The sequence below is a fragment of the Drosophila rhopaloa genome, unplaced genomic scaffold, assembly GCF_018152115.1.
Source record: "Drosophila rhopaloa isolate 14029-0021.01 unplaced genomic scaffold, ASM1815211v1 contig_155, whole genome shotgun sequence".
Classification (NCBI taxonomy): domain Eukaryota; kingdom Metazoa; phylum Arthropoda; class Insecta; order Diptera; family Drosophilidae; genus Drosophila; species Drosophila rhopaloa.
In genome coordinates, this window is record NW_025335034.1 from 6,652,890 (window position 1) to 6,789,949 (window position 137,060).

Genomic DNA, 137,060 nt, shown 5'->3' on the forward strand with positions numbered 1-137,060 from the left:
TTCTTTTTTTTTCGCTGAGTAATATTACTTGATTGTCTCGAACGCTAGATGGTGCTAAATTTGTTCAAAGCTTAATTAATAGTTGTACTTGTCTAATAAAATATTTATCTAATATAATATTTAACTTTTATTTGATGAAAAAGAATGAACAGATTTTTTTACTTGTACTTTTTCTTCATTCTTCTTTTTTTTCGGTGAGTGATATTATTTTTGGTCGTCTCGAACGCTAAGGTGATGCTAAATTTGTTCAAAACTTAATCTCTGATATAAAGGTAGGCTAAACATTTTGACATTGTTGTGGCAGTGTAACATGACTCTACACTAATTGCTCTACATTAATAATCGGGCCGGCCAACAGCTTGCCAAGTCAGGAGATAATTCGTCAGCGTCAAAGCATCAACGGCCATTATCCGACCGAATGTCAAGAGCGGCTTAAAGGCGGTACAAGTAGAGAGGAGGAGTGATGTCACCAGAACAGTGTCCTTTTAACGCTTTATAAACCACCGAGCTAGTGGTTCACATATACAGCTGTAATCAGGTACTTATTCACGACACTAAAACACAAAACAGTGTAGAAGAAAGCGTTCCCGTCACTATAAAACACAATCGAACTTCCATTGCTGTACTTTTCCTAACTCAAAGTCTCTATAATCTAAACTAGTTTAATTGGGAATATAATATTGTTATATCCCATTTTATAACTTTAAGTATAAATTCATTAATCATACTTCTTTGGAAGGCAGATGCTAGCTTAGGTTTTGGTAATGGTATTTTATGAAAGGGGTTATTTATAATTAAATAAAAAGTTTGTTTATTACCTGTAAACGTTTGTTTACATGTCACAGAAAGCTTTCATTAAATAAATTTAATATAGATATAATAGATAGATATAACAAGACAGGAAAGCTATCTTAGGGCGGAGCCGAAGTTGAGATACCCTTGCAGAATACTCTGTAAATTATATTCTCCAAAATTATTTATATGATGCATTCTTAATGATCATACAAAATCCCAACTTCCTAACTTTAAAAACACCAAAGTTATGTCATTTCCAATAGTTCAGTAATATGGCAGCTGTAGGATATAGTCGGCCGATCCCGGCCAACTTATATACCGCGTGCATAGGAAAGACGGGTGTGTGCAAAGTTTCAATTCGATATCTTTAAAATTGAGAGACGGACAGACGGACATGCTTATATCAACTCAGGACGCGATCCTGATCAAGAATATATATACTTTATAGGGTCGGAGATGTCTCCTTCACTGCGTTGCACACTTTTGACCAAAATTATAATACCCTCTGCAAGGGTATAAAAAGTGTTATTTTTTCGAAATTATATTACATTTTCGATAAAAAAGTCTCAAATATATGTATTCTAATTAATATTGCATATGTTATGCTGAATAACAATAATAGCTGCATTTTTTACATATATGGCTTCTGTATTTTCCTTAGTTTTCAAAAACGGTAATGGTAAGCGAATAGTTTTAATTTTTTCTGAAATGGCGCCGTCTTTGAGTGTAAAAGATAAAATAGATTTTGCTTTGTATGCTAGTGTTCTTTAACGTCCAATTTATGCGTGCGTCTCATAAGGTTTTTAACAAATTTTCTTAAACCATAGCATCTATATTAAAAAATCAATCTCTTGAGTGAAATTTAATGTTGTAAGCTAGTATTAGCGCACTGCTACTCAATTGGCAACATTGGGTCTTCAGTGTTGCTTAAGGATAATAATTTGATATACACATTTTAGGGAGAAATATTGCTGTTGTTATTGTTGATTAAGCTTAAGTCAAAACTTGGTCAGCTAGGTCTTGAGGGTGGTGTATTAAAATTTGCCAAGATCAGGAAAGATTTTCCCAATTAATTAAAAAACCATCCCCAAGCACTGACAAGGGTTAAGATTTTTAGACAAGTTTTCTGCACATAAAACATCATTTCAGAATTATCATTTTGGTCGCTAAATATTGTAGCTATTTTTTTTATTTTACACGATTTTTGAAAAAATTCTTTAATAGGCACCCATTAGCTAAAGCATCTGTCATTCTCTTAAACATTTATGTGACCTTGAAACATCCACAAGAATCGGTAACCGATACTTGGCTGCCATCAATAATTTTCCCTAATGGGGGAAATGCCTATCAATGGGGCTCTGGCCGGGATAAGCCTTTATGTGGATATACGAGTGTGTGTGCAGATGTAGATGGGTCAAAATCGAGGATGGGAAAAACAATAAACGTTAAAGGCAACAAAGCCTGGGAGCCGCCGGCCGATACTGCGGCCACATTTCGGGTTTATTATAAAAGTTTATGTCGTATTTTGTGGTCGTCGCTGTTGTGGCAAATGGCACTGGATTATTATTGCATATGTTATGATAAGCTTTGGCACCTCGTACCGAGTACCTACAGCCATCAACAACACCCAGAGAAATGCGAGCTGTGGCTGATAACATAATAACAGGCCCATAAAAACGGTTTGCTTGCTTCTGGCAGGCAACGTCCTCATTTATTTTCTGCGTTTTTTGCCAGGGTGAGAGGTCATTCAGTGCCCACCAACTCCATCAATCCCCAATAAAACTCAAGCTCCATCGTTCCCCAATGAAATTCAATTATTGATATTCATACCCATGCAAAGGGGACAAAAGTTTGCTGCGCAGTGATGATCAGCTTTACGAGATTTCCTAATGAATCGCGAATGATTCTGCATAAAAAACGGACTATAATTAAAAGCCCTTATGTAATAAGGTAACTTTTTTTAAAACTATTCGAATTGAAAAATATTGGTATGCGATTTCTTGGTTATTGAAAAAGATATTCTTTGTGTTCCCCAATAATTATTATTATGTGTGCTTCCTTAATTTACAGAACAGGGAGCATTATGTAACAAATAGTTTTGCAGCTCTTCATTACTCAATTACGTCCACTTAGCACTCGAGTCCACTTGTAAAAGCACATCAAGTGCCCTAGGCATAAGTCTAATCATGGGGCACACACCTGAACTTTGACCGCCCTTATTACATCTTTGCCTTTTACAACGAATGCCGCAAAAATGGAAGCCTTACCGAAAAGGGAAGTCGTCAGACAGTGAGACTGCCAGTCTGCCAGTTGAGCCGTTCCCCCAACCGGATGTAGATGTATGCTCATCCATCAGTGAGATGGATGGATCCGGATCCGGTACTGCTACCTGGCGAAATATGTGCACAATCAATTTGCGCTCAAGTTGAGCGCCTCTTTGGCGCCCCGAAAAGTAGGCTACGCAAATAGAGCCTTGCCAATCATAACCACGTTAGCAAAGTGTAGCTAGGCGGCTTGGCTAATTGGCGTTCATTCATGGGCCTCTGTCTCGACAGCGATTTAGTTCCATCCTGTGCCCCTCCGCAGGACTCGCGTCTGCGCAGAGTCTCTCCGCGAGAGAGAGGCAGAGAGAGCGAGCGAGAGAGTTCCCTTTGCAGCACAGCGGAGTTGAGCGCCCATCTGTAAACAAAACAGTTTCAGTCGCTATCTCGCAGTGCCAGGATACGGTGGTTCGACGGCAGAACAGGGCAAATCGGTCGCGCACCTCCCGAAAACGTAAATAATTGCCGACGGCAATGGTGTCGGCACAGCTCCATTGCATTTCTGTGTGCGAGTGTGAGTGTTATTGTGGCAATCGCGTGACTTTTCGCCATCGCCAACTGCCTACATAATACATCCATCCGGGGATCAAAGGAGCAGCAGCAACAATTTGCTTTGCCACTCTATCAACTCAGGTACTGCATGGCCCACATGTATAATGTATATGTGTATTGTCTATGTGTATAGGGATAAGTGTGTATGTGGTGGGGGAGGGGGAGTTGTGGCAGAAATGTCTTGGTATGATATGAGCCAGCCATTTGGACCACTATGTGCGAGTCCAATTTAAATAAGCCAGCGAACATGCAAGGACGCCAGAGCCAGGCCAATCGATAAATTCAAAGGAAACGAAGTGGTATCCTCTTACGTCCAACAACCCCAGGTCTGCTTAAGAATGTTACGACCGCAGCAGGTATTTCGGGGCCAGCAAAGCCGGGCTAAGCAAATTGTGTATGGTGTGTGTGTGTACTTCTATTATTTTTGCTGCCCCAATGAGCAAACGGACGAAAAGAAACAGACAAATGATGTCAACGAACCCTATTTCACTTTGGTCGCATTGAATTTAGTTGTCAACTTGATTCCCGAACTGCTTTGGGGTGGCCTCTTCCCCGGCAGTTACACGCCACTTCACCAATGACTTATCTATGCTAATGCCACACCATCTCACATTTTGATTCGGATTATGGAAAGCAGCTGGGCATATTGAGACATTACAAGAGTTCGCCAACAAGCTCTGGATACACATAAATTAAGCGAGCCCAGCGCCAACTCATCTGTACCGCCGTAAACATGAATCGCGGCTCCATCGAGTCGCTTCAAATTATAGATTTTCCTTCTGCGCCAAAGAATAATATGATGTCATTTGTCCTTTTCCAAGTTGATTGGGGGGGAACCGAGACTTTACACAGCCAGACTGGCAATTAATTCAATTTAAAAGCAAATCCGATTGTGTTTTTATTCGATGTCAGCAATGCATGAGCAATTTCAAAACAAACAACTTCCCAACCAACTTTATGCCTGACCAACTTATGAATCAAATCGTTGGGCAAAAGAAGTATTCATTAAGCGATGTCTCGCAAAAATCTTTTTGTCAGTGTAAGAAGCTTGTATATTTGTAAAGGAAGCTTCTTTTCGGTTTGGTCCTTATAATATTTCGCCAAACACAACAAGTTTCTTGAACTTTACCATACACGTTATAGGGATTGGTTCGCTAACATAAGATTACAGTATTGTCGAGATTAGTGTGTTGTTAACTTATTCCTCATTTTACAACTATTAAAACGAGTCCTTAAAGACCGATAACCGTGAGATAAATACTATAATAGGCAGGCATTACACTTTTTTCTGTAGTAATTTTGGGATTGAGTTTTATAAACTATTAAGTTTTATCCAAATAATAAGAAAAATTTAAGTGAATAGATTCAAACGTCGGTATTTTTATGTATGCCAAGTTAAAAACAAATGATGGCCCATAAAATTCTTAACACATAAAAAGAAACACATCAAAACGCCACCGCACTTATAACCTTAATAATATTTACTGTTTGAACTCTGAAACCGTAAACAGAAAATGCTATAAAACTCGGACGTTTACGAGGCACAGGATCATTATAAGGCTTAGCGGTTGTTTCGCCTCTTCACCTTCCGTTGTCAATCCGCGAAGATAAAGATTAGTGTCCTGTAAAGTGCGCACATTAATGGTCGGGACCCCAAATGAATTACCATTATGGTTAAATAATGTCAAAAACAAAAGAGTCGCAAAAAAAATGCAAAACTCGCCTAAAAAAAGAAAGAGGAGTTGCTCATAGTAGTAGCATGGTAAAATGTTTCTGACAATCAGCTTTGAACTACGAAGTGGTTTATCATGCATTTTGATCATTGATAGTGATGGGTCTACTGACGGTTATGGTGACGATAAGTTTGAAGGCATTTTTGCAAAAATCGGAAAAGAAATTGTCAACGACTCTCGAATAACAATTTTAAAAACTTGATCGAAGATCCTTCTATATGATATGCGAACCAACAATAATTACACAATAATAACTAAAATCTTTGTGTGAACACAAACAAGCAGTTGGAGTATGTGTCGTTCAAACGTATCAACAATTTTCTTCTAAAAAAAAATACTTTTTCAATAGCGGGGACAAATATAACGGTTCATAATCTTAAAGTAATGAACCGCTTATTTATGTAATAGGTATGATAAAATTAAGACCTATGACTAGTTTAAGAATTCAAATATTTATAAACTCTAAAATTAATTAACTCTACAGTTTAAAAGATGTAATTGGTTGGTTAAATTTACCGAAAAGTGACTGTAATTAACAGTACATTTTTATACCCTTGCAGAGGGTATTATAATTTTGGTCAAAAGTGTGCAACGCAGTGAAGGAGACGTCTCCGACCCTATAAAGTATATATATTCTTGATCAGGATCACCTCCTGAGTTGATATAGCCATGTCCGTCTGTCCGTCTGTCCGTCTGTCCGTCTGTCCGTCTGTCTGTCCGTCTGTCCGTCTGTCCGTCTGTCTGTTTCTACGCAAACTAGTCTCTCAGTTTTAAAGCTATCGAATTGAAACTTTGCACACACCCTTCTTTCCTTTGCACGCAGTATATAAGTCGGAACGGCCGGGATCGGCCGACTATATCCTATAGCTGCCATATAACTGATTGATCGGAAATGCCATAACTTTCGTGTTTGTAAAGTTAGGAAGTTGAGATTTTCTATGGGTTTTATATTTGGCCAATCAATCCGACCTACCAAATTTCATAAGGATCGGCCGACTATATCCTATAGCTGCCATATAACTGATTGATCGGAAATGCCATAACTTTCGTGTTTGTAAAGTTAGGAAGTTGGGATTTTCTATGGGTTTTATATTTGGCCAATCAATCCGGCCTACCAAATTTCATAAGGATCGGCCGACTATATCCTATAGCTGCCATATAACTGATTGATCGGAAATGCCATAACTTTCGTGTTTGTAAAGTTAGGAAGTTGGGATTTTTTATGAGTATTAAGAATGCATTATATGAATAATTTTGGAGAATATAATTTACAGAGTATTCTGCAAGGGTATATCAACTTCGGCTCCGCCCGAAGTTAGCTTTCCTTTCTTGTTATGTTTTATATTACGTAATGACAGTAAATTCAAAAACTACTCAAAAGGAAAAAAATTGTTTAAAAACCAATAATTTACCAATGATTACAATTAGCAAATATTCGAAACACAAAAACTCTGAAACTACTGCTATTACAGTAAAATTAGAACTGTTTATTAATGTAATCGCCTCGTTCATTCCAAGAAGGGTGAAATTGTTTTTTAGCTAATGGGATGGCGCTCTAGAACATGGGAATTACTGGTTTCAATCAATAAAAATTGTTTTGTGTGAAAAAGTGGTACATTAGAATTAATTGGTTCCTGGAAGCATACGTTATAGATTTAAAGCATTTACACAAGCTAAGCCCAAGGCAAAATCATATTAATCTTGTAAAAGTTTAAATGAAAGGTTTGCATGAGCTTTTAAAATGCACTGTCACTTTTTTGTTTAGAAAAATAAGGTCGACCATCGAATTTAAGAAGGGAAAGCTGAATGGTATCCCTGTGTTCGCCATCAATCAGTGCGTCCTTTAGTCCAAAAAATACATCATTCATGATGAGTCCAAATGGGTAAAAGGCAAAACTCCACCTTTCCTGTAACAACAATGAAATCAGTGGATGGGCGTGGCAGCTTAATTTGTATGCTATATTTGTCGAAAAAATATAACTTTTGCTACTCAGCTGAAATTATATTCAAATACCTATTCCATTATTGAATTTTTATACAAGAGACTTTAAGTAATGTAAAATAAATGTGTACTTTTACAAATAAAGTATGCTCTAAGCAATAAAATTATGTACCACCTAGCTATGACATTGTATGTCTAATGAAAGATGGTATTAAAGGGGTGAGTATGGTTAATTCGGCCAAAAAAGCCCTATTTTCATGAATTTTGTCACACGATACGGTTAATGTCAGATTAATCAAAGTACACCATTTAAGCTATGTTTTTACAAATTTTCATCGAAAAAAAAAAAAAAATGAACCGTTCGCAGCCAAGCTCCGTAGGCGGTGAACAGCATAACACGTTACTGGTTCATCAGAAAAAATAAGAAAACATTTATTTTATTAGTTAAGATGTTTCTAAAGGTAACTACGTTGAGTTCAGGATCGTGTTCACCGACTTTGAAATGGCAATTTTTCAGGAGAGCGTTTTAAAGTTTTTAGACACCCAAAAATCGAATAAAAAACGAACTAACTCACCTACGTGCAACTACCTATAACTTCGGATGTTTTACCCGGATCATTCTAAAACTTTAACGCAATATTCTTCAAATGTTGTGCATTCAAAAATAAAAAATTGTCAAAAAAAAATGTAAATACCATACCCCCCTTATCACAACATAATTATTTCAATGCATGAATAAGATTACCGACAAAAATATAACATAAACTCACCATTGTCAACTCAAGTGCTAGCTAAATCAATCAAAACGCAACTATTCTCCTGCTGGAGAAACATTTCTATTATTGGCAATGTGACTCGTAGCTTCAATTCCGCTATCCAAGAGCTTTGGTAAATTTATTAAATTAATATTTTTTCAACAAATGACTTAAAGAGCTCAATCTGTTAAAAATAAAACGCGAATCTATTGATATTTTAAAGATCTTAAACAATATTTTAAGTTCAGTTTTTAAAATAGGTTTCCAAAAACAATAGTATTATTTTAATCTATTTATATTTATATCTTGTAGTTGCTAGGATCGATGGGGTCAAAGCATGATAAAGTTTTAAGTAATACAACACATTGCATGACCATATCCTGTCGCTCTTATGTAATACATATGTGTGTAAAAGCTAAACATAAGACTCATCATAATCTTTTTATACATGCTATACTCATAAAACAAAAAAATATTTTAAATGAATAATAATTTCGGAGACAATAGACTTAAGGGGGTCTTCTAGTCTAGAAATTTAAGAAAATCGAAAATTTTTTTTCATAATTCGATAGTTTTTATATTCACAAATATCTCCCTAAAAGGATTTTTCAAAACTCAAATTATTTTCAAAGTTAAAGCCGTTTTAGTGACGTGGCAACTAGACCGGTTGAGCGAACAATTGAACTTTAAACGCGTTTTTCTCGAAACTACTTTTTTTGATGCGGTCGCCACTATATCTCAAGTTCTAATCAGTCGATTTACCTGAAATTTGGCATGAATATTCTTTAAATATATCTCTATCGCCAAAACCAACAAAAAATAAAAATTTTAAATTTATATTATTTTTAAAAATTTGACAAAATGCAAAAATTATTGAAAAAATCGACTTTTTTCTTTAAGTTGCCGCCATTTCATGAAAAAAAAAATTATTTTTTTTGGTGCTTCATGCCATAGCGACATTCGTACTCATTAAGAATCTATCATTGTTTTATTTTTGAGACAACGACAAGCATAGAAATCATGGCATCCCCCTCTTCTTCAAGATGGAATAACTTAATGAAAACTAATTTTATTTTTTAAATTTATTATATGTACTCCTTTAAGTTTAATAAACAAATGATAAAAAAACGGATAAAAAAATATCTATTGCTTTTTTTTATTAATTGTTAAAAAAGGTCGAAATTCGAGCCTCTAGACTAGAAGACCCACTTAATTACATTATTCCATAAAGTAGTGATAGTGCATTTGACACATTTCCGGACACTAAACTTTTGTACAGAAGATCGGTCTTACATTGAGAAATCAACTTCGGATCCACGATTTTTCTGTGTATGATTCTACATAAGTATTTAAGTTCTATATTTTGCAGTTTTTAATCGGTGTACAAATTCTCAGACATTTCCCCAAAAACAAAACATAACGAAAGCACCGCAAAACAAAGTTCATTTCTCCACAGACCGATCCCAGTGGTCCAGTAGTCGGGCAGCGCTGTCAACGTTGCCCAGGGAGATCAGAAGGGCGCGAATGTTGCGATTCCGGTTCTGGTAACCCATCTGGACCAGCTGCTCCAACTGGACCTTGTAGCACCAATCCCAGCGACCTTCTTCGCGGCGAGGAGAGTCAGCTCGCTTGATCTGTGGTGCAGAAGTGGTCGGCCGCTTTTGGGACTTTTCCTGGCTGCCATCGAGGCCACTGTCACTGTCACTGCTACTGCCACTGCCACTTTGGTTCACGGGGATCCGTCCAGCGAAGATGCCCATTCCCCTTAGCTCGCCAGGCGTGCGGGGGGTGCGGGGGAGCGTCGCCAGGGGTTTGGGAGTGGATCCTTGTTTTCGCGACCTCGCTGGGGGTTCGAGCCCCCTTTGGCGCCCTGCGATGCCTGCTGAAAAGACATGGCCACGTTGTCCTCGTAGGCCTGGAGCATGAAATAGTTTAGGCGGCCCAGCATCCTGTACCCTCCGGGAACGAACTCCAAGCGCGATATGTAGAGGTCGCGGCGGCGTCCCAACTCCTTCTTGGCCGGACTGAAGGCCATCGAGAGCATCTCGCGCAGGTTCTGGTCGCTGTTCAGATAGTGGCGCATCGTCGCGTTCTCCTCGATCAGGCTCCGGATCCGCGGATCAGCCTGCAGCAGGTTCCGCAGCACACCGGGCTCATTGAGCCCGAAGTAGGCCATGTTGGCCGAATACAACGACCTCATAAGGCCCTCGCGCACCGCCGGAGTCTTTGTGATATTGATGGTGACCGGGCTCGACGTCGGAGATGTACGGTCGGGCACTTCCGCTCGGCAAACCACGTGAACCGTGACCCCGGAGACGATGCCCTTGCTGTCGATGGTGCCGACGTCACGCAACACCTGGCCGGCAAAGACCAGGACGATGCGGGCTATAGCCTGCTCGAAGCGCACGGCCACCAGGGCACGCAGGTTCCGGATCAGTTCCTTTTGGCGCAGCGACACGGTGGCCTCGCGACCGCAACCCTTTGCGCGGATAACTATGGACCCTTCGCAGTTCATGCCTTAGCTTTGTGCAGTCTATAAAAAGACCAGATCCGGGTGTATTTTCTATAATATGGAGCGAAAAGTTATAAAATAAAAGTGATCGATGAGAGCTATGTATGTATATGTCGTTAGTCCGCCCGAATCCCAAACGCTCCGGGTGACATTCAGTAGAGCACCTAGATTCGGCAGAAAGTGATCTGTATTGGTGAAATGGTATTGGTGAAGGGTATTGGTGAAAGGGTATTGGGGAAAGAGTATTGGTGAAGTGGGTCGATGTCCAATGAACGTCGAGATCACGGGTGCTATAATAAATGCCCCTTAAAGGCAGTATGTAAGAATGTAAAAAAAAAACATTTGTAATCATTTTTTTGAAATATATTATTTAATTTTTTGCCCCAAAAAAACACTTTGAAAATAAAAACAAAAGACAAATATTATTTTGTAATAAAAATTGCAATGAAATGAGAAATATTTTAAAACTCAGATTTAGACCATTTTTAAGATTTTAAAAAAAGGAACTTCTAAACACAAAGAGGTGCTAAAGGCGTAGTCCTGTTACTTAAACCCTAACTCTAGTTACCCTTTTGCCTACTTTTCTCTCATCTAGTCAATTACCTGCACCTCGCCGTGTGAAAACGAGCAAACATCAAAAGCGCCCAAGGCCTTCAAAGTCAAAATCAAATTTTGTTCCATTTGGACACCAGGGAGAGTAAGGAGGCTGGATCCGCAAAACGACTCAAGTTCAACCCATTTATGTAGCACCATGGGCGCCAACAGTTCGAGCAGATCCGACGCAAGTCTGCTCGGCGATGACGACGGTAAGAAAATAGTTGGCGTACATTGCGTTGATTGTGCCAATATGTGCTCAAAAAGGTGGGAACGCAATCAATAGACAATTTTAAGCAATATTTGATTTTATTATTTTGAGGCCCGCTGTGCATTAAGGAGTTACGTTTGTGTCAGATACTGACAGCAAGGACTATTTTAATTTGGTTTATATTATTTCAAACTACATGTTCTGCAAAAACGAATTAGAATATTGTAGAAACACGTTTGCTTAGTACAAACAATTGTATTTAAGCTATAGAAAGTGTCAGCTTGAATGAAAAAATGGGTTTCAAGAAAATCGTCAGGCTAATTAACACCTGAGGGCCCATTGATCTAAATAGTTTTAAAAAAACATTGAATTAAATTTTTGTTTTTCCAAGTTGGATGTAATTTTATAAAAACAATTTTGTTGGAAAGGATACAATTATTTTTATCTTGGTTAGCGGAAAACAAGAAGGCAGTTTTTACATTTAACGAACGTGTCACATACAAAATGAAATAAAATAGGACTTTAAACATGGGCCGTCTAATAAAATTTGAATTGCTTCCCAATGCTGTCATTACTAAGTCATAAAACTTATCTAAGAAAATTAAGTTTTAAACTTATGATAACAAATAAATTTTAACAACATTTTTAATTATATTTAAGAAGCATGTTACAAAATTTCACCGGTTTACAAGTGTTTATTGCGAATTTTATTTTATTTTGAAAATGTAGAAAGTCAACACGATTTTCTATCTATTTAAAATTTATTTTACACTTATTTTAAAATATTTTCCTTTTAAATATGGTCTCAAATCGTTTTCGCCAGTAAGTATCACATAGAACGATCGAAAAACAACGCAGTAGTCGTGCCCTGGGCGGTTCTCCTGTACAATTTTCATAGCACACACACCCGAGGCAAACCGACGGCAATGGATTTCGGGTTGATGGACGACCTGTGCCTGTGGCGAATATTGGAATTTCTAGAGCTGCCCGACCAGATTTCCATGCTGCAGAGCTACGGACGCTGCCGCCCCCTCCTGGGTGGCATATGGCGCCATCGGCTTAGCAAGATTTCGCTGAACCTGCTTGAGGTGCCTCTGCACCGGGACGACTTCGAATTCCTGTTGGCGAGCACCTTCCAGCGGCTGCACGAGCTGAGGATCAGCTACCTGGGCCGGGATCATTTTGAGGCGCTGGTCGGGCACAGGTTTCCCAATCTGCGGCTGCTGCAAGTGGACGTTCTGCCACCGTTCTTCCTGTGCCCCCGCCAGAGACTTCAGTTGAGGCAAATTCTACCAAAGTCCTCTTACCAAGACGGAGTACCCGAAATGGGCTACATGCTGCACTGCCAGAGTCTTGACGCCTAGTGGCCAGTTATCGGGTGTGTGGGCAACGGAATCAAAATAAAATATTTAAATGTTTATAATCTGGGGCTGAAACGTCAATTTCCATTGCCACTTACATATATCTTCTACTCCCTTTACAGTCAATTTTGATCACTTCCAAATACTTCGCGCGATAGGCAAGGGCAGTTTCGGAAAGGTAGGAGCAGCCTTCAGATATTCCTAAGAAAACCCTCGACCTCACAGGATGCTTTTTGCAGGTTTGCATCGTACAAAAGCGGGATAGCGGGATCCTGTACGCCATGAAATATGTGAGTCGCTCGGCCTGCGAACTGCGAGGAGCACTGGGCGGTGTCATCAAGGAGGTGGAACTGCTATCCTCGCTGGAGCATCCGTTTCTAGTCAATTTATGGTTTTCGTTCCAGGGTAAGTGTCCGCCAACACACTTCACCTACATATGTAAGCCATCGAATATGGGTATTTCCGTAGTACGAAAAGCAGTAATGCCGAAGCAATCTGAGTTTTTTATGCCGTAATTATCAATTAGAATCTTTCGAGCCTTCTTAGGTTACTATCCTTTGCAGAAGAATATTATAATACAGTTCCCTCGACTTATCAGATAGGTTGTTCGTTCGAGTTATCGTTAGATAGCTTATAGTTTTTCTACTAAGACTAAATAACTGATTCAATTGCGTAAATTAAAAAGTATTAAACAACAATTTATGGCAATATTATATTCATATGCAAATGTAGCTTTAGCGACTTTTGGTGAAAATACCCATATGCACAAATACATAAATACCTGTATAAGCATATCAAAATATTGTTGGCTGTGCTACCTTTACCAGCTTAGCGGCTCCTGTAGCTTTTCCATCGCTCGTTCTCTCTCTTGATTTTCCTATCGTCTGAAGCTGTTGCTGATTGCCAATCAAAATGCAAATTAACTCAGAGCTTTTCTTTTGAAGCTTTGCCCACATAGCACTCATATACCTCTGTTTCTCCTGCCTTGCACAGATGAGGAGGACTTATTCATGGTCTGCGACCTGTTGACTGGCGGCGACTTAAGATATCATTTACAGAACAGGGTAAGTTCGCCCATGACAACTCCCTGCACCTACCCGTCTTTCCTTCATTTCCGTACTCCCCATTCCCTCCAGGTGGAATTTTCCGAGCAGAGTGTGGCCTTATTAGTGTGCGAGCTTGGCAGTGCATTGGAGTACCTGCAAACGCACCGAGTGGTCCACAGGGACATCAAGCCCGACAATATTCTATTGGACGACGCAGGTAAGTTTTCAGAGAGTGCATCTTGTAAGTGCGTAGAAGAAAGTATAAAATCCAAGAGGTATCCAATTTAGAAATGAGCACTATCGCGCTACCCGTAACAAAAAGATGAAAGAGTTTGCGGAATGAGACCTCTTTTCAAGTCGCACAGTTATAAAAAGTTATATACCGATCGAAAATAAAATATCAAAATTGGAGCTCCAGTGGGGCGGAATAAACATTTTAAAATCATGTTTTGTAACAAAAAACGATTTTTTTTAAGCAATTACTTTTTTAAATATATATTTTTTTGCCATGCTTAAAGGCGAAAACATAAAGAATTTTCAACTTTTGAACTTTCGTCTCAAATTTGGATATCATATTAGAGTTATGCTGTTATCAAAAAGGCTATTAATTAGCTTATTTCTTTGTTTCTTATTTCTTATATGCTTAGAACATATTGATAAAAATGTAGCTGATATAGTCGACACATTTATTTAAGTTAAATAGTATAAATAAAATTAAAGTAAAACAAGAAAGGAAAGCTAACTTCGGGCGGAGCCGAAGTTGATATACCCTTGCAGAATACTCTGTAAATTATATTCTCCAAAATTATTCATATAATGCATTCTTAATACTCATAAAAAATCCCAACTTCCTAACTTTACAAACACGAAAGTTATGGCATTTCCGATCAATCAGTTATATGGCAGCTATAGGATATAGTCGGCCGATCCTTATGAAATTTGGTAGGTCGGATTGATTGGCCAAATATAAAACCCATAGAAAATCCCAACTTCCTAACTTTACAAACACGAAAGTTATGGCATTTCCGATCAATCAGTTATATGGCAGCTATAGGATATAGTCGGCCGATCCTTATGAAATTTGGTAGGTCGGATTGATTGGCCAAATATAAAACCCATAGAAAATCTCAACTTCCTAACTTCACAAACACGAAAGTTATGGCATTTCCGATCAATCAGTTATATGGCAGCTATAGGATATAGTCGGCCGATCCCGGCCGTTCCGACTTATATACTGCGTGCAAAGGAAAGAAGGGTGTGTGCAAAGTTTCAATTCGATAGCTTTAAAACTGAGAGACTAGTTTGCGTAGAAACAGACAGACGGACAGACAGACGGACAGACGGACATGGCTATATCAACTCAGGAGGTGATCCTGATCAAGAATATATATACTTTATAGGGTCGGAGACGTCTCCTTCACTGCGTTGCACACTTTTGACCAAAATTATAATACCCTCTGCAAGGGTATAACAAGAGAGAACGCTATAGTCGGGTGCCCCGACTATCAGATACCCGTTACTCAGGTAAAGGGAGTGCGAGGGAGATGGAGATAGAAACTTTGATCACGCATAACTTTTTAACGAATGGTCCGATTTGAAAAATTTCTTCTACATTTCGATAGGTATTGATAAGCACAATAAAACTGCATTTTTACTTTTCCGAAATATTTAAATTTTTTAAATCGTATATAAGCGATTGTGGGTTAAAGGGGGCGTGGCACCTTTTTGAAACAAACTTGCGCTGCGTAGGAACTCCTAGAATCTGCATGCAAAATGCCAATCTTCTGGCTTTTATAGTTTCCGAGATCTCAGCGTTCATACGGACGGACAGACGGACAGACGGACAGACGGACAGACAGACGGACAGACGGACATGGCTATATCGACTCGGCTAGTGACCCTGATCAAGAATATATATACTTTATAGGGTCGGAAACGCTTCCTTCTAGCTGTTACATACCTTTGCACGAATACAATATACCCTTTTACTCTACGAGTAACGGGTATAAAAACACATCATATAAAACGAGGACGGAAGCTAACTTCGGCAAGCCGAAGTTTTAATACCCTTGCAGACTTTGACGAAATTGCTAAAAGTGAAAAAGTAGCGAAAGGAATAAGGTATACATAAGTAAACTAGATTTGCATCGTTTCAAGTCAATTGCTTTTATACTGCAAAAATGTCATATACAAAAGGGATACTTTCGCAGCCTTTAACAATTTTTCCTATCTCCTTTAAGATATAGACTTCCGAGCGGCAAGCGCTTTTACCCTAATCAAGATATGCGTAAATAAATAAGAATTGGAAAATTTTATGTTAGTAGCTTACACACTGCGCGAAATATTCTGATAATCATCAAATTTGGACCGATTTCACCCTATTGTTCCTATGGGAGCTATAGGATATAGACGTCCGATCGGCACGCGCTTTCACCTTGATCAATGTATGCATAAAAAAATAGGATTTGGAAAGATTCATGTCAATAGCTTGTATACTGCGTGAAATATCCTAAAAATCATTAAATTTTAACCGATTTTACCCTTTTGTTCCTATGGGAGCTATAGGATATAGACGTCCGATCGTCACGCGCTTTTACTCTGATCAAGGTACGCATAAAAAAATAAGATTTGGAAAGATTTATGTCAATAGCTTTTACACTGCGCGAAATATCTTCCATTCTTGCAAGTTATATCCGATTGTTCCTATGGGAGCTATAGGATATAGACATCCGATCGGGGCGGTTTTCAAACTTGATCTGCGTACACTTGTTTTAGGACGACTTTGAAAGTTTCAGATCGCTAGCTTTTAAACTGAGCTCGCAAACGGTATTGAAACAGACGGACAGACGGACAGACGGACGGACGGACGGACGGACAGACGGACAGACGGACATGGCTATATCGACTCCCCTATTGATCCTGATCAAGAATATATATACTTTATAGGGTCGGAAACGTCTCCTTCACTGCGTTACAAACTTCTGACCAAAATTATAATACCCTCTGCAAGGGTATAAAAATTTCGCTTGATAGGGTAAGAAAGTCGAAATTTCTGATGTCAAAACTTGTGACGAAGAATTTCTGTAGTCGTCTCTACTGATAAAATAAATTGTATAATGGGGTACTGCGAAAGAAACTAACTTTAATGATTAAATATTGAACAACAGAGAGCTGAATGAAACATTTTTAGAAAATTTTTGTTGAAGATTCTATCGTCAAGACTTTCTCACCTTTTCAAGAGATGCTTACACCCTTGCAGATGACATTATAATTTCAATCAAAAGTTTGCAACGTATTAAAAGAGACATTTCCGACCATATGAAGTTCTAGATCAGCATCCGTTTCTACGCAACTAGACCATCAGTTTTAAAGCTATCTGCTTGAAACAATCGGAAAAAAATTAAAAAAAACGAGGACGGAAGTTTTAATACAGACTTTGCAAAATTGCTAAAATTGAAAAAGTTGCGAAAAGAATAGGGTATACATAAATAAATTAGATTTTCATAGTTTCATGTCAATAGAAAACAAAAAAGGAAAACTAACTTCGGGCGGAGCCGAAGTTGAAATACCCTTGCAGAATATTCTGTAAATTATATTCTCCAAAATTATTCATACACTCATTAAAATCCCAACTTCCTAACTTTAAAAACACGAAAGTTATGACATTTCCAATCGTTCAGTTATATGACAACTATAGAATATAGACGGCCGATCCTTATGAAATTTGGTATATCGGATTGATTGGCCAAAAATAAAACCCATAGAAAATCCCAACTTCCTAACTTAACAAACACCAAAGTTAGTGCATTTCCGATCAATCAGTTATATGGCGGCTATAGGATATAGTCGGCCGATCCTTATGAAATTTGGAAGGTCAGATTAATTGGCCAAATATAAAACCCATAGAAAAATTCCGACTTCCTAACTTTACAAACACCAAAGTTATGGCATTTCCGCTCAATCAGTTGTATGGCAGCTATAAGATATATTCGGCCGATCCCTTGCAGAGGGTATTATAATTTTGGTCAAAAGTGTGCAACGCAGTGAAGGAGACATTTCCGAACATATAAAGTATATATATTCTTGATCAGGATCGCGTCCTGAGTTGATATAAGCATGTCCGTCTGTCCGTCCGTCCGTCTGTCTGTTTCTACGCGAACTAGTCTCTCAGTTTAAAGATATCGGCCGGGATCGGCCGACTATATCCTATAGCTGCCATATAACTGATTGATCGGAAATGACATAACTTTTGTGAATGTAAAGTTAGGATTCATAAGGATAACTGAACGATTGAAAATGCCATAACTTTGGTGTTTTTAAAGTTAGGAAGCTGAATTTTTTATGAGTATTAAGAATGAATAATTTTTAAGAATTCTACAGAATATTTTGCAAGGGTATATCAACCTCGGCTCCGCCCGAAGTTAGCTTTCCTTTCTTGTTAATTTTTTTTTTCTTCTTTGGAATTTGGTAATATTTAAATATTATGGAATTACGGTTTTAATTAAATTAAAATCGAACCACAATATCATATAGCTGTCATAGAAAAGATGGCAAAATGCAGCGCAAAATCGACATAGCTTCATTAATTTTTGTAATAAAGGTACGGAAAAAAAGGTAATAGTTTTGTAATAACTGCCAGGGTTACTATTATTTTTTTCGACTTTGTAATTAAAAGTGGGCGACTTTAAATATAAAAAAAGAGCACGGAAATCAACATCAAACATTTTTTTTATTTAAAAAACATATTCAAATTTTATAAATCGAACGACTATATCAAACATCTGTTAAAGAAAATTCGAAAAATTAAATGAAAAGTGATAAATTTATTTTTAAAGCTTACCTTTAGGCATACTTCGATTTATGGGACAACTCACTTTTTTATAGCTGGAAGGGTATACTAACTCCCTCGTGCGGAAAATAACTTGTTGTGTAATAAATTATATACCTTTTAGTAATATAGGATTAAAAATAAACTATAAGATTTGTTTCGGGTGAGTTTAAAAGGGATCGCAAACCAAAAATTGTTTCATGCTTACAAATCGAAAGCACAAAATAAAAATAGACGATCTGCTAAAAAATAGTACCTCTTTCAGGACATGCTCACTTGACTGATTTTAATATTGCAACAAGGTTGCAAAAGGATGCTTTGGCCTGCAGCATGTCAGGGACGAAGCCATATATGGCTCCGGAGGTATTTCTGTGTGCCCTGGACGAAGTAGGTAAGAGGGTAACGAGTCTAGCTGGCAGAAATAAAATTAGTGGTTCTGTCCCAATTGGCTGCATCCTTATTGCATCAATTTCATTTCAGCCGGCTATAGCTATCCGGTGGACTGGTGGTCGCTTGGCGTTGTGGCCTATGAGATGCGGGGAAACATTCGACCCTTTGTGGTGCACTCGAACACACCCCTGGCCGAGATCAAGAATGTACTGAACACCCCCGTGCACTATCCCCGCTACTGGAGCAGCAACTTTGTCGATCTGCTGCAGAAGGTGGGTTGGATCCGTCATCCTTTGGCGGACTGTGAACTAAGAAATAGATCTGTAATCTTGCAGTTACTCTCCACGTACCCTGGTGCCAGGATCAGCACAAAGCAGGAGCTGCATCAGACTCCATTGCTGCGCAACATCGACTTCCAAAAAGTGCTCGAGAAGCAGATAAAGCCCATCTACAAGCCTCCTGAGGACCACCTCAACTGTGATCCCTGCCTGGAGCTGGAGGAAATGATTGTGGAAACACGGCCCCTTCATAAAAAAAAGAAGCGACTGGCCAAGCAGCGGTCCGCGCAGCGCGACAGCGATCCCGAGACCGCGCTGGTCAAAGAATTCATCGTTTACAACCGCTACAAGGAGCTGAAGCGGAAGGCCATGGAGCAGAAGGAGAACGACTGGCAGCGCGAACTGGAACTGGCCATGGCCAACTCCATTGTAAATAGCCTGGCGCCCATCCAGGAGAAGCCCGCCGCTTCCATTGTGCACGCCGCTGACTGCGCGACCGCATCATCCGCAGTCGCCCAATCAAAGAGTGAGAGCATTGAATTCATAGATCGTACTCCTTCACCACAGTTCAAGGACAAGGGAACGAACCCTATTCAAAAATAATGCCCAGTCATGTTTCCGAAACCAGAGACACCTTCGCAATGCAACAGGTTTCAGATGCACAAAATTCCAGGCCCACTTGCCCAACGATGACTTGACTACCATCCAACCACAGAGAACCAAAACCTATTTTTCGAACTCCGCTGAATTTCACATTTTGTATAAGTATATAAACAAAATATAATATTTTGTCTTTTAGAGTATTTCAGTCGAGTAAATAAGTTTAAGCTCCTTTGTACATATTGCAAGATGTTTCTCCAAAAATAAAATAAACGGATAAATTGCAAAATTGTATTTTTTCGATTTTTTTTAAATTTTTATTTCAAGTTATATTTCATTCATGTTTCACATTTTTTTTGTAATGCCTTTTCTTTGTATAAAAAAAGAGTAATTATGTTCTGCATTGTATAATTGTTTTTTGTTTTCACGCACGTGTTGATCTTCTGTTAAAATATATATAATTAAAGGTATTGGTGTTGCGTTGAAAGTAGGGAAACACTAACCAAATTACAATTATCTTCATTACATTATTTAGCGAAAATGCAACATGTTAATAGTTTGTTAATTCATTTTATCGCACTCACATTTTTTCGCATTTATTTGGGCTTTTCAATTATTATTACATTTTTGAATATTATTTTAACTTCGCCCGCAACTGCTAACCCTATTAGCAGCTCAACTGCTTAAAAGAGATGTAGCAACTGATCTAAGTGCTGGGGTGTGAAATCGAGTTGAGAAATATTTAGAAGTGTCCCTAACTCAAATCTGTAATAAGTCGCAAAAAGTTAGTAAAGAATTGTTTGGAAGAAACTTTGTTCCACTCTGCATTTGTGGAACGAGTATTTCTGCAATCGTTTCAATTAAGTTGAAAACCATCTAATGATCAACGAGTTTTCGTATTGTTTTTCTTAGGCAAAAACAAATGCAATTGTTTTGAAAAAGCGTCAATGGTTTGTGTTCTCGTTAGAAAAAGTTGCGTTTGCTCTTCTTGTTTGTTAGAATAATGAAGGAGAAGAAGAAACTACAAGCTGCAAAACATGATCTTCAGTGTATGCATGTGTAACTGTCTATGTATTTCGTGAGTGTGTAGTTGAGTGTAATTTGTGTTTGTGTCCGGAGTTCGCTTCTATTCATGTTTTGTTTGATATTTTTCGATTTTTTCTAAACAAAATGTTACTTTTTTTCGTTGAACTCCAAACGTTGCGCTGCCGGCGGAAGTCCGCCGCGACCGTTCAGTGGCTGCGCCAAGCGCGAAGTCATACTATACTGTGGTGGTGTCGACGGACTCGATGCGTGCACCCACGTCGCCGCCATCCACAGTCGCGGTCTCTGCTCCATTTTGCGCACCGCCGGCAGCATTTCCGTCCTCGCCTGCACTGGCGTTGGCACCAGTGGAGCTGGCACTCTTCTTGACGGCAAACTTGATCAGCTCGACGTTGACGTTTATAGTCTTGGTCTGGACAGGCGCCGCAGACTCAGCTGGCTCAATTTTCACGGCGGCATCGCCCTCAGCGGCTGCTGGGGCAGCTGAGGCATTCTCGCCACCAGCTGTGATGGTAAGCGAGAGATCATTGAGGGACTTCAAAACCTTGTCCACGTCATCCTGGGTGCTGGGTGCGCCGTTTCGGTTTCCGAAGTGCAGGTAACACTTTCCAAAATGACCTAACCAAAATGACTAGTAAGCTGAATACTATTAAACCAAGTTTAAGTCACATACCCTTCCAAGTAATCGAAACCGGATTGCATTCACGTTTGCGCAGCTCAGTTTTCAAGTCCTTGACACGAATGTCACGCGTCAAATTGGTCAATTTAATGCAGAAATCACGAGGACCGCGATTCTTGTTCTTCTTGGGACGACGCTCACCAGTGCCAGCCTCTTCGAACTTACGATCCTCACTTTTAGCACCTCCCTCTACTCCAGACTGATCACCTTCAGACTGCAAAGAACATTATATTAAGAACAGCTTCCGCTCGGGCTTGGGTCACAAACCTTGGTTGTGCGTCTGCGGCGATTGACGAAACGACCTTTGCGGCGCGGTGTGCGTTTTTGCGTAGTCTCCTGCATAATAGGGATTGAAAATTTCTCAAAAGTGCCCGGTTTGAGCGAATTTTACTCACGCCCTGCTGTTCGTTGTCAGTCTGAGAGGTGGTGCGTCCTGGGTTTCCTCGTTGGAAGCGACGACGCACGGGCCCACGGCGGCGTCTGTTATTTTGATGCTGCTCCACGTCGGTATCCTCCTCCTTCAGGGATAACGATTTTCCCGCCTTCTCCTCCCGCTCCTTAAGCTGCTGCAGCACAGGCAATATCTTCAGGCGACGCTCGGACAGAATCTCCCAGAAAACGCCATTGGGGCGGGGCAAGCGCTTTGCCACGCGGATCACTTCTGTTGGTGTCACAATGATGTCCACTGGCGTGTCATACTTCTGAAACAGATTCAGAGGCAGCGAGTCCACTACCTGCACGTCGTGCACGATCGTGACAATAACTGTTTGCGGTGTGATAGCTCCCAGTTCAATGAGGAGGCCGATGTCCAGATCGGCAAACCCATTTCCGCGTCCAATGCGATAGCCATCGCGTGACACTACAACGGAACCAATCACCACAATGTCAAGCTTCAGACCGCTGTCTAGTCCGATTTCCGTGCGGAACTTCTGAATGTCCTGGACGCGCAGTGCCTCCTTCTTCTGCTCCTCGGTGGCATCGGCTGGCACATCTACCTTGAGGCACAGCGCTGAAGAGTCCCGGGTGCTGGGCAAGTAAACAGACTTGTCGGCCAGCAACGCCTGTTCCTTGAATTCGTGCAAGGCGCGATCGATGTTTACCTTAATGTGCTCTGCAAGACAAAGAGAACGATAAATGGTGGACAAAAACACGACTGTGCAAGTCCCTTACGTGCTTTCTTGAACTCCTCCTCGTTGATTAGCAATGCAGCAGCCTTATCGGCATCCACGAACGCAGGAATCCGGTTGAATATGTTGTTGAATCCAACGCCAACCTTGCCCTCCTGAATTTTTTTCCAGGTTTGCACGCGCAACGAGCGCTTTGTGGGCTCAATGGGCTGAGCTGCAAGGAAAATGTTCAATAATATTGTAACTAGATATCTAATTTTTGGGAGCTTGCTCGTGCATACAACTCAAACTATTCTAATTCAAATATCTCAAATTAATAAATCTCTCCCAACTGAGTCTTTACAAATTCGGTTGGAATTCTTTCAGGTGGGGTTTCTCAGAGTAGAGTGAAAATTTGTTGGGTTGTTAAACTTACATCGCCTTTGGAAACTTGTATTTAAATTAACTTTATCTTACCCTTTTTAATCTTAAGAATGATGTAACTATTTTGTTCAAAACCATTTAATACTAAGTAGAAAAGTGGTTGAATCTCAAAACGAGAACATTTCTCGAAATTGAAAACCAAAAGTTAAGTGAAATTGGTTTAATGAACAGTACGCTGTAACTTTTTTGGTTCGACTTTTTGGAAGTTTGACTGTACATGTACATTTGTTCTTGAGGAGTGTGAATTGAATGTGCTGAATGGCACAAACTCAGCATTAGCTCTTATCGTCTGTAACGAACGCGTGTTATCACGCCAGTTTTGTGCTGGACTAAAGGTGATACCACGGCTGATAAACCGGTTTTTACGCCCAGCAATCAGATGTGAAATGAGCCAAAGCAAACACCAACAAACACCGGCCCCTGTCATCAATAACAAAAATCTGCATAGGAAACAGTAGTCAGAGTTGCCACCTGTGCGAATTCTGGAACACACCTAACTTTGCTTGTAAAAAAAGTAAAATTGTAATATACAACGTACGGCAGGTGTAAATTTGAAAGCTCCACTTGCGTTAGCGGGTACAAGAAAGAAAAGAACTCGCATTGAAGATTCCAAATATCGATATTGACGCATGACCAATAAGTTGGCAACGCTCCGGCACGCATACACATGTACGCACAAACATTTCTGAGCGATGAGCGCATCAAAACGCGAATTTCTCAATTAATATGTATGCATGTGAGCAGCGCCGTGTGCTTGTGTGCAATTGTGGAAAATGGGCGGTCGAGGAGAGGCGTGCAAGAAGAAATGAAATAGCATTTGCTCGAGCACAGAATCACTCGAAATCGGCCAAGAGCAGCCGAAAATGATTCATATCGTACTATTTGCGGGCGCAATGGTAATTGTAAGAAGAATGCGCGCAAAGATGACGTAATTAATGTCAACAACACAACCATGGATCGCCGACCGACAAGAAAAAGCGGGCATGTAGACATGTGTGCACATATACACACTGGTTCCTATTCCCATTTTGCAATGCCTTTGTGGCTTTTCAGTTTCGGCGTTTTGACAACTCTTATTTACAGCTAGAGTCCACTAGAAATAAATATGGCGGAATTTTGACATCTTTCTGCCTTCGCACTTCGTAAAATGGCCGTATGCAATGGGGAAAGCGAGGAACCAGCTGTGTTGTGCCCTTGATCCCTTTTTTAAAATATGAACAGCACAAATGCACAAAATACAAAGGCTGGCGAAACGCGGCGCAAAATATTTATGATAACATTCTCACACTCACGCAAGGTATATGCAATTTTTTTTTTCGTTCTATTCATTCTCACCCGATGGAGCGGTGCGAGACGGGACGGGGGACTTACTTGTCGACGATACCTCCTGCGCGGTGTTTGCACCATTCTCCGCGGCGGCAGCGAGAGCTGCGTTGCTTTGATCTTCCATCGTATCGCGTTTATAAGTTGTGTATCAAACCGTTGCTGGTTTTCCTTCGCTCAACAATTTTTTCTTCGCTGAATTTACACAAGTTACAGAGCAACGTCTACCTTCTCCGGCTGCTTCCAACAAACCACGTTTCTCACACGAAGAAATCTAGCGATGAGCGCTCGCGGCGTCGAATTCGGGATATCGATGTTTTGTTCCTCTCTTTGAAACGAGGCTTGCGGGCTGCGATTGCCGAACGGAACCAACAAAACGAAAATACAATTTGCAAGTAATGAACAACCAGTCTCAATGAGAAAACGAACGAAAATGAAATGTTTCTGGACTTTGACGTTGACAGATAACAAGTGGGGCCTTTAAGTGTGTGCAGAAAATACCAAAAACATCGTTTCATTTACAATCGGTGAGTATATCGTTATCGTTGCATCCTTATTTTCATTTTGAATTATGCGGCAATGTGGTGTTCAATTTTTCTGAAACACCACATAATTTTAAATTATTATAAGAATGCGTAATATACATTATTTTTCATTTTTAAAATTGTATAAGCAAACAATTATGTTGGCAAGCCGCTGGTAATAATAATAACTATTAGTGACCGACCCCTAGTTCTCCAAATATATGAGGATTTTGTAAGATAGGTTTTATTTGGGGTTTTAATTTGAACTCGAATTGAATTTAATTAAATTTTATCGCATACATTTATCCGATAAACTGGTATACCATAAACAGGATTATTCTCCTACGACCAACGCGCAAATACAAATACTCCTAGAGGGCCTCCGTGGATTTGGAAGCATATGTATCATCCTATAAAAAAATGTTAGATTTGCTCCGCATCAGGCTGTTTAGTGGGACCTTTCTAGAGGTGGGTATGGAGCGGTGTTTATGTCATGGATCACTGTAACTATGGTCGACTTCCTAAAAAAAGACCCAAGTCCTAGGGTCTAATAGGTGTAAAGTGCTCTTCATCATAAGTTTCAGATCCGCTTGTCATATAACTTCAAAAATATTTTCAATTTAGAAATACAACCCTAATACTGTTTATTTTAAGGACTATGGTTAAAACCAAAAGTATTTACATTCATTATTCTAAAATTAATTGGTAATAATCGTTTGGAGCTGATGTGATATGTAAATTGCACAAGATAAGGTCCACATCATAAAAACGACGCAATTATCGTATGGCCTGCGACATGTGCAAGGCATTTATAATGAGGGTTAACTCTGCGTCCTTTAAATTTGCTCCACGTAAATTCGCCTCCTGCAAATCGCTTCCTGAAAGATTACACTTTTCCAGATCTGCTCCAGCTAATACTGTAAATATGTATTTTAAAATCTGTTAGATTAAATAAAATTTCAAGAATTCGTTTTTGCTACCTGCAGCCCGCAAATTGCAGTTTTTCATATTTGCGTTCTTCAAATTTGCCACACGCAAGTTAACGCCAGCCATGTTGCTGCTTTCCAAACAGGCTCCCTTGAGATTTACGCCTTCTAGGTTGGTTCGGACACCTATTTTTAACAGAATATTATTTAACATTCTTTTACATTAAAGTCTACATTATACATTTTCAACTTCAGTACTACATGACAGAAATCTGTTATGTTTACTAGTTTACAGCCGTAAGGGTCAATTTTTTTTTCATTTTCTAAAATTTTAAAAATTGTTATTTATCTAATTTTATGAAATAAAATGAAACTGTAAAGAGACCTTAACAAAAATTGCTTGCAGCGGCATCGGACTATTTCAGCTGTAAACTAGTGTTTTAATTCTTTGGTGCCAAAAGGAGCATAGGGATCTCCTCCAAAATGATAAATACAGAAAGTAATTTGAGAGAACTGAAAGATAATAGCAAAAAGTAATTTTTTGGTTTTGGTTTGAACAGACACCTGTGGGATCCTCGAAATTACACCCTCGCAGATTTGCACCTTCCTGAAAGATTATGCGGATTAGTTTAGATTCAGAGTGTACGGGCTTGTTCTACACTAGATTCATACCATATTAGCGCAAAGTCCTCGCACTGAAACAAGCTGGGCACACTCTAGATTCGCAAACTGAAGATCGGCCCTTTCCAAGCAGCAATAGTTAAGATTGGTGTGGGACAAATTGCAGTGCGACATATTTGCGTACTGTGGAGTGAAGTAAAAGTTACACGTTATTAAAAAGATTTGTGCTTTTTCCCTATAACTAAAAAAGTCAGATGCGTTTTTATAGCTTTGTAGGGGTATTATAATTTTAGTCAAAAGTTTGGAACGCAGTGTATATATATTCTTGATAAGCATCACCAGGAGAGTCGATTTAGCCATGTCCGCCTTCTGTCCGTTTCTACGCAAACTATCCCGTCAGTTTTAAACTATCTGCTAAAAAAGTATAACTTTGTTGTTTTTAATTCTTTTTATTCTTTGGGATTTGTTAATATATAAATACTCCAGAATTAAGTTTTAATTAAATTAAAATCGAGCATCTTTATCATATATTCATTCCATGCGGACGAGAAAACGGGCCTTAATATGGTTAAAGATAAAATGGGCTTTCAGCTAGAAAAAAATTAACTGACGGACATATATAAGATAAAATAATTATTATAGAGCCAGACCACAGCAGTACACAGTCTTAGGCAATAAGTATTATTTTTTATAATCGGCTCTAAAGAAAGTGTCCATCTAATTATATTTGACTAGCTTTGTGATCCTACTTATTTAATGTATGTAGGATAACATTTTTTTACTAAGGTCCATTTTAGTCGGATCTTAATTTTTTCTAAGGCAAAGCTTATAAACATTAATATTCCAGAATACTAACGAGGCAAGGAACCAGCTATAATATTAATAAAGATATATTTTAAAACTTTTTTTTGAGTCTACAATGAAGTCAATATGCATCCCGTATTGCCGACTTTCTGTCGGTAACTTGGACGGACTTGCTATTAATATGGTCCATGTTGCAAATAATACTTAGCTTAGTTCACAATCTAGAAAATATGATCTAAAAAGTTTGTTTGACCCACAAAATCTTATTAGTTTTCAATTTGAAATAAATGTTTTTTAACCAGTAGTCGTAACATAGGGTAATCATAGATTGGGGGAATATTGAGCAATATAATTACCTCTTAGAACGTTTCGAATTTTTTGTATAAAGTATTAATTAGACATAAAAGTTTACAACTGAACGAATCCTTTAAATTGTAAGGGAAAGAGGGAACTTATATTTTCATGATCGCAGCTGTACCTTGCAAAGGTGCCGACAACACATACCTTGAAGTTGATGTTGCGGAAGTCTAGCTTTCGCAAATCGGCCCCGGAAAGGTTGACGCCCTGAAAACGCAACTCCGTAATCACGGAGGTCTGGATGATGGCCTTAATGACGTCGTTTCGCGTCAGTGGCCTGTCTCCCAGCGGCGCCTCCTGCTGTCCCAGGCGCTCCTCCAAGTGCGTGACCAGCGAGAAGATGCCAAAGAATCGTGCCTCCTCTAGGACGCCTAGTATGCTGATGTTGGAATCGCAAACGAACTGGCCGTGGCGCAGATAGTTGATGATCGGCTCGAAGTATCGAGGGCTCCGATCAATCAGGAATGCTCCCTGCTCGTCCCGCTCGCTGGGCATCATGCTGCCATCTTGCAGGAACATCCGCGCCAGCATCGAGTCTGGTTCCCTGCCCACCAGAGTGTCGATGGTCGTGGCGTATATCTGACCACCCACATTCAGCTTGACCCAGCGGTTGGGGGCAAAGCTGTTGGGGGCGGCGATACTGCCGTCAGCAGGGTCGGGCCCCTTCTCTCCGGCACCGGAACCGCTCTCCTTCGGATCACTGTCCATTTGTTTGGGCAGTTTAAAAATTGCTACACAAACTGCTGCAACTCTCAGCTGCTTTTACTTCGAGTTCTTCTTCTTCACTTACAGGTCATTCACAGTTTACGTACATACTTGGGTCTGTTCACACGAGGGCCGCAACAGCAACAGCGCTCGGAAATCACAATTGGGAAATGTGCTGCACCGCAACAACAAATTGGAAACCAAACTTGCTCACTATATGTTTCCTTTATTTGGTAACCAGATGACTTCGCCATCAGGTTCTATGACGCCACAGCGAAATGTTGTCTTACAAGTGGCGCACTCTGCGTGACGAGTATCTATTTTATAGAGGTGGCACTCAACAGTAGCTTGAAGTGGTTTTAATGTAACATTAGGTAAATACTTTGCAGCCAAAAAATAATGACAGTACAAAAGATTGATAACTTTAATGATGTATAACTTTCCTCGGAGAATCAGCTGATTTTGCAATAGCTGGGGTGCGATCACTCCGATGTTGCGATTTTAAGCACCTGTGTAAAGACCATATCAGCGCATAATCGTTTCCGATAGTCCAGTTATCGGAATGTGTGTATATGTAAATATAAAAAAATTATAAAATTAGGCTTCCAAATCGTCGGGAAGGTCGCTTTGAAGCGTAGAAATCAACAGAGCAAACAGGTCAAATGGCCGCCGCCGAGACAAGTGCAGTCGCCAGCGGCAGTGCGGTGTCCTCTGGGCAACGCGGAGTCAGCCGCGTTCTTGCCAAGTTGTCGCAATCTTTGGCTGGAGGCGAGTTCTACGAGGCGCACATGATGTACAGGACTCTGTACTTTCGGTACCGTATTCCTACAGATATCGGTGACATAGTGTGTACTAATGTCTTATGCTTTTGGTTAGGTACACAGCGCAGAAGCGCTACCAGGACTGCCTGGATCTGCTCTTTGACGGAGCACAGCAGCTGATTGCCAAGGAGCAGGAGAGCAGTGCGGCGGACCTTTGCCTCCTGCTGGTGGACACGTTGGAGAAGCGTGGACCGCAGGCCGAGGACACCGACAACTTTCTATGGGTGCCACGCCTGGGAGCCTTGATTCGTGGCCTCAACGCCGCAACAGTGGAGCGCGAAACCTTGATTGTGAGTTACTGACGTTTCCAATCGCGACGTGTCGCATTACTTGTATACTTGTTCTCTTCCAGCAACGGACTATTAAGTGGAGCACTGCCCTGCACGGACAGTACGGTCACCCGGTGCTGCACAAGTTGATTGCGCACGTTTTCTGGACCGAAGGCAACATTGAGTCCGCTCGCCACCACTATCTGCTCTGCCAGGACGGCAGCCTCTGCGGGCGTGTGCTGATCGAGATCAGCCAGAGCAGGGGCTTCCAGGGCGAGGTGGATCTGTTCCTGGTGCAGGCAGTGCTGCAGCAGCTCTCGCTCAAGGACCGCAAGACAGCCGAGGAAACGTTCACCGAGTACACTCGCTACCATGCCAAGCTGCTCAGGCATGAATTCCCTTTCAAGGAGCCGTTGGTTAATTTCCTGTACTTCCTGTTTCGCCTCATCGACGCGAAGCGTGTGGCTGGGTTTCGGGCACTGCGTAAGCTTTACGACCCATCGTTGAAGCGCGACACATCATTTCTAAAGTACGTGGCCAAGATCGGAGTAATCTATTTCGACGAACAGCCGGAAACTGCTCATGCAGGGCCACCAGGACTGGGGGGAATGTTTGGGGACATATTCAATCGCCTGATGGCGGGCTTCGATGAAGAGGACGCAGAGGATCAGGGTACGCCTCAGAGACGTCAAAACGTAAATAACGAGCTGGACTAACATCAACTAGAGTTCTTTGGCGGGTGCACAGCGAAAGAAGGCTCTCGTGGCCCCCGCTCTTTTCGATCGCTCTTTGTCAACGAAGTTCTTCACCACGAAATCACCGGGCTATTCTTGTTATAATTTTAATGTACTGTATGCATAATTATTTAACATAAGCGTATAGTCGCGATAAATGCAATGTAGATTCCACAGTGTTTCAGATGGAAATTATACAAACATGTATTTCACAATGACCAAAAACGTGCTTTATTATTGAACGTTTGCAACCAAAAAGGTGTGTGATTTTATTATAATTTAAACATGAAATAGGCCATTTATAAACAACAAAGTACGTTTTTTTATCAACAGTTGAAATGAAAACTTTTTATATTCTTTTAGAAGGAATTACAGTTTCGGTCGAAAGTTTGGAATTGCAGTTAGGTAGTAAATTCCGGCCGTCAGTGTCCGTTTCTACGCAAAAAAGTTTTACATTTCTTTTTGGAAATACATTTTTCATTCGCGAATCTTTTGGAAAATCCAGTGAAATATTTTGTCAGAAACATTTCGCTTTTGGAAATATAGTAAAATATTTTACCATAAACATTTCTTATTTTTTAAGTATAAAATATTTTTATTAGCAATGCTATTTATTAATGCTTTCGGTTAAAACTTATTTGTTAGAACTATAAAAAACAGCATCTGATTATTTATTAATTGATCACAAACAATATAAGGGCGCAGGTCGTTCTTGTTACTCCTATTATTAGTAAATCTTGAAACTAATTCAAACAAGAATGGAAGCAAACTTCGGGAAGCGGAATTATATATGTATACCCTTGCAGTTATTACAAAACGACTACATTTCGATTTCTATGCCTATATTATTAAAAACAATGAAGCTAAGTCGAATGCGCTGCATTTTGTCATCGTTTCTATGGCAGCTATATGATATTGTTGTCCGATTTAAAAATTTATTATAGTTAAAGAAATATTTTAATAAATAGAATAACAGCAAAATAAAAATATTTTTTCCTTTTTATACCCTTGCAGAGGGTATTATAATTTTGGTCAAAAGTGTGCAACGCAGTGAAGGAGACATCTCCGATCCTATAAAGTATATATATTCTTGATCAGGATCACCTCCTGAGTTGATATAGCCATGTCCGTCTGTCTGTCCGTCTGTCTGTTTCTACGCAAACTAGTCTCTCAGTTTTAAAGCTATCGAGTTCAAACTTTGCACACACTCTTATTTCCTTTGCAAGCAGTATATATGTCGGAACGGGATCGGCCGACTATATCCTATAGCTGCCATATAACTGATTGATCGGAAATACCATAACTTTGGTGTTTGTAAAGTTAGGAAGTTGGGATTTTCTATGGGTTTTATTTTTAGCCAATCAATCCGACCTACCAAATTTCATAAGGATCGGTCGACTATATCCTATAGCTGCCATATAGCTGAACGATTGGAAATGCCATAACTTTGGTGTGTTTAAAGTTAGGAAGTTGGGATTTTTTATGAGTATTAAGAATGCATCATATGAATAATTTTGGAGAATATAATTTACAGAGTATTCTGCAAGGGTATATCAACTTCGGCTCCGCCCGAAGTTAGCTTTCCTTTCTTGTTTTTTAATTTTTTGATCTTTCTATGGAAGCTATATGATATAGATGTCCGCTTTTATTTTAATGTAAACTGTAATTCCATAGTAATAAAATATTACCAAATCCCAAAAAAGAAAAAAAATTTAAAACTACAAAGTTATTATTGTTATACCCTTGCAGACGGTATTATAATTTCAGACAAAAGTTTGCAACGCAGTAAAGGAGACATATCCGACCCTATAAAGTATAAATGTTCTTGATCTGATCACCAGGAGAGTCGATCTAGCCATGTCCGTCTGTCCATCCGTCCGTTTCTACTCAAACTAGTCCCTCAGTTTTAAAGCCATCTGCTTGAAACTTTCCCAAAAGTTGTCTTTCTATTGCAGGTATTAATAAGTCGGAAGGAGGCGGATCGGGCGACTTTATCATATAGCTCCCATAGGAACAATCAGAAAAAAAAAATTAACAAAAATTAAAACTTTGTTGTTTTTAATTATTTTTTTTTTCTTTGGGTTAGTTAATATTAAAATATTATGGAATTACGGTTTAGCTGCCATAGAAACGATGGCAAAATGCAGCGCGAAATCGACATAGCTTCATTGTTTTAGTAATATAGGCATAGAAATCTAAATGTAGTAGATTTGTGACAACTGCAAGGGTATATAAACTTCGGCTTGCCGAAGCTTGTTTCCTTTCTTGTTTTTATACCCTTGCAGAGGGTATTATAATTTTGGTCAAAAGTGTGCAACGCAGTGAAGGAGACATCTCCGACCCTATAAAGTATATATATTCTTGATCAGGATCACCTCCTGAGTTGATATAGCCATGTCCGTCTGTCCGTCTGTCCGTCTGTCCGTCTGTCTGTCCGTCTGTCCGTCTGTCCGTCTGTCTGTTTCTACGCAAACTAGTCTCTCAGTTTTAAAGCTATCGAATTGAAACTTTGCACACACCCTTCTTTCCTTTGCACGCAGTATATAAGTCGGAACGGCCGGGATCGGCCGACTATATCCTATAGCTGCCATATAACTGAACGATCGGAAATGCCACAACTTTGGTGTTTGTAAAGTTAGGAAGTTGGGATTTTCTATGTGTTTTGTATTTGGCCATTCAATTTGACGTACCAAATTTTATAAAGATCGGCCGACTATATCCTATAGCTTCCATATAACTGATTGATCGGAAATGCCATAACTTTGGTGTTTGTAAAGTTAGGAAGTTGGGATTTTCTATGGGTTTTATTTTTGGCCAATCAATCCGACCTACCAAACTTCATAAGGATCGACCGACTATATCCTATAGCTGCCATATAACTGATTGATCGGAAATGCCATAACTTTGGTGTTTTTAAAGTTACGAAGTTGGGATTTTTTATGAGTATTAAGAATGCATCATATGAATAATTTTGGAAAATATAATTTACAGAGTATTCTGCAAGGGTATATCAACTTCGGCTCCGCCCGAAGTTAGCTTTCCTTTCTTGTTAATTTTTTTTTTGTTCTTTGGGATTTGTTAATATTTAAATATTATGGAATTAAAATCGGATAACAATATCATATAGCTTTAATAGAAACGATGGCAAAATGCAGCTCAAAGTAGACACAGCTTCATTGTCGTCGATTTGTAATACATATTTGCAAGGCTATATAAACTTCGGCTTGCCGAAGTACATACATATGTACATATGTTGTATGGTTAGTGGTAGTACTTACATATGTACTACCTGCAATAGAAAGACAACTTTTGGTAGAGTTTCAAGTAAATATGTAGCTTTAAAACTGAGGGAATAGTTTGTGTCAAAACGGACGGACGGACGGACGGACAGGCGGGCATGGCTAATTCGACTCTCCTAGTGATACTGGATACTGATCAAGAATGTGTTATGTTTGATATCAGAAGTTTTTGCTTTGAATTAACACAGATGCGTTTTTTTCTTAGATCCGCGTGAAATAATGACCCATATCAAATATTTGTAAATTTTATAACTTACGTGTGTTTAGCCACTGAAAAAAATTCGGATTTTTAAGTTATTGAGTTAATCAAAAAACTGTTAAAAGTTAAAACTGTTAAAAGTACCTTAAAGGTATTAGAAGGTATTAAGGACTTGGTCAATTAGTCGCAGACGGTCTTAAAAAAAATAAATTTTAACAGCGTAAAAGAAAAGAACCTCAAAAAAATTACCAGGCATAAACTATTTGCTTTAAACGTATTTCGTTAACAATTTATCCCTTTTTTCTTTAAAACCAGTATTTGTATTTTACAAATGCGGAGGTCAACCGTGATTTAAGACACTTAGTTTTTTCTAGAATGGATTATAACTGCGTTATATTACGTTTTTATGGTTCAAAACATTGCATGACTACTATGATATTTTTTCGCAAAAACAAGTATTTTCTTTTGAAAATTTGAACGGTCAAACGATAGTTTATACCATTAGTTTCTTGCCAGTATTGCTTATAATCGACAAAGGATTGCGCTCCCCCTACGATTTGTTGGGTTTTTTTTTGGGACGACCAGTCTACGTATTTAAAAAATCTAGTCACTTCCCAAGAGTTCCCTTAATCAGAAACAGATTAAGGAAACCCCCCCACAAATATAATTTCTGACGCGATGATATCGAAAGTCTGAACGCGCAGCAGAGTATACCAACTGGGATCTGGTCCCACCAAAAAATCATCGAATGTTCTCTGCGGAATATATCAGATTATTTTAGTTTCGTTTTATTTTCGTTGAGCCAGAACAAATAAAAATAAAGTTAATATGCGCTCAGTACAGAAGTGAAAGCAAAAACCTCAGTCGAAAAAAGGCCGAAGCAACGCACAGAAAACGGATCAAAAACAAAGTATGTAGGGCCGAAGGGTCAGCCGATTAACATAAATAGTCAATGGTGTGACAATTTCAGCCAAATGGCCGACGAAGCTGCAGTGCCCTCCGCAGACAATGCGGCACCTGCAGCTGCACCAGGAGAGGATCACCCAACTCTGACAGTGCCACCTGCTCCAGCGGATAAAGCAGCCGCAAATGCCTCCTCGTCCACCACAGTGCAGGTGGGCGGGGATGGGTCGGAGACGGAGCGGTGCTGCTGGATCTGCTTCGCCACTGACGAGGACAACCGCCTGGCGGCGTGGGTGAAGCCCTGCCAGTGCCGTGGTACCACCAAATGGGTGCACCAGAGCTGCCTCTACCGCTGGATCGACGAAAAGACTCAGAAGGGCAACGCCTTGCGCTCCGTGTCCTGTCCGCAGTGCCAGACGGAGTATATCATTGTGTTCCCGCAGATGGGCAAGTTCGGAGGCGCCCTGGAGGCGATGGACAATCTCATCAAGCGCCTGAGTCCCTTCCTGGCGGCTGGCTTCTTCGTGGGGTCTCTATACTGGACAGCTGTCACATACGGAGCGGTGACATTCTTACAGGTAAGACGCTATGAATAACCAACTAGTTGCCTTGCTAATCAAACCCTTTATTGATAGATCGTGGGCCATGAGCACGGCATGTCCATAATGGAGGCCGGTGATCCGCTCGTTTTGCTCATCGGGCTACCAGCGATCCCTGTAGGGCTGGTGCTTGGTCGTCTGATTCGCTGGGAGGATGCCCTGTTGCGTCTGATTCGAAACCGTGGGACTGTGGTGCGGAAGTTTCCGTTTGTGAGCCTCATTTATCCAAACCTGTATGTGCATACACCCCTTCCAGAATATCACCATTTATATATTTTATCTGAAACAGAAACCAGGACGATGACCAGCAAAGCACCAGCAATCCGGCCACCCCGGCTCTGTCCGACACCGTGTCGGCCACGCGGGTTTTCTGTGGGGCCCTTCTGCTGCCCACCATATCGTCGATCGTGGGACGAATTCTCTTTGACTCCGTGGACAATACCTTGCATCGCACTCTGCTCGGCGGTCTCACCTTTATAACGGTAAAGGGAATCCTAAAGATTTACCTGAAGCAGAAACAATACGGCCGCCGTAAGAAGCGTAGAATCGTCGACTACACGGAGGAGAACATACGCAACTTTATGCATCGCAACAATAATAACCCCGCAGGCGCAGCACGACCGGATCCGCAGCCGCAGCCTCAGCAGCGACCAGTGCCCCCGGCACAGCGTATGGATGCAGTAATTACTCGCCCACGCGGGGACAGTGGCGGAAGCGTTGTCTAGAAGGAATTGGTATCAGATCCAATTTATAGGGCCAACTGTTTTCTACGAGTTATCGATTGTTTTAAGTTAATTGTTTTACCTCTCACACTTGCAAGGACACAACACAAGCCCACTAAATTGACTTTGGGAGGCTGAAAGCTGGCAACTGTTTGCAAGTAACCAAGCTAAATTTATTGTTAAATACACTATGTGTATGGCCGGAAAATAAATGTATATTGAAACTAGACGCCAACTACAATTGGCAATTATTTTGTTAACAATTCAACCAAAATCCGCCATGTCCTTGCTTAGATATAATATCGATATAGTATATAATGGATTTATATGTGTATATGCTTCCACACTCTTGAATTTATACGTTTCCCTTTTTGTAAATTAAGAAGTTGCCTCTGTAAATAAAAGCAAAACCCTCTACTGGGGGTGAGTTATAACCATGAACACACTGTAGTTTCCAAATTATTTGTACTCTCGGGCCCAAAATACTGCACTTTCTCTGCGCTTTTGGACGTTTGTGATTAGGATGACAGATTAGATAAAAGCCATCCGAATCATTTTTCGTCGGGTTAGTTTGATGATGTTAGCCCCAAAGGAACAGAAGCAAGAAAGTGTAAATAATGCGTTTACTGGCTACTAGTAAGTCTTGCGTTGCTGAGTCACTGCGAAAATGACTGACCGCCTGACAATAAAGCTTATATTTTACCTAAAGGTGTCTTTATTTGCATTCGAGCAGTCCCTGATTCATACATATATGTACATCTCAAAGCTTACATTGACTTGGCTTTTAACGATCCAAAGAATCATTATGTTGAACAGTTTTCAGTTTGGTGCCTATACAGCAGAGACAAAATATACTGTTAAAGAACTGTCTCAAGCGAATGCTCCAAAAAGCGATCTAATCATTTATAATTGTTAGCAGGTTGTGTGTTTGTTTTGTCTATTTGCGCTTATCATCGGGAGCACAGGTATAGCTATAGGTATAACGTAAGATACGTGTGTGCATTTGGGAGATACGCTAAAATACGATGAACGATCAACACTCCGCAGTAATGACTTTCCGATGCCCTTTAAGGGAGCTGTTAAATTTGTCAAAACAAAAGCGCGAAACACGGTTTTAATTAAACTGGAGAAACCAGTTACTTAGTTCAATGAAGTTTTACTTTAAATTTTGTTAATGTTAGAAAATTTAAAAATTATTTATGAATTTTGTCAGACTTATCTGTGTAGTCAGTTTAAATATTGGTCAGGGTATTGAAAAAGTTCACGAAGTTGGTACAAGTTGGAATAAGCCAATACACAACGCTTACTCTTTACATACACAGGCGGAACTATAATACCGGTGACTTGTGATGCCGCCTTAGCTTTTGGCCATAAATCGGTCAGCTAATTTTTAAGAAATGGTTTGCCCTCATAACTAAGAAACATTTTCAAACGGTTCTTTCAAAAGCCTCGTGTTCGTAAACAACATTTTGTTTACTGATTAATTGAAGTTTGGCAGTAGGAATTTAAATAACAGTACATATTGCGGTGACTTTAAGTAATTTTAATATTGTCTTGTGTTGTTTTAAACTGGCTGCGAGATAATTGTATTATAAATTTATTTTTATTTAAAAAGGATACGACTTTGAAAATTTATTTTATAAAGTTGTCTGCATGGTTATTCTTTTGAAATGTATCACAAGCGCCAAATATGTGTTCATACCTTCAAAGTAAAACTAATTTTAGTCCCGAAAACAATATAAAAGTTGTAACTATGATGAAATCTGTAAATGTAAGCTGTTTTAAGCAATAATGGAGTTAAAAGCTAACCATGTTTACACACCTCCAGAACAAAATTATATGTAATTATAACAAAATTATATAAAACTCAATTAATTAACACATTTTTTATTAATAATCCTCTTTATGTAAAATAAACATTTAAAAAAAAAAGTTTCATTTTCAATGGAAATATATTATTTTTACCATAGAACAATTTCAACTTATTCGCTGCATTTCAGTTTTATATTTCTGAATATATTTTTGGATTGATTTCAAAATTTATCTTAGTGATTTCAGCGGTCCACCTTATTTCCACCGTTAATTATTACCTTATTTTTTTTAATCTACCATATTGTGAATAAAAAAGAAATTCTCATAAATAGGTGGATTCGGTCAACACTGGTGGTAATACTTACATACATGTGTATATGTATGTGTAGGTGTGCTCGGCGGTTGCGGTTGTGTGGGCCTGGTTCACCTGTTTGGGCCTTCAGGAGCAAAGTCACACGGTCTGGAGCTGGCGGCGCAGAGTTTTCACTGGCTTCCCTCTTCGCCTCCTCGACTCCAACGGGCTGCGTTGGTTCTTTGTGACGAAGTCGAAGACGAAGCGCTGCAGTCGCTGGAGTCGGCGTCAACTTAACGCCGGCGTCGAGTGGTTGGTTGCTGGCTGTCATTTTGTTTGTTGGTAGCAGCAGCACCGGGAACTTGGCCGCAGTCGCAGACCACACGCTCCACGGGAACCACGAGCGGCGGCATTGGATTCGGTTTGGCCCTGGCCCGCCACGAACGCAGTCAAAACAAAAACAAAAACAAAAACAGAAACAACAACAAAAACAAAAGACATCTGTGCCGGTGGAAGTGCGAGTTCGGCTATCGCCCTGTGCTCGACGTTATCACAACAGCCATATCGGAAACACCAGCTCCAGCCACAACGACCAAAAATAAGAGCAGAGGTCGTATCCGTACCAATCGATTCACTATCTTTTGGAATCATGAGCAACACTATGACAGCCGCCCACGAGCCGACGATCCACTACCTGGACAGTGTGCTCAGCGAGGAGGAGAAGCGGTGCGAGTACGGCCACCAGTGGCGCAACTTCTCCATTTCCCGGTCTGGGCGCTTCCGGTCGAAGAACAAGAAGCGGGATGCCGTCGACGGCAAGCTCTTCGACGCAGGATCCCCGAAGGACAGCGAAAAGGTGCGGCCCAGCTTTAGCACTTTCATTATCGTACCAGTACACCCCATATCTAACAAATACCAAGTGAGCAGCCCATGTTGCGAATGGGGTTCGTGATTTGTGGGTGATTTCTGTGAGCTATCTGCGATAGCTAATCGACACCAATTCTGGTTAGTTGGTGCGTTAAACACCGCAGTGTGTCGTCAGTTACGACGAAAAGTAAGAAATCTATCCCAGGAATCTGCGGGAAGAGCGGAAGTGCTTGTTTACGAAACGGAAGTTGTGATAGGGCCAGAGTTATCCTACTTTCAAGTGCATCGGAGAATTTTTAAGATTCGTGCTTGTGTATACAAATGATACTGGGTGTCAGTAAAAATTAATACATACATATGTGTGTACATATTTATAGGTGCGATATTGTTTAGCTTATTGTCACTTCAGGGGCACGGAAAACACTTGTACAGAAATATATAATATTAAGAATCGGGCAGGAAGTCAGGGCGGTAGATAGATATTTCCTCTGGATAATCAGGATACATTTGTTAACATTTTTTTTAATTTTGTACAGATAGTATTTATGAGACTAAAATATTTTTATTATATTATATTGAAGCTCTTACAAATCAGAATCCTTGTTACTACTTATTCCTTTAACCTTATGTGTGATATCCCAGTCAAAACACTAATATTTGCCTTTTGATGAGAATTATTGCAAAGATTTATACATATGTAAAGAAAACCTCAGTGATGATAAGATTAGATTGTAAAGGGACTTTTTAGCGTTTTGATATTTTAAACGTTTTGGTTTGAAAATTGCGAAATTAAAAATGTTCACCCAAACGAACGCTTTTGAAAAGACGTAGTAAACCTAACTCCGTCGTATTCAAAATGAACTTATCTTAAAAGAGTTGTATAATTGTAAAACAGGCAATAAACCTCATAAAAACCCATAAAGCGAATTTAAAAACGTAGAACTCTCATTTTGTTTTTTTCGTTCTTCCAAGGACCAAAAAAACAACAAAACGGCGAACCGAAAAACAATATGTAAACAAAAGCAATATCGATATATGTACTATACGTTTATCACTTCATACGTATGTATATTTATATGTTAACCTTAATGTAAGCCTGACACGACCGACAAACCCACCTTTCTAGAAAACTTTTACTTCACGGGATGACGAGGGCGACTCCAGAGAGAATTGTGTCCGAAATTCGCCATTATTTTGAAATATATGTATATACATATAATATCAACAAAGACACCCAGGAGTCATATTAAAAAGGGAAAGGAAATGAATATGAGAAGACCAAGCCTGCCTTAAATCGGTAAATTTGTTCTACAAATTTAAAAAAATTTTTCTTACGGAAGGAATATTGGAACGAATTTATTATAAGTTAAAATATTGAGAGCATTAACCAGATATTTAATATTTATCATGAATAATTTATGTCGAATGCCTTTCAACCTTTTGTAATATTACATAATGCGGACGTAAAATATAAAATGCCCGAAATTGCTTTACGTATTCTGATTTCGTTCGTGTCTATATAAATCGAAAAATGTCCGATAAGATTTTACGACCGACTAGACCAATTGTACTGTAGCTTTCTTTGGAATGAAATGGCCAATTGACTCTCAATTTTGACTCTCAAATTTTTTTATAAACTTAAGGATATATAACTTTGTTAAATGAAGCTAGCTTTCTTTCTCGTTTGCTGATCAAATGGCGCAACGTAAATTCAGTTGCCAAACGATCGATTACTTTGTTGCAGAGTTAGTGTCGTCTGAGCATTGAACTTGACGTTGCTGTTTTATTTATGGTGATGGAAACAAAGGGGAACAAGGGGGTAATTCTTGAAGTAGGAAATAGGTTTGCCTATCTGCCGGATAGAAAATCATAACTTGCATATAATATTTATTTCAGAAATAAAAATGCATTTTTTTCATATTAAATTATTGACTATAACTAGTAGAAAACTCTTTTGTTTTAGGTCTCGAGCCGAACTCCTTCCAGCGGCTTGTCCAAGTCCGCCGCCGTAGCAACGGCAGGATCGATGACGACACCAGGCACCCAGGCGAGAAGTCAACGTGACCAAGCGGAGAGCTATAAAAGTTTTTACGAGACGAATTTATAGATAATGGCGCCTTGTCAAGCACACGGCTGTATGAATACGTACTTTCCTTATAATGTACACAATTATCATGCATATGTATATAACTTAGCATGACGCTTTATTTTATCAGATTGAGAGGATGAGAAAGAGAAAGGAGGGGAACACAGAGGACTTATCGAACTACTTGGGGCTATGCAGTGCAGGGAAGACGAATGCACTTCGCGCGGTTTGATTAACCTTGATTTAATGTTTAGTAAGGCTTATTTCGCACATGATAACTTTCTCTCTCTATGCTTAGATCAATTGTACGTAAGTAAAATTAAGATTGCTTAGATTTTTAAAGTATTAAAACGTGATAATTGCACTAATTAATATGCATAATTTAAAATATATAGCTATAGAAAATGTACGCCTAACTTTAGTGAATATTTAAATCAGACCAATAAAGAACCACGTTCGATTTAAGAGTCGTTTAATTGTTACTTTAACAGTCGTCAATCACGTGGTATCGTCAGCCTCGTGATCGGCTCCGCGATACTGGGATGGGGCTCTTATGTCGACTGGTGGTCTGATGTAGCTGACATCGAGCACACAAAACTTGGCCCGACACATGGGGCAAGTGCACTTTTGCTCCAGCCACACCTCGCGGTCCACGTCGGTTTGGCGAGCGGCGAACCACCGCGCAAGGCACTCCACGCACCACATGGGGCGGCAGTAGCAGTTGGAGCAGCACGCTCCTTCGGCAAGGGGAGCGCCATTGCGATCCAAGTCGGCACACTGTTTGTGGATCTTGGTGTTTGGTTCGTTCAGCATGCAGGCAAAACACTTATCCGTAGAGGCTTCCGCCAGAAAGATGGGGTTTAAAGCGACTTGCGACTTGAACACGTCCACAAAACGGTCGATGACATTGCGGTGAAACTGGATGTTGGAGGGAATGGAGATGGGTCGCCGGACACGGTCCTCTAGGTTCCTAAACTCCAAGGCGTTAATTCGTATGTGAAAGTCGCTTACGCCCTGTCGCATTGGTCGCACAATAATGCTGATCATCTGCAGAGTGTCGTTCTGGTCGTGATGAGATATATTGTAGGTCTCCGCCTGCAAAGAAGATATTTTATTTATCCACCGATCGGAGAACCGTGCTTAACTGACCTTAGCCACGCTGAGGGATGTGTTGCTCTGATGAGCGAAATGGACGTTGTACATAGTGGTCTTGATTATCCAGTTCTGCGTGGCAATCACAGTGCTGATAGAGTTCAACTTCTTTTTGTAAATTTCTGGCCGCCGGAACTCGGTGCCAATGTCGCTGGCCACGGCACTATAGCTGCCCGGCGAGTTGGAGTACTTGGAGAGGGTCTTGCATATCGGGTGGCGGCGCCAGTTCTGCTGATGCCAGTTGAAGATGAGGGCGGGCACGGCCAGAACGGCCAGCACGCTAAACCGCTGAGCGGTCTTCCACGTAAGCGTTTTGAACGCCACCGCCTCCTGGGGCATCGGGAAATCTGGGTCAAGATCGGAATCCTCCAGAGGCTCCTGGGTGGCGAAGACGGAGAACTTGAGCCTGTGGATGAGAAAGTAGGAGAACGGCAGGCAGGAGTGCACGAAGAGGTTCAGGGAGGTGCGACGCAGGTGGTATCCCACAAAGTCTAGGTATTCCTCGCCCAGAAACCGAGCGAACAACTGCTCAATAGTGAAGCCCAGACGCTGGAACTCTTCCGGGGGGTAGATAATAACCATGCACAGCAGGAAGTAGAAGAGATTAAATAGCAGTTCCGACTCGTCCATGTTGCGAATAATTTTGGTGGATTTGACGAAAACAAGCTGCCCGAGGTGCCCAATAAAATATTTGCCCGCTGTTGTTATTCTTGATGTGCCGTGCTGTTGTTGTTGCAGCTGCTGAGAAACCATCGATTGCACTATCGATTGCGCACTACCCCTGCCAGCATCGATGTTCTCAAACAACCCCGATGAAATCGCGCTTTCGATTTACAAGCTATCAAATTTAAAAATGATGTCAACGCATAAAGTTAGAATGCCATTTTAAAATATAAAACACAAGCCAGATGGCTTAATGTAAAAATGTACGCCTATTTGTACTTTAATTTGCAGCTCTATTATAGCGACAGCATGTATCCAATGTCGTTAACATGAAAAATAAGGCCGACGCATTTTAAGAAATATAATTATTTTAGAATCTTATCCTAGAAATCCAACATAAGGAGTTCAAATTCCTAGAAATGAAATATAATTAGTTTAATTTGGAAATGCAAAACCGGAAACGTATATCAATATTATGTTTTGCTTTATGATTAAAAGTTCAAAAAATTTCAAAAGCAAGGACAAACACATTTTTTTTTAAATATTTCATTTTTTTCTATTGTAATTCCTGTAACTCTTATAAATAAAATGAATAACAGCAACCTAAAATGGTTATAAAAATAGAAAAGTTTTTTAGCTTCTGCTGGGATGAAATCGCTCTAGCATTGTTTTTTAAAAGCCTTAGAAAGTCGGCTATAATGTTGTTCCCAAACAAAAATATTGGTTCAACCGCAGATTCAATCAGGAGCCTTAATGTTTTTTTCCCCAAGTTTTTGTAGACGAACGTAAATATGCCAATTAACCTGAATTAAAAGTCGGATTTTGTTTGGCTTGAACTTAGCCTTTTTGTTGTTAGGGTTACTTAAGGGGTTATCCGGGTCTTGGAGCACGAAAAAAAGCCTATTTTCGTGAATTTTTTTAAAAGATCTTACGACAATTTCACAAATTTCATTTATTGTACATTAATGTTTATGATTTGACCAACATAGTGTAAAAATTTTAACCAAAATTTTTTAAAATTGAGCCGTTGAGACAGGCTTGAACTTGACCTCATAAAAAATTGTGTCCTTGCGGTAGGCAAAATATCTCCGTCAATTTTTATCTGAAATCAAAAAACCAAAATTATTCTGATAGTGTATGTGTCTCGCCTGTCCTCTACGAGCCATTTTTTTTTTAAATTAAAAATTGAATTTTTTGTAGCTCTTTTCATAAAAAGTGTAATTTTTTACGTAAATTTTGGCCATATTTTGGCCATATTTTGGCTTATAAAATGAGTTGTAATTAAAAATTTAAAAAACCCTCCGTTAAGGACAAGAGAATTATGTCTAAAAGAAGTGTGCAAAAGCAGAATTTTATCGGTGCAATAGTTTTTGAGAAATCGTGACTACCGACTTCAAAAAAGTGGTTTTGAGAAAAACGCGTTTAAAGTGCCGCATCTGCCCGACGCCAGAGCCCGAATTGCCCGTTGTGACGTTCGACGCGCTGGGCTTTAAATTTCTCCCATTCCTACAGTTTTGCTTCGATCGACTTGAAATTTTCAGACAACATTCCTGAAACTTTGTACTATTATATTAAAAAGTTTGAAAAAAATGAATTTTTTGAAGTGTCAAGACCCGGATAACCCCTTAAATAAATTATTTTCTCGTAGGTAATTAAGGTTTGATCTGGGTGAAAGTTTACCCAAATACCCAAGACCAACTTCTTAGTCCAAATAGTTCAATGAGGTAAGTTGAGTTTTAGGTTTGCCAAAAAAAGGGGGTACTTGTGTACGGTTCTGATGTCAATGTTTAGGTAAGTTAGGTATCATTTGTCAGGAGACACACACCAGTCTACCCAATTCCTTAAAATCGGGTTCACTGAACACTTTTTTGTTTAAGTATATTTATACTAGAAAATTAAAGAGTATTTTGTAAGACATACAAAATCGGTAAGAACTGGTTATTTGGTTACATACATATGGCTTTCTCGAAACGGAAATATTGGATATTGCCGCACTTGTCATGGACTGTGTCAGTAGCCGTGATATAGACAACGAAAAAATAGTATGTCGAAAGCTTGCCCTGAATCTTAGATTCTAATTGGACCTTACACATTATGCAGAATTGAAGTAGGTCCGAAATCCAAATGTCGATATCGGAACATAACGCGAGTTGTACAACGAAAACTTAACCTAAAGTGGCTAACGGAATGTCTGGCTTGTGGAAATGGTCTCCTTAGACGGGCGTCGCTCCTTACAGCTGCTGCAGTTCACTCAAGTTCGGAATGTTACAAGCGTAATCGTCGTTGGAGGTCGAACTGGAGTCGTTGGTCATCTCGAAGCTGTTATCACCGCTGGTTCCTGTGACCGTTGTCAGGCTGGAGTCATTGTTGGAGTTCTGCTGCTCCAAGTTGCTCAGGTTTGGCAGGGAGGTATCCGCAAACTCTCCTTCCCCCACTCCATTATCGTCGTCCTCATCATCGTTGCTTAAACTGCTGGTGTTGCTGCTGCTGTCTGGTTGCAAGGTTTCCCCATTGTCATTGCTTATGTTCAAAGCGCTTATCATTGGCAAATTGTTTAAGTTCGCCGGGGGCGATGAATCCATCACAGCTTTCGCTCCACCATGAGTTGCGCTCGAGCTTATCTCAGCAGAGTCATTAATTAAAAGCGTGATTCGCGGTATGTTTGCTGGTTCCGTGGAGATAGCTTGGTTGTTTGGGTTGGACAGCAAAGTCGACGCCGTTGCTGCTGAATCGCCAGAGCTGTCAATGAGTATGGATTCATTGGGGATGTTCCGCGGATGCGGCTGCTGCAGCTGCTCCTGTATTTGTTCGATGGGATTGAGAATTGTCAAATTGGGTATGTTCGGAGAGGCAGCCGAGGAGGCGAGGGAGCTGGAGCTTGCAGTTGCTCTTTGCAAGCGACGAGGTGGAGCTACGGGAGGAGCAGCCCCAGATGCCTGCGGCACACTCTTGTCCTGCGGCACTATGTGCTTGTCAAAGATGTCCAGGTTCAAGCCAACGCTGCCCTGAGCAGCCGGCTCAAGGGTGGCAGTGCTCGGTTGGTGGCTAGGACTCAGGCCCTCGTTGTCCACTTCCATGTCCTCGTCCAGCAGCTCCAGGCTAATGAGAGCTGCAGGGCCGTCTGCCGGCCGACCAGGGGTAGATTCTGAGGCAGACAAAGAATACAGTTTTTGCTTAAACAAAATAAAGTACTGACTCACCATTCAAGAAATCCAGTGCCACAAAGTCCGCGGCGCTGAACAGCTCTGCCTGCACCAGCAGTTGGAGCAGCACCCCCACCGTGGGACGCTCGTTAAGCTTGCCCGAGGTCTTCCACTCGTCGATCATCATCTGTGATTTGCTCTGGTCGGGCGGCAGCCTTTTCGCCGCCTCATCAATCTGGAACACGTCCTGCGACGTGTACTTCAATCCTTTCTTCACGGCCGCCGGAAAGTTCAGGCCTCCTTCGGCGCTGCAGGCCTGAACGTCCATGCCCTTCGGTATGATCGACATGAGCTTGCGCCAGCAGGCGTTCTCGTCCAGGATCTTGGCCAGCCGGTAAATGTCGTTGTCCTCGACGCGTCGCAGTTCCGTGCTGCGCGAGTACTTAGAGGAGGAGCATATGGAGCCGTTGCTCCCGTTGACCTGCATGCCCATTCCGCAGCCATTCCATCCGTTCGCCTTGGCCATGGTGCTTATCTAGCCACTGTTTCTCTTTGCAGGGCGTGTGCCTTGGGCGGGTCGATAGTTCAGTTTCCAGATGTCCAGTGCGGATGAATGTGTGTTATAAAATCATATTTGCATTTGCTGCTTTTTTTAGCTGGTGCCGCAGTGTGCAGTCACTCAGTGTGACCGTGACAAACCATTCAACAATAGAGGCAAAAAATACTGGATTTGTCAATTATGGGGACTCCTAAAATTGATAAATATCATGATTCCATTGCCACATTTTTAACATCTTAAATGATTTGAGGCGAATCAATCTTATACACATTTATTTTTCAAATTTTGCTTTATGACGACATTGTTCCTATGGGATCGCCCAAATGTAAAGTAGCCTTGAGGACTTTTCTCACAGAGCACCATACACCACTCATTTGCTGAATGGTCCGGATGGAGAATTAACGTTTCAAGCCACCCGCTTTGTACAGAATAGATGTTAGCCAATATTTAAAAGTTTAGATTAGCTTGAAGCCATTATTCTATAGCATTTAATAATATAAAAGCAGTGAAAAGAATTTTTAAAACAGTTAATAGAATTAAAAGTCCTCCTTTCTAATATTCTGCTCCGCCACTGTGATTGCTGACGGCTGTGTTTAAGGCACCATCTACCGTGGCTTTGTGGGACCAGAAGTTTCACAAAAATCCAAACCGTTCCAATAGGATGTCCTGTGTTGAATTGGGAAATAGGTCATTTTTGTCCAATTATTACTAAGGTTCCTCCGTCATATTTTAAAAGTGGGAAAATTATAAACACACAGTATTATGTGTAATAAGGTATATTTTCGGTTACTTATTTAATTTTTATTTTTTGAATAAAATTAATTTTTGTTTTTATGCCAGTCTGTTCACCTTGGAGGCTGTTTTTGATCTTTTCCAGCTTTTTCTAACGTTTTCGATTTCTAACATATATTTTAACTTACCAATCTATTTGATGTGTATTGGATAGTTGGGGAAAAATAAGTCTTTAACGGTAAAATCGGTTAACCCGGTGAATTACACTTTAAGGAAAAAGTTACCGTATAAAAGTTATGTTTAATTGTTTTTATACCCTTGCAGAGGGTATTATAATTTTGGTCAAAAGTGTGCAACGCAGTGAAGGAGACATCTCCGACCCTATAAAGTATATATATTCTTGATTGTGTTTGTTAAGTTAGGAAGCTGGGATTTTCTATGGGTTTTATTTTTGGCGAATCAATCAGACCTATCAAATTTCATAAGGATCGGCAGACTATATCCTATAGGTGCCATATAACTGAAGTTGGGATTTTCTATAAGTATTAAGAATGCATCATATGAATAACTTTAGAGAATATAATTTACAGAGTATTCTGCAAGGGTATATCAACTTCGGGTCCGCCCGAAGTTAGCTTTCCTTTCTTGTTAATCATGAACTGAGCAAAAATGAAGTCTTGTATGATGTTGTATTATGTCAAATTTATTTTAAAAGCTTGTTTAACTAGACTTATTAATTATAAATTTTTTTAATTTGAAATGTAATTAAATTGGAAACTAGTTTATTTAATTTCAGTCAAAAGCTTGCAACGCAGTAAAGGAGACATTTACGACCCTATAAAGTATATATATTCTTGATCAGCATTACCAGGAGAGTCGATCTAGTCCGTCCGTCCGTTTCTACGCAAACTAGTCCCAAGCTATCTGCTTGAAACTTTTGTCTTTCTATTGCAGGTAGTATATAAGTCGGAACGTTTTTAAATTGATATCTGTAAAAAAAAAAGCTTAAGTAGAACATTTTTTGGAAACCGTTATCCAAGATCTTTACAAATTAACTGTAGTCCTCGCTATAATTAAGTAGTCCAAATATAAAAAATCCGTTCTTTAACCGCAGAACACTAAGCGCAAAGTGTGTTGACCAAGCGTTAACTTTCTTTAAATTGTTCCGATTAAAAGAATTTCTGGATTTTTGGTTTGACTTAGAAATATTTTTTAATCTCCATTTTTGGTCGCATTTTTTAGCTTTCGAGATCTCAACCTTGAGTCAAACATTATGATTCGATCATGCATTTTTTTCTGAGTTTGTTTTTATAGTCCACTTTGTATTTGGTCTTTAGCCAAGGCATAGAAGTCGGAAACAAACATAACGGTTCGTTTGTCGATACCTTCGTTTTCATGCACTCAAAAAAACCAGAACCGCTATCTCGCAAAGTATAACCATTAATGGGGTCTATGCACTAAATGAAAAATCAAGGGCCATTTCTCCAGAAGATTCTCAAGTCACTTTTTGGATTCACAACAACAAAAAAAAAATAATTTTGACAGATTTAAGAAAATTCAAAAATGTACTTAAATTTGTAAGCCCGTGTCAAAGTACCTGACTTTTAAAACTTATAAATAAAAGTTGAAAGACAATAATAAAGAATTTTTTTTTTTAAATAAGTTATAACAGTACTCATTCTTTTCAACTAAATTTTTATACCCTTGCAGAGGGTATTATAATTTCAGTCAAAAGTTTGCAACGCAGTGAAGGAGACATTTCCGACCCTATAAAGTATATATATTCTTAATCAGGATCACCAGGAGAGTCGATCAAGCCATGTCCGTCTGTCCGTCCGTCCGTTTCTACGCAAACTAGTCCCTCAGTTTTAAAGCTATCTGCTTGAAACTTTCCCAAAAGTGGTCTTTCTATTGCAGGCAGTATATAATTCGGAACGAGCCGGATCGGGCGACTATATCATATAGCTCCCATACAACTGAACGATTGCAAAAGCCATAACTTGTGTTTTTAAAGTTAGGAAGTTGGGATTTTCTATGGGTTTTATTTTTGGCCAATCAATCCGACATACTAAATTTTATAAGGATCGGCCGACTATATCCTATAGCAGCTACATATCTGATTGATCGGAAATGCCATAACTTTGGTGTTTTTAAAGTTAGGAAGTTGGTATTTTCTATGGGTTTTATTTTTGGACAATCAATCCGACATACTAAATTTTATAAGGATCGGCCGACTATATCCTATAGCCGCTACATAACTGATTGATCGGAAATGCCATAACTTTGGTGTTTTTAAAGTTAGGAAGTTGGGACTTTTTATGAGTATTAAGAATGCATCATATGAATAATTTTTGAGAATATAATTTACGCCCGAAGTTAGCTTTCCTTTCTTGTTTTTTCTACCATACCCCTAATGTTATTGACAACATATTTGGAAAAATACAAATTTATTTGTTTTTAAAAAGTCTTTAAAATGGACGGAATTGAATTTATTACAAAAGATCAAAAATGGAATGCATTTGTTTTTCTCGCTGTACTACTTACTCTTATATAAGGTCACTTCTTAGTATATTATATGTTCTTACTGTCTAAATTTATGCATCTTGATTTGTGCTGCATTCAGTGGCTTGTGTAGAAAAAGGTGGTGAGGAGTAGCAATGTGCTTAAGATAAGTGCCGTATCGATGTTATGGCCATGTCGGGCAGCATTGCGAGTCGTCTTGCCCATTTGGAAGCGCAAAGTGGGACTGGACATGCGACCGTCGCCTCCGTTGCTGAAGGCCAGGACTCGCATGTTGTAGCTCTTTCCGGGGGTGAGCGTGTTAATGTAGGCCTCAAGCTTCTGTCCAATTGGCACGATCGTATTGTTGGCTGTGATCATGTTCTGGTCCGTTTCCCAAACTCGAACCTTGAATATTGTGAGACGTTAATGATCAATTTCTTGGTATCTGGGCCAAGTTGTTTACCTTATAACCCTCGACTGGTTCTTCGTCCTGCGAGGGGGAAACGTAACGCCACGAAACTCGAACCGTGGAAGGGTTTATTCCATACACGTGAACTGAAGACGGGGGCTTTTGCGGGGCCTTTCGATATGTGCGCTCTGGAAAGAGTTAAAGGTCAAATTAATCAGTTATTTATTTTGTACCTTTTTCAGTTTTCTGTAACCCACCTTCAAATCTTTCGCTTTCGGGTCCTTCTCCAGCAGCGTTGTATGCCATCACCTTCACAAAGTAGTACGTGTCTGGCTGCAGGCCAACGATCAGCGCCCAATTTCTAGTGGTACGTGACAGATAGTACACGGAGTCTTCTTCCTGATGCGTAGTTTTCCAATACTTCAACTACAACGAAACAGTTAGCCACAACGTACAATATTTAAATAAGCAATCTTACCCTGTGACCAATGAGTTTACCGCGAATGTTCTCACGGGACATGTCAATTGGTTGCCAGGTGACATTAAAGCAGGTGGAATTAAAGCCGAGCGCAAAGGGTTTTTGGGGAGCCACTTGCGGCATGTCCTCGGCCGAATGAATTACAGCAATACCACTCTCCGGTCCTTTGCCAATGTTGTTAATAGCCTGCACCTTGACTTCGTACTCTGTATAGTAGTTGTTGAGGGGAATGTTAACCACTGCCACTCCCATATGATCCTGTTTCCTAATCTCGTCCGAAGCCCACTCGATCGCTCCCTTCAGCTTCCAAAAGACCTTGTAGTGAATACCGTGGCTATGCTGCTCTTGCGGCAACAGCGGGTCCCAGGTAATCGTAAGGTCGCCGATTTTACCGCCCCCGCCACCCACGTTCCTCGGGGCAATGTAGGGCTTATCCTCATAGGTGCTGTATATTGGCGATGGGGCTGACGGCGTTCCGATTCCGAGGTCGTTTACGGCGGTCACACTGAACTCGTAGGCCGACCACGGCGTCAGATTGATCACCTCGGCTTGTTGGCGCGAAGTGTAGCGGTCCACCTCCCGCGACTGCACATGGGTCGAAACATTAACCCAGGTGCGGTTCCAGTTGGTGCGGCCTAGGATGTTGTAGTAGCGGATTGCCCTGCCGTTGTTGGCTCCATCCACCCACTCAATGATGGCCTTCGTCTTACTGATCTGTATGACTTGAACGCCGCCTGGTGCGCCAGGTGCTCCCTCGATGGACACACTGGTCTTGCTGCTGATCTCATTGACCGACGACTTGACGACGCACTCGTAGTCCCCGGCATCACGCATGGTAATGTTATACACTGTCAATCTGTTCCAGTTAACAATCTGAAATGCGGATATTGCGGAATTAGGAAGGTCAGTACATATTTGGTAAAAAAAAAAAACTTACAATACGTCCGGTGCCGTCATGGTTGTTCTTTAGAATTTCTCCGTTTTGCTTCCAAATGTAAGCAACGTCCAGCAGTTCATCAAAGACGGCCTCACAATGCAAGAAGATTAGGTCATGTTCCTTGGCAACTATGCGTTGCGGAAGGGTTTCAACAAAAACGATTTCCTCTGCAATAATTAAATTTTAAGTTGGAGAAAGGTTTGTGAAAAATTACTTTCTTTTCTTACGCAAAACAATAACTCGGGCATGGGACTCATCGGTACCGGCCTGGTTTGATGCAATACATGTGTAAGTGCCCTCATCGTCGCGCGACGTGGGTGCAATAGTCAGGGTGCCGCTGGGCAGGATTCGCCGGTGTCCACCTGAGCCTAAGACTTGACCGTCTTTCTTCCATTGGAATTTAGGGCGTGGAGCGGCTTCAGGGTTGCAGACAATAGTGGTGTTGCCATTGTAAACAGCGTATACCTCTGACTCGAGAGGGTATTTTTTAAAGGACGGTTTCATAGACAGCACCCGGAGCTGCGCTGAAGAAAAGGACGTTTTCAGCTGATTTTGGGCTCCACACTGGTACATAGCCTCGTCCTTATCCTTTTCCAAAAACTTAATGGTTAGAACATTGTCTTGGATAATGTAGCGGTCCCGATTAATGGTTGCGGGATCGAGGCGTTCAGCATTTTTGTACCACGTGTAGTTCGCGTCCGGAATGGCAAAGGCCTCACATATGAAAGTCACGTCGCTGTTGTAGTCTTTGATCATATCCTTGAGAGGAATGGTGAACTGTGGGCGCATTTGGATGTTTATATAGACGCTCTTTATCAGCGTCTTGCGGGGATTGGTAATGGTGCAGGAGTACTCGCCGTTGTCGTTTGTAGTAGCGTTTTGGATAATTAGCACTCGACCGTAATTGATGGTGTAAGCGTTGCGTTGGAGAGGTAGACCTTGACGCGTCCAGTTGTACGACGGGATGGGATAGCCGAATGCCATGCACTCCAGTCGAATCTCCTCACCAGCCACCGGCGCCTCCGGAAACACTTTGGGGAAGGTGTTGGCGAATATCAGTGCCTGATAGTTGCTGTTGGGAGTTACGCGCAGCGGAAAGAAGGGTCCGTTGCGGCCGGTGTCCGACACAAGGGTTTGCACGATGCATGAGTAGTTGGCCCTATCCACAGTTTCTATAAAGGAGAAGTACAAAGCGCCATCGCGGGAGACGAATACACGCTGGTCCTCCTCCACGAAGTTGGGGAAAAAGTCGCGTGCCCAGTAATAGCGCACGTCGGGATAGTGCTGCGGTGGATCACAGAAAATCGATTTTCCCCAGTTCATCTCGCTTGACTCCGCAGAGCGTTTTAAGTTAAATTCCATAATGAAACCGAAGTTTAGATGCGCGCTTTCAGAACGAATGCGTCCAAATTTGTTCTCCGCTACGCAATGATATGCGCCCTGATCCAGTGCCTGCTTTGGCCCGTAGATGATCAGGTTTCCCCCCGATATGGTGTATCGGTTATCCGTCAGAGGATCGATCTTCTGGTACTCGAGTGTGTCGTTTACGTACACCTCGCGGTACCAGTGGTATGAGGGCGTGGGAAAACCGCCAGCCAAACAGCTCAGTGTTACATCATTGATCAGACGATTTTTGTTCACATCAAAAGTCGTATCATTCGGCTGCTTTACGAAATAAGGACCCCGCGGTATGCGTTCCATGTCCGTAATATCGAGTCCATAGTGGTAGGGGCGCTTGTCGTCCAGTTTAATATTGACATTATCTGGGGTATATAGAACCTTCGACTCGCAAATAAAGAGATTCAATTCAATTTCGTACGCTGGCATAAACATCCAGCGATCCTTCTTCTTGGAGTAAGCGTAGACTACGCGATCCCGCACATACCCATTGTCTCCGTACGGCTGGTTTGGACCTAAAAATAACAGACGAATTAGCAAAGTAACAATTTAGGTGCGGGTATCGCATGTACGTGCCTATATAGCCGCGAAGGTTATTTTGATTGCGCTGATTAACGCTGCCTGGAAGTGAGTTATAAAACTGATTTGGATTGTTGAGATTTCGGTTGTTCAGATCGTTTTGAACAAGGAATCGATTGTCGTGCAGATCCTCGTTTTCCAGGGGCACATGTTCGTCCATGGAAAACGAGTCGTCGATTTGCACTAGCTGGGTGTTGTCGTCGTTGACCCAGTTTAGCGGGCCTGTCTGGCGGGCAGAGATGAAAAATCGGTTCTGTCGTTGATTTTGCATTATGAGGTTCTTAAGTATGAATGAATGCTTCTCCACGCTGTCCACGTTCAGCAGTTCGGCATTGTAGGCCTTGCAGATCTTCTTTGCCTCCGCCCAGTTGCGTTTGGGCGAACGGATGAAGCGATAGCACGATTGCCTGAACGAGACCCAGTGCTCCGGGCAGAAGTTGTCCTCGTCGCTGTAGGCGTCGCGGTAGGTGACTCCCGTCGAGCCAATACTGTTCCGGTTAAAGGGATCGTACTGGGGACCGAGCCCGCCCAGGGTGTTTCCGGGTCCGACCACATTGCCGCCAATGCCTCCTACTCCCATTCTGCCATCGTAGTAGCCCTTGTATGTGCCAGAGTTCTGTGCGTCGAGCAGGGCACTGTCGAATTGGCTGGATTCCGGGCTCTGCTGCTGTCCAGTGTACAGCGGATTGAAACGAGGTGAGTAGTCCTTGTTGTAGCTGGGCTGATAGGTCTGTGGCTGCTGGCCTGGCTGCCCCGGGTCCGCTTGGCCAGGAGGTAGGTCTCCGGGCAACTGGGCCGTGGTCAGACCAACCAAATGTAGCGCTAAAAGCCCGGCCAAAAGGCTCCTTTTTGGGAACATACTCGGTCTGTGTTTTTCTTCTGTATGGCGTGGGGACTTGCTTCTCATGTCGACTCGCAGAAGACTAAAGGCACATTTTGCTATGGATTCAATTGTTTCTGGAAGCAAAAGAACGAATATATGTTCTTGTTTATTTTTCACAACTAATGGCATAAACAAATTTTAAGTAAACAAATCTGCAGATCGCTGGTCAATCAAAATAGTCGGAATTGGTAATCCATTGCGTGTGCTGTGTGCGTGTGTGTGCTTAGGCGTGGTCGAAAGCCGTGATGAATTTATAACCATGTTTTTTTTTTAGTAGAACACTGTGTTTTAAAGTATTCGGTGATTGACCAGCATTTGTTTATGATCCTACTGACTGTTTAGTCATCAAATAGGCCCATTCTTAATGACCCATGATAACATTATTGGTGTATCTCCTAAGCAAACATCTAACCACACCTTAATCACGATTCCTAGACGCAGACTCAAATCGTTTGAAAACTCGCGCTTCGATATATCTCGGTTCGCAGGATGGATTTTACGGCTAAATGCGGTTGCACCTAACCAATTCTAAATAAATTTTTACGGGTATCTAAAAAATAGTTTAATTAAATAAAAACAAAACCAAGCCCAAGCTGAGTCGGCCAGCAGTTAGGTATGAGCAAGCCACGATTGTGCGCAACGTTGCACTGGCGCGATAGCGATAAACTAATAAGGTACCATGCACACTGCAATCAAGTTATGTTGTTATCGCTTAGGCAATCGATAACGAGCACTAAAGTGCCTTCGCCCAAAAGCAGGCACCCCAATTGGAAACTCGGATAAAATTCAACAGTTAACAGAATTTATATTTGGTTTTTTTCACATTTACAATACGATATATAGTTTCATTCCCTCACGCCTCACGTCGGTGAGAATGCGCGGCCAAGGAATAATCTCATGAGTATTTCAAACAAAACTCAACAGGCAAAATGCTAATAAATGCACGGTGACTAAATAATTAGGCGACTGAATAAAGCAATATTGTCTTCGTTAAGCTCGTAAATTGCACAGGGGCTCACAGGCCCTTGTTGAACCAGACGGTGTCTAGATCGGGGCGCTTCTTCTTAATGCTGTCGCGAACCTCCGACTCCAGACTGTCCACTTTGATGCCCGCCCGCTGCTTGAAGAAGGCGCAGCCGAGCGGCGTGGCGAAAATCAGTACGAAGCCGCAGAAAAGCACTTGGATGGGGGCGTTGGATCGGGGGTATTTGGCCAGGAATCCTCTCTTCTCTAGGGTATTCATGAGCACCGGCGTCAATGCTGAAATGGAGGGTAAGAATGGTAAGTATTTGACGGTTTCAGGATGCCATGTGCGAGCGCTTACTCATTCCGGGAACGGCCATGGCGATTCGACTTAAGATAACGGCGGAGATGCCGACCATTGCCGCCTTCTTAGATATGCCCATCTCATTGTTGTTCTCATCTAGTAGCACCACTCCGTTACGCAGCTCCCTAAAAAGTGTAAATGCGTTAGCATAATCCGAAAAAAATATCGTCTAACCGCAAGTTACTTCTACTACTAATTGAAAACATTAAGTAAATTCGTAAATTCGTTAATACTTTAGCTTTTTGAAAAATGTTGAATTAGATTTTGTATGTTAATGCTTTTACTTTGTTTCGAATTCCTTTTATACACTTGTAAAGAATATTACAATTTCAGTCAAAAGTTGTAGACAACAAGAAAGAAAGCAAACTTCGGCAAGCCGCAGTTTATATACCCTTGCAGTTATTACAAAACGACTACATTTCGATTTCTATGCCTATATTACTAATAACAATAAAACTATGGCAGCTTTATGATATTGTTGTCCGATTTTGAGAAAACTAAAAGCGTAATTCTGTTATGGTAAATAAAAACTCAAAGGAATATTTTGATTAATAGAAAAACAGCAATATTTATTTTTTAATTTTTCGATTTTCCTATGGGGGCCATATATCATATAGCTCCCATAAGAAAATCCAAAATGTAATAAAAATAAAAAGTGAAGAACAATTTTTATTTAGCTGTTTTTCTATTTATCAAAATATTCCTTTAAGATATAGTAATTATTTACTATATCAGAATTACGCTTTTAGTTTTGTCAAAGTCGGACAACAATATCATATAACTGCCATGGAAAAACGCAGCGCCAAATCGACATATGTACATATCTAGCTTCATAGTTTTTAGTAATATAGGCATAGAAATAGAAATGTAGTCGTTTTGTAATACCTGCAAGGGTATAAGCTCATAAGCTTCGGCTTGCCCAAATTGGCTTCCTTTCTTGTTTTAAAATAAATTTTGGCTTTTAATCTTCTCAGAGAAGAGGAGGATCTCTAGACAATACTTTTGAAAGGCTCTTCTACCATATATCTGAAGGACATATTGACAGGAAGCCAGGTCTACTTACTGCATACGCATGCATGGAATGTTGATGCAGTTGGCGGCTCCCACTGCAACCAGGGGGACAAGTCGTCCCAGGAGCGGATTCATGTTCTTCACCGCCCGGTTCAGGGACAAGGCCGTGACCAGGGCTCCGCTGGTCGCCAGGCAGTACGAGGTGATCAGTTGCCTAGGCGGGGGATGAACTTAGTAATAGCAACTTCGGCTACAGATCGGTACCTACGGCTGGCTGATGGGGGACGTGCCCGAGCGGTTCGTAAAGTTAACGATGGCGTTGAACGTCTGATTGAACCACTGCCAAAAGACAACGGCGGCCGTGCTCTTGTAGAAGGTCATCATGCCTAGAAAACAGTTGTACCATTATTGTGCTCGAATTAATCTGCGGCGCGGAAGCAGATAGTTCAAAAGGCCCCAATTGAGCCCCAAAAACGCTGCTCGTACCCACCTCCGGTAATGATCGTGTTCATGGGCATCTGCGCCGCCATGCGTCCGATTACTATCTGCTTCTCGCCCGTCTCCGGATGGAACGCCGAATCGTATAGGTACTTGGCTCGCCACACATCATCGATGGTCTTGCACTCGGGCACATCCTTGCCTGAAATAGGTCCGGAGTTTATTGCTGCAGTTAACTGGACAGTGGTATTTCCTTACCGGCCCGGTACTTCAGCACGATCTGGCGGGCCTCCTCCAGCTTCGCGGGGGAGGCCAGCACGTTGAGTGGGTTGGTCAGCAGGAAGAAGTGCTTGGCTCTGCCCAAATACGATTCCTGATCATATTTGGGCTGGTCAATGTTGACACGGGGAAGGGGGCTCATGGTCTTGTCGAATCTGATTTGCCTGCAAAGAATCTAATCAGTGTGGAATTGATTTGTCTACTAAAAGTCGGAGGGTCTGCGTTGGTTTCAGATGCTACATGTTTCCCGGTCCCGCCTTTAAAAGCGGCTCTTATCAACCCGATTCTGGTGACCTAACTGCGACGCGTTATCGCTGGTAAACAAGTTTCTCCCGACAACGCTTCTTTGCGCATATATGTATGTAGGCACAAAAAAACACTGTATACATATGTACACGCCCCGCCCGCGGTTAAGTGCATAGGGAGGATTTTAAAACCATAATGTCGGTGGTCGGTAGCCGTGCCTTCGCGATTATGTATTCAAAAGTATTGAGGGTTATATAATTCGTCTGCGATTATGATAAGTATTGACGAATCTACGACTCTTATCGGAGGGAACACACACAGCAAGCAAAAGAACAGGTAGCAGCGCACACACACCGTGTCCGTATATTGTATATTTCCAGCCGACTTCCAGCCAACTTTCACTCTCCCTCGTTGCTACCACTTTGGCAGTGAATTAACGACTGAGCGGGAGCCACCGACACCGGTTGGAGCTCCACAGAGCTTTCCCCGCTCTCCACTCGCGGCTGATGTGTATGCGTAACGGTTATGTCGGATAAGGTGGCACTGTGACGAGCGCTGTGAGCGGGGAAAGCTGGACGGCTGGAAAGGGGCGAGAGCGGAGAGTGGGAGAGAGCTTTAGTGCGTGCGCCGCATTTAACAGCTGGGCTTGCCAGGTGTTAAGCACCCGAAATTCCTAGTACAAACAGAAATAATACCCTTTGATTTTATCTCTATTGCCGAAAACTATTTTTTGCAGCTGCTTGATTCCATGAGTAAAAGAGAATTTGGAATTTATATATGTAATAAATAAAAAAATAATAGAAATTGTTCACGCTTTTTGAAATGATTTGAAAAACATAGCAAACTTTTATCGGTGAAATCCAGATTTGTTTATTTGTTTGAAACTCTTTCTTCTAAACGTAGGAGTAAGTACGCAACAAAAATTATCAATTTGTTTTTATAAATGTAAAATAATAATTACTTACCTTGTACCGTGAGTGGGTATTCATTTTTATACTCCTTGACAGCAAACTAAGCGATGTGTTCTGTTTTTATTTTAATTAGCCTTATATGTGTGTATTCCTCTGCTAATTTGAAATTATTTAATTTATCTTCGCATTACCGACTACCAGCATCAGTCACTATCGTTTGTTTACCTGCTATATTAAAATATACTGTTTTAAGCTTTAAAAAACATTTTGTACCATGCTATAAAATCCGATCTTTGGGTTAAAGTAAGATATTAAACAAATAAAAAACTAATTTCATTATTATTTTTAATAAATATATAATGAAAAATATATTTTTCTTTTAAACTTTAGCATATTATACAGCTATGACATCAAATTTTTTCGCACTGTAGGAATTTCATTGTCAAAATTTGTTTTTACATAGCCTTAACATAGGGCTGTGTGGGGACACTTATGTATGCATATCTCCTTAGCCATAAATAGCGCGTGGTTGTAAAGATACGTTAAGAAAGAGCAAGAATAAATATAGAGCTGTTTTTAGCTATATTTAAATATTTTCTTAATTTGAAAATAAAATATGTTTCGAAATGCGAATTAATTAAAACATGTAGTGGTTTACAAAATCTTTAAATGGTTTTCTAATATGTGATAAATGTAAGGACGATCAACTACCAAATTAAATATGCATTACAACTTCATTAAAATATAATAGCATATAATTAATTTATATTGCTATTTTTTGTATTTTTGCACCAGAAAATTATATTTTCGGTTTTAAAGTAAATTATTTATCCTAACCACACCGTCTGGAATGGTAGGGTTTTGTGTGTAATGAGTTCACTCGAAAGCCAAGACTTTTAAATTTAACGATTGAGCGTTGCGCAATGATTTTTAAGTTTTTACTAAACACTATTCATACGACTCATAATAAAATTATGATTTGGTTAAAAAATATAAATTTGTTGGCCTTAAGAAACACTTCTAAAAAAATAATAGTAGCAGCCAGACTTTTGTTACCTGAAATTGAAGTACTCAAAATTGATTTTAAAAAAATTAGAATTAATTTAATAACTATGAAAGTATTAAAATACAACTTTCTATGCCCTAGTGTAAGTTTTAAATTCACTCTTTAGAACAAATTAAAAACCATGTTAGCGGTAAGTAGTATGTGTCCATCTAAAACTGCTTCTCAACTAACCAAGCTGATCGACAGTAAGACCGAAAATGCTGTCACGACTGAAAGATTACAGTTTTTCCGCTTGCGAACTTGTTTCTTAATCTGAGTACTAGGCTTTAGCATGACGATTGTGGGATTATCGGGCGGTATATGTCAAACGCGCACTAAAAAACTTATTCAATATCTATCGACACTCCAAAAATTGATTAAATTTCATCATTATGATGAAGTCATTTTTTTTGAGAGAGCGGAAGAGAGCGTGAAGAATATTAACGAGCGCGGGGATACTGCTTGCTATCACCTTGTGGAGTTTGCACTGCAGTTTGGTAGATGGCGCCACATAAAGTTGTTGAAATGCGCCATCGGCATTTTTGAGTAACGGGTATCTTAGAGTCGATGCTTTCGACTATAGCCGTTCTCCTTGTTTTATAGTCGTTTTTTAAAAAAAATAAATTACTTTTTTTGTTTTTAGTTTTGTTTCTGTTTTGCATTAAAGGCACCAAAAGGCAGAATATAAGATAGTTATATTATGGCTTTGCCATTTTCATGCGATTGGCGCTCACCCTGAAAACACACAAAAACGACAGAAATCCCATTGACTGTTTTGTCTCTATTTATGCATTTATTTCCAGAATTCGTTATTAGACTAAACATAACAACAACAGTTTTGTATATTAGCAATAGTTTTTCTTGTTTTATTTTTAATCTCACCAATAAGTATAAGTTGTCGGTCGAAGTTAATTTTTAAACACACTTCAGAATTTAATTTGGTAGGTTTTAATATAGTTTTTTTTTAAACAATTACGACTAATTAACACAAATGTCAGACGTAAACATTTATTGTATTTTTTTGGAATAGCATGTTTTAGTTTTAAGTATGTAAGTTTAAGTAACAATTATTGTACATTGTATTTGTTGTTAGGGAAAGTTTATTGAAGTATTCATTTTGTATCTACCTCTGCTCCTAACTCGTAGGTAATCTGGATCCTCATCACTAAATAAAGTAGCTGGCATAGTTGTATATATTTCTCTTATAGGTGCAATTTTGCATTAGATACAGTTCAAAGTAACACGAAACATGTACATATATTGGATTCAATTCTCTGAAGGATCTTTATTTAAAATAATTTTAATCAAACTGCAACGACGTGCTAGCTGTTGAACGATATTTGATAATTTAAACAAAAATGCTATTTATAGTTTTAAATTAGTTTTGTTTATATATGTATGTATGTATATATGTATGTTTGTATATTGTATCATAATTGAGTGTTGATTAATTACAAATTTAACTAAGAGTTTTACATGCCCTGTGGTACGTTCTGAAAAACATTCTGGATCGACTATTTTTGTGGACTAGGGAAGAACCATGTACTTGGGTTGTGCCAAGAAGAGCAACCCACTTGTGGTAATATATAATGCAATAAATAAACTATATAATTGGGTAAGTGGGTGTTTTCAACAGGCGATTGTTCATACGATTTTTTGTGTTACGTTGATTTGGTTAATGTTTGTTTGTATGTATTTCTGTTAAATACTTGTAGTGCCACCCCCTTAAAAGGTCCGTTAAGGTTTTTATAATATAATAATCAATGATTATTAAAAAAGTAAAAGTAAATAAATAAATAACTGAAAGATTTGTATCTGATTAAAATGAACATTAATATCGTTATATGACTTTTAAATAATGGAATTCATAAAATATTGTGTACTCTACTAAAAACTAAAAGAAACCCAGAATAAGTCAATGTCATGATGTGACACATATCGCCTAACAAGAGTTTAAAAATATCTCAAGGAACCTTTTTTGATTATAAGAGCCCATTACACTGAATATATCTGGTAGTTTACAGTAATAGTTTTTTATTATAAGAGTACCTTTTATCAAACATACTAATCCAATTTTTTTTAGAATAAAAAACAAAATAAACTCTATACTACTGTTTTAGACCGCTTTTCACTGGTCTGTTAGGAAAAGTGTTGCAACAATTTCGGTAGATATTTTCAGTATAAACCTATCAAGTCTAAAAACATTTAAAAGTGTGTTAAACAAACGTTGTGTGGGCATCAACAAAATCTTCATCCTTAATATCAGTTTTCAGTTCTATTAGTTTCCGAGATCGAGACCTTAACTCAAACTGCCAGGAATTGTGTGTTTAATTAACCATAAAATGAGCCGTATATATTTTTAAATAAACCACAACGAACCTTAAAAGTTGAAGGAAGGTATTATTATTTTAAACACGACTTTCTATGCTTAGCTTGTGATTGATTAGTTTCTGGAAGTTGAGTTTCGTAAATTATAGAAGTCTGTTACTTGGTCTTAGTTTTGTTTGTTCCAAAATATTTAAACATGAATCTTTATTGTTTATTTGTATATGTATGTTCACTTTGTATAAATATGTATCTAAGTATTTGACTATGATTAGAGCGCGTCCATATATATGTAGCAGTGCTCACTACGTAAGTATGTTTAGTATCGGTATGCTATATGTGAATGTCTGGGTATATACTGTATTTATACCACTTGTCTCAGACATTGGTTTCAGCTAACGTCTGATTCTGTGTCTCGATTGACCACCAGCTTCAATGTCTCTTAGCTTCTAAAATTAAGAAAATCAGCTGGACTTTGATCAAATTTAGAAGCTCGGATGACCAATCGGCTAAAGATATATTACGAGTGCCTTCAATTGTCTAATCAGAGACAAATAACATAGATTAAAAGCGTACTCTTGTTATGATTTTGAATAGTAATTTTACCCGCTTTGAATACAAAACAACGTTCATATTCTTTCTTCAGGGATCATGTATTGGCTGAATAAGAATAAATATTAAATTTAGGATTACGCAGATAATTATTGTTATTGTAAATTCAGAATAAATGTCATTACCAACTTTCAGTGCGGTTCCCGTGTCCGACTTAGAAAAACGAAAGCGAATTGAAACGAATAAGGTATTTTCATTAAATTACCACAGAAAAATATTGAAACCTTTAAAACTATTATTAAAATTTCATAAAAATCTGGAATGGGAACAGGGCTGGTTATGAAATTGACTTCAAGTATTAGTATGCGTCCCATAAAATATTTAATATTTTATATATATGTATGTTATTTACAATAGAAAATTGACACGATTAATTGCCGCCATGATAATTTTCTTTGCACTTCACTGTTTGTTTGTATCATCGGAAAGCCTAGGACGTTTTTCGTATGGAATCGTTAAATTATCGGCTGTAAATTGAGTTGAATCTAACAAAAAAATCATTTATGATCGTACTTTTTCAAAAATTAGAATTTCTGATCAAAAATTGAACAAAATTCGTTGTCCTTGTTCCACAGCTCATAACTCTGCGTGTCTGGTCTGTCTCGAAATATTCGATCTCTTGGTCAAAACATACATAGCTAAAGGGAATTTTCACGAGCGTTGTATGTCTTAATTAACGGAGCTTCTTAAAAGAATTCGTAAAACTAAGGTCTATAAATAATCAACTTGTAAGAAAACAATGTGATTCAAAAGTATATACATACATGTATGCGACTAAATAAAATAATATAATCGCATAATTATTTGATTGTGGTGTGGGACATCTTGCGTTGTTTCTTAAAACCATTAGCAACAATAGCTAATTTTGTTCTCATTGTTCTTAATTACATACATTTGTCTCCCTATCTACAGTTGCTATATTTGCTTTATGTTTAATTGTCTTTTATTACATGTGTGTAATTCTTTCTAAAGTGGGAAACTTTTTGAAAATTTCAATAATATAATAATAATAATAATTTTTTTTGAAAAAGGTGAAAAAATACGAAAATTTTTAGTACGTCATTTACGTACATCTTATTGTAAGACAAACATAATTTCCATTAAAAAATCTTTCAAGGAAGAGAATGAAATGCTATTGATACTAAGCAAAGTTTAATATTCTTTTTCAAAAAATGACCATTTTGTTAAATGTAGCTTTTGTTAAAACGTAGCTTATGCATAATGAAGTTTTAAACATTTGAGCACGTAAAGACCAATCCTTACTAATTAATAATGTGAGCGAATTCAATTGTGCTTAGTATCAAAAACAGAGAAAAAGTTTTTCCTAATAAAAAATGAAATTAAATTTAGCCAAAAGGCATCTCATTTTAGAAAAAATTACCATTATATTGTTTGTTAATTGCCTAAATATTTTTTAAATACATATTAATAAATATAGTATACATGTACATTTATATAATTTATCTTTTTGGTTTATCGGCTCCACGTCCCTTTGGTGCAATGTAAAAATTCATGTAAAACGCGCTTTGAGTATTAAATTTGTCCTCTAATTAACGTTAGGTAAATGTTACTCTTAATCCTTTCCCCTTCGAGTTGTTGCAGTGTTTTCGGTTGGTTTTAGCTGCGGCTATGAACAATTCTACTTGTATGTCTATATGTATACGGTACTTGGTGCTGGTTATGAAAATATAAGTGCGTTTCTGACATCGTCGGGTTTTTAGTAAGTGCCTGAAACGGAATGGCTTGGATTGAGAAGCTCAACCGATTCGATCGTATCCTTGGAGCATACTCACTGGGGCACTCGGGTGGGTTCATGTAGCCAAAGACATTCATTTCGTAGAGCGACGCCAGCGTAATGAAGAACAGATACCAGATCATAAGGATGATGCCTAATCGCTTGTCTAGCTTCCAGCCGTTAAGGTGCGTCGAGAGGATCAAGAAGACAACGGTGGAGAAGAGCGACAGCGTGGAGTAGGCTAGTCCTGAAAATGATACGGAGGAGAGAGAGAGAGAGAGAGAGAGAGAGGGGGAGACCACTCAGGGATTAGACTTGACCACGATCAGTGTGTGCTGCTACTTTAGCTAGGAGAAAGACTAGGACACTCATGCCAGGCAAACCACACGTTGGACACACGACGAGCACTACGAGGTAGACACGCAAGCAGATACAGGATATCGAGGCAGTACATACCCTTGGATATTACGTTGACGTGCGAGCCGGGCTTTATGATGGCCGTTTGTATGAACCAGGGAAGACCTAAGCACACTAGTATATCAAAGACATTTGAGCCAATGGCATTCGATACGGCCATGTCGCCGTAGCCCTCTTTGATAACGGCTATTGAGCTTAGGGCATCCGGGACGGACACGCCAGCGGCCACAAACGTCAGCCCCATCACAGTGTCCGGGATGGCCAGCGTGGAGCCGATCACGGTGATCATCCACACCATGAAGTAGGAGTAGAACGAGATCCACACCATTGAGATCAGGAACGTGAAGGGGTACCAGTTGCGATACTGCTCCTGGCGGCAGTCGGGCATTGTTTTCTTGCAGAGGTAGTGAATCGGGTAGACCACGTACCAGGCGACCAGTGCCGGCAGCCCTCCTTCCGTGGGTCGGATCAGGGGATCGCGGCGTGGCTCTCGCTGCTTGTCCGTGGACTTGTAGTAGTCAACTCCTCCGGCCGAGGCTGCCTGGGTGGGAACCACCTGGCCCCCACTCTTGGTAGCCGCAGCCGCCGTCGCCTCGCCGGTGACCACTGACTCGGGCTGATCGGCGTGGTAGCCCATATTCTCTTGGCCAGCCTGGCCCATGCCCCAGTCGTCCACCGGCGGCGGGTTGGCCACTGGCTTCGGCTGGGTCTCCTCGCCCCAGGCAGCGTTCGGATCCCAGCTAGCATTAGGATCGCTGTAGTTCTGGTAGTCGTTCTGCGGCTCCGCATGTCTGCTCTCACTGGGATCCTTTGGAGCCGTCTGCCCCTGGGTCTGGCTACTTTCCTGAGTGTATGAGCTCTCCGGCACGTTCTTGTAGGTCACCAGCGCCGATTGTTCCTCCTTGCTGGGCAGCTTGAAGGGTAGGTTCAGACCTAGAGCCCATCGTTCCAGCTCTGTGTTAAAGTGGAGGGCTACGCAGTACACCACGTAGCAGAGAAGCATTACCACGGACTCGAACTGAAAATATTAGTAAAGGTAAGGTGACGACCGTTGGACTTTGTACGGCACTTACGCAGGATATGACGTCGTTGAAAATGATTATCAGCATAACCAGGATGGAGACGCAGTAGAAGAAGCAGTCTCGCACCAGGGGCCACCAGTTCAGCTGACAGACGGTACCGGAGCAGAGGGCGCATACGGAGATCACGAACATGATGTTGAACACGGCTGAGCCGATCACACCGCTGATGCCGATGTCGTCCTTGGCGAAGAACACGCCTATTACCACGGTGGCCAACTCAGGTGCCGAGCTTCCGGCAGCCATAAAGGTGGCTCCCGCCACATCCGGCGAAAGCTTTAGCTCTAGAAATTAATCTGAATTAATTTCGCTCCTGGGAAGCACTACTGACTAGAATCTGATATTACACTAGCTAACAACAATAAAACCCCGTATATAGGTTTTTATACATTAAACGCTGGTAGGAGTTCTATGATGTTCGCTTGTAACATGTGGTTTGACAGTCCTTATATTATACGTTAAAAATCAAGAGAACCGAAAGTACAGACATTCTCCAGTTGGTACTGTCTAAACGAGAATAGATAAACTTTTCTGAAAACATATGCTGTTTTATACCGATTTGAAAATTTTCGAACTAGCGGTTTCTTTTAGGAAGTTAATTTATAGACAGACATATAACATGTTTTTATCTCAAGAACGAGTCAAAGGGTAATTTTTTATACCCTTGCAGAGGGTATTATAATTTTGGTCAAAAGTGTGCAACGCAGTGAAGGAGACAACTCCGAACCTATAAAGTATATATATTCTTGATCAGGACCACCTCCTGAGTTGATATAGCCATGTCCGTCTGTCCGTCTGTCTGTCCGTCTGTCTGTTTCTACGCAAACTAGTCTCTCAGTTTTAAAGATATCGAACTGAAACTTTGCACACACCCTTCTTTCCTTTGCACTCAGTATATATGTCGAAACGGCCGGGATCGGCCGACTATATCCTATAGCTGCCATATAACTGATTTGTCGGAAATGCCATAACTTTGGAGTTTGTTAAGTTGGGATTTTCTATGGGTTTTATTTTTGGCCAATCAATCCGACCTATAAAATTTCATAAGGATCGGCCGACTATATCCTATAGCTACCATATAACTGAACGATTGGAAATGCCATAACTTTGGTGCTTTTAAAGTTAGGAAGTTGGGATTTTTTTTGAGTATTAAGAATGCATCATACGAATAATTTTGGAGAAAAAAGTACATAATATTCTGCAAGGGTATATCAACTTCGGCTCCGCCCGAAGTTAGCTTTCCTTTCTTGTTTTGTGATACTAGAGTGTTCAAAAGCCCAAATAAGGGTACAAGGTGATAAAAACTAAACATTTAAAACATGTGACCTTTAAACTTCAAAACCTCACTTTCATAGAATATGACAACAGCCTTAAGTAATCGTTTCAGCTAGCTGATAGGTCATTTAGCTTTAATATATACTAAGAAAAGTTAAAACAAGAAAGGAAAGCTAACTTCGGGCGGAGCCGAAGTTGATATACCCTTGCAGAATACTCTGTAAATTATATTCTCCAAAATTATTCATATGATGCATTCTTAGTACTCATCAAAAATCCCAACTTCCTAACTTTAAAAACACCAAAGTTATGGCATTTCCAATCGTTCAGTTATATGGCAGCTATAGGATATAGTCGGCCGAACCTTATGAAATTTGATAGGTCGGGTTGATTGGCTAAAAATAAAACCCATAGAAAATCCCAACTTCCTAACTTAACAAACACCAAAGTTATGGCATTTCCGATCGTTCAGTTATATGGAAGCTATAAGATATAGTCGGCCGATTCTCATGAAATTCGGTAGGTCAGATTGATTGGCCAAAAATAAAACCTATAGGAAATCTCAACTTCCTAACTTTACAAACACCAAAGTTATGGCATTTCCGATCGTTCAGTTATATGACAGCTATAGGATATAGTCGTCCGATCCCGGCCGTTCCGACTTATATACTGCGTGCAAAGGAAAGAAGGGTGTGTGCAAAGTTTCAATTCGATATCTTTAAAACTGAGAGACTAGTTCGCGTAGAAACAGACAGACGGACAGACAGACGGACAGACGGACAGACGGACATGGCTATATCAACTCAGGAGGTGATCCTGATCAAGAATATATATACTTTATAGGGTCGGAGATGTCTCCTTTACTGCGTTGCACACTTTTGACCAAAATTATAATACCCTCTGCAAGGGTATAAAAAGTTAATATTATGAGGAATCCAATCCTGGATTAAGAGTTGGACAGACAATAAGCTCGTATCGCAACGAATTTGGACATAACTTACAAAAGACACGTTTAAAAATTTGGCATCTAAATCTTTTAAATCAGACTTTTCCATACTAAATAGATCGACAAACAGATTTAAGAGTCCTTAAAAATTTCGGTCATATTCCCTCATTTCAAGCTCACCCTCGCACAACCGATCCAGGCTGGCCACAAAGTACTCGTCACAGACGATGGCCAGGCCGAAGAAGGTGAAGACGGCCACCAGGATGTGCAGGATGAGGCCGCCGTGCTGCCGCGCCCACTTGTTCATCAGCGGCTCTGGGAACTGCTCGATGGCCGGTGGGGTGCAATTGTCGCGCTTGGGACGCCAGGTGGGAACGGCTCCATGAACGGGAGTGGATTGCGTGGTCACCTGTCCCTGCCGGGTCGGAATAACGTCATGAGTGATCCTGCAGCCTTTTAATAACATTTCTACTCACCTCAAACGCCGGTGTGGTTTCCAGAACAGAGCTGCCCTCAGTGTTCGCCCCTGCGCCATCCTCTCCGTTAGCTTCCGTGTCGACGGCGTCCTTGTCCAGGCCGTCGACATTAAGAGACTGGGGCTGTCCTTCTTTGGTGTCCCCCTTGGCCGAGTAGACGCTGACGCAGTAGTATATTAAGAATAGCAACCCCATGTTCCACATGCGGGCGCGGCGTGATCGACGACGCACAATCTGTTGAAAAAAATATGGATCGGTGATGCCAACTTATAAAGAACTATAGATCAACAAATCAAAATTATGCCTTCTAAAATAAAAAATTTAAATAAAATCTTATCCGATCCATCTAACTCAAATACATGATTTTTCGATACATTTTAAATGTATTAGTTACAAAGCTTAACTAAATTTTTGTTTTGACATTAAACGATCTTAGATCACTTCTTAAAGCATAAGAGACTTTCTTGGCGAAGAGCTTGTTGAACCATTTTTTGGTGGTACAAATAAAGTTTTAGTTTATATACCCTTGCAGCCAATACAAAAATTAAATATTTAATATACGACATTGTACACCAATTTTATAAGAAATGATCGGATTCTATGTGAAATCCAGAGAGTGCTGAGAACATGGAACACTACTAAGATTGAACTGAAAATTGTTATACTCACAAAATAGAATAGAATTGCAAAATTGTATGAACTTACTATTCACAAACATTAGTAGAGTATATGAGTACATTTCTAATAATTGTGTTTAGTAAATGAATAAAACTAACTACGACCGTCAAATTAAATAACTTTAAATTTAAATTGTATCGATTTTTCCTAAGGGCCCTTTTAGGTCCCATCCTGCTCTATAAAAAAATCATGAAACAAAATTTCATTCTTTTATTCTTTGAAAAGTATTTAATAGGTCGATCCTATTAGATATTCTTGATCTGGATCGCTCTATTAATAAGTTTGGGTTAAAAATATTTACCGGCGCATTCAAAATTTTGTTGTAAACCCCTTTTAAGAAAGTTAGCTTACACACAAACAAGAAAGGAAAGCTAACTTCGGGCGGAGCCGAAGTTGATATACCCTTGCAGAATATTCTGTAAATTATATTCTCCAAAATTATTCATATGATGCATTCTTAATACTCATAAAAAGTCCCAACTTCCAACCAAAGTTATGACATTTCCAATCGTTCAGTTATATGGCAGCTATAAGATATAGTCGGCCGATCCTTTTGAAATTCGGTAGGTCGGATTGATTAGTCAAAAATAAAACCCATAGAAAATCCCAACTTCCTAACTTTAAAAACACTAAAGTTATGGCTTTTCCGATCGTTCAGTTATATGACAGCTATATCATATAGTCGCCCGATCCGGCTCGTTCCGACTTATATACTACCTGCAATAGAAATACAATTTTAAGGAAAGTTTCAAGCAGATAGCTTTAAAACTGAGGGACTAGTTTGCGTAGAAAGGGACGGACGGACGGACAGACGGACATGGCTATATCGACTCCCCTATTGATCCTGATCAAGAATATATATACTTTATAGGGTCGGAAATGTCTCCTTCACTGCGTTGCAAACTTTTGACTGAAATTATAATACCCTCTGCAAGGGTATAAAAAGTCTTGGTGAAGTAATTTTAATCAGTAAATTTTAAGTAATGATTACCATTTTATAGGTAATTCAACCCGATTTACAGGTAAAATATTGCCAATGGAAGTAAGCATTATTTGCACTTCGTTCCGTATTTGAAATTAAATGGATTTAAATCATGATAAATCATTTATTACGAAATTTGTAAATATACTTTTATTTTTCAATTTTTTGTTGTGTTGTTACAGCTGGTCATAATATTATCAGGATCTGACTTAATGAGAATCCACAGAAATGCAGGGTGTCGTCTGCAGATACGCCGTTGGCCCAGTGGTGTGGCAAGATGTCTTACCAGGCAGTGTATACATATATATATAAGCAGACGTTCCCGGTACACATTTCAGGATTTTTTTCCAATAAGGGACAGTTTTTCGGAAAATGAACGAAATCACATTTGCAATAATAAGCAAATACAAAATATTCAGATCCCATTGATCAGCGAGAAGAATGACTAACAAAGAGTATGAAAACTTTAACTTTATTAGTCAAATGCGGATTAAAAAACTACACATATTTATTTTATTTTCTATCAGTGTAAAAAGCAGCTTGTTTAGGAAATTGAAGCGTATTAGGTTTTTTCGATGGCTCGACGTGGTTTGGCTTTGTGGCGCGTACCGTCTTTGTCTGTCAGCTTGTCAGAAGAAACCTGACACCAAGTTTGAACTGCAGCTGAACTTCAGTAAAGGCTAGCCAACCTAGCTAAGCAATATGTATACGTTTTTACACAAAGTAGCCTGGTTGTGGCCATATATGTACATACATGCATTTATTCAAATGACTAAAGGTAGATAAATAGCTAAGCTCCTAAACTATTTAGTAGTTTCCCTAAACACAATAACTTACGCAGTAAATGTATCCAACAAGGAACTCTTTCGTTACTCTGTTAACCAATATTACAAAAAAATATTCCTTCCTTATGTTTTATATTTATATTTATATTCCTTCCTTATGTTTTATAATTTTTTTTATTTCAATCGGCATGTGACCAAGGACCACATAACATTCGGCAATACAAGTGTAAAAATATCAAAAGAAAATAATTGCAATAAAATATGTTTCTATCGAGGGTTACACAGAAATATATTTTAACCAAATTCGGTGGATGGTGAGCATAGAAATTTCAATCTAGTTTTTTTTTTTAATTCCAATCAAGAAAGTGTTTTTTTTGTATCAACATATTTTTTTCTTGTTCCAAAGGCTAGTAAATCAATGGCTGCATTTTTAAACTTAAGAATTTTATTTTAATGAGTGCACGAATAATGCGTGGGTTCTAAAGGTATTTTCTATGAACAAGTTCTTGTGCACTTGTTTCGGTACAATGCCTTAAAAATGAATCGACGGAATTTCCACATCGATAGCGTAGACCAACATTCACTTCTCGATCTTGTTGAAATTAAATATTTTTGGAAATCTGGTTGTTTATCAAATCAAGAACGTTGAAGTCTACGCATACTTGAACACAAAAATAAGAAAAAACGCTCTAGTCGAATGCACTGCACTGTTAGACAAAATGTTGCATTTTCGTCAGAGGCTTGCAACGCAGTAAAGGAGATATATGTACTTAAAGCTCGGAACGCCGTATCTTCAATAGCTTTGCCCCAACATAAAGTTTTAACAATACTGTCTCAAAACATAAAAACCATAGTATAAAAACAATATTTTTAATGACTTAAAATCTTTCTATATTTCTAAATCAGTTAAATCAGGTTTAAGTCAGAAAATAAGTAGTATTCTGGTATTAATAGATGCTCTGCGGGAGTGTGCTACATTCGTTTAAGAAAACAACTACTGTCTCCCAATCTGTGGAACAGATAAGCGTTGAGTAAACAATAGTGAGATAGACCGCAAGTAAAAGCACCCAAGTAAAAGTACAGTATTCTATTTCAAATAGGTTGCACTGGCAAGTAACAAGGATTCGTTTTTCAGACCATCTTCAGTCCCTATTCAAATAACTGTCATGAGACATCATGGACAGAATCCCGCCTCCTTTATTGGCAAGTCAAACTGAAAATTCAGGAGCAACAGCAGCCATTAATGTCTTAGAATAAATTTAAGCAACAATGCTTTGTTATGGACAAAAATCTTGCTGTCATTGTTGTTGTTGCTGCTGCTGGCGTGATAACAGCGCAAATTTGAAACAATTGCCGGAGCGATGGGGTCTCTCTCTCTCTCTCACTCTCACTCTCTCCGAAGAGAGGCAAAGAGAGCGAGGGAGCGACAAGAGCAAGTGGGGCTTTTACCACAAAATACGAACGGCCCTGGGATACAGGGATATCATCGTGGTGGATGTGGGGCGGGATGCGGGACCTCGGCGGCGTCTGTCTGACTGAGTGACTAACGAAACCACCACACCAGTCCGTAAGCCCAGTGCCCCCTTTTGGGCCACTCGGTCATGCCGCAAAATATCGATTTACAGTTACGCCCCCACCCTTGCCTCCACCACCGTCCCTCTCGCTCTCTCGTGCTGTTGGGTAAGGTTGTAAGAGAGGGATGGCGTAGTGTTTTTCGCTTGACTTTTGCCGTTAGTTACCGTTGTTGTTGTTACTGCTGATGCTGTTGTTGCCCCGTACAGTGAGGAGATGGGCCAGAAGGGGGTGGTGAGAATCCACGATGACGGCGTCATCTTATAAAAATAAATGGCTGTGCTAACTAAATAGACGAGGAGAAAGTGGCGGGAGAAGGAGAGGCCTGGTGGCTCGGCTTACATCACACACGCTCGTATTTTCCTTCAGCGGCGCAAAACAATGGGGCATGAAAAAGCAAAGGCGCTGCTTTGTGCCTTATTCCTACAACGAGGGACGAGTGCTGACAATTGACTTGCAATTTGCATTAAGCCAAGGGATGGGGATAAACAAGGCTCAGCGGATTAGGCTTCCACCTTGCGGCCCATTTCATAATCACTTTTTACCATTTTCACTGATGCCTGCTGGTGCTGCTCGAGATTCACTTTTCACGGATTTGTGGGCGCGTTAATCACAGGCGGTAGTTGGATTTTAGCGGAAAACAGATACAGAAGAAACCGTTGCCTTGGAAAACATGTGAGGAATCAGCCGGAGGGTTTGAGTTCTCTTGGCCAGCTCGACTAATCCATTGGGCCCTTCACTAAAGCTTCGATTCGTTGGGTTTTTCGGAGTAACACTAGCAGATCATTTTAGTTAATCGACCGTTTTAGGCTTTTTCCTTCGCCGGACGAGTGTGGGCGAGTGTGTTGGATCCAATCGAGCACCTCACGAGACCGAGACCAAGAGCGGACGCGGACCGAGCTAGCCTGTATTGCCACTGATGATGATGACGTCTGAGCGCGGACTGATGCAGCGTCGTCTCGTCTGCCGCACAACTTCTCACGGTTGGAGCGGACGAATCGGAAACCCACCACAGCCGAACGCTTCGGCCGGAAATGCGAAAGTGCGACGCGACGCCTGGGAAATGGCTTTGGTGCGAGTGCTGGGCAAGTTCGGGTGGGCGGTACGGCAGTAGGGTAGTTGGACTGTCCGCCGTTGTCAGCGCCATCTATGGATCGCTTTTCTAGGCATGGTCCCAAATGTGATAGACTTACTTGTTCTTGGCGATAACTTGGCTAAGCGGTGAGCTTTCAACAACAGACTGTTGCTATTGAAATTGAAACATTAAGATGGTATTGCAATATTGAAATTTAAAAAGGAAAAAAAGTTTTGTATATAGCTGAGACAAAATAACAACACTGATGGAATATTAAAATGGACACCCTATTTACATTGGTGTTTTTTTAAGCTTATAAACATTTTTAGGAGTGTAAAACCAAATAAATAAGGAATGAAAAAACCTTATCAAAGATTTTTAAAGTAATTAGGAAAGTTTTTGAAAAAATAAGAATAATGCCAAAAATATATAGCTCAATTTTTTAAAGGTAAACTTTAACTTAAAAATATAACAAATACCTTACTAATATTGGTAAACACACATCTTAGTAAAAGCAATACCTTTCCATTGGTATATAAGCCGTTCCGCTCGGACTAGCACATTAGCCCGGTGCACGTCGTCACTACGTGGAATGTCGTTCACAGTGGTAAAAGTCATAGAATAACGATAATTTGTAAGGTTTTAATAAAAACTCAACAAATAGCTTTTATTTTCTGAGTTGAATTAACAAGAATTAAACAGTAATATCTAATAAATACATAACATTTATGGTTGCTGGTTTAAAGTTAAGCCCCGCCCACGACACCTTGATGAAAATAAATTATAAATATATAACCGAGGTAGACAGCCTACATAGTACATTGTTATATAACTATTATAATTAAATATGTTGTGGTGTTCTTCACTTCAAATTATTATTCTATAATTATGTATTCATTTCATTTGTTGCTATAGCCACTAGGGTGAGTACTAAAGCCTAGCACTCAGATCGAAAAACAAATCATCTTTCCAGTGTAATCTTTCCAGTGTGACTGCATTTTCGAGAGTTCATCAGTATTAAACGTGCTATGGTCGTACTGTCAATCAGCTGGTTTTGTTGACAAGCAGTTAAAATTCAAAAATCGTATTTGCGGGAAAGAGCCTTTAAAAAATATTATCAACTACCTTGGGAAGTCAAGTCTGCCGCTGTACAAAGAAATTAAAAAACAATACAATTTAAATTTAACAGTTGTTTTTTTTTTTAATTTACTGATAATTTAAAATTCATATCTGGACTTGGTTCTAACAAGCGATTTTTCTAAGTTTTTTATTATGTTTTTTCGTACATTTTTGACCTAAGAAACACTTTGTTCTGACAAGGGGCACCCCAAAAGATTAACACCCTCACAAAAAAACTTTTTCCCCCATTTATTAAAATGTTCAGTGAGAAGCGCACGCCAAAAGATTCAATTTTTTATTCTTTTCGCTAGGGTTCACCAAAAGTTTATTTCAGGTAGTTGGCAACGCGATGTAATTTTCTGGTATTTTTTTCGTCGATCTGTATGAACGTTCGTCATTTCCTAGCAAAAAGATAAATATATTTTTGTTTTTAAAGTGTCCGATTGAGTGTTTCTTAGATAAAAAATGGAATGATAAACCCAACACAAAAAACAGTGCTGCCATTAACTTTAAATTTCCAAGAAAGTGTTTTTGTTTTAATTTACTCCTAGTTATCCCTAAAGATTATAAAATGAAAGACCGATTTTTAAGGGGATACGGCCACAGCCCAAACCGTAAGAGCAAGAGCAGTATTCACAGTATTCCATTGGGGGCGTGGGCGCCCACTAAGATCCGATATGTCCCCCCAGTGGCCCCAAACAGCTCCAACATCCATTATTCTGAGCAAAAAAAAGTTGATGTATTTAAGCTTAACTTCTAAACTGGTTGGAATTTCGATATTTGGTTTTTTCCGAATTTTAGGTTTTGAAAAGGCCTAATTAGAAATCTAAAAGAAATTTTGATATCCCCCATAATTTGGGGGCTACATTTAAAATTAACTTTTCGATTTAAAAAATCTAAACCGCTGCTCCGATCAAGATGATTTTTCGCTCAATAGTTATTCTATGGCCCAAATGCTTAAGTTTAATTTTTCAAGTTTTTAACATTTTTTTAAGTATTTTTAACGAATTTATTTAGATTTTCTAAGTCATTGCGTTGTATTTTGCGGGAGACTGTCGAGAGAACGAAACCCAGAAGCCAAGAGAGCGACGGCCGAGAGAGCAACAGCCAAGAAAACTGATGAGGGGGAGAGGTAGTGCTGCAGGGAAAGGGGAGGGGAAAGAGGCAATTTAAGTTAAATTTGTTTAGGAATTTAAAAACTTAAACTGCTGCTCCGATCAATATGATTTTCGATCAATAGTCAGTCCTGTGGATCAAATGCTTAGGTTTTATTTTTCATTTTGTAGCAGAAGTAAGAGCCTTATTTAATTTCCACCATGGAAGAAAATAGAAAATTACTACAAATTCTGTAAGCAAAGCCAAAATGTTTCCAAGTTAAACTTTTGACTTGAACTTTTGACCAAATACGTATGTACATATGTATATTTGGATATGTTTTGATTTGCTTATATGTACAATACATGTACATACATACAATGTGTGTATGTTTCTATTCGAAAGTAGATAATGTGCTTAAATACAAATAAAATGATTTATTATACCCGTTTATCGATCAAATGTGGAATCTGAAAATAATACGTTACTTTGCTGTTTTTGTATTGGATGCCAATCTTTTACTGTGTGTACAAAGGTTTTCGTTTCATTCAAAACAAGAAATTTGAAAACAACAAATTCCAATTTACAAACAAGTATACATATTTGTGCGCAAATTAAAATTGCATTGATAACATTGTAACTGATAAAAAGTATACAAGCTCACGACTTTTACTTGGATCACTTTCATTTATTATATAGCTCTGCCAGTATCCTTCTGATTCTCTCTCTTGAAGGATCTTCTACAAAGGTTGTTTACACAAAGGTTTTCAAAAAACGCCCAAATAAGAAATAAGAAAGTCCTGACAACCCAATTTCCTAACTCTAAACTAATATTAAGCGAACGAGCAAAAAGTCGTATACAATACAGTTTTACAAAGCGTTGGGGCTGAGATGGGTGAAATATTTTTTTTGGATGCACCTGGAGGGACAGGTAAAACCTTCTTGACAAACTTATTGTTGGCATTTGAATGTTTAGAAGTCTCCTATAAATCGGTCGACTCTGTTCATGATGCTGATAATGCTGTTCATTACCCTATTGAATTTTTAAATTCTTTGAATCCTCCAGGAATTCCTCAGCATAATCTGTCTCTTAGGATTGGAGCACCCGTAATGTTATTGCGAAATTTAAGTCCCCCAAAGTTATGCAATGGGACACGATTGCAGATAAAAGGTCTTCATAAGAATGTAATCGAAGCAACAGTATTTACGGGGTGCGCGAAGGGGGAAACAGTGTTTATACCCAGGATCCCATTAATACCATCCAGTCTGCCGTTTAAGTTTAAAAGGCTACAATTCCTTCTAAAAGTTTGCTTTGCAATAACTATAAATAAATCGCAGGGGCAGACTTTGAAGCTGGCTGGACTAGATCTTAGAGAAGATTGCTTCTCTCATGGACAATTTTATGTCACATGCTCTAGAGTTAGCTCTGCCAGTAGCCTTATTATTCTCGCTCCTGAAGGATCTTCTAAAAATGTTGTTTACACAGAGGTTTTAAAGTAATCATATTAATTAACATTATTAAACCTAGAAAGTTTCAGTGGAATAGGTCTATTAGAGTTACCACATTAAAAAAAAAGCACCAATTTCTCTACCTCAGGGGTGGTGTGGAAATGGGAAAGTCTTGACAACCGTACTCAAAACTAATTTTAAGCGAACGAAGTCGCGCCGGGTACAGCTAGTTTGGTTATATAAAGTTCATAGCTGAACTTAAATTTTGCGCGCGATTTTTTTCGGTGTTATTTTTTTGGGTTTTCCCTTTTCCGTTCATTTTTTGAAACAACAAACACTCTGCTCTGACAACAGTCACTTCAAAAGCTTACGTTTTTTATATTTTTCCTAGTCTAAAAAAAGTAAAGAGGGGGAAAAACAAGAAAGAAAGAAAACATCGGCAAGCCGAAGTTTATATATCCGTGCAGTTATTACAGATTGACTACATTTCGATTTCTATGACTATATTACTAAAAACAATAAAAATAATAGTAAATAATTATTATAGTATTGTCGAAATCGGACAACAATATCATATAGCTGCCATGAAAACAATGCCAAAATGCAACGCAAAATCAACATAGCTTCATTGTTTTTAGTAATATAGACATAGAAATCGAAATTTAGTCGTTTTGCAATAACTGCAAGTGTACACTGGTCGGCATATATATTTTGTCATGGCGATGCCTCAGTTTTTTTTCAATTTGTATTTATTTTAAAGACAAAAATATTTATGGATTGTACATATTTCATTTAGTTACAATGTACCCTCTTTTGGTGTCTATCACCTTTTGGAGGCGATTGGGAACGAAATCGACCAAGGTTTGAAAGTATTTTAAAGGAATATCTTTCAAGTTCATTGTGACTTCAGAAATGGTTTCTGCTTTTGTCCTATTCAGATTAGTGCTTCTATTTCGCTTTATATGCGACCATACATTTTCAATAATGTTTAAGTCAGGACCTTGTGGTGGCCAATCGACGTTTTCCACCCCAACATCGCTTAAAAACCTAGGTATCTAAATATCGGTTTTGGTTCATGGATCCGTCGATAGGATCAAGTCTCCCACACCATTATAGGAAACTGAACCCCAGAACATAACGCTTCCACCACCTTGGCTTACTCTTTGACACACAGGAGCAATTTTTTTACGATCATTTTTTGTTAATTCGTACAAAAACGCATGGAATTCGAAACTACTCTTTTCCATCCACAGGACATTACGCCAAACGCTTTAGTTTATTTTTTGGAGTGATAAATACCCTGGCCTTGCGATATTTGTTTTCATATTTGCTTTAATCAAACGCCTGCGTATTGTTCTTTCACTTATGAAAGTAGATTCAGTCTCATTCCACTCCAAGGACACCGTCTTTGTTGTTATTAGAGGGTCCTTCTTAAAAGCACGGACGATCTGCCTCAGCTCCTGTCTTTCGGTTTCTGCGTTTACGGCGATCACATCAATAAATTTTTTATATTTATTGCTTTGATAATAAATGGTCTGACGGAACAAATTATATTCCTTAGCGATGTTTTGTACGGAAACACCCAAGTTATATTTGGTCACTATTTCTGATCTTATTTTGATGCTCAGCTCAGATGTTTTTAACATCAGAAAAAAAATCGACTTAATTCAATATTAATGAAAACTTGTATTAATCTTTTTGAGGAGCACTTCCAGCTTGCCTAGAAACCACTAAATCACGCAATGACAAAATATATACAGATGCCGAGAAAACAATAGGCCATTGATGAAATATTTAGCATATTTGGAGTTATTAATTTGCACTTCTCTTTTATCATCCTCTTTGGTTCATACAATGCACCGGTACTTAGTAAAAGAGTCTAATAGTCAAATGAATACTGTGACAAAATATATACATATGCCGACCAGTGTATATTAACTTCGGCAAGCCGAAGTTTGCTTCCTTTCTTCTTTTTGCATATGTTTACATTATTAAAATTTAAAATCTTTTCCTGTTTTGCATATTAGGCCATTCCCCTTTTAGCTTTATCAATTGCGTCGAGCTTTAAAGGAAGAAACGTTGTTAATTTTGATACAATTTTTTGGTGTACCGAAATTAACATTCCTCTTGGTTTTTTGTTCAGTATCTGTCGTCTAACATATTGTCATTATAAATTTTATATAACCCCAAAAATATATACATATATTTTAATTTTTCATTATTGCAAATTTATTTGTAATATAATAATAATATCCTATATAATATAATATCCTAATAAGCTCAACATTAAAATTTTATAATAAAATATGTTAAATATATATTTAAATATATATCTGTTTTTAATATATTATTTATTTGTTTAAAAACATACAAATATTAGAGTTTAAATATTATCATTAGAGGCAATAAGTTGCAGTACTGTTTTTACTTGTAACACTACAAGAAATATAAAAATAAAAATTAAAATCAAAAATTTCTCTTAAAAACAAATCAAATTGGAAAGGCCTATTAAAGGTAATTAGACTTATACATATGTCATTTTTTTGTCAAACAAGATATAAGCGTGGAATACTTGATTCAGAACAGAAAAACAAAATTAAAAGGTCAGTTCATTAAAACAGAGATAATAAATAGATGTATTTTAATAAATAAAAATTTAAACACATTTAAGAAACAACAAAAAAGGAAGGTAACAATAAAATCTTATCTTTTGTTTACATTTTTTCGAGAAACAACAAAAATAAGAAGGCAACAAAAAAGATTTAGTTGTCAGCTTTTTTTGTTGAAATCTTTTTTTGTTTCGTCAACTCAAAATGGGTTATTGGTTGGAAACTGATAATTTAGCAGATAAAATAGAAATAACAAGAAAGGAAAGCTAACTTCGGGCGGAGCCGAAGTTGAAATACCCTTGCAGAATATTCTGTAAATTATATTCTCCAAAATTATTCATATGATGCATTCTTTACACTCATTAAAAATCCCAACTTCCAAATTTTAAAAAACACCAAAGTTATGGCATTTCCAATCGTTCAGTTATATGGCAGCTATAGAATATAGTCGGCCGATCCTTATGAAATTTTATATGTCGGATTGATTGGACTTTAAAAATAGTTAGGAAGTTAAGATTTTGTATGAGTATTAAGAATGCATCATATGAATAACCGATCCGAATTTGGAGAATGTAATTACAGAATTACAGAATATTCTGCAAGGGTATATTAACTTCGGCTCCGCCCGAAGCTACTTTCCTTTCTTGTTTTCCGATTGTTCCTATGCTACATGATATAGTCGTCCAATCCGGCTCGTTCCGAATTAAATACTACCTGCAATAGAAAGATAACTTTAAGAAAGTTTCAAGCAGATTGCTTTAAAACTGAGGGAAAAGTTTGCGTAGAAACGGACGGACATGGCTAGATCGACTCTCCAGGTGATGCTGATCAAGAACATATACATATACTTTTTAGGGTCAAAAATGTCTCCTTCACTGCGTTGCAAACTTTTCACTGAAATTATAATACCCTCTGCAAGGGAATAATGAGTGTATTTGGGAAAATTGTTAAGGATTAGCAAAATACTCATAATGCTGCGCGACACTCCACTCCATAAGCCAAAAAACTGCTTCATTTTAATAAAATTTGATGTTTCTTCTAGCTTGATAGTCAAATCAAAATTAATCAAAATGAGTATATTTGGGGAATTTGTTAATGATCAGCAAAATACTCATAATGCTGTCGTGGCACTCCGTAACCAAAAAAAAACTTACACAACACTTTCACAACAATAAAAGAGGTGGCACTGACGAAATATTGCATGAATTAAATTTTTGAATTCATCACTATTTTTAATGAAAATTTATTGAGTAATTATCACCAGTGACATATTTAATGGCGATGATTTTTCGATGAAAAGGTAATGAACTGTACTGCATGGGAACGAAAAAAATGTACTGTAAGCGAGACATATAATATTTTGAATTCTTATTATACATATGACTATCGACAGCGCTTACATAAATAGTTTAAATGTCAAATTTGAAAAAACGAATTAATTTGTATACTTAATTTAAATTTGAGTTTAAGAAGGTAATTCTGTTTATATTTTATAAGCTAGTGTCAATTATAAGCCTTTTCAGCCTTTCGAGGGCAGCACTGATAACACTGGGGACCCTGATTACAAATAAATAGTTCACGTCAAAAACCGTAAATTTCGGCTTTTGGCTATTATTTTCCAAAATATGAGTTTTTTCAAAAAATATTCAAAAAAAGGTTGTATATCTGTTTAAAATACACATTTATGTTCCATGACATTTATGTTTAAGTAATATCTTTTTTAGCACTCAAGTAACAAATAATAATGGTCTTGCTTTGGACGTTGATGACAAAAACTAAAAAAGAAAACGGTATTTACCTAGCCATATTGAACATAGCCATATAATACATGGATTCTGAAAATGTAAAAATGATGATGAAGTTTTGTTTTTTATTTTTTCAGACAATAATCAAGCTTTTGGGAAATTATCTTATAGCAATGCCATAGTATACATATGTATTTAATGTTCCAGTTGTAGCAACTAAGAAAACTAGATGCTTTGCCTAAAGCAGCATTCTTTTTATACCCTTGCAGAGGGTATTATAATTTTGGTCAGAAGTTTGTAACGCAGCGAAGGAGACGTTTCCGACCCTATAAAGTATATATATTCTTGATCAGGATCAATAGGGGAGTCGATATAGCCATGTCCGTCTGTCCGTCTGTCCGTCCGTCCGTCTGTCCGTCTGTCCGTCTGTCCGTCTGTCCGTCTGTCCGTCTGTCCGTCTGTCCGTCTGTTTCAATACCGTTTGCGAGCTCAGTTTAAAAGCTAGCGATCTGAAACTTTCACACTCGTCCTAAAACAAGTGTACGCAGATCAAGTTTGAAAACCGCCCCGATCGGATGTCTATATCCTATAGCTCCCATAGGAACAAAAGGGTAAAATCGGTTAAAATTTAATGATTTTTAGGATATTTCGCGCAGTATACAAGCTATTGACATGAATCTTTCCAAATCGTATTTTTTTATGCATACCTTGATCAGGGTAAAAGCGCGTGGCGATCGGACGTCTATATCCTATAGCTCCCATAGGAACAAAAGGGTAAAATCGGTTAATATTTAATGATTTTTAGGATATTTCGCGCAGTATACAAGCTATTGACATGAATCTTTCCAAATTGTATTTTTTTATGCATACATTGATCAAGGTGAAGGCGCGTGCCGATCGGACGTCTATATCCTATAGCCCCCATAGGAACAATAGGGTGAAATCGGTCCAAATTTGATGATTATCAGAATATTTCGCGAAGTGTGTAAGCTACTATCATAAATTTTTCCAATTCTTATTTATTTACGCATATCTTGATTAGGGTAAAAGCGCTTGCCGCTCGGAAGTCTATATCTTAAAGGAGATAGGAAAAATTAATTAATTAATTTTAAGGCTGCGAAAGTATCCCTTTTTTCTATTTGTATATGACATTTTTGCAGTATAAAAGCAATTAACTTGAAACGATGCAAATCTAGTTTACTTATGTATACCTTATTCCTTTCACTACTTTTTCACTTTTAGCAATTTCGGCAAAGTCTGCAAGGGTATTAAAACTTCGGCTTGCCGAAGTTAGCTTCCGTCCTCGTTTATGTTTAATAATTATTTTTCCAGTCCAACTTCCTACAATTCTCGGTCCTCAAAACAATTAAGAACGTTGTGCTTGCTAAGTTCCAAAACTAAAAATTCCGAACTCAAGGCACTGTTCGTCTTCAGCACAGTTAAACGCATTTTTTTAAAAAACAATAGTGACAGGGATCAGTTGCTTTCCAAGCTATCACAGCCAAATGTGAAACATTTCTTCAGCTTTCGCTATTATTAATATTGCTTTGCCTTCAGCTTCTATAATTTTTTACACAACAGCACAGTCGAAGCAGAAAGTTTAAAGAATTAACAGCATTTTTAAAACTTGTATTATATATTTACACTGGATAAAATGGCTAATAATTGTTGGATCGGGATCCTAATGTCGGACCGGGATTCTAATTATATTGTTTTAAAACAACAGTGCTAAATATGCTAAAAATCATTCTAAAATATAAAATATTGTTTCATTTTAAATCAGACAAAAACACCAATTAACAAGGTAAAAAGATCGTGACCTTCGGTAAGAGAAATCTCTGTTTTCAAAAGTTGTTAAATGTTCACAATCCAAACCATTTTGGACTTTACGTAAACCCTGCTGTTATTTCTTAATAGGATAGAAAGGTATATTTTTTAAAATTAATTATTACTTTAAAAATATTTTGTAAACATTTTTCTTCCTCTTACTTACAAACATTTTATTATAACTTTTTCCTCGCCAAATTGGTAATAGGTTGTCAGCGTTTATTTCTCTGAACTTATAGAAACCGATTCCGTTGCTTAATAACTTTAAAAAACAAAATTTTTTTATACACTTTTTTTTATATACACCTGAACATTTTTAACAGTTTTTCGGAGAATTCCCCAATAAAAAGTAAAAAAATAAAAACTAACACTTTGATTACATTTTTTATTCAGTTCTCTAAATTTTGATGAAGTATCAACAGTAATTTTTTTCTGGGTTTCAAATTTATGATGAAAATTAATATTATAGCTCCGCCTATAAAGGATATATGTTGAGGATTCAACACCTAACATCAACAAGAAAGCCTTGAAAAATCGCTTTGCGGACTAACAATCTCAAGGTATCGCATCTATATTTGTTTGATTATTATTTATTTGCGCCCTCCCTCGCCATCAGACGTCAAGTGCGATGGTATAGTCAAACAGCAAACAAACGGTCTCTCGTCACAGCGTCATTTGAAGTGCCGCTAAGGACACCAATTGTCTGGATTTTGCCACATTATCCTTTGGATTGCGGGTAGGCGACACCAATCGCATCTCTGATGTGCAACGTGACATGCCGCTTCCTTGGATCTTACCGCCAGTCATGACTGCCTCTTGCGAAAACAAAGTTATTCGGAGGACGACTCTTCGTCCTCCTGCTGGATCGTCTCCAACGAAAAATGGCCATCACAATGACGAATTTACCTGTTGACACCTTACAAATAGACAATTCGTCTAATTAATGGGAGCGTTTGAGAGACTCTTGAGCTCATCCAAGAAATATGACGGCTTGTCGGTACTCAATTGTAACAGGTTGAATGGCTCAATTATTAGTCGGTAGATCTTAGGGACTCTCGGGCTCCCATAGAAGCCTGACTGTCTGCGAAAATCTGGGAATGGACGGATTTCCCAGAATAAGCAGCGTCAGCTTCTTTGGGTGACAATTTAATGCGGAAATATCACTTTCATTTCACATTCACACATCTTAGAGACATAGATCTAGATCGGTTACGCTGTGTTAATAGTTTATGGTTTATAGATAGTTTTGGATTGACGAACACATTTTTAAGAAATTTAAAACTAATTTTTGTCAATATCAATCCTTAAAGTCAAGCTAAAACATTGTTTAAATCATTTTAAAAATAGTGTTTACTAGAGTTCTGAAATCAAATTAATGGCGCAAATCAAGAGTCTTAGATTCCTTAGTTGTAACTTTGTGTATTTTTATACCCTTGCAGAGGGTATTATAATTTTGGTCAAAAGTGTGCAACGCAGTGAAGGAGACATCTCCGACCCTATAAAGTATATATATTCTTGATCAGGATCACCTCCTGAGTTGATATAGCCATGTCCGTCTGTCCGTCTGTCCGTCTGTCTGTCCGTCTGTCTGTTTCTACGCGAACTAGTCTCTCAGTTTTAAAGATATCGAATTGAAACTTTGCACACACCCTTCTTTCCTTTGCACGCAGTATATAAGTCGGAACGGCCGGGATCGGCCGACTATATCCTATAGCTGCCATATAACTGATTGATCGGAAATGCCATAACTCTGCTGTTTGTTAAGTTAGGAAGTTGGGACTCTCTATGGGTATTATATTTGTCCAATCAATCCGACGTACCAAATTTCATAAGGATCGGCCGACTATATCCTATATCTGCTATATAACTGATTGATCGGAAATGCCATAACTTTGGTGTTTGTTAAGTTAGGAAGTTGGGATTTTCTATGGGTTATATATTTGGCCAATTAATCCGACCTACCAAATTTCATAAGGATCGGAGGACTATATCTTATAGCTGCCATATAACTGATTGATCGGAAATGCCATAACGTTGGTGTTTTTAAAGTTAGGAAGTTGGGATTTTCTATGGGTTTTATTTTTGCCCAATCAATCCGACATATAAAATTTCATAAGGATCGGCCGACTATATTCTATAGCTGCCATATACATAACTGAACGATTGGAAATGCCATAACTTTGGTGTTTTTAAAGTTAGGAAGTTGGGATTTTTTATGAGTATTAAGAATACATCATATGAATACTTTTGGAGAATATAATTTGCAGAATATTCTGCAAGGGTATTTCAACTTCGGCTCCGCCCGAAGTTAGCTTTCCTTTCTTGTTAAACTTTAATTCTTTGGTTTATATTTACAAGTATACCTATTTAATTATATTTACATCTGTAGGGAAACAAAGATATTTGTACACAAGCTTAAGCTGTTTTTGACAGATCCGTCAGAATTTTATCTGAATATTTGAATGCTTGAAGTGCGGTACAGCCGTTAGGATTTTAGGGTTTCGATATGATGTTGGTGTCGCTGAATCGGCATTGGCGGTTCATTGGGAAAAGGGTTAGTGTGGCCTAGACGGAGTCTTTTGATTTTGGTGAGATCTCTTTTGGGAATACTGCGGGCTTGTGATTTTTTCATGAAGTCGTAGATAAGGAAGACGATTTTTGAATTAGATTTGCCTTGTTATTAAGGATATTGGTTATTATGAATTATGGCTGTTAAAGTATGGGATGGTTGATAGAGGTGAGACTGTGTCATCGGCACATTTTCGCTTTGATTTCGATTTGGTTGGGGACCTGCAAGAATAGGACTTTTGGGTATGTTTTATGAGTAAGTCTCGGATCGGTGAATTTAAGGAAGTTATGTTGCTTATATATGCAATTGCTTTTAGGGACGACAGAGAATCTAAGCACGGCTAAAAGCTTATATGATGGCAATCGAATCCGCTTTTAGCGCTGACTAGCAGTTTGGAAGGATAGCTTATTTAAGGGGTTATCCGGGTCTTGACACTTAAAAAAATTCATTTTTTTCAAACTTTTTTATATAATAGTACAAAGTTTCAGGAATGTTGTCTGAAAATTTCAAGTCGATCGAAGCAAAACTGTAGGAATGGGAGAAATTTAAAGCCCAGCGCGTCGGACGTCACAACGGGCAATTCGGGCTCTGGCGTCGGACAGATGCGGCACTTTAAACGCGTTTTTCTCAAAACCACTTTTTTGAAGTCGGTAGTCACGAATTCTCAAAAACTATTGCACCGATCAACTTCTGCTTTTGCACACTTCTTTTAGACATAATTCTCTTGTCCTTAACGGAGGGATTTTTTAAATTTTAAATTACAACTTATTTTATAAGCCAAAATATGTCCAAAATTTACGTAAGAAATGACACTTTTTATGAAAAGCGCTACAAAAAATTCAATTTTTAATTTTAAAAAAAATGGCTCGTAGAGGACAAGCGAGACACATACACTATCAGAATAATTTTTTATGAGGTCAAGTTCAAGCCTGCCTCAACGGCTCAATTTTAAAAATATTTGATTCAAATTTTTACACAATGTTGGTCAAACCATAAACATTAATGTACAATAAATGAAATTTGTGAAATTGTCATAAGATCTTGAAAAAAAATTCACGAAAATAGGCTTTTTTCGTGCTCCAAGACCCGGATAACCCCTTAAGTACCTCTCAGCTTAGCTCTCACTGCAAAGCTAATACTTTTTTTGTTTATGGAGCCATCTGATCCATGTACCTCAGGTGCTTTACCAGCCTTCGTACTGCGTCGTGGGAAGCATACGTAACCATTTCGAAACCGATCAAAATTTGGTTTAAATATCTTTTGGACATGTTAAGTAGGAAATTCATAATAAATAAGAATACAAACTTGCATACCTACAAAAATATAAGCTGTTAAGTGCACATATACTTCTTTCCCTGAGGTATTTACACTTATTTATGGTCGATTTGTTATTATACCCTTGCAGAGGGTATTATAATTTTGGTCAAAAGTGTGCAACGCAGTGAAGGAGACATCTCCGACCCTATAAAGTATATATATTCTTGATCAGGATCACCTCCTGAGTTGATATAGCCATGTCCGTCTGTCCGTCTGTCCGTCTGTCCGTCTGTCCGTCTGTCTGTTTCTACGCAAACTAGTCTCTCAGTTTTAAAGCTATCGAGTTGAAACTTTGCACACACCCTTCTTTCCTTTGCACGCAGTATATAAGTCGGAACGGCCGGGATCGGCCGACTATATCCTATAGCTGCCATATAACTGATTGATCGGAAATGCCATAACTCTGCTGTTTGTTAAGTTAGGAAGTTGGGACTTTCTGTGGGTTCTATATTTGGCCAATCAATCCGACGTACCAAATTTCATAAGGATCGGCCGACTATATCTTATAGCTGCCATATAACTGATTGATCGGAAATGCCATAACTTTGGTGTTTGTAAAGTTAGAAAGTTGGAATTTTCTATGGGTTTTATATTTGGCCAATCAATCCGACCTACCAAATTTCATAAGGATCGGCCGACTATATCTTATAGCTGCCATATAACTGATTGATCGGAAATGCCATAACTTTGGTGTTTGTAAAGTTAGGAAGTTGGGATTTTCTATGGGTTTTATTTTTGCCCAATCAATTCGACATATTAAATTTCATAAGGATCGGCCGACTATATCCTATAGCTGCCATATAACTGATTGATCGGAAATGAAATAACTTTGGTGTTTTTAAAGTTAGGAAGGTGGAGAATATAATTTGCAGAATATTCTGCAAGGGTATTTCAACTTCGGCTCCGCCCGAAGTTAGCTTTCCTTTCTTGTTCTTCCCTGTGTTGGGTGCATTTCTAAAAGAAACAAGAAAGGAAAGCTAACTTATGGCGGAGCCGAAGTTGATATACCCTTGCAGAATATTCTGTAAATTATATTCTCCAAAACTATTCATATGATGCATTCTTAATACTCATAAAAAATCCCAACTTCCTAACTTTAAAAACACCAAGGTTATGGCATTTCCAATCGTTCAGTTATATGGGAGCTATTGGATATAGTCGGCCGATCCTTATGAAATTTGGTAGGTCAGATTGATTGGCCAAATATAAAACCCATAGAAAATCCAAATTTCCTAACTTTACAAAACACCAAAGTTATGGCATTTCCGATCGTTCAGTTATATGGCAGCTATAGGATATAGTCGGTCGATCCCGGCCGTTCCGACTTATATACTGCGTGCAAAGGAAATAAGGGTGTGCAAAGTTTCAATTCGATATCTTTAAAATTGAGGGACTAGTTTGCGTAGAAACAGACAGACGGACAGACAGACGGACAGACAGACGGACAGACAGACGGACATGCTTATATCAACTCAGGACGCAATCCTGATCAAGAATATATATACTTTATAGGGTGGGAGATGTCTCCTTCACTGCGTTGCACACTTTTGGCCAAAATTATAATACCCTCTGCAAGGGTATACAAATTACAATTAATATTTACATTTAATAAATACAATTCAAGTTGATTTTTTGTATTGTATTTTTTGTATTGTATTATTTTTCATACTTCCGCTTCCCAATATTCTTGAGTACGTTATCCATTCCCTTGGAATGGACAATTGTTCCCTCACTTCGCATCGTACTGAGCGCGTAGGGCACGTGCTTGGCGGGCAGCTGGAACTCGCGGACCAGGACTCGACACTGCTCCAGGGTCACCGCCATGCCGGTGCGATCCTTGGCGCTCTTGCAGGAGTTGAACCGCAGCCCGTCCATTAGCCGGCAGGCGTCCTCGGCCAGATGGAGTATCTTACGTTCTTGGAGAGGTTCCATGAAGCCGAGGAGCGACTGCAGCGACTCGCCGGCGTCGACGGAGCCGAGGCCCAGCTTCCGGAAGCGCCCGAAGTACTGGCTCAGGCGGAGATAGTTGTCCCAGTTGGAGCGGTGCTGCTCCCGCGTTTGACCCAGCGTCTCTGCAAAGCTGGCCTTCTCATTGATGCCGATGTTAAAGAAGACTGGCGTGATTTTGAAGGAGATGGAGGTGCCATTTCCCGGCAGCAAGTGCTCCGGCACCGGGAGCTGCACCTCCAACGCCTGCCGCGATCCTGTGATCCGGGGCGTCGACGCCAGCTTCGCCTCGCTCTGTGATCGCACCAACTGGAAACTGACGGCCAACATGTCCGCCTCGTTTCCGTACAGCGTCAGCAGGCCCTCGAAGTAGGCCAGCGGCCCCAGGTCGCGGAGCATCACCAGGTAGCCCATGTCCAGCTCGCTGCCCCACAGCCGGAGCATCAGAGAGCTGACCGTGAGTGGTCATGTTAGTGGCAGTGGTATATATGTATAGTGGTATGCACGGTGAATTTGAATTTTGTGAATTTGAATCTAATAGAATTTTTACGAAGCAGGTTAGGTGATTATTTAAAGAACTTAATACATTCTTTGCTTTGATCGAAAAAGGAATTTGAAGCAAAAGGGAATACGTCTGTGAAAATCATATATTCCGTTTAAAGAAACCCTACTCCAAAGCCAACTTTAAGAAGATGGAATGCGTTCAAGTATTTGTTGAAAATTAAAAGGAAATAATTGAATTATGCTTAAATCAAATGAGAAGCATTCGATTCAATTCCAACGAAAGGCAACAATCGCATTGAATAAATAATTATCTGAGCGCAGAAAAAGTAACCTATGGCAAAATAATGTAAATATTTGCGTAATCCAACAGTAACCTATGGCGAGGAAAATAATGTAAATATTTGCGTAATCCAGCATCAAGGAACAAGAAAGAAAAGCTAACTTCGGGCGTAGCCGAAGTTGATATGGCATTTCCAATCGGTTAGTTATATGACAGCTGTAGGATATAGCCGGCCGATCCTTATGAAATTCGGTAGGTCGAATTGATTGGCCAAAAATAAAAATTATAGAAAATCCCAACTTCCTAACTTGACAAACACCAAAGTTGGCATTTCCGATCAATCAGTTGTATGGCAGCTATAGGATATAGTCGGCCGATCCCGGCCGTTCCGACTTATATACTGCGTGCAAAGAAAAGAAGCGTGTGTGCAAAGTTTCAATTCGATATCTTTAAAACTTAGAGACTAGTTCGCGTAGAAACAGACAGACGGACAGACAGACGGACAGACAGACGGACAGACGGACATGGCTATATCAACTCAGGAGGCGATCCTGATCAAGAATATATGTATATACTTTATAGGGTCGGAAATGTTTCCTTCACTGCGTTGCAAACTTTTAACTGAAATTATAATACCCTCTGCAGGGGTATAGAAATGTATAGAGTTTTAATTGGAAAACGACCCATCTACCAGTTAAGGAAATAATATTCTTGTTATTTAATTTAATATAGTGCTAATGTTTGTTAGCTGATAATAAAATATGAATTCGAGTTTGAGCAAAATATTTTCTGTAATGTTTCGGTCCAAATTATTTATAATAAAAATATGTATAGAAACAAAAATTTTTTTTTTAATTATTGAAATTATATCCATATTATACATATGTACACTCATACAAACATCAATGTCCGATAAATCAAAAATGAGCAGCAAATGTCTTACCCATTAATGTTAATCAATTATCTAATCGAGGGCGTAGAAAACCTCATCATCTTATTTTATAGCATCCAACGCCCTGGGCTCGAAGATCTGGGCTGTGAATGAAAAGCATTGATGACTCTCGCCTGGTGGCATACTTCACGGGTAGCACAGTTTCGAATTAGATCTTAAACTAAATACAAATTCGGTGACGAAATGCGGCAGCTAATCGATTGCGCACGCTCAATTTAAGCGGCGGACCAGTGTCTGCCGCAGGAGCTCGGGAACAGGACGACGGGCCAGCCACATTGGCGACCGCACCGCCGCAGGACGCCCTGAGCCTGGGCGGCTGCCAAGGTGCCACGTTGCCATTCAATCCGACACAATGATCCCGGCGGTCATAATGGAGGTAAGAATCCGAGTTGACTCTTCCTTTGACGCAACTACCCGAAATTGGCTCGCCTGTCATTATTCATATCCCACTTTCTATTCAAGCGAATCGGGGAAGGTGTCAGCCGAAGGTGTCGGGGCAGCCCCTCCGATTCTAGATGCACCTAGGGGCGAAGACGTGCCACTACTTTCCCGTCTTCGGGCCCATTGTTCCATTGTGTTGCCGGATTCTGCTTCGTCGAGTGGTCGGCCGTGGTTTATAGCGGAGATGAAAACAGGATCGGGGACGAGGCAATCCTTTGTGCATGGCGACTCAATAAAACACTTATTGTGGACAAATTTCGACATTTTTCAAGCGCTGTTTTCGTTTTGTCTATTTTGTGTTCGATGTGTATGCCGTTCTTCCACTGGCATCAAAGGGAATGCTTGACTCTTAGCTGGAATCAATTTATTTTATGCGAAATAATCGTGTTGATGGCTTCGTCCTCGCCCCTTTTGCTCATTCGGTTACCCTGCGCTCCCCGCTTCCCCGCTTCCCTGTGTCCCTCACTCTCACTCTACAATAGCGACATTTGGGTTGGGTTTGTGGCCGCACCAACCCCAGGTCCAACTCCAACCCCCTGACAGCGAGAGCCCGCAAACCTCAGGGCTGGATTTGGGTTTGGGTTTGGGTTTGCATGGGTTTGGGCTTGGGCTTGGAGAGCCTAGGTGAAGAAGGGTGGAAGTAATTTAAATTTATGGTGTCAATTTATAGTAGTTTTTGCGGTTTTTGGACACAGACACATATAATAGTGAATATCAAGGATCTCGTGGATATAAGGGGCGGGAAAAAGATAAGATTACAAATGGATTTAGTTATATGTATGGGCAATTTGGGAGAGCATTAATCGGTACATTTTTCGTACGTTTGAAACTGATGTCTAAATAAAGTGTTGCATTTTTTTTAAAGTTAATTTTAAGGCACATTTAACATATTCCATGTAAAACGAGACTATTTGATAAAAAAAAGGTAAAATGCTATTTCTAAGGAAATACAGAAAAGGATCCGTTAAAAAGTGACATAAAAAGTGGTATGGAAAAAAATGCTACAAACGTTTTATTCCAAAACCCATCCACAACCAAATCCTGATTCCCTCCATATCTTATATATTGAACTCACTTTTTTGAACGCAGTGAGTATCTATTAAATGGGGATGGCACTCGACCATATCATTGTTTTTGTTTCTTTGTGTAAACTATATTTCAGATCAAGCTATTGAGGCATGGTTATCAATCAATTATTAGAATCACAATTTTTGTGCAAAATTACATTTTTTATACATTTTTTCTCCTTGCCATGCAGACCACTAAAAACGAATAGATCAATCAATCCGAACCCAATGTTTTGCAAGCTCAACAATCGCACGGCCCTCAGAAAACGTGGGCCGGGATGTGGCATTCGCAAGGTTGATCGAGGGTCTTCCGATCGCCGTGAGGGTATTTGCGCAATGGAACACCTACATACTCTGAACTCTGAACTCAGTTCATCATTCATCCAAGGCTACGCACAGAACTGCCATTCATTCATCATGGCAAGTACACCGAAGGAGACAGACTATCCCAGCACTTGACAGCTGACCAGAAACCAGAGTCGTTAGGTAAACATGAATTTATCGGTTATTATTTGCACCTTTCAATCATAATTGCACCTTAGGTGACAGCCACGTCACCCAGGCCCATTTCAATAGCCAACATCCTACTGTTTCTTTTACAGATCTTTGCATCTTCCCATTGAGAGGTCAGTCGGCCGAATTGCATTGATAACTAAGTGTGAAAAGGCTTTGCAGACAACACCGTCTGTGTCCTGGATCCTGGATTTTCAACGGTGGCATTGTGTGCATTCTGGGGAAGTCTGTGCCCTCGAGCCACTCTCGGACATTTCAATTTGCATTTGACTTTGCGGCTGTTGTGGGCGAGCCAAACCACTTATGATGCTCGCAGGGAGTCGTCCTTCGTCCTTGCTGCCTCAGTTTCTTGGGCGGATCAATGTTCGAGCCGCCATTCATATAGCTACTGGCTAGGAGGAGACAATTGTTTCCGATTTGCGCTTATTCCTTGACACTCGCTTGTAAGAATATCAGAGCCCTAAGACGATTTCCTTTTTTAATCTGTCATAAGCTGCAAAGCGTGTCATACGGTCAATTGAATAAGGTTGAATAGGTGTAAGAATTTCGTCAAATTCCGGGGCAAAGTTCAGCACGGAATTGAAAAAATGGATTTTGAAGACAGACATATTTAATCCCGAAAGAACACAAACAAATTTTTATTTCATAAATTTGACAAAACGGTTGCATATATACAATTCCACGAAAAATTGGTTATCATAAATTTTCAGAAAGACCATAAATGTTTCATAAAGCAATGTAGAAACTTTCGCTATAGAATAAATTTTCTTATACTTTTGGTTATTGTATTGAAGCTCGATATACGACTTGTTCCAATTGGGAATCTAAGTACGTTGAAAAGAAAATAACAATGTTCATGCATTTTAAAAATATAATTTAATCTAAAATTTGAAATAAGAATAAAGAAACCCCACTTCTAAATATCCTTTCCTATTTCCATTTCCTATTTCCAATAAAGACTATTTATTTTTTATTTAAGGATGTACAAAATGGTTGGGTAAAAAATTGTTAAAAATTAGTTTTTGTTTTATAATTAAACCAATATCCATATAAGTCATTATTATTTTTAAAAACAAAAAACATGCATTTACAATAACCGCATAAGCGAAACCCTTTTTAAAATAAATTCAATTGTAGTTTTTCTGTATTATTTGTGCTATAATACATATATTTAAAAATTTAAAATAAAAACCTTTTTAAATGTTTACCATATCACTAAGAAAATTATATAATTATAATTACTGAAAAGTAAAAACAAATCACAATGATTTTTTATTAAGTTTTTTTTTTAATTATCGCTCATGTCAGGTATAGTCATAATAGTGTTCCTGGTATATACATATAAGGATACTAAAGTATTTCCGATCTGCAAACGCTGTTTTTAATGTGATAGTTTGGATGGGGGTTTGAGTTCCAACGTCCCGTCGTAAGCCGACAATCCGAGCTATCCCTGGCAGGTAAATAAAATATCGCTACAGACGGGCCAGCACAACTGTGACATTGTTTGAATGCAAATATCTGTTAATAATAGAACGATTACCCGACGAGGTCAACACTTGGCTCACCAGTCCATACAGCCCGCCCGTATGGATATTCAAATGGAAAACCGCCGCAGTTCCGTCGGCACAAAGACTAGAGCACTAGCCACCGTCCAGTTTCCGTCGCCTGAATGGTCTGCATTACAAGCGGATTATTGGATTTGAGGTTAAGTGCTTTTTCAGTGATGCGGAGGATGAATTGGGTTTCTGCCGGGGATTCTCACAAATGTTTTGACTCGGCCGCGAGCTGAGGCAGGCAGGCGGGCCTCAAAAACGCACGCGGGAGGCGGAGCCATCCAAGGACGCCATTGCTTCGCCGGCAGCTGTTCTCACGCTCGCAGATGTCCTGCGGATCGATCTTGGGCTCGGGCGAGAGCACCGCTCAGCTGCCGTGGCAGCCCCAAGGAAAAGTAGAGGGAGGAGCGGACCGGCGGCGTACGCCAAGGAGCATTCGACGTTTCGACGCGAGATGAGGAGATGAGGAGTCGGGGCACTCATAGAATTGATCATAACGCCATCACGCGTATCCTGTGGAAAGGCTCGGGTCGGGGGGTGGCTTTTGTGACGAGCCTTTCAATGGACGACACGGCCACAGCTCGCGGCTTCTGCGGCATTGTGTCACGGGATAATGCTCATCGGTACTTGGCGGTCTGAATAGCCCGCCACAACCGTTGGGACTCTGTCCTGCGACACCAACTCGCTGAAAAGAGCAACCACGATTGCCGCTCAAGAGCTCGCCGCAGGAATTAGTCGAGTGCATTCGCCCGAAAAACTAATTTGATTTATGTTTTCGCATTTCAGTCTCCTGGTTCTGTATCCTGCCGCCATTCGCACAGCCATTGACACCAAAACAAGGCTGCGAGCTGCCCTTGGAACGCCCAATCAAGCGCCTCTTGGCGCTTGTTCTGGCCGAACTTTTAGAGTAAACGAGATTTGCCGGAGATGTACGGAATATCGTATAGTGTTTTCACATAGCTGTACATTATGAAACATATTATTTATTGAGGCAAGTTAGCTGTGTAGTCTTAAACTTAAGCTTAACTTCGACTAAGGCCTTTAGCTTGCTCAGTGACATTTTTTTATGTTGGCAGGTATTTAGATTTTTTGTCAGCTTTTACCTCGTCTTTTATTTACTTGGGAATGACTTAACAAATTCGAAATATTTTTTATTAATAGTAAATTGATGCTTCCTCTGTTTCGATAACTAAATGAAACTTTAGGAATTTCTGTGATATCTGCTTGTTACATCTGTAGAGCCCGCCATTAACAATTTTTTAAAGTCTTTTGAAAAAAACGAAAAAACACCCTTAACTAATTCAAAGTTCGGTTAAGTGAATAAAGCTGACCCGATTTGTAGATAAAATCAAGAGATAAAATTATTTACATAAAAAAATATAATTTAAATAAATATAAATACATATTCCGAAAAACTTTTTAAAATATGTATATCCATTCAAAAGTATGTTAATACAGTCCATTATACATTTATTTGCTTTAAATTCGAATTAAAAGATAAGATATGTTTTAGATCAATTTAATTAAAGAACAAAAGATCATTTTATATATAAATTTTACTTTTTCCTTGAACAGAAAAATGTAAGGGTTACCTCACAATAACCACCGTAAGGCACCAACTATTGGAAAAATGTAAGCTTTGTCACATTTGTTTTGCAAGCTCCTTCTCCCTAAATATTTTTACTATGAAGTGCGTCCGTGGATCAGTGAAACCACCTTAATTTAGTCCGCTCGTAATCTACGTGATCGAGGAAAATCTTTAAGATCACACCATCGCCTAGAGTGATCACTACTATTAGCGGGGATCGGGTCCAGCTTACAAAACCTTGCATATCCGGATCTTTGTAGCATAATCTTGCTAGCTCTTGAAAATCGAACTCGGGGCTTATCTGTGGCTGCCACTGATTGAATGATTCGGTATGATTCCACGCTGAACTGAAGTTTAGTTAGGATGGAAGTTTCCCCGATCATGTCGCCGTCTGGGTCCACGTCCATCCTATACCAACAGTCACCGTACTTTCCCCATATGTGGCGAGGTACAACTGATGTACAATCGTATGTAAAATTCCCTAATTAATTTAAATATGAATATCACGTCCTGTGCTTATCTCATATGTGTCTTATAATTACGAGCGGTCAGGTATTGGGCCATGCAGCTCGCGGCCTCAGACATTCCATGAATGAAATCACAGGCACTGGCCGAGCGGTTTGCTATATCTAATTATTTTATAACTTCCTTTCTTACCATTTATGGGTGCCGCATTGTCCTAGGTAGGTTGCAGTTTACGACCAGTCGGTCTGAACGACGATTGCGTGGAAATACCGGCGCTCATTACTTAAAGAATATACTGGGGAAATACCCAGGCGGCTGCAAGCCCAAGTCCCAGCCTACGCAAATAAGCTCGTGGATTTTATAGCCTCACCACCCCTCAAACCAACCCAGAGAAGCACCTACCTGACACCACTGGCCGATCGCAGGCCACTTCTAGCGGCAATCCTTGTTTATGAATGAATCCTTTGGAGAGCGCAGAGTAGTGAATGAAGTATTCCGCGCGGCCTGCGATTTATGGCAGGTACTGCGAACGGTGAGGCATCCCTAACCCACCGCAACCCATCCCAAGCCGTTGCATTCATTAGCATCGCCAGAACAATGGAGGAGGACCTAATCCAAATGATTTCCCTTTTGTTTTAAATGACAGGACAGAAGGCTGAAGGTGCAAGGATTGGGGAATGCAGCTTCCCAAGAAACCATCTTATAGGAAGTGGATAGCGCTTTGGCTTATCGAGAGTATTGTGTGACTAACTGCATTGAGCACTAAACTTTTAGGCTTTCAATTGCTTAGTCATTTCTATCATGTAACCCTGCCATATAAACTCTTTTGAATGTGTTTATATCCCCTTGATATCAACTATGCTAGTTTTCTGATTTGTTTGGCTACTATGAAATATCATGTATATTCCCTGTTCCTCAATTTATTACTTTTAAGTTTATCGGTTGACATTGACAAATATTGGTTAATATCCATACGAAATTACTGATTTTGAATTAAGGAATAAGAGGTCATTATTTTATGAAAATTTAGCGCATTTAATCGAATTTTGCGCAATAATTAGGACTGTACATAATACTTAAATGTATATGCATAGTTTGTCTACAACAAATATATTATACAAATAGTAACGTTTCCAAATATTTCTCTTATTTCTTTTTTATTTAATTTAAGCCGTTTTACATAAAGTGGAAGAGAATACGTGAATATGTTATAGTTATTGCATTCAGATTTTTTAAAGAAGCCTCCTTTAAATTTCCTTTATCTTAACTTGTATATTATGTGTCAGTAAATCCAGGCTCCTGGTACTCCAGAAACTTTGCTTTCAACGACCTAATATATTTTCAGAACGAAAAGTTGTTGGTTTTAAGACCTTTTCAGTACCAGGTTTCTATATATTTACATAATAACTGTTAAATAAAGTAAACATACCAGGTTTCTATATATTTACTTAATAACTATCAAATAAAGTAAACTTTGGTAGTCGTCTTCCGTTACATTTTCATTAACTTTAAATTGAAAACTTTTTACAATCATTGTTAATTCAAAAGTTAAACAAAATCTTGTGTTAATATAAAAGGAACAAAAACCCGACCCACTTGTAAACTCTAGACCCGATACTGACTTTCTCGTAACTTTGTTATTAACGTACACAATACACACATTATATTCTTTTTTAGCAAATACAAACTACTAACCAACCTGAACAAGTTAATGATAAAGAGATATAAATTAATTAAATATTTTAAAGTTTGAAAAAGGCAACGTAATGAGTTTCAGGTAACACTGCTAGCATTCGTAGTAAATGTAGTCACTGGGTGATTTAACCAAAAACAAAAGCTTCCACCTTGTATTAAATATCTAAAAAAGGCGAATGCGAAGCGACCCACAATCAAATGAAAATTGTATACTAAATTAGAACATTAAACAAGCAACGCACACTCACATCCATTCCTTATCCATTGTGCTTTGTATCTCTTCTCCTTATCTGGCGCCCGAATCGCGTTAAGGCAAACGCCCACCGAAGGCAGTAAAGTTTTCCTCGAGCATCCCCCATCGATAAAGTTAAGGCCAACTGTACCATCTGAACTACAGGCTCAAACCCTTATCGCCAGCCCTCGAGTGTCAGGCCCCTTTGGAAATCGCTGCGTGTACTGCCCGTTTTCTTGGCCCACACTTTGCATATTCGGGATGGCGCGGAGCAACCCTCGGCAAAGCACTTAATTCAATAATAAATTGCCGCCACGGCGAGGCCGGGATAGCCAAGCCAGAGATAACCGAGTTACGCATTTGGCAGAGTATCTGCATCTGGAGGAGGAGGACGGACCAGGATGGGAACGGGGACGGGGACGGGGACGGGAGCGGGGAGCGGGGAAGGAGGCCAACCTGGAGGCGCTGGGGGTTTGTCGGTGGGTAAGCGTAAAATTCATAATCGAGAATGCTTTACTTAAAGCTGCGCCCAAACCCAAATCAAAAGCCACCCCGCAGGGATCGCAATACATAAGTGGTGGGTCGAGTGTAAAAGCGCAAGTTAAGGAAGCTGCCAGAGGAATTCGATTTTCCGACAGGGAAAACTACGCAGGACCTTATGTACTTCCTCTGCGTGTGTGTGCGTGTGCGTGAGCGTGAGCGACCGCCATTGTTGAGCAGGCGAACGCCGAAAAACAACCCCGGAGCACTCCTCTCGCTCGCACTCGCCAGACAGACAACAAATCGATGAATGGCGGGTGCCTGTGTGTAGGTAGCCGTAGGTAGGCCGAGTCCTGGCTTAAATTGAGCGCCTCCGGGGCAGGAGAGCTCAGTTCGAGTTGAGACCTCGCAGCGCACACACACCGCCGCCCAGCATAACGTCCACGTCCAGCGAATCCGCCAGTGTTCCAAGCAAGTGCTTTAGTGTCGCGAGAGAGCCTTGTACCCAGTCCACCGAAACATCGAAAGAACCAACGAAATGTCGACTATTAACCTGCACCCCCCGCAAACCTACTCGCGGCTGTTCCGTCCCTGGGACTCACAGCGCCAGTCAGCCGCCTCAGCGCCCAGGACGGTCAAGCAGGAGAAGGAGCAGGAGCGGGAGCGGGAGCCCGAGAGCATCACAATCAAGACGGAGTTGACCAGCAACGGTTTTGCCCACGACTCCGACCGGGACTTCTCGTCCGCATCCTCCTCCTCGTCGAGCAGCAGCAACAGCAGCAAGTCCTGCTACGAGGACGCCCTAAACCACAGCAGCTACATCCGCACCTCCACGCCCCACCCCGTCTTCAACCAGCCCCTCCCGTCGCCCTCGGACCTGCCCACCCCCAGCTGCGTGTCCTTGGCCCCGCCGCAGCAGCACGCTCCGTTCCTGCCGGCCGCCAGCGAGCTCTACTATGCCGCCGCAGCAGCCGCCGCTGCCGCCGGCACGCCCACCTCCGCCCCCGGCTTCGGCATGGACCCCTTCACGCTGGGCCTGATGGAGCAGGAGTACGCCCGCGTCATGGCCGAGGATGCCCAGCTAAAGGCGCTCAACGCGCGCAAGCAACGCCCCAAGAAGTTCAAGTGTCCCCACTGCGACGTGGCCTTCTCCAACAACGGCCAACTGAAGGGCCACATCCGCATCCACACCGGTAAGTCGATCAGCTGAGGTCCACCCCTGGCAGTCATGCTCACGGTTCCCCTTCTCTCCCTCCTAACAGGCGAACGCCCCTTCAAGTGCGACGTGGACACCTGTGGCAAGACCTTCACGCGCAACGAGGAGCTGACGCGCCACAAGCGCATCCACACCGGACTGCGGCCGTATCCTTGCAGCGCCTGCGGGAAGAAGTTCGGCCGTCGCGACCACCTCAAGAAGCACATGAAGACGCATATGCCGCAGGAGCGCCAGCTGGGCCCGGCCATCTTCGTGCCCATGTACCCCTATCTGTATGGGTACTGAGCGGGTGAAGGCGAATCCTCGCCGTCCCGTCCTCCAGCGATCTGTGAAGCGCTTGCACGCTTTAAACGAGCTCACCTGCGAGTCCTGCAACGAAACTCAATGCCGGCCAATACTCTATAGCCAATCTTGGACAGAACTACCTCAGCCGTACCTGGCGCAATATGGCGCACTCAGCAACCTCAATCAACGCTAGCAATCCCTGAGACCCTCGACGATATATGCAAATATTGAGATATTTATTTTTTAACGCATATTTACACTTCCAGCTACGTGACTAGTTATGAGCGCACAAAAACCCCGCACATGTGTAAATACCTCCTTAAGTGATCCTTTCTCATATGCTAAGCGATTAAGAGATTTAAGAGATACCAGATTTGTACGTATGTACGCATACAAACAGTCTATATTATAAGTAAGCTGATATTTTACCAGTTTTATAAGCTGAACGCGGTTACTAGAAATATACGATTTATACCTAAATACTATACGATCATAGTTAAATATTGAGAGTTGCATTATACGATTTATGTTTACACCAGAAAAAATACAAATACTATAAAAAGCCAAACCTTTATTCTGAATTTTTCGAAGTCTAAGATCATTTTTTGTAAGGAATGAAGTTTTCATCTTCACATGGGGGCTATTAAATCAAGTTGACACATAGAAGGGTGGACCGCAAACAGACAAGTGATAAATAGAATTATTAAATGCTAATCTATTTATTTATTCATCTTCAAGGCGAATCCTGTAATTTAGTGCATTAGTTGCATTATTAATAGCAAAAGACCGGAAACCATTTTGCGTGCATATTAATGACTATCCGTGGCAGTGTCACTTCCCGCTAACCAGATCATTTGGCAAATAGCTCGTCATGCCGACATTATCAAAGGCAAATGAAAATGGCATTTATGCGTGCCGCTGCCATCAAAGGGTTAAAATGCACAAGTCATTTGGGCGGAATCTATCCAAATTCTATTCACAAATGAGCAAAAATAAGACAACAACGCAGACAGGGGCCCACAAGCTGGAAAAGGGAGAACGAGAACCCACGACAATAAGTAGAAGTTGTACTCTAACTGCATATCAAAACGACATCGGTTTGGCAATAATTTCCCACAGTCAGAGTCCCTCAGATTCGGATTCGGATCCCTCCACGTCGCCTCGCCATTACTCACCTGACAGCTTGCGTCATTCATAAGGACAATGGAGTGGCAGTGGTCCACCTGAGCAAAGCGACCGAGACACAAAGTCTGCGAGAAGTCGAAAAATTACCCATGAGTATTGTGGAATTGGTTATGCGAACGGGCGATCGATCCCTGGTCAATATCATTGTGACTTCTACGAGCGGACAATAGAGGCAATTTATGAAGGTAGTTGGGCGGTGGGCCGTTTTTCGACCAGCTTCCAGGACAATGGAAAATTCGTCCGCTTGATAGGGGCGTGCAGTTCTTACATTACCTGTCTCCTACCTGCCTGTTGTTCCTCAGGGCCTGAGAAAATGTTCCTATCTGCCAGACAGTGCGTCGTCGTTCACATCGCACAAGTGACACAATGATCTATATTGTGTCCCTTCCATTCCAGCCTTTACAATTTCGTCGTTTGCTCCAGACACAGGGGCTACACTTTAACTACTTGGGCGAACACTCGAGACCCACTTGCTGCAACAAAGTTCAAACACTCATTTCTCAAATTATTATATATTGCCCCGAGTCCAAGTGTAATTGCTGGCAATTAATAAAAAGACCATTTCGTTTGATTGACAACGGCATTCGATAATCCCAATTTCCAATGTTTGCATTTCTCTATCGATTTTTTAAGTTCGGACATGAGGACATAGTTTTGCTTATCATTCCTATTTAACATCTTATATATACATATAAGCCAAGATTTAAAGGAATTATTTTTAATAAGGATCATTTACAAATCCAGAAATTAAATATATATGTACTTATTTTGTATTTTAAATTTAACGTAAAATATACTCAAGGCCAAAAGATTAGATGCAATAATTTTCTCAATACCTTACACTATGCGCTGATCGTTCTGTATTCATGCAGATCCAGATGTAAAATTTTGTTGCGCTACTTCCTAAATTCTAATCAAAAGTGCAATAAATAAATAAATACTAATTAGTTCAAAGAAAGACTTACAAGTAAATGCTAAAGGTTTAATCAAAGACCAATATAATATAAAATAATATATATAATAGATTATATTGGTCTTTGGTTTAATGGTTTATTGGCCGCAGTTCCTATAATCGTATAGTTTTCTTTCCATCCTTAAGATATTGATATTTATCACTTTTATACAAAAGCTGTTTTAATTAAATAAAACTGTTTATTTATTATTATTTATTTATAGGCCCTATGGCCACAAACAAAAGCAGCTCTAAACGAGGTTGAAAACTAATTTATCCTTGCATATGCTTTATTTTGTAATTTTCCGATTTTACTTGGCTGTGAGGTCTACTATGCATCATAGTTTTGGGTACTTTCAACCCCCCTTCCCCCGATGTAATAAAATCGGCAAGCAAAAAATTAAAATAAGCACTTGGCAGAAATTATCTGGCTGACCTTTACCACCGTAATGATTTAGTAATATTTAAGTTACCGCACCCGATGGCCTTATTGCGGATTGTTGAACAAATTTATTAATAACAAAACAATCATTGTGCAACAACCAAATGGTAATTATACCAAATTCTATTTTTTTTACATTTTTAATTTCGATTTGTTAATTCAGCTCTTTGGGTCTTCTGCGACTTTAAGAGATGGAGTTACATTTTCCGTTTTGCACTGTAAAATTAAAGTGAAATTCATAAATACTCTATAAAAATAAATCTAATATTAAAAAAATAACTTAATTATCCTCACAAATCAATCCAATGGTCAATAGCCGACTTTTTCTAAGCAAGAAAGCAAATTAACTTCGATAAGACTATATAAGTTTGTACTCTAATTCCAACAATTACTAAGCATTAATGTTTTACATGTTTCTTTCTTAAAACAGATATATATGATAATATTGAAATTAAAAATTTCGAATTCAAATTGAAAAAATATCTACATGTTACTTTAATTTAAAAACAGATTTTTGAAGATGTTATATAAATTGACCGATTCAAAGCTATACGAATAGTCGAATTTTTAGTACAACTATTTATAAAATTAAAATTTAATTTCTGAAATCCTATAAAATAACTATAACTTGTGTTGTATGCCTATACATATTTTTAATGATTTTTCTATTCATTCTCCGATTAACAGAACTTTCTTGTTTTAAGCGTATGTATAAACAAGCAGCTCGAGCTAAAGCTAAAAATATCTTATAGATGGTGCAAACCACCGGAAAATTATAATAAAGTCGTCTGATATTGATCATTTCGACATAAAATAAAAATTAAAATTAGAACACACAAAGTTTAAAAATTGAATGAATAATGACAGCTGCACGGCCCCTTTATCAAACTTGCTTCTTGAATAGTCATAAAAAAAAACATAAAAAATTAGTCCAGTGGATCGGCGGGATTTCCGCTGAGGACAGCCGGGTCATCACCACCCGAGTGACCTCCTAATATAAACTGACCCGTTGTGGCGCATCTACTATACCCTTAGAATATACTTTACAAAACAGGAAATCAGGCCCAATTCAACCCATTTAAAAACTTAAAAAATTAAGTTAATTAATTAATTTTTTATTTACTTTCACAATATTTCTCGCCTTGTGGGATTTGAAGAAAGCCAATCAAATTTTAAGGACAATACAAACAAGCTCTTCTATATTTCTCGATGTTCATATGATCACATCTTAAATTAATTTCCTGTTACCTACTTTTGCACGATTACAATTTTCTTCTATTGGTTTCTGGTATAAAATGACGGTATGACACTCGACGCTATTTAGATCATTACATATGCATTGCCATTTTAGGATATACTTATTATTTTATTTTAAAACGGAAATCGTGTACAAAAACTAAGAAAGAGAATAATATATGGTTTCAAAACAACGATAAATGTTTTTTGTTTATTAAAAAACTTACGAAAATATAATTAGCCTTGGCTGGGGTATAATCAATCTGGAAAGGTCTTTTAGGGAAAATGGCATTGAAGAAAACATTCCAGTTTTTAAAACTTCGTAAGATTACTATTTTAAGAAAACATCCCTCTTTATATAAACAAGTTTATCGTGAAATTATTTTTCTGAAGAAAGGCAAGCATTGTAAGCAGTGGACTGATAAATATATACGATATACATATATGCAAAACATGTAAATTTATCAAGAGTGTGTATTTTTTCCAATGACGGTATGACACTCTTCAAGTATGGAACTCGACAATATTTTTTAACCAAGATATAGAACAGTTCCCAGAATTTATAATTTAAACATAAGAATCCAAATCAAAATTGCACCAGATTGTGGGTATAAATGTCCATTGTTCCGCAGACAAAGTCATGCAATAGAAAGAAGTTACTTCCTAACAAGAAAGTAGTTTGGCTATCAATAACCTTCTGACAATCAGGAACAATTGCATGGCCATTCATGACCACAAAAAGGCCAAACACGATTCCTCGGGTGGTCCGCAAAAAGTTCGCAGCGAGGTAATTGGCAGCACTACCAGTACCAGAATCTTAGCAGCATCTCTATCTCTCCTGCCCACCCAGAGCGCCAGAGTGAGAAATTGAAATGTCTTTTGTGCCACTAATAGAGAAATATACGGGCCATAATTTCGCAATGCCACAATAGCCGGGCCCAGAGCAATTGAATGAGGAGCAGTGCGAAAACCAGGATCGAACGAGCGGCGAGTGAGCCCGAATAAAAAATGGAGTCGCCGTCGACTGCCCTGATGGCTCGGTCGCACCCAAAGGGTCTGGCTACCTTTCACAGCGCCAGTTCTCGGCCAAGCCAGTGCGATGATGCCCGTATCAACCCCTGGCCCTCGCTGAGCAACCCTCATCCCTTATTAACGCGGATAGGGATGAATGGGAGGAAGCGAGACAGGGCCCACCCGAGGGCAGGGTAGGCAGGGGGTAGTAGCGTTTTATGCGAAGTGTCAGAGGATCCATTTAATTGGGAAATTTATTGGCCGACAGGAGCAACAGCCTCGCAAGAATAGGAGACAGTTTGTCTGGCCTCTTGTTGGCTTTCTCTTGGACAGTGTGTTCTGCGGTTCTCGCCATGCTTTCCCGATGAATAGAGCAATCTGCTCTATAAAAAACCAAGGACAAGTTGACGTAAACAAGCGGGATGAGTTCCAAGTAGTTGATGCCTCGGTTTCATCGTGGGTGGTGGCCGAATTGGTGTTTCTATTGATAGTCTCGGCATTCGATTACGAGACTTTCCAGTTAATTATGTTTGCACAGACCGTCCTCGGCAGCATCCTCGAGAATCCCAGCTCCGAGGCCCTTACTCCGGCTTTAGCGGTTTGCGATCGTATTTTCCAGGGTCTGTTCGCAGATCCTAGGCGGAAAAGTGGGTATGTCCCGACACCCGCTAAACGATTCGTTTATCTGCATAAACACTCTTAATAAGTCGATTGTCCGCTTCGTAATCTCGCCCGAGCCCGGGACCTAATGAGCCCGTCTTTGCGATGTGTCTGCACGAATATACATATACGCAATTTCTGGTCTAATCCTGACGCCGCGTCTTGCATAATGCTGCCGAAGCACAGATAGGATAAGGGCAGTGGTTTGCCCAGATCCTCACACATGGCTCTAAGCTGTTTGCCGAGATAAGCCACAGGCCAGAAAGATCTGCGACGGCATAGAGGTCGTATCCGCTTTCTTCGCGAGCCTGCTGCAAGTCGCAACGAAAGGTGGTATCGATCAGCCTCAATCAAAAACACGTCCATCAATATTGCGCAATGTCATTGAAATCAAACCGAAAACCAACCAAAACAGCACCCGAGAGTCGCGCTGCGGGGCAGCGAGCCCGAAAGGCAAACAGTAGGTGGTGCCGGAAGTGCCGGCCAGTTTTCCCATCAACATGAGCCCTGAAAACTAATCAAACCTAATGATGACATAATTGGCTCTATCTGGCCACAGCATCGGCAGCCGAAGGTGCCGAGTCCTGTGTGGGTCCCGAGACGCAATAGGAAGTCCTCCCAGGACCAAGCCACACAAGCCGTCCCAAGACCCGGAAAAGAAACAGAGAAACTAGATAATTGATTTCTTTGCGAAATTGAATGCAATGACACTTGGATTTTTCGCTCGCCGTGTGGTCCCTGCTATTTCCTTTGCAATGTAGATAAGTTAGCTGGAACGCTGGAGATGTTGTGACATTTAGGAAAAGGCGAGATTCTTGGTCAATTCATCAAGGCACTGTCAGACACACCTTTTTTAATTGACTCGTTCTTGGAGATTCCGGGTTTTACTATGCGGAAGTGTAGCGTGCGCTTCTGGTTATTCCCACTTCCCCCGGGAGGTTGCTCTGATCTGATAGATCAATTAGTAAACAAAGCGCTTGTGTCCTCTATTTTTTAACAATGACTGTTGTTGTATTTGTAAATATGCACATAAAAATACTTGGCTGCCGGTGGCAGTAAATACAATGTATAGAAAAATGTCATTCGAGTATATGTATATGTAAAAGTTATATAAATATTGGTAGGTGCGGGCAGTGTAGTTTTCTTTTTCCGCTAAAAGTTCGGCTTCAGTCAAACATTTTCTAATCTAAGCGAATGTACCATCAATTTAAGTGAGTATATAATTGGGCCTTATTGTTGGCAAGCAAAAGGCATCCTTAAGTAAGGCACAATCATTTGAGCCACTGAGATTTATTGTTGTCGCTGCTCGTCCGCTTTCCGAGCAGATGCGTTGAGGTTCATTTGGGATTTCGTCTCCTCTCCCTTCTAGTACAGCATTATGGCGGCCTTGTTTTTGTCCTCACTTGGCGGCTCCAGGCGTCGGCGGTCGCGGAGGTCGCGGCGCTTGGCGTACAGCAAAACAGCGATGTTCAGTAGTACCACTATGGTGGAGATCACGACCAAGTAGAAGCTGTAGCCAAGGTAGGCCAGCCCCGTGCTGTACCAGTGCTGCTGCTGTTGCTCGGCCAGAAGGACGTTGAGGCTGAAGTAGTTGTAGAACTGCATCAACCAGGCCAAAAATGCTACTACTTGGGCCCCCGCAGCGGATATATTGGCGGCCAGGAGCAGCACCATCGTGCCGCCCCTCTTGGCCGCAGAGGCGGACTTCAGGACTGCGGCGATGGCGGCTATTGCGCAAGCCAGGAGGCCGAAACCGGTGCCCAAGGTGGTGAGGAGCCAAAGCCAGAAGCTGGAGTCGCCGTTCTCTGTGCGGACAAATGTGTAAACTGCAAGACAAGATAGTTGGTTCGTATTTTTAAAAGTATCCTCTTTTTATACCCTTGCAGAGGGTATTATAATTTTGGACAAAAGTGTGCAACGCAGTGAAGGAGACATCTCTGACCCAACAAAGTATATATATTCTTGATCAGGATCGCCTCCTGAGTTGATATGAGCATGTCCGTCTGTCTGTCTGTCTGTCCGTCTGTCTGTTTCTACGCAAACTAGTCTCTCAGTTTTAAAGATATCGAATTGAAACTTTGCACACACCCTTCTTTCCTTTGCACGCAGTATATATGTCGGAACGGCCGGGATCGGCCGACTATATCATATAGCTGCCATACAACTGATTGATTGGAAATGCCATAACTTTGGTGTTTGTAAAGTTAGGAAGTTGGGATTTTCTAAGAGTTTTATTTTTGGCCAATCAATCCGACCTACCAAATTTTATAAGGATCGGCCGTCTATATCCTATAGCCGCCATATAACTGATTGATCGGAAATGCCATAACTTTGGTGTTTGTTAAGTTAGGAAGTTGGAATTTTCTATGGGTTTTATTTTTGGCCAATCAATCCGACCTATGAAATTTAATAAGGATCGGACGACTATATCCTACAGCTGCCATATAAATGAACGATTGGAAATGCCATAACTTTGGTGTTTTTAAAGTTAGGAAGTTGGGATTTTTTATGAGTATTAAGAATGCATCATATGAATAGTTTTGGAGAATATAATTTACAGAATATTCTGCAAGGGTATATCAACTTCGGCTCCGCCCGAAGTTAGCTTTTCTTTCTTGTTTAAAGCTACTATTATTAGGAGAGTCTTTAACACGTAAAAGGGTCAAAGTTGAAATAGTTGCTATTTTCTTATTTAATAATAATATTTGCCACTATTTTAATGTATTGTATGCCAGAAAGTAAAGTAAAGTAAAGTAAAACGGCTTAACATTTAATAATATGATGTTACTTTTATTTTCCTATGTATTTATATACCCTTGCAGAGGGTATTATAATTTCAGTCAAAAGTTTGCAACGCAGTTAAGGGGACAATTCCGACCCTATAAAGTATATATATTCTTGATCAGCATCACCAGGAGAGTCGATCTAGCCATGTCAGTCTGTCCGTTCGCCTGTCTGTCCATCCGTTTCTACGCAAACTAGTCCCTCAGTTTTAAAGGTATCTGCTTATAACTTTCCCAAAAGTTGTCTTTCTATTGCAGGTAGTATATAAGTCGGAACGAGCCAGATCAGGCGACGATATCATATAAAAAAATTCTAAAAAATTATAACTTGGTTTTTAATTTTTTTTCTGTTTTTTCGGATTTGGTAATATTTAAATATTATGGAATTACTGTTTTAACTAAATTAAGATCGGATAACAATATCATATAGCTGCCATAGAAACGATGGCAAAATGCAGCGCAAAATCGACATTGCTTCATTGTTTTCAGTAATATAGGCATAGAAAACGAAATGTAGTAGATATGTAACAATTGCAAGGGTATATAAACTTCAGCTTGCGAAGTTTGCTTTCTTTCTTGTTTAATATATTTTATGTGAGCTATTTGATAAAATCATCCGATCCACCAATTCTGACTCACAAATAATACTGCCTACGATTGAAAGTTTCCCAAAGTTCTTGATAGCTTTAACGCTGAGTTAGAAGTTTGAGTTAAACCGGACAGACGGTTTTGGTCCTGCCAAGCTGAACAAAAATGTGGTATCTTAATAATACCCTCTCCAATGATATATAAATTAATAGGAATCGCTTGACAAACTTTCCAAGGAAATAAAATACTTGAGTGGCTCCGGCATTCTGGTACTGAATTCTGATCACCAGAGTTACTCAATTTTTCGACGACTACTTTGTGGGGCTCACCGTCAATTGGATAGGGGCGCACGCCATATCCGATATTCAGGTGCTGGCTGCCGTAGAAGAGCCCGAAGTTGACCTCGCCCTTGGCCTCAGTCGAGTTTTTGCGGCGCGGATCGGCGCGAACCCAGTGGTTAGTGGTCATGCTGACCAGCAGGAGGCCGATGGCCAGGCAGCTGCCGAAGAAGGTGGAGAAGACCAAGGCACGTGTGCGCATGCTCATCTTGATAGTGCTCGCGAAAGACCGGTGGAAGGGGCAGGAGCGGTGCTGTTTTCACCATTTAGAAATCTCCAATCCAGTAACAGACTCCACCTGCAACAAAGAAAGTCGGGTCAGTACGTGTGGGAGCGTAAGGCCAGTGGCCCCTTTTAGTGTGTTTCTCACCCTTTTCTTATTCAGCCGACGAGAGTAATTACAACCAGTCTCTTTGTTTTTCGAACAATTTATTATTGTACAATTGAACGAAACAGTTTTGCCTTTGTTATTTGACTCGGGGTAGGAAGCCTCGACGACGGATTTTTTACCCTAACCAAAACGGTATCACTTATTGGAGCACCGGTCTGGCAACACGGATTGGTCGTGGATATTTCGATAACGATATAATTAAAATAACAAACTACCAGAGCGGCGACAACCCTGCCACCCTGTAAAAATAGCGCGAAGATTTTGTCTGTACGGCGGAGAAACAATAGTTAATTTTGCGTAAATATGAGCGGCCGTAAGCACAGAGGCTTTGAGAATATGGAAAATCTATGCCCTGTCACCAGGTAATACATTGCTTTTCCCCTGGCAGCCAAAAAGTAGATAACAAACAGCTCCCGTGACGTCACACGTTTCACAAGATGACCAAACGAGGTCAAGAAAGTGACTTATTGAATTGCTCGGTGCTTGACCCGAACGCCCATGCTGATGAGGCACTGTCCAGCTCTGCACTTTTAATTAATCCCCGACTATTGCAGAAAACGCTCAACAAGTAAGAACCCCGCCTCTGCGGTGGGCGCTCTAGTTTCCGCCACGAAGTCTTCGCACTACGAGCACCCTTCCTCGCCCTCGGCACTTACTTTTGAAGCCCTGGAGGAGATGGGCATCGGAATGCTGGACTCCGAGGAGAGCAGTTCCTCAGCCCTCTCGGCCATTGCGTTGGCGGTCAGTGCAAGCGCCACCAGCGACGATAATTCCAACGAGACCACTCCCTACGCCAGTGTTCCTCGCATGGCACACCAGCTCCAGCACCCGCAGCGCCTAAGCTTGGGCTCTTCGGCTGACACCACACAGGACAGCACCGCCGTCGAGGATGCCCTTTCCCGCCAGTCGACCGAGAAGCTGCAGTTGCTGTCGCAGTCCAAGCGCTCGGCAGTGGGCACTGAAGGCGGCAGCAACTCAAACTCGCCCAGCAAACGCTTGCGAAACCCTTTGGCTGCAGTCACCTGCAACAACCAGAGTGAGACGGCGTCCCCGCTCAACTTTCAGCCTTCCACCAGTAGGCTGGCGCAAGTCCGCCAGGCAAAAAAGTCCTCATCGACTCAGAACTCCGCCCGGCTGGTGCCCACGGACAGCTTTTTTGTGTACCGCACCCCGGCCATGAGTGCCCACATCAGCAGCGGGATAAACTACTTCGACCGACTGTCTGACGAAATTGTCCTAGACATCTTTAAGTGGCTCCCGAAAAAGACGCTCCTGCGCATGGCGACCGTTTGTCGTCGCTTTAACCGCTGCTCTCGGGACGAGACCTTGTGGACAAGGCTGGATCTGGGTCTGCGGACCATTCGACCAGGCGCCCTCGAGCAAATTGTTCGTCGAGGAGTCCTGGTAATACGTCTGGCCCAGGCTAGTGTAAGTAACATTTCCAGTTGTTATTGGAGTATTCGGCAATTTAAATCTTTCTTTCCTGTAAAACAGGTACAGGAGCCCGCTTTCGCACCATCATCGGCCGGCTTTAGAGCGCGACTGCAATATCTCGACTTAAGCATGGCCTCCATTAGTCGAAGCTCACTTCGCACACTTCTCTCCCACTGCCGCCAGTTGAAGAAAATAAGTCTAGAGAACACTGAGCTTGATGATAGCATCTGCACGGAGATCGCCAAAAATAAAGCCTTGGAGGCAGTCAATCTGAGCATGGCGAGCGGCCTAACAGCCAGCAGTGTGCGTCTAATGATGGAGTCCCTGACCAATCTGAGCAGCCTAAACATATCGTGGACTGACCTAAGTGCAGATGCTGTTACGGCGTTGGTCACTCACATCTCCCCCAATGTTATTCGGCTGAATATTGCAGGTTGCCGCCGCGTACTTTTTGACTCTCGTAAGTGGAGCCTCATCAGGGAGTACAAATCCCTTTTCTTATTAGTTTAATTTATTTTCTGTAGATGTTGCATCGCTCCAGAAACGTTGCCCTCAGCTGCTGGAGCTTGATCTATCGGACTGCAATAGCCTCACCCCGGCAGCTATTACGGCAATCATGAAGTTTAAAATGTTGGAATATTTGTCCGTTTCCCGTTGTTATCTTATTCCTGCTTCCAGATTCATGTAAGTTCATACTTTCCCACGTCTGACTGGTTTCTAGCCTGCCATTTTGATTGCAGCGAGCTGAAGGGTATGCCGTCTCTGACCTATTTGGACATATTTGGAATGCTGTCGGACGCCGCCATGGAAGTCCTTGAGAAGCAAATGCCCAAAATGGGCATCAACAAGTTCATACACAGTTCGGTTTCCCGTCCAACTGTGGGCACTCGTCGCACCTCGATTTGGGGACTTCGCACGCGGGACTAATCCCGATTCTGCTGCTTCCGATACCATCCGAATCTGTTTTGCTGCGTATGCCACCCTTAACGCGGTTTTTTTTATTCTCAATTCAACAACATAAATAATCACATTCTGCTGTTCTAATTTTCCTGATTTGTGAAATTGGTCACTGATCGGCCTCGCTGAGCGGGGCCACGGGTTTCTCCCACTCCCACTCCTCCCAGCTAACGCAGTTCTTGAGACTATCCATGAATCCCGTGTCGCTGGGGCACTTCATTTCACTGGCCGGCTTGTTGAGTGACTCACACTTCCAGTAGGATGTGGGATCCCAATCGTTACGGAAAACGGAAATCTCGATCTCTGCTTGAGTCTTGCAACCCGGTTGCCCATCACCGTTGTAGGCCTGGACAAGCCCACACGAAATCACGAGGAGTGCACTGAGGGCGAGCTGAAGCTTCATCTTTGGACAAACTGATGAGCAACTGGGGCATTCAATGCCTTTTATAGCTACATTGTTGCAACGATAAAGTGCAGTTACTACCAGAAAATGCTTTTATAAATTGGCATCTAAGTAAACACTCCAAAAGTAAAGGCTAGATAACAGTGCTTGCCCTTGGCTGCAATCTTCGTAAAATAAAGCTAAACAAGTGTCAATGAGTCAAAGTTTTCATAATTATCAAGAATCAAATAGATTTCCTGTATTTAAGGATTCTTTTTTTTCAAACTTAAAAATATTAGTTGTCCTTGGGTAGGCTTAGATTAGAAGCAAGTTTTTGACGAAAAATTTTGTACATTTTCATGTATTCATAGCATTTTTTCCATGCAAAACTTTATATCAAAAACAGATAAAAGTGTTTTGGTTTTATTTTTTAATACTATGGTTAATTTTAAATCACCGTTTATTAGAATAGTACATGTTTAATATTAGTGTACTCTAATGGTAGGGGGAAACGATTTCAAATAAACTTGGAATCATCGAAAATTTAAAAATGTTGAACATTAATTTGTATCATATCAATTGACTCTTGCAATATTGATTTAATCAAAAACATTAAAATACTTAATGACCAGCACAAGTGGCAAATAACCGTCCGTCATCTAAATTTATTGAGGCAATATAACTATTGAACAATTTTTTCTTGCTTTTATTATTTTATTAAATGCTAAGATATTAAATTTAGAAGCCTATCTGGGCTTTTAAATAAAAGCTTTCAACAATTCCTTATACAATTTGCTACCTCGGGGAGCGGGAGCCCCACTTCCCTTCCTACTACGCCTCTGACTGAGGCAGATATGTAAATTCAAATTGTTTCGCGCCATGATTTGGATTTTATCGGTTAAATATCGAATAGAATTATCTACAACCAATTGGGAAATTTTTGATTTTGACATCCTGCTCTGTGTGAATTGGCTATAATAGTCAATTGCATTAAAAATAATTTTTTTTTAGCAACAGCGCTTCCGTTTAACCTGTTTTCGTAGATGCAAAAAATTTTAAAATATAAGCCAAAAAATTCATGTTTTAAATTCCAACGTTCCAAATTTGTCACTAACCGAACTTCGCTATTTTGACGGGAATTAATCGGCAGGCAACGAACGCGTTTGGGATTTCACCGATTTTCGAAGGCGATTGGATATTGCACTATTCTATCTCGCTACCCACACGTAATTTCGGAATTTTCTAGCAAGAAACGCGTCTCTGTCATCAACTAATCGCAAAAAAGTGCGTTGAAGCCCGTGGAACACATCCACGGCTTTGAGATGGACGAAGACTCGGCTCCGAAGCAGCCATCGGACAGGCGTCAGGGCAACGCGGTCGATCTGCCCCTGGGTCCACCCGGCGTCGAAGAGAAAAGCGGAAACGGGAAGAGCGAGGCCAAGAGCAGCACGTCGGGAAAGGGCGGCAAGTCCAGTTCCAGGCGCCGATCGAATTCCCGTGGGCGCTCCGATTCCCGCAACGCTCCCTCGCCACCAACCACGCGGCGAAGGCGCTCCGTCTCCCGCTCGCCGTCACCCCCCGCCGTGGGCGCTACGACTCCCCGACTACGGGCGGTATCCCCGTCGCCGCTTTGACCGCCGACGCTCTCCTCCCCGACGGAGTCGTCGCTACGGACGCTCCCGCTCTCGCAGCATCTCGCCCCGACGTGGCGGTCGTTGGTCGCCGAAAAAGAAACCTGCATCGCCGCCATTGCCCCCCCAGCAAATGGCCCCAGGTTACGGCGTCATGGCCCCTCAGATGTATGCTCCCTATGGCGCTCCACCCGATGTCTATGGCCACCAGTACGGAATGCCGCCGAACGCCTTTCCGCCCCAGGGACCTCCTTCGGGATACGGCATGCCAGGACCTCCGGAGCAGACATCTTTCGGCACTGGCTATGGACCACCGCCCACTGGCGCTTGGGGCGTTAATGGTAAGTACGGGACTCAGGCCTCCGGAACTATGTGTTAAATGGGCTCGATCTTCGATCTTGGCAGAGTATGGCCAGCAGGTGTGGATGACTCAGCCCATGACCGCAGTGCAGACGTCTGCTCCGGACGGACTGGTCCAACCACAGCAGACCCGGGAAGCTCCGCCGGACAAGCAGGTGGAGGTGGAGCAGAAGGTACCAGCGCTCGACGGCGCAGGTTTGCCGCCTCAGGACGGTAAGTGTGGAAATGAATTACAATGTGGTCACTACGAACATTCACATGCAAACCTCTCACATTATGTTTTATTACTGTTGTCATGATTACTTGTACTTGTAACTTAAATGCGCGCTAAAGGCCCGCATACCAGAAATTACCAAAAGTATAGGGTAATAAAGATCAGATCAATCAGAATCTAGCCGTATACGCGCAGCAAGAACTAACAAAGACCGACCCGAGCGAGGGTCTCGAATTTGTCATTCTGTTTCGAATAGAAAACGCAGTTTTGCCATTCTTGTGTGGCGGTAGTCGAAAGACGCACTTACGCCAACCTGGACGCCCGCCGTCGTCACCCCAACTGGCACTTCATCCCCAACGAGGACTGGCAGAACTGGCGACTGCATCCGTGTGTAACTAGCCGGTGAAATGCACTCGAGAATGCATTTGTAAATGAAATTTGAACTTTTATTTCTCCGACAAGGATGTTTTTTAATGAGTGCCTCTCTGTTTATCCCCCATCTATATACCGTCCAACGGCAGCTGTGGCACAAGAGGCGGAGAAGCAGAAGGATGAGCTCAAGAAACAACGGGCAAACTACGTCAAGAAGGTTACGCTGCTTAAGAAGGAAATGAAAGTGCTGAGGGACCAGCGTGAGGACTTGACCGCAGGCGAAGCGCCACCTTCTCCAACCACCAAGAATTTTATTGAGGAAAACGATCGCTTGCAGGTGAGCTTAATCCCCAACTTAATTCGAATTGGACATTATAATATATATATATAATTTTTGCGGAGCAGGTGCAAATTAAGAAGAAACTGGATACAATCGAAAACGTTATAGACATGCTGAACGGCATAATTGGCTACGAGGATCCCGATGATGAGCCTCTGAAGTCAAAGGCCCATGGAAAGCCTCAGCCAGAGCAACAGGGTAGTCGCTCCCACTCCTCCAGTGAGAGCTCTGCCGACAGCTCGGACTCCAGCGCTTCGTCCAGTAGTTCGACGGACTCGTCATCCGATGGCGAGGACGAGGAGGAGACCGGCGGCGCCGAGGGCAGTCCCACCAATCGGCTCAAGCACCGCGCTATCAAGTCTATGAAGTCAAAACAGCGACATGGTGAAACGAAGCCTGCACCAGCTCCAGCACAAAACTACAATTTTGTGTTTTTCGATCCCGAACAGCATTGGTGCGAGAGTTGTGGCGTTTTTCCAAAGTCCGCGCGAGACTATTTAAAGCACTTACATGCCGAAGAACACATGAATCGCGAGACCATAGAAACTCCCTGGCATGTCGGCATCGACCACGATCCCTTTCCCACGTTTGAAAACGCGCCTGTAAAGCGCGTCCCTGTTCGAGGCATGCAGTTTCTGGTCCCGGCCAACGCTTGGTTCTGCAAGCTCTGCAGTGTTTGGATCGGGGACTTGCACTGCGCTTCCGCTCATCTCAAGTCTAGGCTACACTCAAACAAATATGAGGTGAGTTGTGATATAATTTTGGGTATTTCAGTTATTAGCCATCCATGCCTAAGCTGAAAATCTTTAGAATTTAAAAATAAATGGTAAATAGTAAAAAATGAATAAATATTTTTAAAGCCACCTTTTTATGGAAACCACTAGAACGCAAGTCCTTCAGTTCAAAAAATACAAAAGTACTCATTATATCCAGAAAAAGAAGTGATTGATGCTGATCAATAAACCCAACCTTTTCCGTCAGCTTCCTCGCTTAGAAATTCAGCATTAACAAATCTGTTTTGATGTAACACTACACCATTTAAGTAGTTTAAACGAATATCAAAAGCCTATTCGTTTAAAATACGGCTTTAATTACTACGGTTTTTGTGGTAAAAGTGGTAAGTTTGGTAAACAGCATTTAACATGTTTAGTAACCAAATACGTTCGTGAAACAAAATATGTGTGACATCCCACGGGTTCCAATTTTCTTGGTTTTTGTTGTATTTTAACTTCCATGTTTCCTTTCAACACAATTTTGTTACAGCTATATATAAACCAAAATCCAAACTATGAAATCGAATGGCAATCAAACCGTGAACGGGCCATGAATCAACAGAAGGAGCAGGATGACTCTAAAAATAAAAAGACCAAGAAGGACGATGACAAGACGTCTAAAAAGCGCAAGAAAAAGAGGTAAAGATCATTATAATTTGTATACCAATAAGAATATTATTCATTCGGCTTTGTTTTCTCGCACAGCAGTGAAAAGAAGAAAAAGAAACGTAAACATGGGAAGAAGAGCAAGCGAAATACAATCGACGCCAACAGCTCATCTTCATCCTCCGATAGTTCTTCGTCGGAAGAGGAAAAGGCGCAGCAACCAAAGAAAGGACGTACCGAAGAACCATCAAGTGGTCAGACAGATAAATCAACTAATGCCCCCTCGGTACGCGTGGCCATGCGCAAGCAGGACACTCCCCTGACACAATCTTTGAAATCGGAAGTGCCTTTCCAGTCGCCTGCGCCGCCGCCGCCTCCAATCATAAAAGATTCTATAAATTCTTCAAGCCGAGGAAAATGGACTTCTGCCACCGCCGAAGAACAGAAAGAGGAGCAAAAGAAACGGGACGATGTGATGATGAAGCAGTGGAATACTGTGCAGCCTGTAATAAGTGAGAGTGAAAAAAAACTGTTGGAACATCTTAAAGGCAGGCTGAAGAACAAGGGACCCCGTGAATCGGAGGACCGTAAAATAGTACCGCATGCAGCATTCGCAGCTGATGAAAAGTTGAAGCGGGGAGGAGGGCGCCGTTCTCGATCCCGTTCTAAGCGACGCACTCACTCTCGTAGCATTAGTCGCGGGCGAGATCGAGATCGGAGGGATCGCGAGCGGGACAGAGACCGTGCCCGGCGTCGTCGGTCCCGCAGCCGTGGCAGACACTTCTCCCGTTCGCCCATAAGATCCAGCCGAAGAAGTCGTTCCCGGGAGGGTCGAAGCCGACGCAGCCGCAGTCGCTCTGAAGAGCGGGTAGAGCGTCCAGTGATCAAGCATTCCGAGTTCCGGCCCCGTACGGTGCCCGAACGCAAGCAGGCGGAAAGTAAGCGCGACAAAAAGGATCCAGACATCAAGTTAAAGTCGAAGCCCAATAGCAACTCTTTGCCTGGAGGCAAGAAACTGCCCTTCATCGGCAAGATGCCAGTATTCAAGAAGCAGCCGGTTGCCGCTGTTAACTACGACCCAGCTGCTGTAGTCTACACCAACGGCTGTTTAGAGGCACCTCCGCCGCCGCCTCCGCCGATGGGGGGAACAACTGGGCAGGTGGCTGTGCGTCAGCCCGCACCGACAGCGGCACAGATTCAGATGGCCATGATGGAAGATGCCTTCGGCAATGCTCCTCCGTTTCATCCTGATGCGGGTATGATGGTAGATTACGACGAGCTGATGCCAGATCCCGTCCAGTTCGCCAATTTGATGACCAGTTGTCCGCCTCCTCCACCGCCGGGAGAGGGCTCTGACGGGGAAACCCATGATCCAGAAGACAACGAACAGAATGAAAACGAAAACCATGAGAAGGACGTCCTGCCGCCTGGCATTGACGAAGCCGAATCTGATCTGGCAACGCAGCCTTTGGACGCTGCGGCACAACCACGCGACGGGGAACTGCCAAAAGACTTGGCCGAGGCCCTTAACATAATATTCCCCAGCGAGGGAGCGGTACCGGAGGCTACAAATGAAAAGCAAAGTGAGCCTAAGACCATCACCACTATCGTTGAAGACGATGCAGTGCTCAGTGAGCATAATCTTCAAGACCTGGCCAAGCAAGGTATTCACCTCGTGACCATTGACGAGACTGAGGCGTCCAAAAATTCACCAATGCCAACATCGAAGAAGGACGAAGAGTTGCGGATTATGAATGGAAAATCTGAAGCCGGAGGGAACTTAAAACAGATTGACGCGGAGGATATCCCAATGCCCAGTTCCCCTCCAACATCTACGCCAGCCGACGATGACGCGAAGGGCAAGGCCATCAATAAGCAGGCGGACATCTCTGACATACCACAGCCGCCGGCATCGCCTTCAGACAGTGAGAAGCTTCGGCGTCAGGCGGAGCTCGATGAGTTGGCCATGCTGGGGATCGACAGCAGTGACATGGCGGCACAATGTATGTAGACGGCTTTTAATCGAACATTTTATCAACCATAACTTAGTAGCTCTTCTATTTTGGTTATAAATCGATTTTAAATTATTAATTTATATATCCACACTCATAGATGCGTTGTGAGGTTGCATTGACTTGACCGCACCAAACGGCATCAGTGACGCCACCTACATGGATGCACGGATCGAATGACACGTCGGGTTGACCCATAAGAAGTGGAACAGTTTTAAAATTTAGTTTGACACCAATGTACGAGTGCTTATTTGAAGGAATGTTTTAAATAAATGCGCATATATGTATCTAATATATGTATGAGGGATACTAGAAATTGAGTAACGGCTTAATTTGGTATAAAAGTATAAGTTTATATTTATATATATAAACACAAATAACGCAGAATGAAGTAATTTATATATACAAATATACTATATTTTCTGTTTAATCAAATGGCACTTAATAAATATGGTTAACAACTACACATTTTAAATTAACTCCTTATCCACTTATTTAAGAGGATCAACATCCGACTAAAATATAATTTTTTCTATATGGTAGCTTTTGATTTTTGTTCATTGCAATAGGTACACGTTTTTTCAGTTAGTATAATAATTCTTAGAGGTCATCCATATATAACGAAATCACTCCAGTAGATATCGATACACATTGATACACGATATTGAAAGAAATTAATAATCTGATAAATAATAGCCTTAACCACAAAGAAATTTAGTTACAGATTTGTTTTTAGTAAATTCAAAACAAATGCGTTTTGCCCGAGCCAATTAGAAAGATACCATGGGCTCGAGTTTGAAAAAAGGTTCGAATGAAATAATTAGTTCAGCCGTGGTAAAAACATTAAAGCTAAGAAATTGGAGCTTATGCACAGGTTATTGAGTAATAAATAATTTTGAAAGAAAAGGTGCAGTGCCGTCGATCCCGCTGCTATAATTGAGTGACACGCATAGTCTGTCGCTGCCCTTTTGGTTTCGAGCCGGAGGCTGATAGCTAAAACTATAAGTCTGTAATAGGTCCGTCAGCCACGCTGAATTTCGTTGCCATTGCTGCGTCAGATGCTGTGCCAGATACGGTCGGGTTCCAATTTGGCTGGCTGGCCACCTGGGCACTTAGGTCTTTAACCAATTTTTCAAGGCTAAATATTGTCACAGTACATTGCCACACGAACCCGTCGAAAGAGAAGAACAGAAATGCAAAATATGTAAGTTATTGTGATTAGTTACCCGTTTTAAATTGTTTTGTGAGGATATGTGTGGTGAAGAGTAATGTGTGTGCTTTTGAAAACATTCTTGCATGGGAATTAAAACAGTGCTGGGTTAGTTTGGAATATAGAACAGAGCATAGACTACACCCACGCAATTATACGTTGATTTGCCTCCTTACGTGCGGCGGACACTTCGCTGAGCTCCCGTTTCAGCTGAGCGTGCTCCTTTTTTCGCGGCAGCAGTGGCGGGGGCAGTCCCGGGTTGACCTGGTCCGTAATAAGCGCAAATGTGGGAGGGCTCGGAACTGATTGTTGGGGTGATTTAGGCGTCAGGTGATGGGTTGAGGTTAAGGTTGTCTGCAGCCCGTTGTTTCGTGATTCGTTGCTCGAGCAGGACAGCCGTTTGTTGGCCGTTACCAACTGGTCTGCGCCATCCATCTCGTCCTGCTCCTGCAACTGTTCCTCTTCTATTTCATCATCCTCTTCCAGAGAGTGTGTGGTTTGGGCCGGGGTTTGGTGCATCGTTCCGTAATGCAGGTTGAAGGACTGCGCCCGTCGGACTCCGAGAGCTCCGGCAGCCACCAAGCCGCCGCCTCCTCCGTTCGGAAATGGCTTTCGGGTTCCGCGGGCACGGTCGTTTTCATAGATAATATCGTGATAAGATTGCCGCTGGTTATAGCAACCTGCTAGGGCTTGGCGCAGGCATTTGTTTTCAGCCTCCAGGTGTGACAGGCGTTTATTTGTCTCTTTTTTTTCCAGACGCAACTGCATAACATGGGCCTGCAAGAAAAGGGTCAGCAATGTTAAACCCGCGAAACAGACATTTAAAACCGCACGAACCTTCAGGTCATCAATATCGCGCAGAATTCGGACATTTCCCTCGTTCAAGGACCACTGTCGCTCCTCAACCATTGATTTTACTCTGGAAAAAAAATTGGGATTAAGATTTAAACACATATATTTATAGTTTTATTTCTTACCGACTGAGTAGGGCATCTTCACGAACGCGCGCCGCCTCCTTCACTTCTCGCACCACATCAGTCATCATTCCTGGTGTGTAGGCGCCTGTAAGAAGAGAATCGGTTGTTAGCGATAGCCGATTTCGTTGGACGACCAAATTAGGGGTGCCGACTAGTTTGTACCTGAATGAAAGGTGGGCGCCGGGCTGTGGGTCCCGCCCATTCCACCGCCAAAAACCAAAGGCTGACTTTGTGTGCTTAATCCACTCAAGCTATCTCTACGGTGCCGCATGCCCCCAGAGCCAACCCCGGCCCAAGGCTGGCCATTGGGAGCGTGCTTTAAAGCTTCGATATCGACTGTGATTGTGATTACGAGTGCAAGAAGTACATAGAAAGAGGTAATGGGTGGCAACAGATACTAAATTAATAGGTAATAGCAAGTAGGTTCAATCATACGAGAAATTTGTGTAACTAAAGCCATTTAGCAATTCGAGAAGACAAGTTTATAAGGAAACATGGTGACCAATGAGTCATTTTACAAGGCCTGTAATATACACAGATTCCAGTGCTGCTTTTGATCCCTCAAACAACAAACCTTTTGTTTCGTGCAAATTCCGGCAGATCTTGGAATTCGTGTCGTGCAGTATGTTTATTTGTTCCATTAGTGCCGCGAAGAATTTGTTTTGTTGTGCCAGATCGCATCCACTGCCAGTGTGGTTGCCGTTTCGACACTCTGGTGTATTCTGACCACTCAGCTTGGAGTCGTTATCGGAGGGGTTCAGAAGGCACGGATCGCTGAATCGAAACCTGAAATTAAGAAGGCAGGGCGACTATTAGATTTGAATTGATTGAGGATTGAATGTCTTGACTCACCCTCTGCTGAAGTTTGGGTTGCTTCCACTTCCATCCAGCACATCTGTGGAGTTTGGTTCGTGCTCGGAGCCACCGGCTCCAGCCCCGCCCATCATATTGACCAGTGGTGGCAAGCTGGCAAACTCCTGGCCACCATCGCCTCCGTAGCCCATAGCATAGCCATTAAGGCTCTGGGGTGGGTATAGCATCGGATATCGATGACTTAGGGAGTGCGAATGCTGTACAAAAAAAATGGCGTAGGGTTAGCATTGCTCACGAAAGGTGGGCTTCCTAATGGCATTTACTCACGCGCTGAATCCCCAAGCTGAAGGGAGTGCCAGGGCCCATTCCATATGGCTGGGAACGCTTCGGAAATTCCTGTTGCTTCTGGAGCTGTAGTTGCTGTTTTAGCTGTTGCTGCTGCTGCTGCTGCTGTTGTTGCTGCTGTTGACTCACAAACATTTGTTTATGAGCTGGTGCCGTGGGCGGAATGAAGTCCAAAAACTCAGACGAAGATGACAATTGGGCGTTAGTGGCATCGCGCAAGCAATTCTCCAGCCAGGCATCGAGATGATCCTTGGAATAGTTTAGATCGGTTCTGTTCGTTTTACTGGGGTTGTTTTGATTTAAAGAAGCCGCTGTTGCTTCGTTTTTCGGGGCCGAACAGGAAGCTGCTGCGTTGCGCGACTTCAGTTTCTTCCGCTTGGTGGCATCCACGGCTGAAGGACACAATAGAGTGTTGGGATTAGACATTATCGACGTTTAAGACCCACGCATGGATAGGCCCCACAGCTTTCCATTCCTAGCATTGACGAACTGCAAACTGGCGTTGCAAAAACGCAAATGACTCACAGCCCAAGCTCAACCACTGCGCTGCGTTCAGCTCAACTCGAGTTGTCTCGGGTTTGTAAAGTTATTTCAGCCCACAAAAATGTCGCGGTCTTAAAACGAGTTTCTCGGGTTCACTCGCGTTGGTTTTCCAGTTGCCAGTTTTGTTTTGGTTTCTGCCAAGTAAATGTTTGGTTTTTGAAATTTTAGCGAAATTGTTTTAACCTGGTATTAACGGCTTTGTCACTCGATTGCGATTTCCATTTCCCGACCGGTAACGAGGGCAAGAAAAACAAGAAAGGAAAGCTAACTTCGGGCGGAGCCGAAGTTGATATACCCTTGCAGAATATTCTGTAAATTATATTTTCCAAGACTATTCATATGATGCATTCTTAATAGTCATAAAAAATCCCAACTTTCTAACTTTAAAAACACCAAAGTTATGTCATTTCCAATCGTTCAGTTATATGGCAGCTGTAGGATATAGTCGGCCGATCCTTATGCAATTTGGTAGGTCGGATTGATTGGCCAAATATAAAACCCATGGGAAATCCCAGCTTCCTAACTTTACAAACACCAAAGTTATGGCATTTCCGATCAATCAGTTATATGGCAGCTATAGGATATAGTCGGCCGATCCTTATGAAATTTGGTAGGTCGGATTGATTGGCCAAATATAAAACCCATAGGAAATCCCAGCTTCCTATCTTTACAAACTCCAAGGTTATGGCATTTCCGATCAATCAGTTATATGGCAGCTATAGGATATAGTCGGCCGATCCCGGCCGTTCCGACTTATATACTGCGTGCAAAGGAAAGAAGAGTGTGTGCAAAGTTTCAATTCGATATCTTTAAAACTGAGAGACTAGTTCGCGTAGAAACAGACAGACGGACAGACAGACGGACAGACAGACGGACAGACGGACAGACGGACATGGCTATATCAACTCAGGAGGTGATCCTGATCAAGAATATATATACTTTATAGGGTCGGAGATGTCTTCTTCACTGCGTTGCACACTTTTGACCAAAATTATAATACCCTCTGCAGGGGTATAAAAATAGTTTACATGCAGTTGGACTGCCACTGCAGTGTCGTTTCCATATTTAAAAAGGTCTCTGCAAGATACTCTTTTTGACGTATCCTCAAGCCAATGTTTAAGGTTCGTTTACTGCGAGGGAGTTTAAATTTAGAACCAGAGTACGACGGAGATGGCTGCTCTTAAAAAAGAGAAGCGAAGTGCTTCGATCCAAAACAGAAGGGGAGCCTTTGGGGTGCTAAAAATAGTCCATTATCGAATTATAAGCGGATGTCAATCGCCACCCTTTTTCAGTTGTGGTTGGTGAACATATGAACCAAATTACGAATGGTTTGGTATGGTAAGAATCCTTCTATTCCATCACTGGATAACGGCTCGGTCCGATAGTTCGCGTACGCAGAGCACTAAGGTTAGCAAATAAGTAATCGCAGTCTTACTCATGACTAGTATACAACTTGATTATTGTTTATTTTTCTGCATGCTGTGGGTGGAAAATAAAATATCCAAGTCCCCCAAGATCCAGAGGGCCACGGTTTCATTTTTTTTATACAACTTGTTTTGAAACTCACGTTTACGTAAATATGCGCTTAGAGGACAGCTTCAACAAACCAAAGCTTAAAGATGGCAATCTTTTAGATCCCGAGACCGCTTTAAGATACTGCTAGACATGGCTTTATCGACTTGGATGGTAACGCAACCAGGTATCACCTTTGAAAAGACATCGTTCTTTCCTATTTTCTTTTTCAAATTTTCCAATATAGTTGGTATTTTCGAGTGATCTCCGTACTTCGATGGCAAAAACTTGTTCTATTATAATTCAAAAATTCGTTTCACAGCAATACAAATTTTGTGTAACTGTTTATGCAAACGGGAAATCACTACTAATACTAATTTTCAACAATCAGTATATCATTACGGTGCCTTTTACTTATACAAACCGAAAGTTTAGTAAATCTCGTTTACGTATCTTATTTCCAGGTTAGATCACGTATAGACAATGAAAAGTAAATTAAATCAATCACTGACCGTGAACTCAGCCAATTTGTACAGATAAAGACTCTTGTTTGACACAGGGACAGGAAATTTCCTAACCCTAAAGATATTTTTGAAGCCCTATTTTGAAATTGGTTTGATTCGGTCCTGCTAGAGCTGTTCCTGTTAAAACCTACCTTTGGCTTACCCTAAAATTTCTGCTCCTGGTTATACAGTGTTCAAAAGATATATTTCTAATGGCGTCACATCGCGTGACATAGTCTCAAGTGGCAGTGGGAATTAGCAGCGTTTAGGGCTTTTACCTTCGATTCACTCTGATATCTAGATCTTGCTCACCTCGCTGTGTGCTGCTCAGACCAGTGCCGGGGGTGGCATTCTTCTGGACTCCGTTTCCGCAGTTGATTCCTGGCGTTGAGCCAGGGACATTGCCAGCAATCAAAGGGGACACGTCTGCGGTGGAATCCAAGCCTCCGCCGTTTGTGTTCATCTCCATCTGACTTGTGGTAGTCATTTCTTCATGCAAAACGCTCTGGTCGCTTCTGTAATAGAAACAAAACAAAGAACCTATTATTTAACGTGCTTTTTCATTCATACGATTCGGCAGTCAACCGTGAAAATACAGAAAAACTGCCGGGGAAGACTTGATGTTTGCACCTCGTGCAGTTAGGGGCCCGAGTGAAGAATGAATGAGCGTTGGTCAGAGAAAAAGCAACAAAAGTCATCAAGTTACGTGTGCATAGCCGGAAAACACCTGTCCGTTTTCTTCACCTTCATAAGCTTTGTGGTGGTTGCAGACGTTTTATACATATGTACATATGTATGTGAGTAAGTGAAGGAACTGCAAATTCTTTTTATTGACCAAAAGTAAACAAGCAGAATCTTATTGTATGGAAATGCACTTTACACCATACAAACACATTCTTGAACAAAGCAAAAACGTTTTCCTATGTAAGTAAATATTAATTTGACCTACATTTGGCTACAACGCTTTCTTACAATTAAAACTAATTTCCGCAATGAAAAGTTTTTTGAGTACCTGCTGGGAACATCAAATTAAGCTGTGGGTGTTACTTGAGCCGGTAAAATTAAATGTAAGGATAGATGTTCGAAATTAAAAATTGTGGATCTTGACCATTTTTTTGAGTTATTTGAGTTACACAAACATACATTTCCCGCATGTTATTCAACAGATTTTAAACAATGTTTTACTATAATTTCTTTAGATAAGATAAATATAAGGTATTATATCTTTTTTTATATATTTTATATACAGACGTGTTTTTTTATCTAAAAAATAATACAAAATTATGTAATAATTTGTTCTTACTCTGTAATTATTAAATTATGAAAAGTTTAATGACTCTCGAAAAACTTGATTAAGAATTTTTGATCAAATTCATAAAACCTTCTGCAAGAGTATAACAACTGCTAGATATCTTTAAGATAAGAACTTACTTATAACAAGAAAGGAAAGCTAACTTCGGGCGGAGCCGAAGTTGATATACCCTTGCAGAATACTCTGTAAATTATATTCTCCAAAATTATTCATATGATGCATTCTAAATACTCATATAAAATCCCAACTTCCTAACTTTAAGAACACCAAAGTTATGGCATTTCCAATCGTTCAGTTATATGGCAGCTATAAGATATAGTCGGCCGATCCTTATGAAGTTTGGTAGGTCGGATTGATTGGCCAAAAATAAAACCCATAGAAAATCCCAACTTCCTAACTTTACAAACACCAAAGTTATGTCATTTCCGATCAATCAGTTATATGGCAGCTATAGGATATAGTCGGCCGATCCTTATAAAATTTGGTACGTCAAATTGATTGGCCAAATGTAAAACCCATAGAAAATCCCAACTTTCTAACTTTACAAACACCAAAGTTGCGGCATTTCCGATCGTTCAGTTATATGGCAGCTATAGGATATAGTCGGCCGATCCTTATAAAATTTGGTACGTAAAATTTATTGGCCAAATGTAAAACCCATAGAAAATCCCAACTTCCTAACTTTAAAAACACCAAAGTTATGGCATTTCCGATCGTTCAGTTATATGGCAGCTATAGGATATAGTCGGCCGATCCCGGCCGTTCCGACTTATATACTGCGTGCAAAGGAAAGAAAGGTGTGTGCAAAGTTTCAATTCGATATCTTTAAAACTGAGAGACTAGTTCGCGTAGAAACAGACAGACGGACAGACAGACGGACAGACGGACATGGCTATATCAACTCAGGAGGTGATCCTGATCAAGAATATATATACTTTATATGGTCGGAGATGTCTCCTTCACTGCGTTGCACACTTTTGACCAAAATTATAATACCCTCTGCAAGGGTATAAAAAGTTTAAGTTATGACATTATCCTTTATGATTGGATCTTCTGCAAGGTGCTGGCCTACCAAAAAAAAATTATTAACATTTTTTAAAAGAGCCTGTCGACAAAGTTTTAAACATATCTACGAAAAACGATTTGTACATGAAGTGTAACGAACTGTAAACTGTAAAATCTTCTTTTCATTAAACTGAGTTTTAAAAGGGTGGAAATACAGAGTCTGTATTACAGACACATAACTGTCCAGGTAAATCTTTTCAATATAATGCTTTTACGGGTTGAAAGTATGATATTCCAAGTCAATGAAAAACATTAAACAAATGAATAAACATAGTGTACCCAAACTCTGTGCCAGCTCAATCAGCGCCTAAAATCTGCTCTTCGGCGTCCGTGACTCCTCTCCCACTCGAACAGAATGGGAACGACATTGGCATTGACACATCGGGCGCAGAGTTTCGCTAAAACTATGTATGCTATGTGCCCCTGAAATCTGGCAAGCAAGGTGAGCGTCGAACAAGTTAAAAAAGAAACAGATGCGCAGCATTACTATTAATTTTTGGGCCAAGTTCTTGGCTCTTGGCGGGCTGCCAGCAGAAGGCACATGCCGCAGATGGAGGCATATCAGTTGGAGGGAACAATGGGCACAAAATTCTGGCAGCTACTCAGGAAATGTGCGAAGTCCCTGGGCGGACTAAGTGAGGAATCTATGCCGTCGAGTTCGCCCAAATCGAAGCCGCAAACCGGTTTCACTCAGTACTCGAGTCTCTCACTAGACACGGCTGTGTATTGACCTTTCCATTTAACAAATTTTAATGACACCAATAAAGCGAGGCAGCGTTGTTAGTGGAGATGGCGAAGGCGATGGCAAAGCGACCCCATCCCCGGTCCCCGGACGCGATCAATGACTAAATGCACACGCCAACTGCGAGCCGGAGGAGTGAGTCGATTGGTTTGTTGACCCGACCGGGAAGCACTGAGGGTTACGTTGGTTTCACCGACTCCAAACATTTACTTCAATGTACTGAATACAATCGTATGCACAAACAAAAATACTAAAAATACATATTTGGCAAGTAGTAGGGGCTTATCAGATAGTATAGCCAGATAAACGAAAAGGCACATAATTTCTCTTATGTCTTTGTAAAATTTAGTACGAAATTGGATGCAACTCGAAGAAAAACCATTTGAGGGATTTATAAAAAAAAACGACAAGTTATAGATTGATAGATAAATTGGATTTATCTCCCTGATTTTGGATATTTAAATTTAACGAGATTGTAATGATGTATTGATGAGGAGACCACTAGCACGGTCTGTACAACCTAAGTAGATGTCTGCGAATTTCGGAGGAATGCGGCGGGATCGGCACCACACAGTAACCCAACCACTCATGCGACAGCAGTTGTAGTTTTCAGCGCAGTGACTAGTTTTTAACTTTCGTCTAGGGCCTTGGTGTGGGAAAGACGCCTATCGAGTTTCCCAGTCCCATCCTCACCCCCTGCCCCGGCGTTCCATTGTAAGTGTCTGCTGAGAAATGAAAAGCGAAACGGCTCGAGATGACGTCGTCGAATGGCTTTGTCTTCGCTGGAAGTCAGCTCCTCAAGGTTTAAGGGCACAGTTTAAGCGCCCAATTGGCGAAAGTAAATATGTGCACTCCGAGATTCCAGATTCGAGGGGGCCACTGAGCACGGTTTACGACGGTTGAACGCTAATTATATTATCAGAAGCATCTCAATTTGGCACACACAGCACTCACACTTGCACAGCGGCATTGGCCATCTAAAATTTACTTGCGTCACGCTTTGGGATTGAATTGTATTGGATTTTAGGGGAGCGCGGGGGTGTGGTCACGATTTGGCATTCGCGTATCTGGTCAGGGGACATTTGCAGTTTGAACAACAACCGATAATTAGCCGCACAGCGGAGCAGAGTAGCGGAGGAGAAACATCGATGTTGGCGTCCATGATATCGATGTTTCAAAACAGCGGTAGTACCGATGTTTGGCAGGGCATTATCGATGCTTCTACGCCTCTAACGAGTATTGAAAATCCTACTCGAGCTCTAGTGCACTGTTAACGATTCCACTCCACTTCTGACACACTCTGTTACTTTCCACTCCATTTCTTACGCACAATCTGTTACTTTCACTCCAGTTTTGCGCACTGTTAACCATTCCACTATGTTCTTACGCACTGTTAGTTTCGACTCCAAGCCCGTCCAGCATTAAAACTAGAGGTGGCGCACTGAACCGATGTTTTTCTCTTAGCCATCTACAATAGCAACTATCGATGTTTTATGTTAATCAAAGTGCTCGCTGTTAACGCAAACGTTAATCTTAACCGATTTATGTGTTTGAAAATACCTTTATAAAATGGATTTCAACCTGGATTACTTTGCCTTAGGAATGGCAGTCTTGTAATTCCCCACACATGCAATCTGCATTACTAGATTATATAAGCGAAGTCATTAGAGCCTTTGTAATGCATTTTTGAAATCATTCAAAACCGAAATTATGACCCCTGCTTTTACAATTTTGTTATATCTGCAAAAGTTTATTAGTTACGTAATATTAGTTTTTTTTTTAATATAAATCCTTTGATATTCGATTGACTTAATTATTTTGTTGTATAAATTATCTTATATTATTATTATTATTATTATTATTATGTTATCTATATTATATAAATATTTACATTGGCTTTTGGAGCTAGGTATAAGAGAAGGCGTTACGGAATGGTTTTAAAGTTTATTAGCCATAACTATTTAATTTTCTCAAACATAGCTATTTATGTCAACTTTTCAAATGGCTTTTGCATTACAAAACTTACTACTGCGGACGGTTATACCAAGTAAATCCTATCTTATAGTTTCTTTCTCTCTCTTATAAACATATTTATATTTTTTTCCCGTTTTCACATTTATCAAACACATTTTTAAGGAGGGATTTTAGGTAAAACGCCTTTAAAATTTCCCTTTTTCAAAAAATTCTTTTGATAAAATTCTTCCGAAAAGCTCTCCGAAAAAAGGAGCTGTACGACTCACAAGTTAGCTAAGCTATAAATCCCATCAATCTAGCCCAAAACGGGCGATAAAATATTTGTAATTTGGAATCAATTTGGCACACATTTTATTCATAAAGTGTGAAAAATATAAAAAACTAAAAAGGGAAAAACCTAGAATATCGAAATTTTATACGCAATGGCACGTAAAGTGCATACCAGTATTTAAATTACTACTCAAAATTTAAATTTTATGATTGTTTGTGATAAAGAATACTTACTATATAAATAACCGGAGAGGCGGAAAAAAGTACATATTGAAGATATTGTGTACATTTGTGCATCTGTACTAATTTACGGTCGAGTGACGAATTTTTGTAATTAAACCTTTCTGCATCTTATATTTAAATATTAAGCCCGGCATAGGCTGCCCAAAGTCTGTTAAGACTAGCACTTTTTTAATACAAAAATATGAAAACAGAAATTAAATAGGAACATTTGTAGTCAATACGTACAGTCATGCATACATTATACATACCTTGACACAACTAACTCTTGGTATTTTGATCAAGAGCCAGGCATGTTCCAGTTTTGATATTCAGAAAAAGATGAGGAAAGTATCGGTACCTTAGAATTCAAACGCACAAAGGAATCTTCAACATCCGAAGATAAGTTGGCAAACCAAAGTTGATAAAAATATAAGAAAAACTGCGACTAAATATGCATGCAATTTGGAGTAGTGCAGACGAGCGATTTTAGTAGAGCTTTATTTCGATAAAGGAATCGGTAAAATGGGCTCTACAATGAGCGAGGTACTAAGGGTCCTCAGATGATAGATGACCCGACGACATGGTCGGTGTGGTGGGAATGTTTAAAGCTCTCTGAAAAGAGAAAATTTTGTTTCTGAATGGAACGGCATAAATTACATAAGTTTAACTTATAAAAAGAAATTTGAAAGCTTTAACAAATATCTAAACTAATTTATTTTTAAACTCAAGTTAAATCGAAACATAAAAAACAAGAACTATTAAGCTATTGCCCTGCGCATGCAAGAAACTTAATATTAATTTGTATGCACAACCATATGAATGTATTTTGCAATGTATTTATATCTTTTAAAAATCTGTATGTTTTGGGTGTCGAATATTTTATAACCGCAATTCAAGTGAATGTGTGTTCGTTGTTACAACAAATGCGATATATAAGCTAAATCTAAAACTTCATTTTGGAAGGCAAGCTAAACAGCCGAGTGACTAATCAGCTAATCGAAATCGTAAATCTCAGTATTACACATTTCCAAATTTAACAGAGTACAACAGCGGTTAGCCTCGCCACAAATTACGTTTTCACATTTATCAAACACATTTTTAAGGAGGGATTTTAGGTAAAACGCCTTTAAAATTTTCCTTTTTCAAAAAATTCTTTTGATAAAATTCTTCCGAAAAGCTCTCCGAAAAAAGGAGCTGTACGACTCACAAGTTAGCTAAGCTATAAAATTAAAAATTAGTTGTTTGACTTAATTTAACTTGAATTCCATAACTAGGCAGAAAAAAGAGCTCCCTTAATTAATTGGGCTTTGATTGAATTTTTAAAAACTTGTTTCATTCCAATGTCCACTTGATACGACGTGAGTGCTGGCGACTTACGGACTCACGATTTGCTCCTCGAATCCGTGTTTTCCCCGAATAGAATAAGCAGCGCAACAGTTGTTACTGCGATGCAACTGTCAAAGCGGAGCTTTCGCCAGCGCTTTATGTACATACATAGGGGGTGGAGGGATTAAGCTTCCAGTGCCTGCTTCGAGGCGAATTTTCCATCGAGTGTAAGGGCAGCTAATCCGAAAGCAGTTGAATAAATTCCGGGTCCCAGTCCGTTAATTTTTTATTTCTTAGACGCCCGCTGCTGCTGCAAAGGACTCGGTAACTGGCCGCCCAACTCCGCGAAAACGAAAGTGATAATCAGCAGATTGGTATCTTATTTAGATCTGATAAAAAATTTGACTAGGCTCTGAAATCAATTGCGTGTAGTAGTTAAAGCGTCTAAAAAAGAATTCGGAATCCACAGCCTCCCAAGCGACTCATTTGCTCCGATCCCCAACCGCGGTCCTGTGAAAAATCGATTTCAGTTATCCTGTGCCACTGAGCTGTCAACTCCAGAGCTTTCGCTTTCACACTGCAGTGAAAACAATCTCGCGACTTGCCGTGGGGTCCTGGTGCAATGAATTCCGTGTGAAGGACGCTGCCCTCGCCAGGATCCTCGCATGAGCCAAGATGATCGTTACGTCTGCTTCTGGCCTGGATAGCACTCCGACGCTGGGTACGTGCTTCCCGAATTGCCCCGTTCCGACCTGTCCCCACCAAGCCAATCGAATCTTCTAGGCACCGTCGAAGTGACAACGCTGCTGGGCGCCTTCTTCGGCGTCCTTGTCCTGCTGCTCCTTCTGTTCCTGTACATCAGTCGCAAGTGCTGCTTTCACTACCGCCATGCCATCAACTGCTGCGACGAGCGCCACTTGGCGGCCAAGTGTGTGCAGAAGATCAGTGAGTACCATTGGAAGAGTGATTAGGGATTACCCGCTGATTGACCTGTCCCCATTCTTGCAGCGCGCAAGCGGCGCTACGAGAACACCAGCTCCGACTCGGAGGAGGACATCCTGCGCCGCCTGCGGTGGCACCAGCAGCACCAGCTGGGCGAGAAGCCGGGAGGATACGGGCTGGGGATCAGCCAGGCGAATCCGCTAACAGCGCAGAGCTTCAACTACCATCACTCCGGCACCGACCTGCAGCGGGTGACAGTGACGCGTGACCCCTTGGCCATCGCCGAGCGGGGCAAGGTCGGCATCCCGTCTTCGCACAGCGAGTGCAGCTCAAACGACTCCATGGAGGCCTCCGTGGACAGCCACACAGGCATTCTGACGGGCGTGACCAAAGGTAAGACCTCCGGGTCAGGGGCAGCTAATTGACAGGCGTCGAAATGAATATCCACGTCTTGACAGCTACAGCTACAGCCCCTCACCTGGCGACATCCTTTCGCAATCCGTGTGCAGAACACCGGGCCAAGACGCAGGCTCTGAGGTACCAGCAAAGGGTCGAGGTGGTTGCTCCGCCCAAGATGGAGAAGGAGCGTGACAACGTGGTGGTGGTGCCGGTGGCCAGTACCTACAACATTAACAACAACAACTCAATTGCTACCAGCAACAACAATAATACCAGCAGCAACAACAACAATACCAGCAGCAACAACAACGATGACGTAAGTTGTATTGGATTTGGGGCTTTCCCAGAAATGTCTTCCTACCGAGAGGCAAATCTCGGGGACCCAATAATCCTTTCAGCTTGGGCTTTAAAATAATTGAACTAGTAAGCTGAGATCAAAAATGTATTATTTTAAATACTTGCAAACGCAATTATTAGTAAATATTGGATTAGAATATGGATTACTATTGAATCTACATTACTGGTAATCGAAGAAAATTAACACTCCAGATCAATATCTGGATTACTACTGGATTAACGAAGAATTCCTTTCGCTGGTAGTAATCGAACCTCAGTCCTTTTTCTTTAGTCGAACTTCAATAACTCGAGCCACCATCCTTTATTTGTACTTTTAACTGCCTATACAATAAGTTCGACTCAAAGAGAGTTCACTTTTATTTAGAAGCCATTAATTTTTCACTAGATCTCTAGACTTTTTAGGCTAATCACAATTTCGCCTTCCACAGGAGCCCTTGTTCGACACCAGCGACTTGCGCTCGATCAAGTCGGATGACCTGTTGGTCGGGGTCGATCCCAAGGGGGCGCCCGTCCAGCGCGGACCCATCGAGCTGGAGCTGTCTCTGCTGTACGACGCCCCCATGCGGAAGATGACTGTGCACGTGATGCAGGCCAGAAGTCTTCCGCCCTTGGCCAGTGGTCAGCCCACCCACACGCAAGTGCGGATGCTAATGCTGCCCAGCAAGAAGCAGAAGCTCAAGACCAAGATCCGCAGCGGCGAGAACCCCCAATACATGGAGAGCTTCCTGCTGCACCGCGTCAACCCGGAGGAGGTGAACAACATGGGGCTGCGGGTGCGCCTGTACGGCTGCGAGCGGCTGCGCAAGGAGCGGCTGATCGGGGAGGCGTACGTGAGCTTCGCCACCGTGGACTTGGAGCTGGAGACGAATCTGTGGCTGCCGCTGGAGCCCCGCAATACCTCCTCGGGGCTGGGGTCCACCAGCGACCTGCTAAGCCTGGCGCGGTCGGAGAGTGCGGGCTCTACTTCGTCCATGCAGCATGGGGGAGTCTCCGAGCTGCTGCTGGGCCTGAGCTACAATGGGGTCACCGGGCGGCTAAGCGTGGAGATCATCAAGGGCAGCCAGTTCCGCAGCCTATCGCTGAACAAGGCGCCCGACACGTACGTCAAGCTTGTCATGGTCAGTAGCATCGGGCAGGAGATTTCCAGGGCCAAGACTTCGATCCGCAGAGGCCAGCCCAATCCACTCTTCAAGGAGACATTCGCCTTCCAGGTGGCCCTGTTCCAGCTCAACGATGTCACGCTGATGATCTCCGTGTACGCCAAGAGGCATATGAAGAAGAACGAGATGGTCGGCTGGTTCAGCATGGGCCTGAACTCGTCCGGATCAGAGGAGGTGGCGCACTGGGCGGACGTGTGCGAGATGCCTAAGGGCGAGATGCTGGCGCGCTGGCACGTGCTGGTGGACTCCTGATTCGAGCAGCTGGGCCAGTCCTCTGGACGCAGCGGAAAGGCCCTCAGGAAGCTGGGCCTCGCTGCGTTCAAGGACCGGTCCCGCGAGAAAGCCTCAAAGGAGTCGTGTCTTGAGGACGACGGTGTTCAATTCCCTGCAGACAATGCGGTTGCAGTCGATATTGAGCCGGGCCTGGAGCTCGACTTTGTCTGAAGCATAGGTCGGTGTTTGTGATTTGTTTTTACGCGGGACAATACTCGTACGACGACTGATGTTGTCGAGTATTTGCTCCGGGATGAGACCGACCAAAAGGTTTGGGTCATCCCATCAATCTAGCCCAAAACGGGCGATAAAATATTTGTAATTTGGAATCAATTTGGCACACATTTTATTCATAAAGTGTGAAAAATATAAAAAACTAAAAAGGGAAAAACCTAGAATATCGAAATTTTATACGCAATGGCACGTAAAGTGCATACCAGTATTTAAATTACTACTCAAAATTTAAATTTTATGATTGTTTGTGATAAAGAATACTTACTATATGAATAACCGGAGAGGCGGAAAAAAGTACATATTGAAGATATTGTGTACATTTGTGCATCTGTACTAATTTACGGTCGAGTGACGAATTTTTGTAATTAAACCTTTCTGCATCTTATATTTAAATATTAAGCCCGGCATAGGCTGCCCAAAGTCTGTTAAGACTAGCACTTTTTTAATACAAAAATATGAAAACAGAAATTAAATAGGAACATTTGTAGTCAATACGTACAGTCATGCATACATTATACATACCTTGACACAACTAACTCTTGGTATTTTGATCAAGAGCCAGGCATGTTCCAGTTTTGATATTCAGAAAAAGATGAAGAAAGTATCGGTACCTTAGAATTCAAACGCACAAAGGAATCTTCAACATCCGAAGATAAGTTGGCAAACCAAAGTTGATAAAAATATAAGAAAAACTGCGACTAAATATGCATGCAATTTGGAGTAGTGCAGACGAGCGATTTTAGTAGAGCTTTATTTCGATAAAGGAATCGGTAAAATGGGCTCTACAATGAGCGAGGTACTAAGGGTCCTCAGATGATAGATGACCCGACGACATGGTCGGTGTGGTGGGAATGTTTAAAGCTCTCTCAAAAGAGAAAATTTTGTTTCTGAATGGAACGGCATAAATTACATAAGTTTAACTTATAAAAAGAAATTTGAAAGCTTTAACAAATATCTAAACTAATTTATTTTTAAACTCAAGTTAAATCGAAACATAAAAAACAAGAACTATTAAGCTATTGCCCTGCGCATGCAAGAAACTTAATATTAATTTGTATGTACAACCATATGAATGTATTTTGCAATGTATTTATATCTTTTAAAAATCTGTATGTTTTGGGTGTCGAATATTTTATAACCGCAATTCAAGTGAATGTGTGTTCGTTGTTACAACAAATGCGATATATAAGCTAAATCTAAAACTTCATTTTGGAAGGCAAGCTAAACAGCCGAGTGACTAATCAGCTAATCGAAATCGTAAATCTCAGTATTACACATTTCCAAATTTAACAGAGTACAACAGCGGTTAGCCTCGCCACAAATTATGGTCAAGTATTACAGAATCTGAGTAGAATCTCCCTCCATAAATTGAAAGCAAATAAAGGTGATTATTTTTTCTGAAACAGATTACATATTTCTACTCTTCAATTTAAACAATTAAATTGTCATTGTTGATTATCAAAAGAATAATTTTAATATTACTTAATTGCCATTTAAAATAAAACGATATTATACAAAAAAACCAGTAATATACATAGTTATTTCTTATTTTACCAGCTAACT

General features: G+C 40.6%; 21 protein-coding genes across 33 annotated transcripts in view; 8 read left to right on the plus strand and 13 right to left on the minus strand.

Moving 5' to 3' along the window:
• Nucleotides 1–9,440: 9,440 nt before the first annotated feature.
• Nucleotides 9,441–10,735, minus strand: LOC108047369 (ubiquilin-2). Its single transcript, XM_017127525.2, is given in 2 exon segments — nt 9,441–9,869; nt 9,872–10,735. Coding segments are annotated over 2 exon segments (1,071 nt in total). The 5' UTR covers nt 10,614–10,735; the 3' UTR covers nt 9,441–9,540.
• A 1,405-nt stretch (nt 10,736–12,140) lies between these two features.
• Nucleotides 12,141–20,121, plus strand: LOC108037923 (serine/threonine-protein kinase 32A). Its single transcript, XM_044457399.1, is given in 8 exon segments — nt 12,141–12,795; nt 12,899–12,954; nt 13,016–13,181; nt 13,770–13,840; nt 13,913–14,039; nt 18,916–19,041; nt 19,131–19,312; nt 19,376–20,121. Coding segments are annotated over 8 exon segments (1,728 nt in total). The 5' UTR covers nt 12,141–12,341; the 3' UTR covers nt 19,922–20,121.
• Nucleotides 20,122–20,207: 86 nt separating this feature from the next.
• LOC108047674 (methenyltetrahydrofolate synthase domain-containing protein) lies at nt 20,208–24,917 on the minus strand. Its single transcript, XM_017127962.2, has 6 exons — nt 24,563–24,917; nt 22,812–22,982; nt 22,037–22,752; nt 21,909–21,977; nt 21,636–21,855; nt 20,208–21,580 (listed from the first exon to the last, which is right to left on the minus strand). The coding sequence occupies exons 1-6, from the start codon at nt 24,639–24,641 to the stop codon at nt 21,180–21,182; spliced, it is 1,656 nt and encodes a 551-aa protein (XP_016983451.1). The 5' UTR covers nt 24,642–24,917; the 3' UTR covers nt 20,208–21,179.
• A 733-nt stretch (nt 24,918–25,650) lies between these two features.
• Nucleotides 25,651–28,545, minus strand: LOC108047676 (BTB/POZ domain-containing protein KCTD9). Its single transcript, XM_017127965.2, has 5 exons — nt 27,894–28,545; nt 26,637–26,768; nt 26,529–26,571; nt 26,019–26,150; nt 25,651–25,955 (listed from the first exon to the last, which is right to left on the minus strand). Exons 1-5 carry the CDS (start codon nt 28,452–28,454, stop codon nt 25,816–25,818), a joined length of 1,008 nt encoding a protein of 335 aa, XP_016983454.1. The 5' UTR covers nt 28,455–28,545; the 3' UTR covers nt 25,651–25,815.
• A 437-nt stretch (nt 28,546–28,982) lies between these two features.
• On the plus strand, nt 28,983–30,500 carry LOC108047675 (Golgi to ER traffic protein 4 homolog). The gene is made up of 3 exons (XM_017127963.2): nt 28,983–29,265; nt 29,328–29,562; nt 29,625–30,500. The coding sequence occupies exons 1-3, from the start codon at nt 29,114–29,116 to the stop codon at nt 30,255–30,257; spliced, it is 1,020 nt and encodes a 339-aa protein (XP_016983452.1). The 5' UTR covers nt 28,983–29,113; the 3' UTR covers nt 30,258–30,500.
• A 3,986-nt stretch (nt 30,501–34,486) lies between these two features.
• On the plus strand, nt 34,487–36,438 carry LOC108047683 (E3 ubiquitin-protein ligase MARCHF5). The gene is made up of 4 exons (XM_017127972.2): nt 34,487–34,683; nt 34,744–35,254; nt 35,312–35,508; nt 35,565–36,438. The coding sequence occupies exons 2-4, from the start codon at nt 34,748–34,750 to the stop codon at nt 35,998–36,000; spliced, it is 1,140 nt and encodes a 379-aa protein (XP_016983461.1). The 5' UTR covers nt 34,487–34,683; nt 34,744–34,747; the 3' UTR covers nt 36,001–36,438.
• Nucleotides 36,439–37,925: 1,487 nt separating this feature from the next.
• Nucleotides 37,926–38,432, minus strand: LOC108047681. Its single transcript, XM_017127969.2, has 2 exons — nt 38,175–38,432; nt 37,926–38,102 (listed from the first exon to the last, which is right to left on the minus strand). Exons 1-2 carry the CDS (start codon nt 38,430–38,432, stop codon nt 38,052–38,054), a joined length of 309 nt encoding a protein of 102 aa, XP_016983458.2. The 3' UTR covers nt 37,926–38,051.
• Nucleotides 38,219–41,530, plus strand: LOC108047680. The gene is made up of 2 exons (XM_017127968.2): nt 38,219–38,957; nt 40,932–41,530. The coding sequence occupies exons 1-2, from the start codon at nt 38,751–38,753 to the stop codon at nt 41,073–41,075; spliced, it is 351 nt and encodes a 116-aa protein (XP_016983457.1). The 5' UTR covers nt 38,219–38,750; the 3' UTR covers nt 41,076–41,530.
• On the minus strand, nt 41,510–42,946 carry LOC108047679 (E3 ubiquitin-protein ligase TM129). The gene is made up of 2 exons (XM_017127967.1): nt 42,204–42,946; nt 41,510–42,149 (listed from the first exon to the last, which is right to left on the minus strand). Exons 1-2 carry the CDS (start codon nt 42,834–42,836, stop codon nt 41,553–41,555), a joined length of 1,230 nt encoding a protein of 409 aa, XP_016983456.1. The 5' UTR covers nt 42,837–42,946; the 3' UTR covers nt 41,510–41,552.
• A 1,775-nt stretch (nt 42,947–44,721) lies between these two features.
• On the minus strand, nt 44,722–46,705 carry LOC108047682 (protein Tube). Its single transcript, XM_017127970.2, has 2 exons — nt 46,070–46,705; nt 44,722–46,014 (listed from the first exon to the last, which is right to left on the minus strand). Exons 1-2 carry the CDS (start codon nt 46,536–46,538, stop codon nt 45,101–45,103), a joined length of 1,383 nt encoding a protein of 460 aa, XP_016983459.1. The 5' UTR covers nt 46,539–46,705; the 3' UTR covers nt 44,722–45,100.
• A 3,028-nt stretch (nt 46,706–49,733) lies between these two features.
• LOC108047677 (contactin) lies at nt 49,734–55,129 on the minus strand. The gene is made up of 8 exons (XM_017127966.2): nt 54,907–55,129; nt 53,604–54,563; nt 51,857–53,542; nt 51,630–51,796; nt 50,693–51,565; nt 50,472–50,640; nt 50,269–50,402; nt 49,734–50,210 (listed from the first exon to the last, which is right to left on the minus strand). Exons 2-8 carry the CDS (start codon nt 54,511–54,513, stop codon nt 49,923–49,925), a joined length of 4,227 nt encoding a protein of 1,408 aa, XP_016983455.1. The 5' UTR covers nt 54,514–54,563; nt 54,907–55,129; the 3' UTR covers nt 49,734–49,922.
• Nucleotides 55,130–55,274: 145 nt separating this feature from the next.
• Nucleotides 55,275–58,586, minus strand: LOC108047684 (sideroflexin-1-3). Of its 4 annotated transcripts, none has more exons than XM_017127975.1 (7): nt 58,486–58,586; nt 57,524–57,708; nt 57,318–57,467; nt 57,096–57,213; nt 56,880–57,041; nt 55,814–55,941; nt 55,275–55,749 (listed from the first exon to the last, which is right to left on the minus strand). In XM_017127975.1, the coding sequence occupies exons 2-7, from the start codon at nt 57,684–57,686 to the stop codon at nt 55,505–55,507; spliced, it is 966 nt and encodes a 321-aa protein (XP_016983464.1). In that variant the 5' UTR covers nt 57,687–57,708; nt 58,486–58,586; the 3' UTR covers nt 55,275–55,504. The 4 variants fall into 4 exon arrangements, with proteins under 4 accessions (XP_016983464.1, XP_016983463.1, XP_016983462.1 ...); XM_017127974.1 differs by lacking the exon at nt 58,486–58,586 and adding an exon at nt 58,145–58,221 and having other exon boundaries at nt 57,524–57,719; XM_017127973.1 differs by lacking the exon at nt 58,486–58,586 and adding an exon at nt 58,110–58,214.
• A 1,931-nt stretch (nt 58,587–60,517) lies between these two features.
• On the minus strand, nt 60,518–73,559 carry LOC108043387 (probable sodium/potassium/calcium exchanger CG1090). The gene is made up of 7 exons (XM_044457004.1): nt 73,174–73,559; nt 68,612–68,845; nt 68,316–68,550; nt 65,909–66,198; nt 64,875–65,853; nt 64,477–64,665; nt 60,518–64,411 (listed from the first exon to the last, which is right to left on the minus strand). Exons 1-7 carry the CDS (start codon nt 73,174–73,176, stop codon nt 64,401–64,403), a joined length of 1,941 nt encoding a protein of 646 aa, XP_044312939.1. The 5' UTR covers nt 73,177–73,559; the 3' UTR covers nt 60,518–64,400.
• Nucleotides 73,560–99,555: 25,996 nt separating this feature from the next.
• Nucleotides 99,556–101,209, plus strand: LOC108053668 (zinc finger protein 251). Its single transcript, XM_017136380.2, has 2 exons — nt 99,556–100,343; nt 100,413–101,209. The coding sequence occupies exons 1-2, from the start codon at nt 99,689–99,691 to the stop codon at nt 100,649–100,651; spliced, it is 894 nt and encodes a 297-aa protein (XP_016991869.1). The 5' UTR covers nt 99,556–99,688; the 3' UTR covers nt 100,652–101,209.
• Nucleotides 101,210–107,124: 5,915 nt separating this feature from the next.
• LOC108044473 lies at nt 107,125–110,376 on the minus strand. Its single transcript, XM_017123496.2, has 3 exons — nt 110,217–110,376; nt 109,838–110,144; nt 107,125–107,963 (listed from the first exon to the last, which is right to left on the minus strand). The coding sequence occupies exons 2-3, from the start codon at nt 110,052–110,054 to the stop codon at nt 107,503–107,505; spliced, it is 678 nt and encodes a 225-aa protein (XP_016978985.1). The 5' UTR covers nt 110,055–110,144; nt 110,217–110,376; the 3' UTR covers nt 107,125–107,502.
• Nucleotides 110,377–110,438: 62 nt separating this feature from the next.
• On the plus strand, nt 110,439–112,715 carry LOC108044472 (S-phase kinase-associated protein 2). Its single transcript, XM_017123495.2, has 5 exons — nt 110,439–110,599; nt 110,792–111,665; nt 111,732–112,131; nt 112,196–112,355; nt 112,412–112,715. Exons 1-5 carry the CDS (start codon nt 110,541–110,543, stop codon nt 112,596–112,598), a joined length of 1,680 nt encoding a protein of 559 aa, XP_016978984.1. The 5' UTR covers nt 110,439–110,540; the 3' UTR covers nt 112,599–112,715.
• LOC108044474 lies at nt 112,635–113,049 on the minus strand. Its single transcript, XM_017123497.2, has one exon. It carries the CDS (start codon nt 113,029–113,031, stop codon nt 112,738–112,740), a length of 294 nt encoding a protein of 97 aa, XP_016978986.1. The 5' UTR covers nt 113,032–113,049; the 3' UTR covers nt 112,635–112,737.
• Nucleotides 113,050–114,171: 1,122 nt separating this feature from the next.
• Nucleotides 114,172–119,605, plus strand: LOC108044470 (zinc finger matrin-type protein CG9776). Its single transcript, XM_017123486.2, is given in 8 exon segments — nt 114,172–114,608; nt 114,610–114,982; nt 115,047–115,214; nt 115,737–115,924; nt 115,993–116,670; nt 117,191–117,339; nt 117,406–119,309; nt 119,419–119,605. Coding segments are annotated over 8 exon segments (3,747 nt in total). The 5' UTR covers nt 114,172–114,332; the 3' UTR covers nt 119,430–119,605.
• A 108-nt stretch (nt 119,606–119,713) lies between these two features.
• Nucleotides 119,714–129,779, minus strand: LOC108044471 (BEACH domain-containing protein lvsC). Of its 8 annotated transcripts, none has more exons than XM_044456850.1 (10): nt 129,732–129,779; nt 125,534–125,736; nt 122,646–123,055; nt 122,358–122,575; nt 122,080–122,291; nt 121,668–121,841; nt 121,506–121,590; nt 121,366–121,447; nt 120,677–121,305; nt 119,714–120,456 (listed from the first exon to the last, which is right to left on the minus strand). In XM_044456850.1, exons 2-10 carry the CDS (start codon nt 125,706–125,708, stop codon nt 120,318–120,320), a joined length of 2,124 nt encoding a protein of 707 aa, XP_044312785.1. In that variant the 5' UTR covers nt 125,709–125,736; nt 129,732–129,779; the 3' UTR covers nt 119,714–120,317. The 8 variants fall into 8 exon arrangements, with proteins under 8 accessions (XP_044312785.1, XP_044312783.1, XP_044312784.1 ...); XM_044456848.1 differs by having other exon boundaries at nt 129,671–129,764; XM_044456849.1 differs by lacking the exon at nt 129,732–129,779 and adding an exon at nt 129,295–129,580.
• A 2,548-nt stretch (nt 129,780–132,327) lies between these two features.
• LOC108044435 (synaptotagmin-16) lies at nt 132,328–135,659 on the plus strand. 2 transcript variants are annotated; one of them, XM_017123452.1, is made up of 5 exons: nt 132,328–132,853; nt 132,916–133,077; nt 133,141–133,467; nt 133,533–133,789; nt 134,259–135,659. In XM_017123452.1, exons 1-5 carry the CDS (start codon nt 132,808–132,810, stop codon nt 135,240–135,242), a joined length of 1,776 nt encoding a protein of 591 aa, XP_016978941.1. In that variant the 5' UTR covers nt 132,328–132,807; the 3' UTR covers nt 135,243–135,659. The 2 variants fall into 2 exon arrangements, with proteins under 2 accessions (XP_016978941.1, XP_016978948.1); XM_017123459.1 differs by having other exon boundaries at nt 133,539–133,789.
• Nucleotides 135,660–135,780: 121 nt separating this feature from the next.
• LOC108044453 (ATP-dependent RNA helicase SUV3 homolog, mitochondrial) overlaps nt 135,781–137,060 on the minus strand; it is a 4,086-nt gene continuing 2,806 nt past the window's right edge. For both annotated transcript variants that reach the window (XM_017123470.2, XM_017123479.2), the window contains one exon: nt 135,781–137,060. This exon is cut by the window's right edge and continues 414 nt beyond it. The gene's annotated coding sequence lies outside the window, so the exon portion shown is untranslated.

Bases quoted from the DNA above. Each gene is read 5' to 3' on its own strand.
- LOC108047674 (XM_017127962.2), bottom strand. From the start codon at position 24,641: ATGGAAGATCAAAGCAACGCAGCTCTCGCTGCCGCCGCGGAGAATGGT. The intron at 21,978-22,036 runs GTGAGTAAAATT...CCTATTATGCAG, and splicing joins CTGACAACGAACAGCAGGGC to GAGACTACGCAAAAACGCAC. The intron at 21,856-21,908 runs GTTTGTGACCCA...TGTTCTTTGCAG, and splicing joins GCCGCAGACGCACAACCAAG to TCTGAAGGTGATCAGTCTGG.
- LOC108047676 (XM_017127965.2), bottom strand. From the start codon at position 28,454: ATGGACAGTGATCCGAAGGAGAGCGGTTCCGGTGCCGGAGAGAAGGGG. The intron at 26,572-26,636 runs GTATGAATCTAG...ATAATCTTTCAG, and splicing joins GAGGACTTTGCGCTAATATG to GAAGGTGCAAATCTGCGAGG. The intron at 25,956-26,018 runs GTAGCAAAAACG...ACATATTTACAG, and splicing joins CTGCAATTTGCGGGCTGCAG to TATTAGCTGGAGCAGATCTG.
- LOC108047675 (XM_017127963.2), top strand. From the start codon at position 29,114: ATGGCCGCCGCCGAGACAAGTGCAGTCGCCAGCGGCAGTGCGGTGTCC. The intron at 29,266-29,327 runs GTACCGTATTCC...GCTTTTGGTTAG, and splicing joins TACAGGACTCTGTACTTTCG to GTACACAGCGCAGAAGCGCT. The intron at 29,563-29,624 runs GTGAGTTACTGA...GTTCTCTTCCAG, and splicing joins TGGAGCGCGAAACCTTGATT to CAACGGACTATTAAGTGGAG.
- LOC108047683 (XM_017127972.2), top strand. From the start codon at position 34,748: ATGGCCGACGAAGCTGCAGTGCCCTCCGCAGACAATGCGGCACCTGCA. The intron at 35,255-35,311 runs GTAAGACGCTAT...CTTTATTGATAG, and splicing joins GAGCGGTGACATTCTTACAG to ATCGTGGGCCATGAGCACGG. The intron at 35,509-35,564 runs GTATGTGCATAC...TATCTGAAACAG, and splicing joins AGCCTCATTTATCCAAACCT to AAACCAGGACGATGACCAGC.
- LOC108047681 (XM_017127969.2), bottom strand. From the start codon at position 38,432: ATGACAGCCAGCAACCAACCACTCGACGCCGGCGTTAAGTTGACGCCG. The intron at 38,103-38,174 runs GTAAGTATTACC...ACAATATGGTAG, and splicing joins ACATACATATACACATGTAT to ATTAAAAAAAATAAGGTAAT.
- LOC108047680 (XM_017127968.2), top strand. From the start codon at position 38,751: ATGAGCAACACTATGACAGCCGCCCACGAGCCGACGATCCACTACCTG. The intron at 38,958-40,931 runs GTGCGGCCCAGC...CTTTTGTTTTAG, and splicing joins CCCCGAAGGACAGCGAAAAG to GTCTCGAGCCGAACTCCTTC.
- LOC108047679 (XM_017127967.1), bottom strand. From the start codon at position 42,836: ATGGACGAGTCGGAACTGCTATTTAATCTCTTCTACTTCCTGCTGTGC. The intron at 42,150-42,203 runs GTCAGTTAAGCA...TCTTCTTTGCAG, and splicing joins CATCCCTCAGCGTGGCTAAG to GCGGAGACCTACAATATATC.
- LOC108047682 (XM_017127970.2), bottom strand. From the start codon at position 46,538: ATGGCCAAGGCGAACGGATGGAATGGCTGCGGAATGGGCATGCAGGTC. The intron at 46,015-46,069 runs GTGAGTCAGTAC...TGTCTGCCTCAG, and splicing joins GGCACTGGATTTCTTGAATG to AATCTACCCCTGGTCGGCCG.
- LOC108047677 (XM_017127966.2), bottom strand. From the start codon at position 54,513: ATGAGAAGCAAGTCCCCACGCCATACAGAAGAAAAACACAGACCGAGT. The intron at 53,543-53,603 runs GCACGTACATGC...TGTTATTTTTAG, and splicing joins TAACCTTCGCGGCTATATAG to GTCCAAACCAGCCGTACGGA. The intron at 50,211-50,268 runs GTAAACAACTTG...ACAATATTCAAG, and splicing joins AACCAGTCGAGGGTTATAAG to GTTCGAGTTTGGGAAACGGA.
- LOC108047684 (XM_017127975.1), bottom strand. From the start codon at position 57,686: ATGAGCCCCCTTCCCCGTGTCAACATTGACCAGCCCAAATATGATCAG. The intron at 57,042-57,095 runs GTAGGTACCGAT...TCCCCCGCCTAG, and splicing joins ACGTCCCCCATCAGCCAGCC to GCAACTGATCACCTCGTACT. The intron at 55,942-56,879 runs GTAAGTAGACCT...TACACTTTTTAG, and splicing joins ATTCCATGCATGCGTATGCA to GGAGCTGCGTAACGGAGTGG.
- LOC108043387 (XM_044457004.1), bottom strand. The intron at 66,199-68,315 runs GTGAGCTTGAAA...ATTAATTTCTAG, and splicing joins CCTGGATCGGTTGTGCGAGG to AGCTAAAGCTTTCGCCGGAT. The intron at 65,854-65,908 runs GTAAGTGCCGTA...TAATATTTTCAG, and splicing joins TCAACGACGTCATATCCTGC to TTCGAGTCCGTGGTAATGCT.
- LOC108053668 (XM_017136380.2), top strand. From the start codon at position 99,689: ATGTCGACTATTAACCTGCACCCCCCGCAAACCTACTCGCGGCTGTTC. The intron at 100,344-100,412 runs GTAAGTCGATCA...CCCTCCTAACAG, and splicing joins CCACATCCGCATCCACACCG to GCGAACGCCCCTTCAAGTGC.
- LOC108044473 (XM_017123496.2), bottom strand. From the start codon at position 110,054: ATGAGCATGCGCACACGTGCCTTGGTCTTCTCCACCTTCTTCGGCAGC. The intron at 107,964-109,837 runs GTGAGCCCCACA...CTTGTCTTGCAG, and splicing joins GCGCCCCTATCCAATTGACG to TTTACACATTTGTCCGCACA.
- LOC108044472 (XM_017123495.2), top strand. From the start codon at position 110,541: ATGAGCGGCCGTAAGCACAGAGGCTTTGAGAATATGGAAAATCTATGC. The intron at 110,600-110,791 runs GTAATACATTGC...CGACTATTGCAG, and splicing joins AATCTATGCCCTGTCACCAG to AAAACGCTCAACAAGTAAGA. The intron at 111,666-111,731 runs GTAAGTAACATT...CCTGTAAAACAG, and splicing joins TACGTCTGGCCCAGGCTAGT to GTACAGGAGCCCGCTTTCGC.
- LOC108044474 (XM_017123497.2), bottom strand. From the start codon at position 113,031: ATGAAGCTTCAGCTCGCCCTCAGTGCACTCCTCGTGATTTCGTGTGGG.
- LOC108044471 (XM_044456848.1), bottom strand. From the start codon at position 129,711: ATGGTTAACAGTGCGCAAAACTGGAGTGAAAGTAACAGATT. The intron at 121,306-121,365 runs GTTCGTGCGGTT...CTTTTCTTGCAG, and splicing joins GCGATATTGATGACCTGAAG to GCCCATGTTATGCAGTTGCG. The intron at 120,457-120,676 runs GTGGGTGTAGTC...GACAATATTTAG, and splicing joins GCAAATCAACGTATAATTGC to CCTTGAAAAATTGGTTAAAG.
- LOC108044435 (XM_017123452.1), top strand. From the start codon at position 132,808: ATGATCGTTACGTCTGCTTCTGGCCTGGATAGCACTCCGACGCTGG. The intron at 133,468-133,532 runs GTAAGACCTCCG...ACGTCTTGACAG, and splicing joins TCTGACGGGCGTGACCAAAG to CTACAGCTACAGCCCCTCAC. The intron at 133,790-134,258 runs GTAAGTTGTATT...CGCCTTCCACAG, and splicing joins GCAGCAACAACAACGATGAC to GAGCCCTTGTTCGACACCAG.